Source organism: Struthio camelus, chromosome Z, assembly GCF_040807025.1.
Source record: "Struthio camelus isolate bStrCam1 chromosome Z, bStrCam1.hap1, whole genome shotgun sequence".
In the NCBI taxonomy this organism is placed as follows: Eukaryota; Metazoa; Chordata; class Aves; order Struthioniformes; family Struthionidae; genus Struthio; species Struthio camelus.
The window spans coordinates 38,568,037-38,712,215 of NC_090982.1; the positions used below are offsets into that span (position 1 = coordinate 38,568,037).

At 39.9% G+C, this 144,179-nt stretch overlaps 2 protein-coding genes across 4 annotated transcripts in view; one reads left to right on the forward strand and one right to left on the reverse strand.

Moving 5' to 3' along the window:
* Nucleotides 1–2,679: 2,679 nt before the first annotated feature.
* Nucleotides 2,680–109,295, reverse strand: LOC138060825 (multiple epidermal growth factor-like domains protein 10). 3 transcript variants are annotated; one of them, XM_068927129.1, is made up of 25 exons: nt 109,233–109,295; nt 82,805–82,937; nt 79,526–79,627; nt 78,088–78,188; nt 67,181–67,273; nt 52,821–53,067; nt 52,076–52,196; nt 50,149–50,285; nt 46,492–46,704; nt 40,382–40,556; nt 39,366–39,486; nt 36,337–36,500; nt 33,643–33,745; nt 23,937–24,083; nt 21,586–21,720; nt 21,051–21,179; nt 18,654–18,782; nt 16,873–17,001; nt 14,296–14,424; nt 13,528–13,764; nt 12,395–12,522; nt 12,099–12,222; nt 10,022–10,066; nt 8,232–8,438; nt 2,680–7,246 (listed from the first exon to the last, which is right to left on the reverse strand). In XM_068927129.1, the coding sequence occupies exons 2-25, from the start codon at nt 82,918–82,920 to the stop codon at nt 7,086–7,088; spliced, it is 3,393 nt and encodes a 1,130-aa protein (XP_068783230.1). In that variant the 5' UTR covers nt 82,921–82,937; nt 109,233–109,295; the 3' UTR covers nt 2,680–7,085. The 3 variants fall into 3 exon arrangements, with proteins under 3 accessions (XP_068783230.1, XP_068783229.1, XP_068783231.1); XM_068927128.1 differs by lacking the exon at nt 109,233–109,295 and adding an exon at nt 104,835–105,014; XM_068927130.1 differs by lacking the exons at nt 82,805–82,937; nt 109,233–109,295 and adding an exon at nt 80,478–80,541.
* A 31,138-nt stretch (nt 109,296–140,433) lies between these two features.
* Nucleotides 140,434–144,179, forward strand: part of LOC104150267 (glutaredoxin-like protein C5orf63 homolog) — a 14,392-nt gene continuing 10,646 nt past the window's right edge. Inside the window, exon 1 of the mRNA XM_068927963.1 lies at nt 140,434–140,553. The gene's annotated coding sequence lies outside the window, so the exon portion shown is untranslated. The remainder of the gene's footprint in view (nt 140,554–144,179) is intronic.

Here is a 144,179-nt window from a genome sequence, read left to right on the forward strand (position 1 = left end):
TTACTGCACTTTACATTCAGTTTTGTGTACAACTTCTGTAAGAGTGGTGGTAGCAGAGTCTTTGTACAGAATAGCTATAAAAAAGCATGTAGAAAATTGCAATTTTTAACCTAGGCCTCAGCTGAAGTTTGGAATGCAAGGTGTCAAACCATTCAGGGGGCATTCAGAAGGCTGCTCATATATATACACTGAGTTATTTGCCTCATGAAATGGGAAGCAGTTTATAGTTTCGCTCAGAATTAATGTGAAATGGAGAAGTACTTTCATGAGATAAAATGTGAAAATATACTCTGGCCTCGAAGTTTTTGTGACCTGCCTTTAGTGTCAGTTACTCCCATTCTGACTCATGGATTGCATGAATATCAATAACTCAATGAAATTTCATCAAATTGTACTTCAGAATATTCAGTGACTTTTCCCCTATATGTTACCAAATAACATATTCACGCATAAGCTTCCCTCACTTAATCAAGCTCTCTCACGGGAGATCAAATAATAAGTTGTCCTATAGTGGTTAGGGCTATCTCTTTTATTTTGAAGAAAAGGAGAAAGTGCTTTTTGAGATCACAGTTGGTAACACCTTACTTTCCAGGTAATTTTTGCTACTCGTTTTCAGCTTCTTCATTTTGTTTTCCAAGTGTAAGTAGAAGAACACATTAGGCACAGACCAGTCTCTCTCTCTCTTCTCTCCATTACTTCAGTGCCAGCGTTAACTCTGGGACAATTCATATGTGGAAGAGGCATCAATCATGGGTTTTGTGCTTGGCTGGCTTTTAGTTGGTGTTATCATCCCTGGATAGTTTGCTCACAGATAAATTTATATGGGGATCAGTACAACCCAGCCACAGATTTGGTCATACTCTATTATTTGATGTTCACTTCTCTCAAATCTAGCACAACAATGAATCTCAACATAAATAAGCAATTTCACCAAACCGTGAAGGACAACTGGGAGAGCTAAAGGTAGGGACCTTAAAGATACAAAGCGCTTCTTTGCACAAAAAGAGGAAAGAAGTTTCCCAGGGGCATTCAACTAGGGCCTGCTTCAGAAAGGTATGACCTTTTGGTTTACATACTAATTTCCCTAAGTATCAAAAGTACAGGAATTATTGTCCCAGGAAACTTTAATCAACCATGTAGTATTATAAGGTATCTAAGAGCAGTCAGTACAGATCACTTCAAATAATGATAAAATATATCCTTTATGCATTCAGCTGCATAATACAAAATAGAAGAGAGAAACCATTTCATGACCCCCGAGACTGCAGCCTGAAGCCTAAATACTGAGTAAGTGGTGACTACACTAAGTAGTACATTAATAGCTTACGAAATGCATCTTCAGTACTCAGGACACATTTTATAAGCTATTAATGTGGCTGTATAAACGATATCTTTATTTTTCAAATTTTCTGAAGTTAGTGACAAATTCACAATTTATTCAACTAGTTTCTAATAGTCATCTACAAATTACCTGGAGTTAGGATTTGTACACTTATTTTGAAATAACCCACATGACTACATCAGTGCAGTAACTTCATAGGGCAGGTATGTTTTCAAACTCCACAGTGTACACTGACGTTTTACATAAGAAAAATAAGATTTCATGTTTCTGTTATGCCAACAGAGACATCACAGTCCTTCGGATCCAAATTCAGCTCTTGACTCAAACTTGGGAAACATTGAAATGAATAATGAAAGAAATCTGGGCAGTGCAAGCCATGTACTGGTCCATTCCAAGCAATCCTATGAAAACGGCAGGCTTTAACCTTAGCAGTGCACAGAAATTGCTCGTAGTCTCCTGAAGAGAGTAACATACCTTCTGCATTGCCATCCGTTAATGCTGATGGTTTCACAGGCTTGTGACAGTGCTAATTTGAAGGATGGCCCTTGATGTTCACATGTCGCATAGACCATATATCAGTCACTAACTCCAGGGCAATAAAATAAACACACCGCTAGGAAAAGTTTGTATCCAGTCGGTTTCTTTGTGTTGCTGCAGTTTTCAAAGCGTATCTTTCCCAGTTTTCATTTAAAAATGAAGTTTATGTGCAGCAAAATCCTACACACCATTATTGTTGCCATGGTAGGGATTTAGGGGAAGAGTAACATGAATGGAAATAGAATTTCCCTTGCATTGTCTCTGATAATTAATGTTGATGAGAAGGGAAGAGCCAGAGGCTGTACTAAATAGGACAGTTGTCCAAGTAGAGTCGATCAGTGTGAAAAATTAACCTTGAAATGCCGTCGAGGTCAGCTTTGTTTCGGCCGATTTGCAGTAGAAATGCTGATAACAAAAATAAGATGCTAATGAGGTAATTTAAATCACACAAATGTTGCAGAATCCCGTCATTTTTAAATACACGAACGCATAGCTAAGGCATTTTCTTTTTTGTTGTTGTTTGTGGATAGAAAATGCTCTTCCTATAGAAAACTGGCTGTCCCATTGAAGGTAACTCACTCAGTTTGTTCAAAGGTCTAAGCAGGACTTGAGTTTCAAATTCAAAATCAGCTTTGATTTTCTGCAGAGCATCGCAAAGGTCTTACTTTTTAGAAGAAGGAAAGTAACATACATTACTTACTGGTCCAGTGTATGTGCAAAGAAAACATTCCTTACATTTCCAATGCTACTTCAATATGCATCCTGAGAGAATGGAAAACAAAGCAAAAAAATTCACAGCATTTTCCATCTTTCATTAGAAAGTTTATTACATTAACCTACAAGTATGGGAAGTGAAATAAATGGTAATGAAGGGCAAAATGATGAACATCAGTCATCTTTGGAAAATAAAAATATTTTAACAACAAAACACTTTTTTTGTTACAGCTAAGAAAAAAAAAGCCAGACATACTTGGTAGGTTTTCTTTAAAAAATATATTACAATTCAATCATATCAAAGTGAAGTCTTGTGGGCTAGAAAACTGAAAATAGAAGAGTTAGGTCCAGTGCTCTAGCACTAGTATAAGTGTACCAAACATGGCAAGATTTTCTGTACAGTAATTAATAAACACACACCCATTCATTTTCAGTCATTTAAACTACTGTATTATACAATCTTTAATATAAAGCATTTTCGTCAAAATTAGCTTCTGTATTCTTCAGTCTGGATTTTAGAGCTGCAATGTAGGAATTGTTATTTGGAAACACACCTAATAAGAAATTCAGTTTTAGTCACAGTACTTTGAAAATCCAATACATTTTAAATAACACATTCCCCACTTTTGATTTTTCATTCTAACTTCACTTCAATATTAACTTGACTTTGCAGACTGTCTCAGCAGACAGTACGAGTACAATGAAATCTGCTTTCTCCTGTAATCTGCATGCGCATCTGCAATTATAATTAATAGCAGTTCTCTGGGTAGATTAAGATGAGGACAGTTTATGTGTAACAGAGTGATTAAAAAAAAAAAATTTGATAAAGTAAAGAGCCGTGAGGTTCATTATGCTTCTAAGTGACCAGAATTAATACGCCTACATTGTTTAAAAGTTCAAAGTTTATCCTCTCTACATCCTTTAAAATCAGCTATTGACTTTGTGCACAATTTTCTACTTTAATAAACTGATAAATTGCTAGGGATAGCTATCTCAGTTTCAATGATGTCTTTCTCACTATTGTAACGTGAACATACAGAGACAAAAGGAGTCTCCATTCACAGCCTGGTGAAGCCAATCCTCTATACAGATGGTGATTACTAAGTTATTACATCAGCTTATTCATTAAGTTCGTACCAGAACACAGTATACACGTTGAGAAGTGTTCTTTAAAGAGCACACTAGGATCTACAAAAAGGGCTACGTAACAGTCACGAGGTTTGAGTTGTGAGTCTCCGCCGAGTTAAGAGCAAAGTTTCCTCCAGAAGAAGCCTCCCTCTCCCCCATACAAGAGATAGGAGGATGGCTAACTCAAGTCCGATGTGCTTTTCTTCCTTTCCAATGATACATCGATATCATTTAACAAGACTATATTATCCCGGCAGGCAGTCGGTCTTCTGAGCATCTGTCAATGATCATCCACAAAGAAAACTCACAAATCTTTAAACTTGACCTAGATGTCTTGCAAACACAGCGCTGATATACGCAGACTGCTTACGCTGACTACTCAGCAGGAGTTGTACCCACGTACAGAAGGCTGACTTTGGTGGTGGGTGTATTTAGAACATAAGCAATAGGCAAAATGATCAGAAACTTATCTGTTCTCATGAGTATTTGGCTGAATATATCACTTGAGGATATGTGACCTACTGGAAATTTTCAGACAAGTTAAAAATCATTTATTCAGTTCTTCACTGATGTATATCAAAAAGAACTGGTTATATTATGAAGAATACTTGACCTAGCAGTCTCCAAATTATACATAGAGCAAGAAAATAAATTTTTGTGAGCCCACGATTGCTAAGTACAGCAATTTCTATTCACGGCATCAGAGAAGAAAGGTTTTATTTTAATGTCTGTCTCACACAGTACAAACATGTATATATCAGTAGCACTACATGTACCTATGTGCACACAAACTCAGTCGATACTTTGTCTTAAGGAGGGATTAAACGGTGGTTGGCTTTTGAAATCTTGTAGGCAGTTTCTATAATCGCAAAGTCCAAAGCCGATCAAACGTCTACTCCAAGGATGTGCAAGGATTGCCCAAGGAATTGCAAAGCAGCCACTGCTTATGTCCATCAGGAGCAAAGACCGTCAAGGGTCGCTTCATACAGGCACATCTGTTCGCAGCCTTGAGCACACCCACAGCGATGCCTTCAGAAGCAGCGCTCTCATTTTTCACCACTTTAATGACAACAAATAAATGCAAAGTACATTGCGTTTCCATTTCAGCCCTGTGATTCTTTTTCAAATGAAAACTTTTTTTTTTTTTTTTTTTTTAAGTTTTTCTTACGGTTGATCCTCTGCAATGCAGTTAGTATTCCAAAGGCAACGGGTTCCAATTTTCCTAGGAATATATCAACGCCATCACAATAATAATGATAATTCTTTGTCTGAGACTGTATTGCGATCCAGACTTTCAGATAAAAGAACCGTTGCGGCACTCCTTGTGCTGAGCTGGAGAGCGCATACACCGAACTGTTGACGTATCATCTGCCCTTCGCATCATACAGCCTATCACAGTTGCGATGTGCTGAAACGCGACCCCGGTGCAGAGAGAAGGGAGGACCAGTGGGACTTTATGCTTCCCATTATATGCCATACGATGCAATTTCCCATATCCTTTCTCCATCAGCCAGGGATGCACCACGCCTTGGGAGAACCTACTCATGACAAGCTGCAGAGTTAGCATCCGGGCAAGGTGGAAAAGGCTGCTGGAGTTGTGCTACCAGCATGCTAGCAGGTAGCACTGCTGATATTATCAGCAGTTGCAGCCAATACTGCCACAGCTCAGCCTATCACTGTTAGGTTTCTAAAGGTAACTTCCACTGAAAGAGAAGGGCCAGTTTAAATAAACCATTATATTTTGGGGCTGATATTTTTGGTGCACAATTTTGCATCAAGGGATGAATTCCTTGGCAAATTTTATTTCCGCTGAATTGTACAGGTCACAACTGACTATAGGAGACAGAGAAAGGAGCCTTTTGGAAGGATGAGCTCCATCCGCATAGTCAATGGAATGAGCTAAACTTTAAAGACAGTCTGCTCTTTCCTTTTCTTTTGCTTTCTTATTATTATCCTCAACAAAAACACATCGCAGGGTTTTTTTTTTTTTCCAATTAATACATTAATTTAAGCTATTATGTGTTTGCTAACCACCTATGACAGACATTAGTTTTACATTAATCCTCTCCCTCCCTGCCAGAGGGCTCCTTAACCAGACAAAATAAAGGCTAGTTGGCAAAAATGCAAAAATGAAAAAAAAAAAAAGACACAGTAGAGTATTTTGACAATTATAAGCTAGATCACTAGAAACATAGATGCACAGTTTAAAAATGGAGATACAAGTTAATGAAGAATGGGGTACATGTGTCACATTATTAGCAATGCAAAAGACCAGCTTAAGCATATTTTTCCCTACATCAACTATAAAAAAGAAAAGGTGCCTTTTCAGCAAATATGCACAGAGATTGCTTAGTTGTTTCGAAGAAAAAAAAAACAGAACATTTTACTATTTTTATCCTATATTACAGTCCATATTACTACCTGTTTATAAAATTTAAACCTTTCCTTGCACTTCAGATTTACAGCGTTCATCATCTTTGTCCTTTCACTCTCAGTCCATGCCGACAAAAATAAACTGATTTATTTTACATATTTTATGAAGTAGTTACTGATATGTTATGCATTATTGGTTGTATATGGCAGAAACAGTGGTCAGAACTGCAACATATGGATTTGAAACGTAGCAAATGATTTGCTGAGGACTGGTGCTGGGCCTAGAGAACCCAGTGACCTTGAGGCATCACATAATACTGACGTATGTAATGCTTTTATCATCTTCAAAACTATTCAAAAGCAAGGTATTCCCGTAACCAGTAACAGACCAAAATCTGATGATAGTTTTCCCAAACAATTGCAGTATTGGGCCTTGCTATATCCCATCAGATCTTGTTACTTAATGTCTTGACTAAAGATCAGAATGGAAGGTAAGTTTTGGCAACACAGTTTTTCTTCTATGTAACTAGGAATCAGATCACCTGTACAAAGTGGCATTTGGTAAACTGCACTGTCCTGGGAGTATTTCTACTCTGAAACATGACAAAGTAAATCACAAACATGAAGTCCATATTTAAAGTAGCTGAAACGAGAGCTGTTACCAGAATTGATCTGCAAACTACTATTTTTAAGCCAGCAGATTACAGTGTAAATGTGCTGCATACCTGTCTCTATAAAATTAACTGCTGCCAAAAAAATCCCAAAAAACAAACAAAAAAACCCCCACTGATCAGGATCTCCTATGCAGCATCTGTCCATCTGTCCCTTGTACATACAATACAAACCTCATCTTGAGATTCCCGGTTAATGTATAGCAATTGTCTACTGGACAGATTAGGAGCCAAATATGATGGTAAATTAGAGGAAAGGGCATAAACCACGCCACTGTTCTCCTCGAGAGTCCCACTGTGCTACACATTAGCTTTCAGGGTCATTCGCTGCCGACCTCCTTCGTAGAGGACGTGGGGCTATCTCGCACTGGTAGCAAGTCATAATGACATGGAATGTGGCTGTTTTTTGGAAGATCATAAGGATCCTGGCTGAAATGTCCACTGTTACTGAACGCTCCCTGGACAACACTCACCGTAGGTTCTGCGACAAAAGAGAACGTATACACTGAGCGCAAGAAAAGGCAAACAGAAGGCAAGCAGAGTATTTCAGGTCAGTCTGCATTGCAAAATATTCTCTCCCTGCTGCTTAAATATATAGATTCTTTGTTGTGCTGAGTCCTGAAATGAAGGTGTAGAAATAAAAGTCGATGTTCATGTGTCTTGGCTTTACACCAAATAACATCTGTGAGCCTGCATCAAGGCCCTGCCATGAGTGTATTTAATGACAGAACCAAGCAGAGTAGCATCTGTTCCTGGTGCGCAAACAAACTAAAAAAGGCAAAATTCTGGCCATGTTGGCCCAAATTTGGGGCTTTTAATCAAGATCTTAAGAAAAATCCTTAGTAGCACAATAGGGATCCTGATGGATTCCAGAGGAATCTCTTACTGGGAACAGAAATAGAAAATGATATGCTCTAATACACGTGACATGCACACTATTTCAGTCCAGAGATCATAAGGATAATTACCATTCCACAAGAACCCCAAAGGCTTCTCAATAATGCAGCAACTACATAGGACCCATATCAGCAAAATAACACTTTTGTGGGTGAAGATGTTCCTTTTTCTGACCAAGGAGAGGAAACAGAGCTCTTCTATCCCTCACATACACCTAGACCAGCTGTATTCAGTATTTCGCAGCCTAATCCAGAGCTGAATAATACTGCAGTTAAATGCTGAGCTTATCTTTGGCTGTTGTTTAAAGAAAGGCTTCCAGACTAGGGAAATTTAGAGGTGCCTTTGGCTACAGAACAGAACTGAAGGTATTTCAAACTGTCTTCTCAGGAATTACACCACTTTATCTCAAAAGAATGAGTTTGTTATAGCTTTCGAGCAGGAGACAGAATCTGAAAGCATTAACCTTTTTTCAGTGATTTTCCATGTGTTTTGACTAAACTGATCCAGAAGAAGAGTCTTGTACTCCTTGTCCTTAAGCTTCTCAATCTAAAAATGTAGTCTGTACTTACCAACTTCATAAACATTCTTATTGGCTGAAGCCGAGTTGGCAATTTCGGCGTATGGGGAATCCCTGCGTGCTGGTGACTTCATTTCAACGTATCCACATTCTGAATTTTTTGGTACAAGAGCTGGTGGGTCTTTTATAGTAGCATATGGGTTTTCAGAACTACTTAAAGAGCAATTACTTAAATTGTATTCTGAGTTCTTCACCAGATCTGAAAGAAGAGAAACAAACTGCTCTTTCAAATGTGCTACGTAAATATGGGCATTGCTACTATTCAGAGAAAAATACGTTTTCATTTCTGAAAAACTGTGCTGTTATACGGACCTTCTGTAATTTTAAGTTCTACAAAACTGCTCATAAACGAGTATTTAAATGGAAACTAGTCGCAACACTTCAAAAATTGTCTTACATAGCAATTAACAGAGCCACTTCCTACCTCTCTGCTCTTTTATGGGTCTGATCTTGCCATAGGCAAATTCTTACTGCCAAGTCTGAGCACCTTCAGTTCCCATTAAACACAGGTAATTTGCAGAATCAGGTTTTAATTGGCACTTCAGAATACCTTTTGCCTTTGCAAGTGCTAGACTCAGGAAACTATTAAAATAACTGATCTAGTAGACTGCTCCCCATACTAACGGCTAGGCTGGTAAGGTGATTTCTAGGAAAGGCCCCAAGTTTGAGTACGCAGCCATGAAAACATGCTGACTAGTAACCAGTTTCTCCTAAGTTTCCATAAGGTTATGCATAGGAGAGTTGAGGAGGACGCGTCAGATGGCTTGTCATTTTGAGATTTGACTGAAAGACAAATAACTGGTTTCAGAAGTATTTTCTCATGCTGGAAAGAGATTTTACAGTATCCGTGTTATTTTCTGTGTTACTTTGTATTCTGTGTTATTCTGCGGTATTCTATGTTGTTTCAGTTTTAAAGCTGAGACTTTCTCAGTTGGTTCTGAATATCCAGCTTGAGACTGACTATGAGGAGCTGATCAGTAAATACTGGCTTATAACTCAGTGACACCTTCAACGTATTTGAAATTAGGCCTCTCCTAATCCTCCAAAACCAAGGAACGTCAGGTAGCAGCTGCTACATATTTACCTCATTATTCTTTTATATTTAGCTACGCTTTTTTCACTGTTTGGATATCTAGACATTCGAGTCACCTTGGCATACCTGAATCATGCAACAAAAATAGTGACTCACACCAGTACAGTCCAGTATAAAGTCTCGTGAGAAAATCATGTAACTTGAAAGATCAAAATATCATTTCCCTGAATTTCCTGAGCTTTTCACTCCTCTCTACACATTCATACTTTCCAAAGGCCTGCACTGAGCTCCATGAAGCACTGCAGGCTTGTCATGGCACAGTCCTACGTGGATCACGCCAGCTGCAAGAGGAACTGGATCTCCTCTAAAGCCTTTCTCTGGAGGCAGCATGAATCCCTACCTGGCTGACTGGGTTGAAGTTAGGGGCCATCCCCTTTTATGGGCCAGAACAGAGCCATGTTGTGATTCAGGTAATACAGGAACAGTTGATGTGCGGGACATGAGAAGCTTAGAATGTCTTTTTTTTTTTTTTTTTTTTAAAGAGAAAAAAACCCCAAACCATAAAAGCAATCCCTCCCCTCAAAGAAAACAACTCCCCCAAAACAACCCTTCATGCATTGTTTCAGTGACTACGTACAATTTAGTCCAAAATTATTTTATATTCTCTTTCACAGAAATCAAAGATGATTTAGAAGAGGAAATTAAATATCTATATTATTTCATTTAAATGCATCAGAAAATACACTCACCTTTCAGGGATTTTCCCAAATATCCCCTATCAAGTCCAAAAGCACCTGAGGAAAATGATGATACCAGAAACATAGCAGCTTTAACATCAAAGTAAAATGATTAGATAACAGCTTCTAACCTTCTAAAAAATTGCTTTGTGGTTAATTTCTACCCTGGCAGAGGAATGCTCTTACAAGCACTGAGCTACCCAGTCCAGAGTTACAAAAGCATTGGTCCTATGTGCTTGCACACTTCCAAATAGTAGCTCCCTGAGCAAGGCAGGCGTTTAAGGTCATAAGGGACTATAAAATTATCTACTTTGACCTCACATATGTCACAGGCCATTACATTTCACCCAGTTACTCTTGAATGAGCCCAATAACTGCTTTTTGATTAAAGCGTATTTTTTGTCTGAATAAACTGTATCTCCCAGAAAGGCATCCATCCTGACCCGAAGACCTCAGGGTATAGCAAGTTCACTGCAACTCTTGGTACTTTACTCCTAAGGTTAATTACTCCTGTCGTATTTTTCAGGGTCACTCCTTTTCAGGCCCTTGGCCTACAGGAATGGCCTAAAGCTCTTTATGTCCGTGTCTACAGCTATGCAATTGTCTGCTATTAACACATTTTCCCCAGGATAAACCCGAATATAAACAACAGCAATCAGCAGTGACTGACAACTGGTTCTGGAGATCTGGCACTTATCTAGTTGCTAATCCATTCAAATAGCTTTAAGTGATATTGTGAAGTGCTAATTTTTTAAATCAGAATGCATCGTGGTACTATGTTAGAAGCCTTTCAAAAGCCTAAAACTATTATGTCTAACACAGTATCTCTATCAACAAAACTCACAGTATCCAAGAACAAAATTACATTATTTGGGAATATCTGTTTTTAATAAAACAATTGGCATAAATTGTATTCTCATCCCATAAATCTTCCTTAATTAGATGCCATGTCAACTGTTCTGTTGTTTTTGCCTGGACTAATGCCAAGGTCCCCAGCCCAGAGTTACCCAAGTCATCCCATTTTCTCTCTCAGAAAACCAGCATGTCATCAGCATTCATCCAGTCCTCTGGAATCAACCCGTCTCTCCATGGTTTATTACTATAGGTTAACCACAGCTAATATCTCTTAGGAGTTTTGAGTACGAGGACAAACACTCTAAGCAAACGTAGAGCTGAAAAACATTATGACTGAAACCCTTTCGTGAAAAAAAGTTCTTAGGCTGAACTATGGTTAGCTGAAGATTTGGGATGAGGGGGTGGAAAAAATAGTGGCTGCAAACTACGATTCTGATTCCCAGAACCCGATACTGGTAGGGACCAGAAATGATGGTGGTGAAACAATGTTCTAAATTATACTAGCGCTGAAAATCCCTATCAAGCTTTTTACTGGTCAGAGATATGATCAGTGCAATCCAGTGCAAGCCTTTTTGGAATTCATGAAGGATGAAAAGACAGCAAAAAGCAGGACATAGGACTTTCACCACTTGGGGAATTTCCCTTCATAAGAACAGTGCTCTATCTCTTGGCAAGCAGGAGCCTTAACTCGGAAGATGCTTTTAGAATGAACATATAAAGCAGCTCAGATGATTAGAAGCTATTTTTCATGCATCAGTTCCATAGGACGGGGACTAAAACAAGAAAAAAAAAAGAAAAAACCCACAGAACTATGCAGTCTCCCAGTGATTTAATATGAATCTGTGTAATTTTGCCAGAGTGGATCCTTATTGCATAATACCCACTGTCTAACAAAACTAATATGCAAACGTTTCTATCAAAATAATGTGTTCTTTTGCATATCATGTCTGCACCGGGCATCAGTCTGTTCACTGTTCCTCTCAACCAGTCATATTTGGTCTCTGGGGATCCGCCTTAAAGGAAGGTCAAACCCATAACCCTGATCCTCACACACTGCCTGACAAGCCTGGCATTACAGGTTTTGTTACACTCTGTAACATACTGTCACAGAAGAACCCTTTTGATACCACTTGCCTGGAGAACCAATCCTACACGGGGAAAAAAAACTCTGCCTTCCAATCCATCACAACCACAATGAGTAACATCCACCTTTTCCTCCTTTTTTTTTCCTTACCAAGCTCATTGAGGTAACCACCGTGTTTCCAGTCTGCAGGCAGCGTTCCCGTGTAGTCCATGACGGTGCCTCGTTTTCCAGGTTCCACATTTTTAAGATTGACAAACAGCTGGTTGTTTTTTGACTATTTCAAAGAAAGACAGATAACAGGAACTGAAAATGATTAAGGGTTGCCGAATTTCTACAAGGTGATAATCAATGAAAGTAAAAATAAATTCAATACAAGACATTAGGGAAGAAAGTAAAAGATATCAGAGGCTCATCTACACAGAAGCCTCTACATTTTTATGTTTTACCTTTGCCAGGGTCAGTCTGTCCATGTTGTTGACATGAGGTGGGGTGGTACACTGTGTTAGAGTATGGTAACTAGGGTTGGAGAAGTAGTGACTGTTAGCATTTCCACCGTTACCATGAGGCATGGTTTCTGAAAGGAAAGTAAAAAGAGAATGAGCAACTTGATGTGCCATCTCCCTTTCTAAGATATGTTCTTGACAGTGCTGCATTAATTTCAGCATTTGGTCCAGAGTTTCTTGAAGAACAAAATTCTGAAAGTTTTGCATACATTTAAATCAACTAAACAGAGCAGTAAGTGACTATCCATGACTTCACTTTCAGCAAAGAGCATTCTCAAGTGTTACTGGCCGGCTTCCCTTTCTGCCGTGGTTCCTTGCTCTCTTTGCCTCCTTCCACTGTCTGTAGCTGTAGCACTGTCCTAATTGTAGACACTTTTATCACCAAGGCCACAACATTTTCTGGTTCTGCTTCTACTGTATCACTAACCCTGCTGCTATTGTCAAAAGATGTCTTTATCTGCTCTGACAACTCCATACTCCCACTGTTTAATGCAAAGAAACATTTGGGGATGTTACACAGTAAAGCAAGGTGTAGGTATGGTCAGCGAATTCCTTTACTCAGCAGGAAACATATTTTACAAGGGTTAAACAGCTTTACAGCATTAAATGCAGAGGTTAAAAAACTGACACAGAACAAACTAAATGACTATAGATGCTAGACCAGCATCCTTCTGCACTCGGATGAGCCACCTCTGCCAGCTGAGAGGCAAACACATGAGCCTGCCCTAGCACCCCACGCGTCTGGTGTGCCAGTGGCGCTGCCAGCAGGGTCCCAGCAGCCGCTGTCCCGGAAAGGGGCACTGATAGCAGTGGGTCTCGGCCTTCATCCTCTTCAAGAGGGGAAAGCTTGCCCTGCCTCTCTTTCCAGTGAGGCTTTCAGGGCAGAATTTCAGATACCCTCTCTGGGAACCAAATACACTCCTGCTCGCAGTAGCACTCACTAACGCAAAGAGGTGCAACGTACGCATTCAAACATTGTTAGGGCCAGATTTGAACCTCAGTTAAAAGCTCAAAGCCAAGAGGGGGAGAAAAAAAAACCCTTCTGCTCCAAAATTCCTGCACAGATTTGCACTTACCTGCAATGGTGTAATCTGCATTGATGACCCGCATAGCAGGGGTATAGGTCACTGCGGGCATATGTGTTTCTTTCCCTTTCTGCTTGTGTCTGTAAATGATGAACAGCACTAGCAGGAAAAGCACAACCAGGACAAGAATGATGATGCCTGCTATAGCCCCTATCTGGTACGAATCAGCAGGGATGGCAGTGCTGGTACGGCTTAAGCTGTTCAAGTTTCCCACTATAATTACACCAGCTGAAATACAAACAACGGAAATATACAACACAAATTTATGCAGAGGCTCATGTGTCAGGAGTAGAGGACAGTATTTCACTTCTAAATCTTTCTGCTAATTCTAACTGTATCTAATAATGCAAAAATAGAACTATGTCAGAAACCAATGTAAAGACAACCCTAGCCTTAAGGAAAAGCATTCATCATCTTTATAGAAAGAGGTATTTCATGGATTTGAAAAAGTAAGACCATTCTCTAGGCAAAACATACAGAGCAGATAAAGCACATGCTCTATCAGCAGCTTTGGACAGCACTGCAATCTAGAAGATTTCATGCAATCTGCACCTGAGCGTGTTGCTCCAATAAACTATCTCTGAGGCATCTAATATTTAAAAAAATCTACAGAGTACATCTAACTTAATAAAACAGACTATTTAAACACACATAATTTATCAGATTAAATTAACAACTGATACAGACATGACATCTAATAGACTGATCCTGTTTTTAGAGAACCCAGTCACAATAATTTTATTGCATCTAGGCTTTTACCTTGATCACACCTGGCCCCCTTCCAGCCTGGGCTGCAGTAACATGTTCCTGTAATGTGGTCACACGTGGAGTTGTTCAGACAGTCGCATAACTGCCGGCATCCATACCCATAGGTACCTTGAGGGCATTCTGCACAAAATAAGATTAAATAAGTACACATCAAAAGTAGACGCAAGTTATTGCTGCTGAAATGTTTTGCTATTGCACACCTACAGGATCTTATATGCCCGCACTTGAGCTTTGTCAAATCACACATGTTTTTTTAAGTGGCCAGCAGATGGCAATATGTTCTTACTGGTAGAACTCTACCGAAAACACTTTCCCAAGATAAGCAGGGATCGTGGGTGCAGGTATGTGCGCAGGCGGATACGCATGTAAAGGCAAAAGGGGAATTACACTCAGAAGTTATTTTCCATGACCCATAATCTTGGTGCTTCTAAGGAAATGAATATGAAATCAGAAAAACAAAGATTAACAGGCTAGACGACAATGAAAAATGGACAAAAGGTGAATAAAGTGCCAGTTTTACACCAGGATGTCAGGTATCCCCAAGTTATTCAAATCTCAGCACTTGAAACATCATGTAATCGTATAAGTGATGTCAGATATGTGGCTGGTGTCATGTCATATGACATATGTGCTACTGTGGTAACGGAGTAGGAGATAAGAACTGTAGGAATGAGTCTAATATACACCATATATTTATAAAGAAAATGAAACCGGTCCTGCACTGCTTATAGCATATTTTGACATCATAATGAGAAACTATCACCGAGAAAAATGTGAAGAACCTATGAAAAGTAAGCTAACTGGAACAGTTTTACAGGAACTTGTCTCTCCCAAAATGATTTGCATACAATAATTAATTACTGATCAAAGTGTCTGCTTTGCCACGTAATTAATATGGTAGAGAATTATCCTGCACCAATAACAATGTTTTTTTTTTTTTTGTATCGCCACCTCTGTTAACGTGTGACTTTACATTATTGTACTACAGATGGTTTGAAAAAGTGTGGTGTTTCTTCTCCTTTTGAGATTCAATTTTCTGAATGTCTCAGGGGTTTTGTAACTAGACTGATTTGTTTTCCTTTTTTAAAAAAAAAATCCAACTCATCTTTTATTTATTCGTACATTAGAATAATTTACAAGATAATGCAACACAATAGGTGCCAGAGAAACTTTTTTGCAGTCTTGATAAAACCAGATACAAGTGCAATTTCATGCTTATTCTTCTCTTGGTTTCATTCAGTAAAACAAGATTAGCACTACTGAAGACCATGGCTAGCCAAAAAACATTGTTCTGTGAGGTATTTTGGCATTTTGAAATCTGAATTGGAACAAAAAGTCTATTTTTTAAACTAAAATTCCAGTTCAGAAATACCAAAACATTTTAATGAATCATTATCAGATCATAGGACAAAATACCAAATCTGTGAAACAAAATAATAAATTCACATTTGCCAAAACATTAAAATAAATATTTTGTTTTGACAACCTCAAAAGAGGATCTTGCAAAAAAAGTTTATCTAAACACTATCGCTCTTTTGAAGCGAAACATTTTGAATCAGCGAGGAATGCCCATTAGTTTTAGAAAAGTAACACGTGTTGCAGCTGGGGCTAGACTCACTGTTGAGAGATTAAAGGGTGCCTGTAAGGAGAGATGTTTAGTACAGGGTAATGCCCTCCGGCACCTTCTACTCCAGGGCTGCCAGGTGTGGTGCCTGCGGCCACCACGTGATCCTTCTGCTCCGACGCAGCTACATCAGCCCTGGTTGCAGATAACAGGGAGCGTGTTCCGCTTTGCCCTGTGCAGGCTGCTGCTGAAGCCAAAGATCCATTTAAGCCTTCAAAATAGTAATGAAGTAAAACATCAGGGGCATGTAGGTCTTGTGTTGAACGGATGGCTTTGCAGTGCGGTACAATGCGTGAAGTATGGGAGCACCGTTCTGTAATCTTAACAAAAGTTGGACTACCCGGATTCCCTGCTTTGAAGCCTGATTAGTCTTCTAGTGTTTTACAACATCATACCACCACTGATTGTAGTGGCGTTACTCTTGATTTACTGTTATGCAACTGGTGAAAGAATTAGCCACATACGAAAACAAAATGCCATTTATCGTCCTCTTATAATCCAATTGTATCGTAACGTCACATTGCAAAGAATTTAATCCACTAGGATTGATGTGGTACATCTAATCTTTAGTTTTCCAACTATTTATTTTCATTGTGGTTTATGCTAATGACAATTACTTGGATTCATTTGTTACTTTTACATGTCAGGGTTGTTGGGAGTTTTTTTTAGCATTATGCCCAAAGCAACCAGAACGTAGTGCAATGTCTTTCGATTTATAGCTACATTGAAAAGGAACAGCCATCATAATCAGTCCCAATAATTAATTCTGTGGGTTTTCATATGTTTGGAAAAAGCCTTGGTCGAATTCCTGAAGCTCTTGCTCAGCCAAAACTGCCAGTGAGGCCAAAAGGCTGTATGAGAACACGGACCAAAACAACAGAAGTTCGGCTCGAGGTTTTAGTATTTGTTGTTATCAAGCATGACCAATTCCAGCTCCCACTTACTCTGCTCACAGTGTTTCCCCATGAATCCTGTGCGGCAGGTACACTGCCCCGTTATGTGGTCGCAGTCGGCTCCGTTCTGACATTGGCAAATCAAGGCACAATCCTTCCCGTAAAACCCTAGGGGACATCCTGCAACACAAGGAGGGGGAGGGAAAACAGAGTGAAAAAACTGCTCTAGAAATAACATTCAAATATTCTTATGCTATTGAAAAGTCATTTCTGTAGCCCTGCTACGCAACATGCGCTCCGTAAGCGCAACAGATTAAGACCTACCCTATTCTAAGCAGTTTAAAATATGCAGCAGACAAACAACTATACAAAAATGAGAATGGGAACTTGTGGGGACAGCAGACGATCAGAAGAAGGTAGCAAGATGGGCTGTTAGAAGCAATGGGTTTTAAGGAGATATTTGCAGGAGAAGAAAGAGGGTGCTTTGTGAACCAGTAGAGGGAGGCTGTCTAGCGATAAATGGATCTTTGGACATATTTTCAGCACAGTCGATGTTGAAGCATAAAGAGCAAAAATAACAACATATTGTGTCTCCACTCTTCACAAAGATGCCACTTCAGTATGAAGACGACGTATCACCGCACAGAGATCATTATTCACCAGCAGGAAGCAAAATAACCACGAGAGCTGACAGCTGAACCAGTACCGTGAATGTGTTCCAGAGCTGCATCCATATGGCCCTATAATATATGTGTTATTTCCTGCCACTATGACACTGTTCAGTTGAAAAAGAAGAGTTGCGACTTCATGAAAACTGTGCTTTTTAACACTGAATGCAAAACAATTAGCTATTTATTTTGAGTTCAAAGATAATACTTGTGCCCGGATTGTAAACAGTGGGCATGCCTCGAATGAAGATAAGCCAAATACGAGCCATAAATATAACCGCTTATGATAAAGATAACAAGAAACCAACCTTTTCCCTATCAATATCCATCTCTAACAAATTTTTCTCTTTCGAACTTCGTGTGAACTGTTAGCCAGCATATAATGAGTGCCATATACCTATTCCCAGTCACTGCATTGCTGATATTTTTCTTCTAATGAAAACATCTTAGAAACGTCAGTAATTTAATGTATTAATTATACAAAGAAAATTCCAAAAGAAATGATGAAATAACAACCTCATGAAGTTCGGCTTCTAAATTCCAGATAAAATAGCTTCTATATCGGTATATGTGCCGAGCAAGAGTTGCTGTGAGCAGTCGCCCTCCAGGATGTAACAATTACAGACGAGAGATGGACCACACGATCACTTTGCAGTGCCGACAGGGACTGTGCCTCAGTAGATCACAGCCACAGCTAAGGCACAAGCTATTCTTGTGCTTCAGTCAGCTCTGTGTTATGATGTTATAAGATTGGTTACTGCATCCCCAGCGCTGGAAGGTTTCCTGGGGAGGTTTTGGAGAGGGAAGGAATTACACAGTACCAGCACGCTGCCCGCACAGCTGATGGCATCCACACTGCACATAGGGCCACAATGACCCACGTGCAGTGGTGACATCCAGGGACACCCAGCCGCAGCCAAAAGTTGCCTTCCTCTGCAGGAAGGCCAGAGAGGAGCCTGAATGCAAACATGGCTGAAGCTGTGCCGGGGTGTACACGAGGACCTCTCCGGCGACTGCGGAGGCAATGCAGTAGGCCTGCTGGGTGTGAAAAGGTTAGCAGCGCAGAAAGAAATCCGTAAGTAAAGTGGTGAAAATACCAAAGGAAAATTCTGTCACTGATTTGCAGGCCCATAAGAGCATGAATGGACAATAAGGGTCACTTACTTTGGGTACAGTAAAGGCCAGTCCATCCCGGGGTACATTTGCACTCCCCGTCATAGGCACTGCAGTAAGCTCCGTTGTGGCAGTTGCACGTGTGGATGCAGTTGGGACCCCAGTGGGAAGGTGGACAAGCTAGAACAACAAATCAATTAATCTCAAACGACAAGGATCCTCACTGCTCATTAACATTGAGCACTCATTCAAATATGAGTCTTGCTTGGTTTTTTTTTTTTTTTTTTAAACCACATTAGGCTGCTCTGTTCTGAGCAGATAGACAAGCACTGATTTTGGTTTTTTTTAAACTAATGAGTCATTTGTTCTAGATAAAAAGTGCTGGAAAAAAAATTATACACGTGAAAGAAACCAGAGGTACATATCTGATACTAGGTAACTAGGACGCTGTTATCTTATACTAGTTTTCTCACAGACTGGATCACAGAGCAACATCCATCTCTTTTCTTGAGTGAGTTTTTCATCTGAAGACAGTTCAACTGCACACTGTCAAGGGGTTAAGCATTTTAAATCTCAAACGTGAAGGAGAACAGACAGAGAAGGTTGAAACGTATCTTGTAGCCTGACATAACAGCAAGGCTACTCCCTGTATTTCCACTGTTAGATTCTGTATTTTTGCCTAAGTGTGGAACATGTAACTAGATTAAGGTACAGTTTCTGGACCGGATAAGGCTTCTGATTTACCCGGTTGTTTCCACAGGCCCACCAATCAATATATTTCTAATAAGCAAGCAACTATAAAGTAGGAAGTTTTTTTTACTCATAACAGTGTCTAAAAACATTATGAGATGCAATTTCAGTGATTACTTTGAAAATGTCATGGTGAACAAATCAGATACTGAATGCTACCATAAGAGTAGTGAAGTAATCCCAAAATGCTAATTATTGTTCAGAGACAGCAACAGAAAAGTTTCCCTATGTCAGAATATCACTAAGTGCAGAAGGTGCTCTAAGAATAGGTCTGTTCTGTGAAAACCTAGGATTTACATCTTAAGGTTTTTTGTTCCTTTAGTATAGACTTGTGCTATTCAAAAACAGTTCTCTGGAAGCAAAAAAGGAGTATTTTACAGGAGAGGAGAAACAGGCTAGACTCTAAAGTCTGATCCCTACTTCTGTATTAGTTTAAAAAGACTGATATCTCCTCATGATTGTACACTGGATTTGGTTGTCCAGAGACCTGTCTTAGGAGCAAGAGAAACTTTTTGATCCTTTAAATGTTTGTACAAGCAAAAAGATTGATATATGTGTGGCCTGTATTTTTGCAAAGCGTTACCCTTGCCCACAATTCACTGTTAAGAAACATATTCCATTTTAATGAAATAAAACACATTTTGTAATAAGTTTGCTGCTGTTGTTTCAATTGGTGATTTACAGTGATTTTTAGTACTGTTATTTCTTGTATGACATTAGTGGTCAGCCAAGAAGGAATGTAGATCACATACAGAAGAAAGGTTAAGTGTTTCAAGAAGGTCAGTAGTTCCAAAAGAAATTAATGGAATCATTATTTTCCATGGGAACGAAAGGCTGTTTCATAAAGCAAATAAACTTTTCCTATGGTTCCTGAGCACAGCCTCAATAGAAGCCTCCATTCATACTGCTGGCACCATTTTCTTATATTCATTCAGTGATTAAGTCTCTCCTCTTCCCAAATACTCCTATGCTGCTACTCTTCCAATAACCTGCTTATTTCACCATAAAAATATGGACCCAGCACCTATGCTGCTACTGGCTTCCACAGGAACAGGCTCAAAATTTATTTTCATCTCATACATAGTTGCGGATGCTAATCACTTCGCAGAATTTAGCCAGCAAAGAAGGGTTTTTTCCAAACGGACCAGATGTTACATCGCACCGGTACAGAGCCAGCTAACCTGGACCAGTCAATGAGGCATGTTATTAGGAAATGCACCTCCCTGGAAACCCTTGCGCAGTGTCTTTTGAATTTTGAGGTATGAGGGTCTGATGTAACTACATTTATTCTTAAAAACGGGCTGACTGAAGTTTTTGTACACATGCACTGCAGGACTATGTGCATTTTATTACTTTATGGAATTGGTTATGCTTCCTTTGAGAATTTTGTTTCAGGAATTTGTTTCTTGTATCAGGAACGTATCAGTAGTACACCTAATTATTTAATAAAATAACTCTGTGAAGCAGCCCCCCAGCCTTCTTAGAAAGTTCACAATGCAAATGAGTTTTTGTAATAACGCAAATAAGTTTGTAATAATGCAAATGAAATACAAAAAAGGCAAATCTCTCTTCATGACACATCATGAAGTTCTCACTTTTCACTTTGAAAGTATTTTTTTCACCAAGAAGTAGAGAATTTAAAACAACTAGTCACGGTTCAGCTACTGAAAAGTAACAGAAAAAAAAGTTGACACTTACGCTGAGAGCAGTCACTACCAATCCAGCCAGGGTAGCACTGACAAGACCTGTCGATAGGATTACACGTGCCGTTATTGGTACAGGTGCAGATTCCAATGCAGTTCTTGCCAAATCTGCCGCTGGGACACACTGAGAACAAGATATCAGTATTAGAATTCTTTAGAAATTAGCACATAGATTGCATCTTCTTTATTTTAAGAAAAAACAACTGGTGTTTGGATCAAGAAAAGTATATTATTTAGTATAATACTGAAGCAAGGCATTATAGGTTCTGGTAAGCCCATTTCAATTACCCATTTTACAAACAATACATAGAAAAAAGAGCGTTGGTTTGAAGAGAGGCATTTTTCATACTTCTCATAAATTTTCAAACAGCTTAAAATTGCCTAAGATTCAACATTTACAAACTTCACATACTACAACAGAAACCATTTTTAGTCTTATAGGTATCCAATAGATAAAAGGAACGTTATTAGAATTCTTGGCATCTACCAAGCATCGTAGTAATTAGAGGAGCATTAATTACAGCTTGTACCTTCATTACAAAGGGCTCCTGTAAATCCAGGTAAGCAGTCACATAGTCCAGTAATGTGGTGGCAGGGACCACTGCTGTGCACACACTGGGGGCATGTCTGGCTGCAACGGTGTCCATAAAACCCAGGGGAACAAACTGGAATTAGAAAGAACAGACCGTCGTCGTCTCTGGCGCTACCTATACAGCCATGAACTCCTCTTTAGTGGGCTCACCGCTTGATCAGCTCTACTTTCTAAATACACAAGGATTGCAAGGGTGGTTGTTATTATTCATGCAGTTTCAATAAACGCAGAATGCTGTACACGCATGTAAAGGAGATTTAATCCTCTTCCTTGAGGGCTTACTGTAGTCTAGTTAGTAATTGCCTAGTGGACAATCCATTACTTGTCAGGTCAAATACACTGTTACTTAAGAGAACAGAAACATTTTAATTGTGCTATTTTTGAAATATATATACATATTTGCCTATATATTATATGTCTTCTACAGCATGAACATCTTTTAAAAGCGTATTTGAAGAAAAATACTTTAAAAACGAGGGAGACAGATAGATAGATAGTTTTATCTGTAGACGAGTAGAGTCTCCTTAAACTTCAACTTCTTATGCACCTCCTAAATTGGTATACAAATCTAGACGCCTTTAGCCATTACTTCACTGAAAAAAGGCATAAATGTTTTCAAGCCATCCTTTCAGTTAAGTATTCACTGTACTCATTACATGAGATAGTCAGCTACACATCACCTCCCTTGCTTTTACAGAACTTGAGACCTGAAAAATACAGTCCTCTGCTTAATTCTTATGCCAAAGGCACTAGTCCCTTCTTATGCAGACCACCACCATCAGCCAAATAAACCGACGGGGGGGGGGGGTGGGGGGGGAAGGGGAGGGAAGGCTGTTGCATGAAATCTTTGTTTCTCTAATCCCTTTGGGCATTTTTTTTCCTGATTAGAGTATTAGGTAATGCTTCAAGTCAAATATCTGTTGCACAGCAGCAATTAGCACTTACGAAAAGCAACTTGGTATCTTTTCAATATTTTAATTTCATTCAAGATTCAGCCTTTCAGTTATACGCTTGATATAAGTTACGTGGTCGGATTTCTCTAGGGAACTTAACTTTTCCAAGTGAAACAGTGCCTTAAGGTCTTCCTGTTTACTGAACAGGCACTTTCTGATTGGGAATCAAATTATTTGTACGTCCTCCTGGCCTCTGAACCGTGCATGAGAGCCTGGCTCCAAGGGCCATTGGAGGGGAAGCTGCTTCTCTTCGTTATATACATTGGTTCCAAGGCACAAGGAAGTTTTACATTTAGTCTACCTTTGGATTAACTGATTAACTGGAAAGCCTTCAGAGATGAGATAGTGAGAATAATTGCTGCACTCAGTTAGAAATGCTTAAGAGAAACTAATACTACCGTAAAGCATTTAGTACTACCAGAGGCAACCACACTTTTCACCCTGACATACTGCCGTGCCTGGACTCCTCTGGTTCTCCCTTCACCTTCTGGGTCTTCTTCCTTTTCTGCCTCTTTCAGAGGACCCAGTAGCCTCTCTGCTTGGCTTTATTCCACCTGCTTCTTGACCTCCTCCGGAAACAGGGCTAGCCTCCAAGCGTGGAGGAGTCGCGTTGCTCTGCTCTGGCCACCTCTCCCTCCTATCTGCTACAATGCGAACTGAGGACAGGTGGGCAACTGGTAAACTGTGATAAATTTTCTTGGATGGGCGGACATTTTGCACATCATCTTATTTTTGCCTCCCTGTTTCCAGTATGATTTGCCTCTCTTCTCCTGGTAACAAACATTTAGGTTTTACAGCGACGAATTTTTCAAATCCAAGCACGTGTACACATAACACCTCTTACTTACAGTGAGGCCTGATCCTACTGGTCATTCTTTGCTACTTCAAAAGAAATGTTAAAAGCAATAATTAAGCTAATGATTCCTATCAAACTCAATGGGAAGCTAAGGTTTCTAACTTCTGAAACTCGGGCACGCTTTAATTAGCCACTAAATATCTACTGAAAAATGAATCTTGGTCAATCACATTTGGGAACGTCAGCCTTAGAATGGACTCCCTTACCATATTTGTTGCTTATAAAGTCACATGCACAGCTATGTGACTGCACCACTAGTAAATAAATGCAAAGTTATGCAGTAACTAGAAGAGGGCTGTGGGAAACGTTGTTAACTTCAACTAATACCTATTTCTCTACGCTCATACAATTTGGCAATGAAGAAGTCCAGTCGAGGACTGTTTCACAGCACAGTTAACACAGTAGTACAGTATTATATCAAATATATTCCAAATAAAAGAGGGAGAAACTGAGATTTCAAAGCATGTATTTTGTGCTTACTTCTCTGACAAGTGGTGCCTCTGTATCCTGGCGCGCACTCACAGATGCCATCATCGGGAGAGCACGAAGCTCCGTTTTTGCAGTAACAAGACAACGAGCAGTTTGGGCCCCACTGTCCCTCTGCGCACACACTGTCACAGTGTATGCCTGCAACCAGAAATGAAGAGAACTGTCATCGCTTGTACATCAAGAGCTCTTATTAGGTCATGGCATGCACAGTTAGTTTAAACCTTTGGTTCTCAGGAGGACTAGTACTTAAAACACTGCTAACAAAAACTATTTATTAATACCTCACTAACATCAGGGGAATACAGGAAGAACAAGGTAAACTTGTATTTCTGCTCCTGCCTTCCCTGCATCCCAGAACAGTGAACTTCTTATATTCCAGTTTTGAGGAGAGGTACATAAGGACTGATCCTGAGCTCTGTAACAGGAAAGCATTTCTGTAGCCAATTCACATGGAGAATAAGAGCTCCATGGGATTCTACCTCCAGGCTTCTTGCCTGCTGATATTTTAAGATCTACAAAGATGAATGCAAACCTCTCAATATTATAAATATCTCAACCATTTTCCAAGACTGCGCTCTCGCACTCTCTTGCACATTCTCTCTCTCTCTCTCTCTCTCTCTCTCTACGTATATATATCCTTTTATCTCACTTTCACTATTGCTATATGCTACTTAACAGTTAAAAACAGAAATGAAAAGTAGAAAATAATTCAAACACGGCAAGAGAACGGCTTTTGCTTCCGCCACAGCGGCTGCTTCAAAACAGCCAAAGCCTATTTTCAACCTTTATGTGCGGGAAAATACATGACAAAAGGTACCGCAGAAACTTTTCCTTCTGAATGCAAAAATTCTTCAGGCCTGAGATAATTTAATGTGATAATGGGGAGCGGGACGCAGAACGACTTCTAATTAGTAGTGAGCTGATTACTGCTAAGCCTCGTACCAAACGGAAAAACGTAGAGGGCACAAGGGGTTTCCAAATCTGCCATGTGAGCATTCCAAAATGCTGAGCCGCCGCCGTGTTAAGGATGCTGGTCAGTCACTGTTTTGTCTAACTGCCTTTGGCACAAAATTGATTATCAGATCACCATGACCCGAACCCCTATACATCAATCGTAACGCAAACCGCGAATTGGAATCGTCCAATTGGGGGTTTCTTTATTTATTTTTTTTTTCTCTATGCAAGGCAGCGGCATTAAATATAACTTTTTTGCTTGCTTTTTCCATTATCTACTTTTCTTTTTTAAAAGCGCGCCGCATGTTAAATGCCAGCAGGCAGCACTGTGGCACTCCGACCGTATTGTGTCTCCGGTATTTTGCATTAACAATTAAGTATTATTGTAGTGCCTCTACTGAATGAAGCACTTCGCTAAGGGAAAAGTGGACTGAATCCAACCACAAGTATGACTTGCTTTGTAAGTATTTCCAGCAAAATGTGCCACAGGTTCACTGGCTGCCAGAATCTTAAAAAAGCAAACTAGTTTCACATGTGACAAGTTAAAAAAAAAAATCTCTCCCCTCTGAAGAGCAAAACCCAGTGTTCGTACCAACACTGAAAAATAAATTACCCTGTTTTTTCACAGACCCGACGCGGAGGTAATTCCCCAACCCCCACTGCCTTGTAAAGCTGCCTATAGCCAGGGACCAAGTCTTTAATTAGAGAAAAGGTGAAACTCCAGACTCTCAATTTGTTTGTTTCTTTGCAACACAATCACCAGCTTGAGTCATTGAACCAAATGTTTGATTCAACAGATTGCACCAAACAACGGCAGCGACAGAGAAAACAGTCGGTTTTTAGAATCCACATCCAGAGCAGCAGCCGACAGCACAGAGGTCACCTAACAGCCCTACGGGGACATTGATCATTTGGTTAATACTGACCTGAAACGAATTCATTGCCAAAAAATGAAAGGCTCCTTATATCAATTACTAACCTTTTCATTTTTGCCCACAGAGGGAACGTCAATCTCTCCTTATCCACATTTAAGAGACTACATGAACCTGCTTCCCAACAGCTTGGGTTGACGTTTCAGTTGCAGGTACTTAAGTCAGTCCCTATTTGTGCACAACTAAATAAAGAAAGAGTCGTCTGAGGGGTGCCGACGTCCTCCGGTTGAAGCATACGAGCAGGATGAGATCGCTGCATTTTTCAAAACTTATCTCAGGTGCTTGAAATCGCCCTGCTTGAGGTTCCCAAATTTGACCACGTGGGTTTTTAAGCCTGCGAGAACACAAGCTCACGCGCTCCAGGGATTTCAGAATGGAGCCTGACATTCTCTGTGCTTCATTATTTGTCATGTCGTACGTAGCTTCGCTCAGTGACCCCTGCTAGAGAAAGGACGTTTTCCCCCAAGTTTTAATGGGTTTCTGCGGTGTTCGATATACAATGGCCGCTATTAACAAGTCCGCAGTTGCCAAGAGTTACCATAGTGCATTATCTGAGATTATGTAGAGCAGTGACATACAATAACACCAGGCTCAATTATATCGTCCTGATCTGCGCACAGAGGATGCTTTATAACAGGGCAGTGTCAAAGGGTGATACTGGGCACGCTGGCGTAGAAAAGACTATAAGCTACTTAGGACCGCGATGCTTAAAAGAGCCAGCCACGCCATTAAAAATGAAAAGGGAGCAAGCTCCTCTGGTACCCATCGGGGAAAATCCTCCATAAAGGGAAGCGAAGAAAAATTATCTTTTCTTCACTCCCACACCTCGTGAGGAGGTAGTCAGGTGAGGAATGACATCCCTCTGCTTAGCCAAGGGAAAGCGTATCCTATACGCCACCGCGTAATTATTATGACAATCTAATGTACTCAAACAGCGCTGAATATTACATCCTTTTCAGCCTAAAAGGGATTTCATTATATCTGCTATTTATCACAAGCAATATCAATTTCACCCCGTGTGCCAGAGTGCGTCAGGAACAACTGCAGCCAAGCAGCAGCAGAGACTGATCCAGTCACACCGTGTATCTCTAGTTACGTGAATAGTTGAAAACTGTCTCGTTCACCCGCTACTAGTTAGGTAAGCCCAAAAGGCACTTCCAAACGGAAAACTGCGTTTCATATTTTATAGCTGTAAAAATTAATTACACATATTCTTGTTTGAGAAAGAGTACTTCAGAAGTATTAAAAGGGTTGAAAAATAGAAAAAGATTTTTCCAGAGCCTGACGCTTTATATTACATTTCAGCAGAGAAAAAGCTATGCTTTTTTAGAAAAGCTAGAAAACAGCAAGGGGGAGAAAAAAAACAACAAACTTTTTAACTGAAACTTAGAAAGGAAGATTTGACTCAGCCTTTACAACAACATACAGTGCACGAGCATATCACCGCCGCTCTTTTACGCGCATATTAATTTCTTAGGCAATAAAACTGGTTTTGAAAAGTTTGCATGTTGATTTTGATACCGATAAGGAGATCTGTGAGGAAGTGTTTTTGCCAGAGCCGGGGACAAAGAGCTCTTTGACGGCCTGCACAAGTTGCTAGGCAATAGCTGAATGGTCATGATAAACTTCGGCTAAGCTGCTCTGGAGAAATGCTCATGCATTTAATGCCCAGTGCTTTATGCCAGGGGCCTCGCGTCTAAATCAGCATTCCCCCGGCATCCATAATGGCGTGAATGAAGCAAAATAATTCTCGAGGGATACCAGTGTTTCTACCTACGCTAGCAAAGTGTTTACATACTTCCTACGCTATATATTTATTATGTTGAGACTCAATGATCCATCCAAGTCAGTTCAACAGACAGCTCATTTGTTTTAGCACTTAAAAAGGAAAAAAAAATCTACAAATGATTACCTATAATCTTACAAGGTAAATTTATTATTGGACTAAGCACTATTTTCCAGCTTATTATGTTTCCATTAGTCTGATAGAAAGTTATCCAAACTTTAAGAAGTAAAGAATTAATTCATCTCGTAAAGAACATGTATTTGCTATGCAATTTATCTTCATTGCCCACGGAGCTTTCCAGTATAGTCTCAGACTTGCAGCTTATTTTTATACTGCTGTGCTTCCCATATAACAGCATAAACAAGAGGAGGCTCAGGCCCTCAAAACCTGGGGAAACCTTGGTCTCATTAAAGTCCAGCATGGTCCACGATCTCACCCTTTATATGTAATTATTTGAGAAAAGCTCTGCTAAACCATAGATTATTTCTGTTCCAGAAAGCTGAGACTTCTGATGGGGGAAAGCTAGGTGAGAATTGTTTCTCTGCTTCTCTGTCCAATGGGTGATAACCCAAAAAAGGGGAGCACCAGCACAGGGCAGCGGTGCAGAACTTCAGAGGCATTGTTCAGAAATACTTTCATGTTGTCTTTAGGCAAGAAGAGGCCTTGCTCTCAAGTGGAAGAGAGCCAGAAAAACAGATAGAACTGTCTCAAAATAAGGTAGCCACAGGAAAACAATACTTCTCCTTTTCTTGCTTTCTTGATAGGTAAAAAAATAAATGAACTTAATTTACCAATTTAAAGTTGTCCTTTAAAAATAGTGATGCTTCCTTCACACGAACGCGCATCACAGTGCACAGGCACTAGAGACGCAGACATGGAGAAACCCAGCGGTAGGACAGGCTAGTGCCCTTTCTAAATAATACAGAATCTGTTTCCCTCGTTTTGAGAAGTAAACATGCATTTTATCATGCCACAGTGTCCACACCTAATTTCATTTTGTGGCATACTGAACATTCACGCTCCAGAGGCTCAGGCAGCAATCAGCAGCAGCGAAGGGAAATCTCTGTTCCCAGTGGCCAATGTAGGACAGCAAGGGGAGCAGCTCGGATGCGCCGGGGCATTAGCACCGTATGTGCTGCTCCAGCGGCAGCTCATTTTTCAGCATTAAGTTGAGGAAGACCTATGACAGTAGTCTTTTATGTCTTTTTCTTGGATGTAGTAGGAAAAAACCCCCACATCCGCAATAAAAGCTAGACTTCTAGTCTATGCTCCCCAGGGGACTGAGTTATTTACACGGGCGAGGCGAGGGCAAGTCTCTCGGGGAGAATCCAGCAACAAATGTGCCTCTTGGAAATCATGCCGGGAGCACGTGGGAAGACACAGCATTTCCTTGTAAAAACAACGCATCCGGGAATGGACAGTCCTGACTAGCGTCAGCAGGTGGCCAGCACAGCAAAAAGCCACCAATGCCCAATCTGCCGCGGCATACAGACAAACCCTGTGCGTGCTGGTATAATGTAGGCTGATATTGCTGCATCTGTCTTTTCCATAAACCAAAGCTGTTGTTTTGGTACAGGCAGCAGACTAGTGGTATTTCGTAATCCCTGGCATCACGTAGCCTTTCAGTTGATTTTAAAAATAACAAATGCGGTATTGATGCAGCCCGACATTTCTTCAGGACCTGAAAGGTCCAACGAAACTGTGTCCAACAAAGCACAAGAGTAATGTCTTATCACTAATAAGCCAAGTGTGTTCTAAACTGTCTGGAGGAAAACCTTGGCCTTTTTTCTTTTTTCTTTTTTTAAATGAGAAATCTTGGTTTGCACCAATATGAATTCTCTAATCTTTTAGGCAGTTTGGAAAATTTGTCTTGCGATGGCTGCTGGCAGAACAGATAAGATTAAGGTAGAAAATTAACAGGTTTGCTGTACCACAGTGCTTGTTGGATTGCGGTCATCGGGAGACGAGGTATAGGTGGAGCTCTTTAACAGAAGTTCATTCCAAGTGTCAGCATAAACTACTTGAAGACTTAACTATCATTACGTATTGGGAGAACAAGTTTACCGCGTCTTTCATTCGCTTTATGGCTCTCTCTTTTAATGCTTCTTACTCTTTTCCACTGTCTAGCTATTGCGATCCTGCCAAATGAAGAAAAGTTATTTACCAATTACAGTTAAAATGTCAAAGGATGAAGAGTGTTTGGGGGCAGACATCATCTTCGGCGTGGGTGGATTTTTCTCATTTGTACCATCATGTCATGTGGTTTGCCGGAAAAAAACATCGCTGTTAACTCTTGCTTTCCTAAGCAGAATTAAAAGCTGCTCTATAGTGAGCACTGTCGGTGTAAATCACAGAGAGGGTGGGATCTTTAATGGGAGTCCTAAACAAAAGTCATTTTGTTTGTAGGATTAAAAGTCTAAATATCTCCTTAGGTAACAGCAGAAGACAGAAGAACAGTGTAATTCTTTTAAAGAAACAATTCTAATTATTTCTTGAGTTTTATGATTGCTCAGGACTTAGTCAATAATTGAATTTACAGTTTTGTTCATAAACTAAGAGGATTTCCAGAAGCAAGAAATAACATGCTTATCCAAAAATAAGGAAAAATTTCTTAAAAAAGAAAAAAAAAACCCCAGAGCATCTTACTGGTCACCTAACGCTCAACTGCAGCTGTATCTCAAGACCAAAATAAAGGATATCATGTTAGCTAGGCTGCCTTAAGGTATATGACAATAACCCTTGTGCCTGCTTCAGAAGCACTGAGCTCCCTCACTACCAGAGCGAGTGTGCCCTGTACCAGGTCAAGGTCCCATGCGGTGCGTTCCCTCTTCTCCCAAACTATGGCGCAACTATGTCATTCTCCAAAGGAAAGGTCTCCACCCTCAATTTATTTCTGTGAAGTCACATAAACCATTGCCTCTCAGGAAATTCCTCGGGGAAAGTGCAGACAACTTAAGCCCAGGCAAAACATCACTTCCAAAATATCTTTTTGGAAAATATATATAATTTTGGTGGCATCAAAACATTTGGCGAAATTCATACTGGGTTCATCAACTTCTTCTTTGTCAAAAAAGAAGAAAGATTCACATTTCACATTCTTAAGCTTCCTCAAATGTATTTTTTTTTTAAACCTTCCCAAACATTCATTAGAAATCCTTCATTTGGGTCAGATGAGCATTGCACTGACCCAAAGTCAGATTCTTTTTCTTACTTTTATTTTGTTAAGTACTATTAACTACCAAAAACGAGCAGGTTAGATGGTTACTTTAACAAATCTAATAAAAGAAACGTAAGCTAAGTGAATGCAATTTATTGCATTGTCTTACCTTCATTTTCACAAATTCTCCACCTGCTTCTCCACCTATTGCGCACACAAATATGTATACAACCAGCCTTCTTAATCCTACAGTCTAATGCTATCTCAGCAATGTAATGTTTCAGTACAGCTATTTGAGAACCTGTTTCTAAAGTATTTTTTTCTTTTTTAATCCTTCTAAATATAAGTAGCTACATAAATAAGGACAGATTCCTCTGACACGTGAAGTGTGGGAGGAAGACTTTTCCAGACACTGAGTATAAAATTAAGTATGCTGTTTATGTCATATTGTGTGTCTAGACATCACCAACGTGTTGAAACTAGTCTCTGACACACACGCTGTTGTGATGACATTGTCTAGGGACGGATACTCAATTTTATCTACAATCACACATGAAGTCTCTTTCTCCTGAAATCTTTTTCCCGTCTAAATATCAAGGACCATCAAGCTTTTATTAAAGGCAAAAACACTTCTTCCTTTCCAATACTTGCATTAAAGTACAGTCGAGATTAGCGCTATGTTTGAAGTCCTCCGTCACATCTTAGGTTAGATATACTACACTGTTCATGTACTGCAAATACTACACTGCTCATGTTCACTGGCTATGTTTTTTTAATCTGTTAGAAGGAGTTGTCAGATTTTTACTATAGTCTTCCTGCTTTAATTTGACTTTATTTATCTACATACTTCTGGTCTCTGTGATGATTTGTCTCACTACTAGAAGACTATCAAGACATATCTTGAACAGTACCCATAGAACCTGTGAACACCTCTGACTCTATGCACCAAAGGTACTCAAGACCTGCTGATACAGATCTCTTTACATATTTTTATGCGAGTATTTTTTGTTCAAGAGGTTTGCTAGTTTAGGAACTCATATTTTGAGCAGATTCAAATAGAAGTTAGAGAAAGCGTGTTCATACACACACATATACTTCTGAGACTGCCTGAAAATGAGGAAAACAGTTATAAAAGGCTGTGAATTTCCTAACAAGATAACCTAAAAATGCAAAATAATGTCTCTAGAAACAATACTAGGTGGGATAATGCAAATAATATTTTTTCAGAATTCACTCCAATTGCTTTTATTCATATTTGCACTCTTGTGATACTCCTTTCCCAGGGACGTTTCAATGCCAGAGTTTCAGTCACACTGTACCTTGTGGGAAGAGAATAAAATCAACAGATTCCTAGCTCAGTTAGGTGACTGCTTTCACTAGAAGCCTCTCTTCCACACTGAATAGGGTCACAACAGGGAGACACGCTGCTTCAAAGAACTTAACAAAAGCTGAATATGCAACAAATTACACAGGCAAGAAATGGCTGCTCTCTTCCAAGGCAAAGCAGGAACCCTTCCTGCCTATGTTCGTATCCTCCTCAGATTTTTCCCAGCCTCACAATCGTAAAAGTCACATTCATCCAAAGAGGGAGTAGAAATGTGAGCTGCAACCAACTACACTCAACCAATCTGAAATTCAGACACAGAGCATTACGTCCTTAGAGCAAAACGCCTCTGATCCAGCTACAGAACTTTAAAATATATAGTAAAAAAAAAAAACACCAAAGCTTGGGAAAAAAGTCAATAGAGATTATATCTGAGGATGTCATAACCTCTTGGCAAACTTTTTGTGAGCACAATAGTTTGCTAAACTTGTCAAATAAATGACTTGCTGCAGTTTATCTGCTCACCTCCATCTAATATGCCTGGAAGCACCAGAGAAAAAAGAAAACACTTATTTCATGGACCAGTAAGTCAATTATGAAAATGTTACCTTATAAATGAGATGATGATAAATACTGCTGGATTATAACTGAAATCACAAAACAAACTCCTTTTCTATCACAGCAGACACATACTTTGTTCCTCTAAAGTCTGTTTGTTCATGCCAACTTCCATTATCCAACAGAATCATTCCATAAAGATGGGTGACATGAAGCCATACACTGGCCATAGTACGGTAGTGAGATACAAAGTTCAGAACACACCAAAAGACAAACTTACATTACGAAGTAACCACAATTATTGAAGATGGAAGAGTTTTTCCAGTAGTTAGAGCTTAGAGATCCATGTACCTCCTACAGATAAAGGGAGCATTTTCTGTCTGCCCCTCTGCACAGCTTAATTGTTTTTTAAAAAATCTTGCTTTCCACAGGCAACAACAGCATCAAACATAATTCTGATGAATAGTTACACATACGTATTTCTTAAAACCACAATGAAAAAGTTGGAGAAGCTTTGCAAAAAAAGAGCACAACACTTTTCACACAGAACAAAACGTGGGCAGAGAAAAAAAATTTTTTGCAGAAGTTTCCGAGACACTAAAATAGCAACTCAGCTTCTGCAGGAGTTATCGTCTTTTTGGCTGCTTGACCAAAGCTTCCCGAGTTCCTGGATGTGATGCTTTCCCTACCAAGACTGCCAGCACAACCTTGAATATCTACAGTTATTCACCACTTGCATAAAGAACCATACTGTGGAGGTGCCTGAGTTTTAAGGCTCCCCCTTCTACTCCCCGTTTCGGTGGATACCACACCCAAGAAGAGCTGCAGTGCCCGTGACTTGCAGGAAGTGACTCAAGAGCCACCGAACTGCTGTTCTTCTCCTTCCAGTCCCACATACCCCTCTTGCACCCCCACGAATGAAAGTTAAGATCAGGTCCCATCCTACTGGAAACTCTCATCATCCTTCGCGAGGGTCTCTTTTGTACCTGACCATCCTGGTAGGCAGCGGCAGTAACCTGTGGTAGGATGACACCCATCTGCATGGCTGCAGTCACAGCGCTCAGCACAATCCATACCATACGTGCCGTCCTGTGGGAATAAAAAAGCCCAAATCAGAACTTGAGAGTTAAAGGAGAACAAGTTCTGGTCAGTCCTGCTTCACAAAGCAACCACAGATCTCTCCCGAATCCATAACCAGCTCACATACAATAAAACACTTCTGGCTTCTGGCAAATTATAACATTCTACATTCATTCAACTCCATCTAAATACTCCATCTTCATTCAACTCCATCTAAATATTTGAATGTTTGCCTTTTGTACTTCTTAGTAAAAGTCAGTACATACATGTTAGAGATAATTCCATATGGAATCAATCTGCAAAACTGTCTAGAGTAAAGCTTTTAAAATCGTTTTCTCAAAAGAAGACAAAGTGCCACAGTAAAGTGAAATTACAGAAAGCAGGACAGAACCAAAAGAAAATCCAGGGAAAACCAGGCAATATAACACATGATAATATTTGGGGTGTACCTACACCAAAGAAAACAAAGAAAAAAGCACCTAAGGTTTAAAACCCAACAGAATACCATCATTTAAATTCAAGGCTAAAAAACGGTCAGTCACATTAGAAATTGGAATAAAACCTGTATCAAAACTGATCTGCTGTTCTTTGAGGTTCATGCCTACATTTCTACAGAGTTCCACAGGACTTAGCCATTCAATTTCCAGCTTTTCAAGTCTAAAATACAACAAAATCATACATTGCCCAAGAATAAGAAGTGTTTTGCTTGTCTCAGTAACCCTTTTTAATACAAAGAAATAGAAGAGAGTAAGTAAAGCAGTTCCTTTGCATATAATCAGATTTAGAAAGAAAGGAAATCCTCAAATATATCGCTGAAAAGAGGTAATTTTAGTCTGCTATATATTTTGGCCAAACTTCACTCAACTCTTGAGTAGCCATCGGGCAGTAATATTAATTTTCTAAAGGTACTGAAACAAATTGAAATACATTCATTTAAATAAACTGTCTGCAACTATGGCTCAATGAAGAAAAAAAGCAGATGGCATAGGACACTTCAATTAGTTTTCTGCTTGCCCTTTCTGGAACTTTGAGGCAGAACATGCATTCAAAATATGTAAAAGCTTATGGACGTTGTTTGACAGAGACACACACGTGCAAGAAAGAGCACAAGCACACTGAAGTACTTGATATAGAAATGCTTTTCAAGCGTTGTTTTCCTGGAATTCAAACAGTGAAGCAACTGCTGTGAAATAATACCTTGCTCTTTTAATATGCCAGTTTTGGAAGAGCTAATGGATTTGAAGATCTCATCATCCTTCAAAATCAGACACTAAGTGATAAACAAAGCTGCCTAAAAAATATGATTTCTGTTGGAGATGCATTCATGCTTTTGTTGGAAACAGCGCATAAATGTGCACTGATAGCATTCTTACCAGCTTTCCAGGAAGTTTCAGAATTTGTTTGGCACTTTATTTATTCTGAGAGCACTGCAATAAATCAGATTTTCATTCAAAACAAAGGTGTGGCCTTCAGTCATATGCTGTAATTCGGCTGTTCCTATCATGTCATTGCTCAATGGAGTTCATCCAAAAGCTTGGATACGACGTGGGCGGGGAACCTACAGAGTTCATGTTCAGTTCAGGTGACCCCTTTTCAATTATATTAATTCAACAACTTGCTATATGGATAGTTTTGAATATGTGAGAGGAATAGAATGGAGAGGAAAAGGAGTATGGAGAAGGGAGAAGTTTGTTAAAAGGTGAAGTTTGTTAAAATATTTCCAGAAAACTCAAGTCCCTCATGGGAGAAGACGGGCTATGGGAAACCACAGTTTTACACAGAATATTTCATTTTTCGTTCATGAAATGTATTAGAAACAAAACAATTAAGTAATAATGCAAACCGTTTTTGAATCATCCAATTTTTTCATTTTGAAATTACATGGTTTTAATGGCTTCCCCTAGCTACAGATTACAACATGCACCTGAACTGACTAGAAGCACGCCTTTGTCCGCATAGTGATTTCTAATTTTTGTGCTTCTCGAAGCCTGGGAAATAACAGAAGCCAAAACCCTCATACAAAGGCAAAGATCTGCCACAGGGTCAGGTGATGAGAGGCCCTTCCTATCTGATAGAGGAGGAAAGTTTTTCATTCATGCTTTACCACATATATAAGCTAATTTCATTAGAATCATGTTGCTAGAAGTGGAATATGTTGTGCTAGGTTTTTCTGCCATGTTTTCCATTTAAGGTACTTCCACAGAAGCAGTTTGGATAGCGTTTCCTTTCTGATTAACAGCTGAAAGAGATGGAAAGATTTGGCACTGAGTTTTTCAACAAATTCTAAAGCAGTTGGTGAAGTGTCCGAGGTCAGCCTTTCAAGGGTGAAAGCACAAAAAATATTCATCTGTGTATCCTCATTTTGTGTAGGTATATCTTGGATGGTCATCTCCTCCACATGCCTCAGTGCATTCCACAGCAGAATTCTTCCAGAAGATTTCTTGGGGCATGTCCCTAATCTTGAACCCAACCTGATACGTGCTGACAATCAGGTACAGAGCACCTTAGGGGACCTATCCCTGTGAATTCAGAAGAATCACAGGAGTGTCCCCTTGCCCCATACTCTATAATGTGACGTTCAGTGAAATGTATGAAATCACCTGGCAAGGGAGTTCACATTTTTCTCCTCTCCAGCCGGGAGCACAGGTACAGGTTCCGTCCAGAGCATTGCAAGCCCCTCCGTTGAGGCACTGGCAAGTCAAGTTACAGCCAAGTCCCCAGGTACCACTGGGGCAATTTATCGAACAATCTACACCATGCCAACCTGCCAAAAATAAGAATTAAACTGACAAATTAATCAACTTCTCCCCCATTCTTCACCAAGGATATGTTTACCCCCACCTCCCATTTAAAATCTCTTAGAGATTCACAGGCTAAGATTAACTACGAGACAGTATCGTCCTTTCCAGTTGAAGACTTGTCCAAATTCATGCAAAGGTGCCCTTCAGCACCCTGTAACAGCTGTGCACAGCACAGTTTGCAAATGGCTGCCAATATTTGAAAGCAATTGATGGGAAACCTGAAATGAAAACACAGACACCTTGAAGCTTCACTGAGAAGCACTAAACTATCCTGAAAGTTTTAACAGAGAGACTGAAAAAATTTGGGATATTTTTCCTAGACTTTTGCTGCTGCTTTCATAATTCTTCCACCAGCATTCAAGGCAAACTGTTCTGCAGTATGGTCTTAACTGAAATCCTGGCCAAAAACAGAACAAAACAAAAAAAAAAAACAGCATACAGAAAGCATAACAGTGAAATAGTGCATAAGCTGGATTTCTCTGAGGATACACAGAAGATCTTTTAGACGATTTCTGAACTCCTTTGCAAAAAAGAATGCTTCCAAAATGCTGCATTCACCACTGTGACTGATAGAAATGATTCACAGCCTGAGCACTGGACAGACAGAAATATAAATAGGCTTTCAAAAACTTGATCATCTATTGGGTATGAGAGAACCCAAGTGAGCGAGTCACATGTTATCAACAACAATGAAAGCCAAGTTTCTAATTTTGTTCTTTGTTTACAGTAAGTGAGGGGAAAATTATTCTGCACTGACCCTAATCAATAGCCTATCCAAAACACATGTATTGAAATGAATCTGCCTCGTGCCCTGGATTGATAACTTCCGAATTTAGGGGTCATTTCACGAAAAAATATTACACTGTTGTAGGTAGAAAACTGAGGCACTTACTCTCAAGTGTCTTTCCAGGATTTATAAGTTTCCTTTTACCTCTCCTTAAATAGCTTCCCATAATATAAGCATCATTAAAACAGGCAATTCCATGAAGGATAATTGAGGTTTGGAATGTGTCTATGACAGACGGGGTTATACTCTCTAACCACGCACTGAGCCACCCACGCAAACCTGTTTTGTTCAGAGCTACCGAGCTGCCTTGTTCCTAAACTTATCAAGAAGATTGAATAGCAATATGACTATTAATTCGAGATGCAGCAGCAGGGTTTTCTGAAGGAGAGCGCGAAGCAGGGAAGACATGTAGAAATATGCAACAGACGAAAAACAGAAGGTACCCTCATTTCATCTAAATTAATGGGATTTTTCTCACTGGCTCAGTGGTGTCAACCCAGCCTTCAAAATGCTAGACACCTAAGACATTTTCCATGTGTGGGTAATATCTCTAGTTATTCAGGGAGACACTTTATGTCTTTGCTTTCAATTTAGCAGCTGGATCCAACAGCATCTTTTATATGACAAGCGTTTGGCTTTAGCTTAATAAATCAATTTCACTATTTGCTGTCCTTTTCCATCTTAGGATGACTAAAGCCTGCATGATACTAAAGCAGACAGGATTACGCACAGCTCAAGAAATACAGTTTTTCTCCTCACAGTCTAGCTACTGAGCAAAGACACTCAACAGAGTTACATCTGTTCTGTTGCAACTGATGGGAGGAGAAGCCGAAAACTGCACATTTGCTACATGACGGATTTAATCGTACCAATCCCTGGCTTATTCAGCGGCCATTTGTCTAGGTAACTTGACCACTTCTCCCCCACGCTCAGTCTTCCTATATTTTAAAAAAATATATTTGGGGGGAGGGGAGGTCTATAACATAGGCTGAGCACAGGATTCACTTGGGAGCGTTCAACAGCCTGTCCACTCTCTTCTCAGCAATTTAGCATCACAGCTGAGAGAGGCTTTTGACTTTAAAACCTTCCCTATCGACAGAAACCCATGAGAGAACAACAGCTCCTCAGTATATATTTCCAGAGCATATCTTTCAGTGGAGCCTAGTATTATATTTCAGGTTGAATAGGACTACATGTGGACCTGTAGACCTTTATAGGGGAAAAAGTCTCTGCAGAACCTGTGCTGGAGGATGGCTAAGCTGCTCTGGTTCCTACCAAAGTTAACTGGCATGTGCTACCAGAAAGAGGAGAGGTGGGCAGGTGGAGGATACACTGACCACAGTTACTGCCAGAGGGAGAGTGGCAGGCAGAGGACTTGAGGAGAGTGAGTCCACTGTCACTAATACTGGGAGATGCAGAAAGTTTCTTGAGGAAAGGGGAAGACAGTTCTGTGGATGTTGATGGCACAAAGCAGCTGCGAGGTCGGGAAGAAGGTTGCGCCAAGTTTGTCAGTGAATTGTTGACGAAAGGTGTATTCACATTGAAAACCATGGGGAGTGGTATCAACATGAGTGTTAAACTCGCAGGGAGAAGACTGCGCCCCTGAGATGCCAAGAGGGGTGAGGGTGGCAGAGGGAGGAGGTGCTCCTGCAGACTGAGGGGCAATGAGGTAAAGTGTTTTCACTAGGCAGGCTACCATCCAATCAGTGGCATACCAGTAGTCATTTTAGCAGCTCTTGGCACTTCCATGAGAGTCAAGAGGCATCCCATCTGCAGATAAATACTAGTAATTCACCCAGCCACTGCATCCGTCTTATTAAAAACTGCACAGAGAGAACACGAGCATGAGCTACGTTCGCTCTTTCCTGAGCAGATGTTTTCCCTTTTGCCAGCTCCCAGAGTAGCAGAAGTATAAAGCAGTTAGTGGTATGGCCTTCAAGGTTGTCTGGTTTTTATTAAGTTTCTCTCCTTTTCTCTACTTCAAAATTCATTTTGATTTTATGATTATAGAAATGGGGAATTAATCTGAAGATATTCTTACCCGCTTTGCAGGTACAAGAACCATCCACTGCTGAACAGATAGCTTCATTTTTGCAGTTGCACACAGAAGAACAGTTTACTCCATATGTTCCCGGAAGACAAGGAGTACCACAATCAGCACCCTGAAATTACACAAAAATAGATTCTAAAAGCTATTTGATTCGAGGAGGTTCAGACAATACAACAATATCTCTAACAAAATGACCTACACCTAGGATTGACTGAGCGTGAAGATTGACTCAGGTGCTACAAATGCCAGAAAACCTACAGTCTGTGATTGTCCTAGGCTGTCATCACATTATCCTGAATTTAAGGAAAAGCTTTTCACAGAGCTCTTCGTTCTCTTTAAGTCTACAGTAAGCATTAGTTTTACATTAGCTGCTATGAAAGTGCATGTCACACAGCTAACAGCACTTGGTTAGATCAATGGCTAATATTTACACTAACAAAGAAGCAATTTAAGAAAGAAAAATCAAATATAAAATAGCAATTTAATGGAAAATAATATAGATTCATATAATTTTTTTTTTAAACTATAACATGGTTGATGCTTGCACAGCATTACTGCTTAAGGAATAGTAGTACTGTAAACTGTTTTCTGTGTTACTAGCATCCGGTGTATAGGTAAGAGCAAATGTGTGTAAAAGCTAATGAACAATGTGACCTAAATTGTAAGAACAATTGTCTCTGTCCAGGGTTTCTCTGGACAGAGTATGAGGAATTCCTGTGATAGATAATAACTGCAACCTATCGACAGGCATCCTAGTTCTTTGCCTTATTTACATCTTCATAGCACACCCTAGTTCTTATCGCTCCCTTATAAAGCATTAAAAAAAAAAAAAAAAGTTAACAGCTTCACTTCTGGGCCTTATGCTATAGCACACCAACTGGTCCCTGCACATCCTTACCTGTCCTTCACTTCAGTAGAGAAAGGATACGCAGCATCTTGAAGAACTCTTGACTCCACTGCCTTTAATTGAGTACAAAAAAAAGGCTGTGAAAGTGAGACTCATTTACCTTAAATCCAGGGGCACAGATGCATTTTCCAGTCACACTGTCGCAGTCGGCACCGTTTTGGCAGCTGCAAATCTGCTGACAAGACTTGCCGTAGAATCCCGGCGAACACGTCTCATTGCAGTAGAGCCCAGACCAGCCTGGCTTGCAGGAGCATTCCCCAGACATAGGGTGGCAGCTGCCAGGAGGGGATGAAAGGATAAATAATTCAGGACTAAATATGACATTGATACTTTTTTTTTTTTCGCAGAGAACAAAATGCTGTTATAGATAGGTTGCATAAAGGATCTCACATACTATGTACAGAAATGTTTTTCTATCCTCAAATCACAAAACATAGGGCTCTGTACATGTATATATAAACTCATAGCAATTAATATGAGAAAGAGTAGCATCATACAAAAAAAAAAGACTTTTTGGGTGGACAGAGAAGAAAAGATGATGTATTACCTTTCTATGGCTGGATTAAAAAAAAAGCTGTCTGTAAAACAGTACTAATAACTGTAAAATACATAACTATGGCTATTCATCTTAAAGTGAGGAAAATTTTATATTCCCCAGAGGTCTCTCTTTTTGTTCACCGATGAAGATCGGCAGCATATTGTCCGAGAAGCACGCTTTGCTAAAACGACAGCACATCATCCAATGAGTAATGCATCTGCTCTTTTCCTTACACCTTTGGTCGAAAAAGAGTGCAACCGGCATCTTTCCAGGAACGCTACAAAATCATTTGCGTGGGGAGAAAGTAAGACACACCGTGAGACTCGGTGACCTTTTGGAGCACATCTCCCCCGCGTTGGCCATACCTGGTGGCAGCCCAGCTGTCCCTACCTGGAATAGCAGCTGCACTGAGTGGCCAGCCGGCCAGCTGTTGCCTCCTAACAAATGGACATCATCAGCTGCGCAAAGATATATGTGCTGGAAAAGTGGACACAATGGGGTACTCTGTAGCCCTCTGGCAGACAAAGCACTGGCTTAATTCTCACCAAAGGCAAGCCTGACTATCCAAATCCAATACATTTACAATGGGAAGACTGTTTAAAGATCATCTTCTGCCGCTGTTGAAGTGAAGTTCCTTTAAGCGTGCTGGAAAAAACGTGCTTTCGTCCAGACGCATTAAATGACCCATGGCAGCAGCCTAATTTTGCAAGATTTGCTGACTCTTTCTGTGGGAGCGTGCATGAAACTGAGTGCTTTTCTAAATGTTTCAAAGTTTAAAAAAACTCCTACTGCACTTTTAGGTGCCTAAGTAAAAACAATAGTCTTGGAAATAGTTCCAGCACAACAAGGGAATGCAACATTAATTGCAACTGCTCCTGGACTCCAGGACCGCTCTTGTCAAATAAAGAGTTTCTTATTGCCAAATACAACCAACTGACAACGTACCGCTGATCGAGGAAAACATGATTTATAAAGGTACAGAACGTCATTCTTTCCGCGTTTCGCTCTCTATACATCATTGCACACACTATAACATGACAAGAATTTGGGTGTTTTGAATGTATTAAAAAACTCTTTTCAATAGGACTATGCTGTTTCATGTAAAGGTGACAGGAAAAGTCTTAATCTAAATGGCAATGGAGACAGTTTGGAATGACACAGCAGGGACTGTTCAAAACTCGTGGTGCTCATAATAGTGTTGTTTATTCAGTTATTAGTACACCTGCTGTGAAATAAGCTGAAAGAACTATTCTCACATAAAATACGTGCTATATTGGGAAACACATTATGACAATCAGATTTGTCCCCTGCTCTTAATTTCGTCCTATATACATCCAGTGGCATTTTACATCCAATTGCCATGTCTACTGCCAATGGAGGAATGCTGGGGAGGGAATATGAAAAGATTTTTCAATCCACAACTGAGTGGTCTTTAGAATATGAACGGGAACATATTTAAAACACAAAACTAGCATGATTGTCGTTTTAAGAAATAAATATTTTTATTTATTTATTTATTTATTTTCTCCTTTCAGGAGAAGGGGAGACCACATGCAGCAGCAAGCCCAGGTTATGAAGCAGACAGAGGCATTGATATTCTGTGTCCCCCAGTGAGTGTTACTAAGGCATACTTGCACATATATTGATTGACACCAAAGTTAGTATTCACTAATTTGTAATTAGATGTAGGAAGCTGGAGCTCTTCTGAAGCTTTTTGATGGGTTCTCATGCAGTTAGCTTAATTGGCAATAAGATTTATATATTAAGATAGGGAAATAAAGAGAAGTTGAGAGACGTTGCTGGTACATCCGCAATCCTGGTCTTTTGTTCACCCTTTCTTGCAATATACACTTATTTTGTAACGCGACAGAAAAGCATTCGTGAGAAGCTAACAATATATATTAGGAGGACTTAGATGGACTTCATGATTTCAGAAGATTTATATAGATATTACAACATAAATCCTCTAGCACTTTATGCAATATAAAGTTTCCATGAAAAGCTCGGTACCATTCCACTGGAAAAGCGTAGAACTATAAGGTGCCCTAATTTTAACTATAAAAACCCTCCCAGATTATGAACTATGTATCATATCGTAATTCCCCTCAACCCTATATACTCATCTCAGATAAACACGAGACAACAGAAACCCCATTGGAGCTCAGGTCATGAATAAACCCTAATTCCCACGTGAACTACTGGAAATTACAGATGCAGCACGACACCAGTTGATCTTACCTACCAGGGTGAACCAGTGACAAAAGATCACTAGGAGGAGCTTCACAGAACGAAGAGAGTGACATCTCAAATTTAGCTCAGAAATCAACCTGAAACTACTGCACTTGCTGGAGCACAGGTGTAACGTACATCCTTTTTAAAGCTTCTAGCTAAATAGGCAGCTACAGCCTGCTGTTTCTGTATTTTCCAAATGATCATTAGGTGTCACTTGAGTAAAGGAATGAAGAAGTCATTCCAGGAGTCCCAGGAGTCACCGAGGCTGAAGAACATTCTCGCATAAAACGAAGAGAACAATGCTCACACAGGCAGATGGAGAAGTCTTTTTTGCTTGCTCCCGCAAACTGCAAACTGCAAAAAATGTCCCGTATCCACATGCCCCCCAAACTGTGGATCTGAGTGACAGAGGTCCACGGATCTGCTCAGCAAAGGGTCCTTGTGCCAGCTCATTGCACTGCTCCCTGAATCTCCCTGAGAAGACATTACTTCTGTTTTATGGGCTCTTAGCTTCAGCCAGAGAACTCCCACCCCAGTTTTATTTTTGACTAGCTAGCGAAAAAGGGAAATATCGATAGTGTTACCTAGTCACAGAGAAGAGATCTGTGTCTGATTTGCACTCTAACTCAAATCCTTTATATATATAAAAAAGACGCAAAATAGAAGAAATGTGTGTGAAAAAACACTTGGCGCAAGAGGGTTGTTAGCTGCTGCTGCCCACTGGATGCCTCCAAAAAAACAAAATCCCTCATGTATATCTGTATCTAACACTTGACAGAGTCTTTACTAAAGGCTGCTAATATAACTTTGCACAACGATGAGCATGCCTTTCATTCCCAGTAGCTGTCATCAACCAATAGCAGCAGTGAAATCTCTGTAACTTCACCTACCCTAAATGCAAACTAACAGGAGTCTGGAAAGTTATGAGTTATTGCCAAAGTAGTTTTCTTGCAATTTGCTCAATCATAATATAATAATTAAAAAAATATTTGTTAAACCGTAGCATGTCATAACCTTATTGTATCTTTAAGTAATAGAAGCAAATGGCCGGACACGTTCTTGCATGCTGCAACTTAGATATACCTCATTTACAGTAACATTTTTTAGTGGTAAATATTTATTTTGAACTAACCTTTAGTTCATTTTTATATCTATGAATGCCAAGAATGTACGTGGAGACCTAGGTCTCTAGTCTTACCAACAGTTCCTCTTTGAGCAGAGTATCTAAATCAGTGGATAAACCCAGAGGAAACAAGCCTTTATGATATCGAATCGCTAGAAGTCCTAACAGAATCCTAGACCTGTAGACACATACAATTTATCCCAAGGAGGAAAAGCATTCTCTTTTTAAGTATCCTGGGACTACCGGTTGTTATGCTGCTGCTAAAGGGGTAAATACCACGATGAAGATCCTTCGGCCTAAATATTATTATGGCAAACGAGTAAAGGATGAGGAGTTTCCTGATGTGTTTAAGTTGTCTCCTGGATGACTGATTTTTAGTCACAGATGAAGATATCCAGACACAAGTGGATTCTCAAAAGTGTAAAGGAGAGTGAGAGCAGGGGAGCTCTCTCTTCTACGCCATTACTCAGATACCACTTGACTTCTATTATTTGGTGGTGACTTCTATTATTTTGTGAAGTCCTGAAAATTTTTGTTTTCCTCCCAGATTATCATGTATTTACAAATAAACATGCTCCCACACCACCTACAGTGCTGCTAAGTCCCTCGCGATTTGTCATACAGAGCAAAAAATGTTCAAAAAAAAAAAAAAAGGCCAACCATATGCTGCTGTTTACATGTGAACATTTGTGATCCAATTTGACCACAAGCTGTCTTCCAGCGGTATAAATGAAGGAACAGCTGTGTTGAACACGAATCAGAAGTAAGCCCTGCAATATCAGAAATACTATACAATGTAATACATTCCTGTCAAACAAAGCTTCTACAACAGTCTGCAGGCAAACTTGCAGGAAAGTAGCTAAACCATAATTCATAACACAATAGCATTTGCTCTACTAGCACAATTTGAGAGTTAGGTTGGGATTATGGTTCCACTCATTCTTGAATGCTCTGCCCAAAGAATAAATTGCTTGATTTTATGTCAAAAACTCAGTATTTTTTCAGAGCACGTTTCAAGTAAATGGAATAAACAGAAGTGCAAGCACACAACTGCAAACGCATATGAATGGAAAGGGAAAAGAATTCAGTTCACTGCCACATGGTTTGTCAGTGAAAGATACGCTGAACAACCCAGATAATCCACAAAGTAATTCTTCATGGAGGCCTAAAATATGAGATTTCCATACACGTGTCTGAGCACTTTAACATCACTTTTAAATCGTGACTCAAGGCTTCTGGTTCATCTATGAGGAAAACTGCACCTTAGGTACAAAGCACAGCAGCATTCTGTGCAACAGTAAACAGGTTCTGCAAATTTCTTTGCAACAGCAAAACACTTGGACTACGCTCACAAAACTCATCTCAGGTACTGTGATTGATTAGTGAAATTATGTGTAAGCGAATGCACAGTGACTGAAGTATTTTATGAAAAGCGTGCTCTGTAACAGGAAGAAGCTGGTAACGAGAATTGTTTTGTAAATACACGTTGGCTTGTCTTAGCCGACATTCCTGCTCCATAGCCAAAAGATCATCTCAGGATAACTAGTTTATATATAATAGATTTTCATTACAATATGTTAAAACACTATGGAATCAATAACGACACAGAAAACTCAAAAATTATATATTGTGATTGCCTGAACAAGGAGAGACAGTATGCCAGGTATGCCAGTTAGAAAACTATTTTCATTCCATTTCCAGACATCAGATTTTACTTGCTTTCTAGCAAATTAGCTTAAATGAGTTAAATTAGAGTTATAATTGGTAAGACTTCCGAAATGTCATATTAAAACAATCACCTACTCCCAATTCTTATTTAAACTTATTACTTCAACTCTTATTTAAAAATATACAGAGAGAGAGAAAGAGAAATTAATCTTCCTCTCATGCCAGGTTCATAAGAGTATATATCCATTGATTTCAATTCAATTACTTCTCCTTTACAGTACCTCAGAATACGTGAAGAAGGTATAAGGTCTATTGACTTAATATGGTGAATAATATAGAGATATATTCTTGTGGTAAACATAGACAAAGGCCACACTTTGTCTTAACATTTCTTTTATGAGTCAGGAAACAAGTACGGAAGTTAATACTAGGATCAAATGCAGTTGCAAGCACCAACAATCAAAGCTCTTTAGGGTTGATATTTTCTTTCTTGCTGTGGTTATAAAATACCAAATACTTTTTGTAAATGTTCAGATGCTTCAGTTTGCACGAAAGTACTTGGAAACATCAGGAATTGTTTCTTTTCAAGATTCTATTCTGGCATCAATGCCCCATGTAGAAAAACTGTGCTGAAGGGTGTAAAACTTACCTCCAGGTATTGGGCAAGTGACAGGGACACTTTTTGTCACACTTGAGACCATAAACTCCCTCAGGGCAAAGCCTCGTTTCACAGTGCTCTCCCGTATATCCTGGTTCACAGAGACACGCACCACTAATATGGTAGCATTTCCCACCGTTCATACACTGGCAGGTCTCAGCACATTGTACTCCAAAGGTTCCCACTGCACACTCATCTTGGCATCTGTGAGGAAAGCAAGAACAATAACAAAAATAAATAAATAAATAATAAAAACTAATTAACTAGAGTGTTTAGAGATTCAAGGGAAGCACAGTTTATGAAGAATCTCTGACACAGTTCTAAAACTCCTCCTAAGTAGAGCAGGAATTTGTATTTATGTAACTCTGTACTTAAAAGTGTCTATCAGTCTAGTTTCTTTTGTGGCTTATCACAGCAGGACAGGCTAAAAAACGCTGACTCTGCAAATTCCTTTGGAAAAGGTCTCCCTTCTCTCCTTTAGGGAGACAACAACCACACAGATCACTGCATTTCTTATCCAAGAACAAGAAAAAAAAAATCAAACTCTCTTAAAACAAATCTTAAGTACGAGAAGAAGGAATGAAGTTTCAAAAGCCATGCACCTGTACCTTTTTTCTTGCTGCTGCTACAGAGGTCTAGATTCTCCATTGGGCAAAGCTAAGAATAGCAACCAGGCGTCGGCGCTCCTGCAGACACTCAGACCAGGAGATTTCCTGGCAATGGTTCTCAGTGGAATCTAAAGCCCATATTTTCGAACTGTGTTTCCAAACACACGATGTTTCCAAAATACCTTTTTTTCAAAGTTTCATTTTAAACTTTTTTTTATTGCTTTTGTCCTCTTTCATAGAAGGAAACAGAAAATACTTAAGAACCCAAAACTGTACTGATTTCATGTGTTAGCAAAGACTTGAATTTAACCCATATGGCAGAATAACAATAATTCTTTTTGCTCCTTAAGCAAAGTATTTGGGCATGAAGAGACTTATTCTTCAGACTTTTCCTCTTTCATTTATGTAGCTTTTCTAAGATAGTTTCTTTAGCTAATAGTTATATTTCCTAAGTGTTACATATAAAAGTCATTATTTATCTTAAAGATTAGACTGCATGTTTAGTTGTCAGCCTAAATACTAAAAATCGATTTCCAGTATTTTGCTTCTAAAACTTGCAACTCATTTCCTAATGAGTTTCCTTATAGCACTTTGATTTGGTAGTTGTAGGTTGAAGGTTATCAGTTTGATATTTTCTACCTTAACTTCTTTGTGTTTTATGATTCAACTGTTAAAATCTGGAATGCTAGTGGTACTACAGCATTACTAAAGGCTAGAGCTTTAAGTACATCTTAAAGGATGTGATTATGTGTATCGGAGCAGATTTCCCAGGTGAACCAGTTCATGCCGCAGAGTCAGGGATGAAAACATTTCATAGCTTATGGGTCAGGGAAAACTCCCATATTTATCAATACAGGCATTCTATAAACCATGAAATATGCTGAGTAGTCCAGAGAGACAAAAAGACAAAACAGCAAAATCCCAAAGCCTCTACCCAGGACACGCTGACGCTGAAGCCCTGAGGTGCGCTGTGAATCCATTAGGGAATGCCAAGCACCTAACTTCTGCAATTTGGGTACCTGGAAGTGTTAGCAGATTACAGACTGTATAGAAATAGTACGTGACAATATAGCACAGAGTTAACGCTTTTATCAATTTATAACCTGCTAATTTCTCCAGCCCTATAAAAAGAATCATCCCCTTGGTGGTCTGTTTTTAGTTTTCTTACGCACTTTATTTTTTGTAATTTCTTGTATGATTAATGGTTGATTTTAGGAGAATTTCAAAGACGGTATGGTTTGAGGCACTGCCAAATGTAACAGAATTTAGCAGAAAATGTGGAAAATGTGTTCGTTTCATGCTTCTGTAGCATCTACCTCAACCTAGCACTGTTATCCAGAAGTGTCAAGGTATGTGTAATTCTGTTCTCACTGAAGCCACCAATAAAATCTCTTTTTACTTCAGAGGGGCAGCATTATTATGCAGCTCATAGAGCTAAATATTTCCCAATGAGGTTATACAAAGAAAGCTGAGAATTAAATTTCCCCAAATGACAATCAGGAATACCAGCCAAATTAGACAAAATGTAACCTTGCAGAATTGTGTCCTCATCAACTTGTGAAAGAACCTCTTCCGTTTTGCAGTAAAGATGAGTATCAATCAAAAAGTATTTGGTAGAACACTTAGCAGAGTAATTTAAACCCAATCACCTTGCATTAACTTAAATCACTGAGAAACTCAGTTACGTGCCTTCGCAGCGCTTTTTCTTGCTGCATGACTGACTCCCAGGAGTCACTGCCACACTGAAGTCTCAGAAAAATGCTGTTGAAGTTACAAACATAAGTGGAGAGTAGTTTAACATCTTTATATGTTGTCCTTTTTGCTGTTGGCACACACATACTAGCTCACCCAGTGCCCACACTTTTCTTGTAACATTGCCCCCTGTTGCCTGTCAGCTGACGGTAAGTAAGAAATGGGTGACTCTGATCTTGCTTATGACCCATTTCTGCCCTTAGCAATATCTTGCAAAATACAAGAGTTGCAAACACGGCCTGTTTTGCAAAAGCAAAGAGGAAGCTCAGACTTGCAAAAGGGATCAAAATAGTGCAGCCTGCAAGGCATTTCAGATTATAGTAAGATTTAAATTAAATTAAATTCCAAGACAAAAACTTTAATAGCTTTTACAAACACCAGAGCGTAGTGTGCAGATTTGCATATTGATATTCCTTTGATTTTCCTGCTGACTTGTCTGTGCCTTTTTAAACGCCTCTACCATCTTATGCAGTGTTTCTTCACAGGGGCAAATATTTAAATTTGGCAATCAAGTGGCTCTGAACTGATTGTTTTTCTTCTTCAGGATTTTCTTCCCCTTATGTCTGGCGCAGCTCTCCCCATGTCCCATGAACACTCGCGTGGGAAGTGCATATGGTTATAATACCTACTAGAGTTGGCAGAGATTCCCTGGACTGACCCCAGCGATTAAGCCGTTGCTGACTTCAGCAAACGAGTTGCTGTGCTGCTTAAAATATATGCAGGAAAGCATTTCTTTCATCCCTTTCCACTGCCTTCAAAAGGTAAGTCGTGCTATTCTTTCTTTCCTCTGAAATCTACCAAAGAAGATTTTTAATGGCCAAGTCGGAAAATAAAAATGTTTAGTTTCTCTATTTGAATGGAACGCTTCAGGAAAGAACTCTCAGGCTTGATCACTTGGAAGAGGAACTGAATCAGTCTCCCTTGCTACTCCATCTGCCAAACATCTGCGCAAAAACCAAGAGCTTCCCGTCTTACCGCCTTGCCATATCCCAAACTGCGTCATTCTGCACACCACTCAAATGGAGACCCACAAGCCACCGGCAGCGCATGGGCCACAGCACAAAAATCCTGAAACTGAACAATTCTTCACAGAATCTCTCCCAGTAATCATTTCTGCACTTTTAACTTACTATCTAGTGTCAGCTAAGTGACAAAGCAAACATTTCACGAAACTCCTTTAATCGTATCACCGACATTCTCACTTGGCTTTCTACCTACTTCTGAATTTTCTCTGTTGTAGCAGACCCTTTGCAGGTTCAACAGGCTGGCAGGTGTAAGTTTTCCTTACCGTTCACCCGTGTAACCTGGGCTGCAATGGCATTGCCCCGTTGCCGAGTCACAGGTCCCTCCATTGTGGCACTGACACTCCTGGGAACAGTTTTTCCCGTAACGACCCTCAGGACAAGGCTGACCACAGACCGTGCCCTGTGTGCGCAAAGAAATCTTAATATTAGGCTCAGGACTGCAGCTCAAACAAACAGGGAAGAAAGATTTGTAATGGAGGAAGATCAAGGACATCTCATGTCACGTGTCTAGCGCTCATCTTGGAAACACTAGACTCTTCTGCAGCTTTAAATGGGGGTATGTTTCAGCACTGCGGGAATAATCTTCTAGGATTTCCATTCTGGAAGCCAAAGCTAATGAAAAACATTATCTCTAAGCAACAGTAAACACTTAGACATTTAAGACTAATTGATATCAAGTTCTTCCCAATTTCTTTATCAGGAGTAGAATATATCAAGACATCCGGAAATGCCCTCCAGTGAATAGTGGTGTAGAAAGCAATAATTGCTGTAATGCGCCAATTATACTACTTCATGATCAGATGGATTTAAAAAAAAAAAAAAAAAGCTGTTTATAATTTCATTGAAAAGTAGCATGTCTTAAAAGCTTAGGTATAATTTGTGCTTCCCTTATACAGGTCTTGAATTTCTGCAATGCTATTTACCTCCTTGGAATTAATTATACCTGTGCAATAAGAGGAGAATCAGATCTTAAGACTCTCAAGAAGCCAGTTCAAGAGCAACACCCTTACAGGCATTTCATCACAACTAACAAAGGATACTGTAGGTTTGAAGCCTGGCCACTTTATACCAGCCTTACATGAAAAGCAAAAAAGGCTCTGCTGAACAAATTGCAGCTTATGGAATTCAGAAGTCTAAAACTATGAGTTATGCTTACATAACCACTTGGAATGGAAAATTAGTCAAAGAGCTAATTAGAAATCTATTAGTTAACACATATTATTATAAAATTTTCATCACATGTTTACATGCGACATCATTTTTCATTAGCTGCATTTAGGCCAATAAAGCTAGTCAAGAATTCATGCACACACTTGTATCTTATCATCATTAATTTATGTTTTTCCATCGTTAAGTAAAAATTGCCATAATCTGAGTTAGGTACTTAAGTGAGTGGTGCTATGCAAACACACAAAGAGATTTGAACCGTTTGTAACTATGTTCTTTAGCTGGTGCAAACCTAATCTCTACTGCAAAAGTCCTCCTATATCATGAGCTAATTAAAAATTCAAGCATATTTTCACTCAAAATGGACAGTTTCACAGAAAACATTTTACTATTAATAAATATTATCTAAAAATGCATTTAAAACAATTACTTAAGTTTTGTTCCTTCTAACTCCAATATTTTCCAACTGAAAATAGGCAGCCTAGTAGTAGGGGAGACTACAGGCAGGCAAGGAGTTTCACGTGCAGCTCAAAGGTCAATTCTTTCCCTACCCCCTGACAAAAGGGTAAAAAGTTTCAAGAGAACGTCAAAGTTACGATGTTCTATTTCTGTCACCATCACAGTATCTAAAAGTTTGGTGTTTTACTCTCCACTTGCAAAGAGGCACAAAATCCAGCCCAAAAATGGTGCTACCTCCCTATAATATCACATTGTGTCTACTGGCAAATGATTTCTAGACAAGTTTTAAAGGATGTTTAAATCAGGTTCTTTGTCTCCCAGAATCTGACATGGTTAAAAAAGGGCAGAGCAGAACTGGGGGATATTCAATAACAGACAGTTTTGCAAGTACTTTATTCCATTCCCTTGCAGGAGCAGCATATGCTAAAATAACTTTTCCTATTATTTCTGGCTGCAAGCAGACCGCATTTGCTATCCTAACTCACTATCCGTTTCGAACACTGCCTGAAGTCTACAAACGTGGATCCTTCGGAGGGTTGTGTTGATTTTGGAAAGCGTTTTTACCATCCATCCGGGAGGGCAGGCACACTCGCCGGTGACGTGGTGGCACACTCCTCCATTCTGGCAAGGGCACCTCTCCTCGCATTGCCGCCCGTGCTTCCCCGGCGGGCAGAGGTCCTCACAGCTAAAGGGTTGGGAAGAGGCAACTGTTACTTCGGTATACTCTCCTGTCTCCAGATATCTCTATTTTTAACACTCTAGTTAATTTTCCAGACAAGAAATATGAAACAGAAGGCAGTCCAAACTAAAAGCGATGCAAACTGTACACTGTACAGTATATGTGCAAGAAATCTAAGGAAACAGACCGAGCAGTCCAGAAATTGTAAGCAGATTTTTTTTTCTTAAAGATATCTCTTCCTACACTAATTTGGCTTGGTGCTGGTTCATTGTTACTGACAAGGCTCAGAAATATATTCCAGAATGAGAAATCCAAATAACTGTACGTTTCAATGCTATTTTCCAATCTCGGAGCCAAACAGTTCTCACATCGGCCATAAGGAAGCTCCCATGGCTACTTCTCGTAGCTTTTATTCAGCCGTCCAGATGGAGGGGCTTTCCCTCAAGTGCACTTCTGCAAATGCATGGAAAGAAGGTTTCCCCGCTTCTTCTCAGCCAGTCCTGCTCCTCTGTAGTATACAGTAGCCAGACTGACCAGATAGTGTTAAAAATTGTTCTAAGCTTAGTTTCTCTTGATAGCACTAGGCAAATCTCACACCTCTCCCCAATAAATAATACACCCTCTGCTTACAAGGCACCAGTGTATCCAGGAGGACATCTGCACTCTCCAGTCACGTGGTCACAGGTGGCTCCGTTTTGACACTGACATTTTTGATGGCAATCATTTCCATATGTCCCTTGGTCACAGCGTTCCTCACAGCGCCAGCCTTTGAAACCCGATGCACAGTGGCAGGCTCCAGTGATGGGGTTGCATAAGGCTCCATTTTTGCACTGGCAACGGCTGCTGCAGTGAGGTCCCCAGTGGTCACTGTCACATGCTGAAGGGGCAGAAGGAAAAGTTTACAGCAGTTTTATAACAGCTCATGCTACAGCGCTGAAGATACGAGTCAGCTGTACAAAAAAAAAAAAGTTATGAAACAGAAAAAAATACTGCAGTGTACAATAGAAGAGACATCCTCGGCGTTCCCTAGTCCTCAAGGGTCTTGATACGCAGACAGAACTTAATTTATGCTTACAAATTAATTTCTTATGCATAAAAGAAAACGCTTTGAAATGGGAAACTGAAGCAAATGCAAGTTCCAGTCTCTTCACTGGAAAACTCTTCATTATGACTCTCCACTGTTAAGTAATGGTTGAGATTGGGGTGAGCCTTTATGCACACAAACAAGTCTCGGTGACTTAAAAAGTAAAAAATAGAGTCCAGATCCATAAACAATGATCTGAATCTCATAAAGACATTGCAAAGCTTACTTATCATAAGATTACCATACTGCATGGCATTTCTTTTTCCAAATCCAGAAGTTCCTACTAGTTTATGTGACTGCAAATAGTTCCTTTTCAATCTTGAAACACAGTGATAGTGCAAAAGAATACACAATAAATAATATTTCACCAAGCAACAGAAACTAACTATGATGTGGTTAAACCTCATCTGGATGTTACCATTTTGGATATCCAGTGTGCTTTTACAGTCATTCAAGTGCATCTTTTTTTCGTCTGCCCCAATGTAGTCCATTAAAACCCTGTAAGCAAACCACTCAAAGAACATTCACTGTCAAAAGAAAAACCTTAATGTTCAGGAAGAATTTTTCTTAAGTGAGAAACACAGGAGTTCTGTAAAGAGATGGAAGATTAAGGTCATCTAGAGTTCAACAGGGATGTGCTAATCATATGCTCAAATGATCTGCTTTATATTTTTAAGTTCTGTTGTTAACAACAGCGCAACAGCAAAAGCTCAGCTGCAGTAGCTGGAAGCCCAAGCTCTGTCCTTTGTGACTGACAACCATTGTTGTCTCAGTCTTCTCCTGGGGCAAAAAAGCCAGGCAGAGAGCAGACATGTTTTCTTAGAGTTAGACAAAATAATTCAAGATACCGCCTCAGGGTAGGAATTATTTTGCTATAGGAACTGATCACTCAAGCTACACAAATAAAAAAAGGATTAGAGTCTTTTAAGAATTTTTTAAGATTTTTTTCTAGTAAAGGTCATTGGCACATGCATCCATAATGTAGATACTGCATCCATCTACACGCAATACACAGTAACAAAAACATATATATTATAAACATCCAATACTCTTAAACAAACTGACAGAAGACTGCTCATGTTATTACTGCCTTCTCTCGTCTCCATTCATGTATTTGAAGATGCGTATTTTCTGTTCTGGGCTATATGGGCAACTCACTACTGTCCATGCCACACCATGCCTCTGCCATAAGATGCCTTCCACCATGATAATTCGCATTTGTTCAGAACTGCTATGCGTTTCTTTTTATCTGGCCTACATGGAACAAAGCATAATCCTCATGCTCATGTCCTCAATTTCTCCTTAGCAGACTAGCTATTTTTGGAATAAGGGTGGTGGATTTCTGAGACAGTTGCATGTTCTCTCAGGACCCCTACACTCTTTTTGCTTACTACCTCAGACTGCATTCAGATAATGGTCCTCCTTCTGCTCCTACATTGAAAAAAATAAATAAATAAATAAAAGAAAATCCACAATTTCAGCCATTCCTGGGATGTCTGATGAACTGAAGTATTCAAACTGACCACCAGACCGCAACTGTTCCCAGCACAGAACTCAGTCAGGGATGAACCTGGCCTGAACCCTCTTTAGATATAAAGAGACGACACGCAAGAGAAGACTTATTCTTGGCTGATATATTCCAGCTCATATTCTTTTACCAACACCTGGAAGTGCAATATCTGATGCAGTCCAACAACACTCATGCAGCTGTTTGAAGAATCACTGCAAGGATTCTCAGAGCCCTACAGACCCAAACCCTGCCACACACCTGCCACGGCAGCGAGTACCTAGGCACCGGGGCTGCCTCGCTAGAGGCTGGTTCACTTGTGAGGCAGTGGAGGCCTTGCACTCCCTCCGCTCTATTCAAAAAATCCCATCTCCAGCCTGCCTCCCCGGGATGCTCGCTGCTGTCTCTTGGAGATTTACTGACGTCAGAGGTGAACACACTATGTCTCTGAACTTGTCTAGACTATTTTACTGCAAGAGCATGTACCGCACAGTACATAATAATTTAGTAGTTTCCTGACATGATCTTCTCATTATGTTTGCAGGAAATCATTAAAATAAAAGGCATCGTGTGTCCGCTAATAGGATTTCCAACTTCATGACCAGCCTCTTGGCAATGGCCAGGTGCGTAACAAACATTGACTACATAATTATTTTCCTCCAGCGCAATGCCAAAGCGCTCTACCAGAACAAGCCTGGCGGTATGACAGTTTGACTGTATGATAGTCCATTACACAAGGTCTGTCCCCAGCCTACTATCTAACTGTGAGTTATGGGGCAGAGCTGTGGGGAAATCTGCAGGATTAATGGGAATAAATAACATTTTTGAACAAGACAGATAAATCACATATTTTACCTCTCTGTCCCTTGACTGCTAATCAATAATGTCCCCCGCAGGAAATTAAAGTGATTTCTCTGAAAGCGATACTTAGATTACTGCTAAAAAAGGGGGGCAAGGGGTAGCAATGTTTCCTGTGGCAAGTTCTGTTTCTTTTTTAATTAGTTTTGGAGGCTAAATTTACCAACTATTACATCAGACTATTTCTGCTGCTTCCTAGTATTGAGAAACGAAGAAAGCCAGGCTGGAAGTTGCACAGCTGCTAATCTGGTGGAATGGATAGTCTTGGAGTTAATGACTGTGGTCGAGTTACAGACTGTCAGCTGGAGTTTAATCAGAATAGCTGCTACGACTGTCCTGACTGCACCAAGGTCACGTACTCACGCGCCTACGCAAACAAACACACACACACACACACGTGTCAGCTACTGACTTCTGAACAGAACTGAAGTTGTAAATCATCTGCCTCAATGCAAGGTGTATGTGAAAGGGAAGTAAAATATGAAGACAGAAGTCCTATGTTCTGAACACTTCCAACAACAGATAACATAACCCAGCCCCACTAATTCCTGGAAACAGACTGAATGCTGCAACAGAACCCATAAACCAGCAGTGAATTTTCTATATTTATCATATAGAACTGGCCGATTCTGCTTTGTTTCACGCAGAGCAGCTTTCTTCCAAAAGTCACTTCCTTTCCCTTTTCACATACGTTAAATTCACTTTATATTCACCTCCGGGTTTTTCTCTTTTAAATAGAAGAAGGAACTAGCTGTACTGCTTTTGTAGGAGACTCGCCGGGTTTTTCCTGCCTTCATCTTAGGCTGCAGGGAAAAAAATAAATCAAAATAAATGTTTAACAAACACTGTGTGGTACTGATGTCACATCTTGTTGTCGTTTTTCTTTTTATACATTCTGCTCATCTGGGAATATCTTTTTAGTCACCACAGTACATGCTGTGCACATCTCACAGTGTTAGAGATATGGGACAGAAAACTTCTCTCTCAAAAGGCTGCTCAGGGAAAGTGAAAGCATCCCTTTAGGAATAAGGGCATTACATTGTATAAACTCTCTTTTAAAGTATGCTATGAAACCCTAAGACAATACCAGTCTACCAACATGAAAACAGATCAGAAATGATCTCTGAAGCTCAGTGCCAAATGACAACTTTAAGGACAGACACCCAAGGATTCAAGTGTAAAAGAATCACCTTCAAGAAAAAAAGAAATGAAAATCTGTGATGCAAACTGGTATCATTCTTGGGCCTTTTGTAGAATCTTTGAAGATTTAAAGTTGTGTATTTCATATTATAATAAGTGTAATAATGCACATTGTTATTATGCTGGCCTGGTCTCGTTTTTATGCACACGGCTTCTGTGAGCTGCTGGCGATTTGCAAATTGGGATGCAGGGAGCCCTGATATTTTACACTGCAAGATACAAATGTGTATAATAATTTACAGGCCCACTTGAAGAGTTTTAAAACTTCTTTCTTCCTCCTTATAAACAAAGGCATTTTTAATGCAACGTGCTCGCATACGTGTCAGTTTTTTTCTTTTTTTAGTTGATTTCACTGAAAGGCAATAAAAAGGGAAGTGCAAATGAGTGAGTTTATTCCTGACTATCTACCCTGATCACCTACAGTTCCGTACTTCTCTAAAGAATGGCATATAATGAGAACAAAATAAGGCTATCAAATCAAGCCAAAGAACGTTTCAGAAGAAAATTCTCCTTAGAAACTCTGACTTAAGTATGCTACAGTTGCCTTTATAACATTATATTCAAGGTAGACAACGTTCATTGTACTTTTTCTTTTTTTTTTTTTTTAAATCAGACTTCCTTCTCTTTTTGTTTTTTTTTTTTTTTTGCAAATAGGGAGGTGAAAGTGAAGAATCCTAGCAAAACTAGAATTTACTTTTCTTCCTCTAATTTTTTGAAGCTGTCCTACATGCAGCACCAAGACAACGGAACGCGATTTTACTTTGACTTGCAGACCTTTTTGCTTTTGCCCAGCAAAACACTGTTATGTGTTTCTGTAGATACAGACCATTGTCGCCAAAACAGAGGAGACGCATATCAGAGCATTCGGTTAATGTAGTTTCATGGTGTTTTAAAACAACTAAAAAGTAAATAGCCCCACCTCAACCGCCTGCAGAACAGAATGAACTGCTCCCTCACTTGGAATGCAATATTGTCAAGTATAAATTTATCTTAAATAAGCAGTGGCCAACAAGCAGAATCCCTATCCCTCCGTCTCCTCAGAACTCCAGCATAACTTCTTCAGATAGGTTCAAGGGAGTAACAGCCTTTAACAAGTAAAAGTTGATTTGCCCTGTTCCAGTGTGTAAAACAAACTGATGCTGCCCATAACTTCAACACCATCTTCGACTGACCTCTCTTCCTTGGTAGGCTGTCACATCAAGGACAAGTCTAAATCTTCATGCCTCCCTTTGCATTGCTCCTCCGACTCCCAGAGCTCTATTGCCTTGTCCTTACTTTCACGGCCTTTATGGTCTATGCCTCATCTATCATTTCTCATTCAGTATCCAAGTATCAACCTCCACATTTAAACTGCCCATGACATCAGCCCCCTTGCTACTTTTTCATACCATCAGCTTTCTTGCTTCTCCTCAAACTGCCTCTAACACTTGGCACAAGTTCTCCATAGCCCACCCATAACACTGTCACGTTGCTCTCCAAGTTCCTACCTTCCAACTCCTCCTTGCTGTGAAGTCCACAAAAAGTTGACTCTGGCTAAGCAGCAAGTATGCTGAAATCACTACTTGCCATTTTGATTATTAGGGCTTCCTTCCTTCCTCAATCCCTACATGTTTCAAGCTTTGTGTTACCTCTTTCCTTTTCCTTCCATCGCAAGCTCTTTGTGGCAGAGGCAACTTTCTGTTCTGTAATTTTTTTGGTGGAAGGAGACTGTGAATCCCCAGTGGGGGCAGCCATGCGGTCCTGCATGGCTCCAGTCATCACCATCATCTACGGTTACAACAGACAACTGTGACGTGCCTTGTTTAAAACCTGTTCCAGTCTTTTTGGAGCAGAGGAAAAGATAAGAAAAAAAAAAAAGGAATGTTTCTAGGAGGGTCCACAAGGGATTTGCATTACCAGGGAATAAAAATCACTAATGGCCTCAAATTGCCAGCATAAGTAAAATAGACCAATACTGAGATAATTCTGATTTATCCAAAGGGCTACTGCCCATTGACAGGCTTATTATTATAAATTGTCCTAAAACTGTCCATAGGTTAGAACTTCTTCCTTCAGCTCCTGAAACAAAAAATATGCTTGTCCTAGTATAAATACATATTTCTGGAACTAATATTTCAGATATCCAAGCAGCAATAAATAGCAGCAGTGGATCTCAACAACAAATTCATAACAAAGCACTTTGTATGACTTTTTACAAAGGCTATATTTCAATTCACAGATGAAAGGAGTCACTCACCTCATCTCTTATTCTGAGGACCTCAGTGAGGAAATACGCCCAAGTCAACTCTTCCCTTTCCTCCATAAATAACAGATGCCCCATCTAACTTTCAAGCGTCAAAAGGAGAAGTGATATTCAATTCTAATTTGTGTGCTACTCTTACATTTTGCATGCCTGAAAATGTTTTGCCATTTTGGTCAAGTAGAACGCCACAGTTACAATGCAAAGGTTTGGAAAGATACAGTTTACACCATACTCTAGATTAAAATTTTGTCAGAAAACTGAATCAACGTCCTTCTGGCCAGAAGGACGGTTTTCACATATCGTAACAACAATCCCGTAGGTCATAGACTATGTTAATACATCATGTATCTTTCATCTACACAAAACTAAGCTAGGATAGTAATTTATTAGTACACCAACTACTGATGTGTACTCGATACACATTGGTATACTCAACTAGCTGATGTGGAATTCCCAAGCAAAGAATGAAATATCAAAAGGGTCATAGCCATATAGACACTCCTTTTAATGATCTTCACTTCTCTTTGCGTTCAGAACAACATTCATTGATTCACAAAGTGAAAACTGCAACAAAACATGAATGTTGCCACTAATCTAAGCCCAGACCATCCTTATTGCAAAGTTTACAGAATATTCTTGCAACTATTCTCTGATACTACGGTTTGATTAGTTGTAGATTTAAATTGATGGCATTCTTTTCCTGTCGGATACACCTGCAGGTGTTATTCTTCCAACTTGAATTTAAACCACATAAAAGTCAAGTCATGTTGACTTTGAAACCTATTGAACTCAACACACTCAAGTGTGTTCAAAATTTGACAAGATGCATTAAGCCACTAGTGACATCAACCAGTATGTCAGCTGGGGATACAAGACAGTAAATATGGAACATGGCAAACAAATTTCAAAGATGAGGCTAAAGGGCTGGAGACAAAAAAGCCAGCTATATGGAATATTCCAATAAAAATATCCTTTGGAAAAAATGAAATGTATGATTCAATAAGAACACGCTATTGTTCTCCCTATATTTGCAGATATGCTCTGTCCTGGTTACCTCAGGATGTCACGACAAATACATGCACATACATATCAGGAAATAAATCTTTTCCTGCAGAGAATCATTCTTAATAATTATCAAATATCAATGCCTTTTACTAAAATACTTACTTTACCTACATCCCAAACACAGAAATGCATAGTGCTTTTTTGCAGAGCACATTTTCTATTAAATCTGGATTTCCTTTGAATCTTTTGTTTCTATTTGGTTTCATTTGTTACATTGTAGGCTTTTTACCCTGTGGCCTGTTTTTCATTCTTTCTTATTGTTTTGTATAAAGGAAAGGATTTTTATTCAAGATGCTAAGCTTTAATTTAATATATATATATATTTTTTTTTTTTTTGCTTTGTAAAAGCCTTTTGATCCATGAAGTGGAAGAACAATGAAAATGTCTTTTTCAGATCCTATAAAAGACTGGAACTATATGCCTTTCACATGCCATATATTTCAGAAGACTCTTGAAAGTGCTTTGGACATCAGAACACAATGCTGGATAATTGCTAAGAAAAACACACAGATAGCTCTTGGTGTTAATTTTTTCTTGCTACTGAGATGAAACCTGTTAAAAATAATCACTCTTACAGAGAAAGTTACTAAATGGTATGAATCTGTCTGTACTGTATAAAATGGACTGCTGTCCATGAACCTGAATTTGCACACATCTCCTTGCAGGGCCATAAATTAGCCTTTTTCCCTTGTTTTTCAATGATTTGAAGGTCATCTTAATTTTTAGATTAACAACAAATGTCATCCTTCATATCCCTGAAAACATACTAAAGAAGCCAGTGACTAATTATATAAGGCAGAATGAAACAAGCATTAAGCAAATACTAAAAATACGTCCGCATTGTTATTAAAAATAAAACAAATATAGATCTCATCCAACAAATTAACTTAGATAAACACTACAAGCTTATTGATTTTTAAAAATGGGCAAAAGTGGAAGTGAAAAGCACCTCTGATCCAGAAAATATTTACAGATGAACAAAACTACTGCCATTTACTGCAATGCCTTCCTTCAGTAACTTCTCCAATAACTCGCTTTTCTGGAAAGGATATTTATGCTTTCGCTTAAAGACTGGAACTGTAACATCAACGAAACACTGTAGCATGTCTGTAAATCCTACTAGAACTTGAAACCTAAAATGCTTTATTGGACAAAGATGATCTTCAACATAATATAATTTTAAATATCTTGTTGAACTGAGTTCTAGAAAAGCACAGCTGCCATATAACCCTGGGAACTTTGATACCACCTCCCATGATTGCCACTCTTGGCAATTTGGTGATGGCCACTTCCATCAATACCTGTTTTGCCTATTTGCACCTGATCTAGCTTGCTAGTGGGGTTAATTTTTCAGCTTGAGGACACTCTGCCTTGTTCAAGGAGATAATAAAGAGTTCAGCTGGCAAAACTGAAGAAAATTCAGTTAGGTGAATCACAGCAGTTTCAGCTAAGTGAACTGGAGAGTATGAGAAAGACATATATAACAAAAAAGTTTAGATTTAAAATTAATGCTTATGACTTGCTGTCACCTTTTGCTAGCTGGATATATTTGCATGCGTGGCCATTTGGAAGCTGCGGGAGCGTTTTTGGTTTGAGCACGTGGTTAAAAGCAGCATCTATTCTTAAAGCCTGCTGAGTGGCTTAGCTTTTAAAACTTAAAGATCAGCAAGCTCTCTACGTATATCTCGCAAGCACTGTAAATCAAAAAGCTTTTGAAAACAAAACAAAACAGAAAACAAGGCCTTAATCCAAGAGGTGTTCGAGATTCACAAGCTGTGCCTTCAGAATTTATAAGGTGCTCCCAGGCACGTTGCCCGTTACCTGTGCTTATGGGGCTATTTGAGTTCTGGGTGCAAAAATACACGAGGTGGTGGTAGAAAACAATCACAGCTCCACCTTGTCAGGGTTAATGGGTACTATCTGCTCCACTGAGAAACTGGCGGCGCCTGTAACTCACGTGAGTGTCTCACAGAAAGCATGCCAAGGGATCCAGCTTCTGCCATAAACCTTCTCTGCCAAGTCCCATGAAGAAAACAGTCAGATTTTCACGGAATTTACAAACTTTACAAACATCCGCGACAGTAAAGGAAGTCTGACAGTACCAGAGCTACTGGCTCTTACAAGTTTCCTTAACAAGTGCATTTAAAGGTTAAAAGGTATGTTTCTGTAATGCTAGCTTTAAACACTCAACTTGAAACATCAGAGAAAAGAGCCAGGCTGTTTTCTTCTAAAGGTTTATAAAATCCTGGAGCCAAATTAAGCCTTCGTGGCACGTGTTCTAGCTCCATGCCCTCAGACTACAGTCCCAGTGAAACTCTTGCAATCACTAATAGAATGAAGTTACAGATGAAAATGCACTTTGAGATTACTTAAATACAATAAAATAGAAAATGCTTATTCACATTTCCACAAACAATCCTAACATACTTGTTATCCACCAAAAAGGAATACATGTCATGCCCTGTTTGCATTATTGCTCTGGCCAGCTGGGGATCACCAAGGCTATAACCTTTTCAGAGGAGCCAGTGTAATATTGATTTTGGCATTTGGCTTCTGCTCCACCTTATACAGAAGCTGTCCTATTGATTTTGAAGGAATTATTCGTGGACTACTGGGCATGAGAAGAAAAACAAAGTGAACGTCCTGATTTCTTACTAAAAGTCCACATCAGGCTGCATATGCATCTAACTTTCACAGACATTCAAAACTGAGGATCAAGTTTATATATTATGTACTGCAAATGCTGTTTCAACAATGAGAACAGAAAACATGCAGAAAAGGGAATCTACAAATGGAAAACATGGTTTGGCTAGCTAGATACGTAGAGATGATTAACTATCATTATAGGTAGCAACTGTTATAGAAGACAACACAACCTGCAGGCAAATATGCTCTTGTAAGATACAAAAATCCAAGCTGACATATCCAATTTAAAAATCTGATTTAAACAATAATCTAATTTAGGAGGCAAAGGCTGGGTTTGGTTTGGGGTCTTTCTTTTCTTCAGTTAAATCTATTCAAAAGTTTTCATGTTTAATCTACAAAAACACCTATCTTTACCACCGTACCCTTTTCTAAATTTTGTCCTTGGCCCAGCCCAGAACTGAAGAACTTACATTCCTGAAGTTCACAAAACACTTTTTCAAAGTGATCCTGACAGCGTGGTGGTTGTGCTGATTCACTCACTCCAAGAGACAAGTTCGTGTCTTCTGTCTACTCACTTGTCATTGATCTGTGTACTGTGTTCAGTCAATACATCTATATTAGAGTAAGTTATTTCACATGAGCGTCATCTCTTCCGCTAGAATTGAAGTGTTTTGTAAATGAGTGATATCTCAACCCAAGTAGTATTTCTTTTCAGAGATATATATTATCAGCATCTCCATCACTTCCCATTGAATTTCACTGCAGGCAAACACCACCTTATACAGTGTAATTCCCGTGCTCAGAAAGAAAAGGCCTGGTGAAAAAATACATTTTCCACAGAAAACATTCCCCCAAGAGATACTGTATAACTAACCAAACTCTGGTTTGGACACCACTCAGGTTTTATTCAGGAAAAGATACATCCACTCATAGTTTCATCTCAGGTAGGATGAAAGCTTTTCAGAAAGGCAGAGGATGTCAAGGAAAGAAGAGTTACGAGTTGGGCTAGAAATAAGCACTGAATGAGGACAGCCTCAGAGACATTCATATAGTACTCGAATCTTTAACCCTCCACGTTTAAGTTGAAAGCGGCCACTGATGTAGCCTATTAGAAATTGGATACAACTCATTACATAAAGGAGGTAATGGTTGCCACAAAAGGAAATAAATGGGAGTCTCCGAAAAAGCGTAGTCCCCAGAAAGGTTACAGTACCATATCACGCTGTGGTACACTGGCAAAGGTAAGTAAGGAAGCTGCTTGCACAGCTTTTACTGCACAATACACCAATTTAGTCCATGCAATCACTCTGTCATTTTTCGAGAAAACATTACAGCACTTAGGAAGCGCTTGTCTACAATTACCACCCAGAAAGCCGCTGTCATGGCATACAGTCAAAAAAAAAAAAAAAAAAAAACTGTTAAACAAAGCTGGCAAACAGAATTGAGAAACTACAGCTAAAAATCAAGCTCAGGTTGTGGGATCTGGCACATGGACATCTGGCATATAATAGTGTTAATGCTGTTCACAGATACTTACAGATGAAATTCCTACATAAGGACAAGAGTAAATCCTGATCGAGAAAGGACAGTATTTTGGGAGAGAAGTTTCAGTACTGTAGTTTTACAAGAAGTTTAGTGCTTACATAGTGCAGTTGCTTCCAACATATTTGAGGCCATGAAAACGAACTGAATATTAAATCAGGGAGTTTGCCTTACACCTCTCACATTTTGAGGAGTATCTCTTCCTTTCAGTCTCAGCCTTCTGTTTGGTTATCAGTAATCATTAAACGTCTGATAGCCTGCCTTAGGAAGACCGGCTTGCTTTGTAATTTCTGTTCCTTCTCCATTATTGAATTAAGCAATGAAGTATTTATATGATATGTCTTATTAAAGTATGACAATTTTCACTGATTTTTGTTGAATGAATAATTTCCTAGATGAACAACAATGATTGTAAAATAAAAATATCTCTATTTTGTCTCACTGTACCTTTCTGTTCACTAATGCTGATCAAGTTAGGGATGGAGAAAATACAGTTAAAGAAAAACAGGGAAAGAGTTTATCCCCTACATAGGGCAAGCAGTGACAGAAACTAGCTCCAGAGAGTCAAAAAGCTACCACTTTGTCTTTTCAGTACTATCTACCGCTCTTTGATTTCACTGCCAACGTGGTTCTCAGACACGCTTGTGAGAAAATCACGCGTAGCTAGCAACAAACAGCACTGCCCAAATTCAGCAGGACAATGTAGCAAACATAACATCTTACTGCAGTTTTGCCCGCATGGAAACGTGACAAATTCCAAAACGAATCTTCCTGTAACATATGAACAAAAATATCCTCTTCCTCCTTAGTCTACCTTCCTTCTCCTAGCACTACACTAGCAAACTGCAACAATTTTCTGCAGTTCCAGTTACCTCTAATGCCATGCAGACCTTTTAGAGGACCGCAAAACTCTTGTGAGATGACACTGTTCAAAGGCACGTGAACAAAGGCTCTTTCAGTTTTGGCCTGTCGTGTATACACATCAGAAAGTACTTTTTTTAATTGAGGCTGCTGGGACAAGCAGTCAAAGGCAGTGAACTGAGGAAGAAGCACAAGAAAAGGGCTGCACATGTATTCAAAATGAGTTATAACACGTAGGTGAGGGAAATGGACAAGAAAATCCTGTGAGAGGAAGAATTATTTCCAAAGAAAGCTTTGGAGATTCCTGTCCTATGTAAAATGCCCTTTCAGGGAGTTCAGAACTCGGAGATCTCCATAAATAGTATCTCCTCATCCTACATTGCACAGTAATACACTTTTCCTCTATATATCTGGTTAGCTACAGAGGAACTCAACTCATAAGGCTCTCAGAGAGAAAGGTAACATGCAACTTCCATTGACTGAATTCAGCACACTTGATTAAGATCAGCATTACAGTAGCACTGCATTATCAACGCTTACAGTTCCTCACTTTGTACAATACTTGCTGTTTCTTTAGGACTGTGTATGAAAATAATCATATTTAAGTATACAAAGTCCACTTACCAAATGTAACATTTTTAACGTGGTAAGTTCATCTTCATGTAGTTTATTAATATTTCCCCACTTACTCTTATATTTCACAAAATAAGCTACCTAAGCAAGAGACCACTTCCATAAAATTTATGAGAGCATTTTGTTTTCAAAAAAAGAACATTTCCCTGTTTTGAATTAAGCAGAAAAACAACTGCAACTGAAAATAGGGTACTATAAACCAAAATTATTGTCCTGCTGATGATCTAGGTTTTCAGCTGTTGTTTTTACAGAAATGCTATACTAAAGAAACTGATAGCCAATTGTCTTTGCAAGACCATCAGCTCTGTCTTGCGAATCGACTTTTACATGGCCTGTGAAATTTAAATTCTAAATAAGTTTTTTTAATCACTGGCTAAAATAAACCCCTTTCAAATGGATAGTCACTAGCAGTGACCTACTTTGAACTTGACTGTAATGACATATATGGCTGCAATGTTAGCCTGAAGATGACATTTCCAAAGACCATACATACAGGAACAGAAAGACGGAGTAACTAATGTATTATATATTAAAAAAAAAAAAAATTATTCCGAGAAATTCTGTATTCCAGATAACGGAAAGAAAAAGATGCAAGAGAGAGGCAACAATTCATAGCCTCCACAAATCATTCCCTCTGATAGAGGGAGGGATACTATGCAAAGAAGCCACTGTTGCCACTGAGCAGTTTCTGCATGCGCAGCAGAACAAGACCCTCCATCAGGCACCATGGCCGTATTGCAACCTGTCGCTGGGGCTGCAGCGCCGGGTTGCTATTCTCCGAGAATCTAGAAAATTGCAATGACTAAAAGGCCAGCTCTTATTTCAGGACTTCACTTGATGTTTTTGATATTCTGCACTGTTCTTGTACCAAGTATGTAATGCCTCAGTCTTCATAATTTTTTTTATTAAGCATGATCATCTACTGGCTTCCCCATACACCAAATGGAAGGCGCTAACCCATCCCTGCCTACTGTGCCATGTGGCTGCAAGGAAGCCTTTGCTCGTAGCTTTTAAACATGACCTTGCACCATCATCCTTTGTGCACAGAAAAAAATAAAAACATAAAATAGAGATAATTTTACAGTTCAAATGTATTTTTATCTGTATACTTAACGTTGGACTATCCAGCATGTTTCTGAGCACAAAACAGCTCACAATTTTTAGCGCTGGCGCACGGTGACGTTTTTAAAGTAAACGAAGAAAAAAAAATCAGGTCATGCAGACTAATCTGATAACACAGTCCAAGCCCCTCGACTAGGATCCTGAGCAGAGGAATCAAAGGTAATCTGCCCAAAAGGGAGAACAACGCTGGGAAAGGCACACAAGACGGGCAGAAGCAGGTGAGAACTTACCACTGGAGCAGTTGGGTCCTCCCCAGCCAGGCTCGCACTGACAGGTGTTTTGAGCAATACACCGACCGTGGACACATTTATCAGCACAGTGAGCTGCCAAAGGAGGAAATAAAAATAAATAAAATAAATAAATAAAACTCCTTGCACTAGGAAAAAACATGCTCAATCCAGCCGTTACACGCTGTTGCCCCAAATACCTTTTAAAAGCAAAATAAATATTAGCATACTAATGTTTGACGGCCTCTCTTCAAAATGCATTCGCTGACTTCCATCTCTTCCACTTTCCTAATTTTGAAGGCTCCAACTAAAATCATGTTGGGCAGCTCAAATACTTTAGCATTTAAACAAAGAGAAAATGGCACGCATTTGAAGAAAAAGTAGAGTCACGGAATAATATAGGTTGGAAGGGAACTCTTACATAAAGAAAAAAAGAGGGATTTCTGTATCCAAAAATAAAAAGGGGGGGGGGGGGTTCTCTCTCTCTGATTCACAACATGCCAGTATTTTGGTATTGATTTTTGCAAATGGTTGCACAGTTCAGATAAAGCACAATGAAACAGTGAGGACAATTAAGATAAGGCACAGAATATAAACCTCATGATTCACCCCAACCTTTATTCTAAGCACGAAACAGAATGGCTTGAAATTTTTCATGAGAATTTTTATTATTATTATTTTCAAGCACATGCTTTTCCATTGTTAAGCTTATTTTGAAATAAGAAAGATGCTGGAAACTCCAAGGAAAACATGAAACGACTCCTATACCCAGTACGCAGAAGTAACTAAATCAGAACACAGTACAATACAACGAAGAGGAAGAACTCACAACTAATAAATTGCTAGCATCATATTCATCAGGAAAACTCCTTAATTTTGCAAAAGTATATAACTGTAATAATTGCTCATCAAATTCAAACAGCAGCAATGCTTAAAAAAACAAACACAGGACGATAATTTTCTTTGTATCTGTATTTCCAGAAAACCTATGGCAGGAATCTGATCAGTACACCAAAGAATGGGTGGTGAACAATGGGGGGAAAAAAGAAGGTTGGTCTGCACAAGAAATGTAATGGGGCTAAATATGAACTATTTCTGTTCCGAATGTATTGAAAATGTTCTACACTAATTAGGAAAAATACTTTCAAAGTTTCCTCTGATTTTTTCCTAATTAAACATGATGAAGCAGGATGGTCATCTTTATATTTTCTGTGGCCAAGGAAAATGAAAGCCTCATAGAGATCAATCATACATATTACTAAAATCTTTGGTTGCTTGGGATCCAAGCTGTCTTAGGCCCTTTAATTTCCCTTCTCAATTTTCACTTCTAATAAGCTACTTTTCAGATGTACATTAAAGTTATCTTCATTTGAAATCAACAATGAGAATACGCATTTTAAACAGCAGATGATAGGAAATATTAATGCAAAACTATTTCATTTATCATCTATTTATTTATTATGGAAAGAATTAATTTAAATAATGCAGCACAATTTTCCATTAGTCTTGCAACTAGATATGAATTATTTCCATCTTTGAAGATTCTTGCCTAATAAATGCTGCTTTGGGCACTGAAGTGTTCCCTAAACCAAGTGTGTAGTAAAGTCTTCCCTGTAAACCGTAAGATAACCCAAGGTAGCACTGCACACACAAGCCTTTGTGCGTGTACACGTGCGAATAACTTTGTGAATATCAACAGACTGCATTCAAATTCCCAAGCACTGAGGCTAAACATACAAAAGCTACATCCCATCGCTTATTTCGTGACATAGGTGGAAAAAGAATACAAAAGCAAAAACATGTAAAACCAGAGCAATCCGCTTCCTAGGTGGTTTTACCTCTGCAAACCTCGAGGGACACAGCACTTGGGAAGAGGAACTGTTCCTTTAAAACTAGCAGAGTGATACAATGCTGCGGTACTCTGGCACAGCGGCAGTCCTCCAAAGGGAAAATAGTTATCCTTCGAAGTACCACAAACGCATAAATGGGGGTGCTGCCCCTGCAAAACCTCAGTCTACCAGTGAGTCCACTGCCCTTTTCAGTACCAGGACACGGCTCCGTGCACAGCCGTCCTGAAGACAGGAGGGCAAACGCCCAGGGGCAGAGTCGCCCATGCGGAGCTTGCAGCCCTGGGGCCATTGTCCAGACCCCACGGGAGCTGTAGCAGCCACTCTTTGGCCTCCGGTCCCCAGGCGTCTTCTGGCCCTGACCCTCTGTGATGCGCCGAGCAGCCCCATCCTTCCTACACGCTACAGAACAGTGCAGGCTAGGGTGCGGGGGAAATAATCAATAACTACTTAAAAAATATATAGAGAGAGTTGGCTTTGAAGAAACTTAAAACAGACAAAATTTGGGGGCAGCGTGTTTACAATGTCTCAAATTATAGCTGCATTCTTATTTCAGTCACAACAGGTTAAATCATCACGAGCGTCTCTTAAGTCAATGAAGTAGTGTTTCAGCTTTCATTGTAGTAGAGCCTAAATCAAAAATAACTCTTCAAAGCATGGTTTTGACTACTGGGTCTCTGCAGAAGTTATTATGAGTAATGATCTTGGTATTTTTGACAGGCAAAACTCTGCTGACTAATAATATAAGAAATACAGGATCAGGTCCATTAAAGGATGCTATATAACGTAAACATTACTGCTTCCAAATAACTTCAATAGAAATCTTCTAAAATGATAACTATATATCATATACAAACCCATTTTTACACCTTGTAAATCTTTACTTTGAAGATGTAAAACTGAAGTCAGGCATGATTCTATAAATGTATAATATATACAAATAGTATTTAATATATATATATATATTTTTTTTAAGTTTTTCAATAGCCAAAAATACATCTGATCAAAGAATGATTTCTTCCTACTCTGGACACAAGAAAAAGGTATTTTGTAATCAAAATATATTATTCTCTAGGCGTCGTCTGGGACTAACCATGAGATGCTTGGCAACTGAATCCAAGTTAACATTCTTAACGCACAGGCTCTGTCCCAGAATTATTGCATTGAATATGGAGATAAGAGAATCGAAATTTACTACAGGACCTACAGAAACGTTTAAGATGAGAACACTGTGAAAAGGAGTAGGGAACACACTGAAAAGGTATGCATGGCATCAGGGACAGAGAACCAACTTTATCTGGGTTTCCTACAGAACTATTAGACCTAAGAAAACATTTACTTGCAAGAGTAGGTGACAAACTTAACGGGAAGTCTCTTTGCTACTGTGCAGCGTAAAGAAGTACCAAAAATTCATTGACACCTGTAAATTGCATAAATCACATCATCTTCCTTTGTCAGGAAAATCAGTTTCCATATGAAAAGAAACCTGAGCTTAACTCTCGCGTATTTGCTTTTACATCCTATTTTCCATTTTCTTCTATGTCTTATTTATCATTTCCTATAAAATCTTCTCTAAAATCTTGCCTCATCAAACTTGCAGGTCTGTATTTTAGCAGATCACATCTTTTCCTTTTTTTAAAAAACAAATGGTAGATTTGCTTTTCTCCAATTATAGAGTACCAGCCAACTAAAGTATCTATAAAATGCCTGCTAGTGCACCTGCAATTCCCTCTTCCAGCCCTTTCAGCATGCAGGTAGGAGGCTATCCGGTCCCTGACACAGGTGCACGAGGCTCCCTGAGATCTGTGTCTACCCCGGTTGCAGTAATTGGTCTTTTGTAATCAAATGAATGAAAGCGCCATGCTGAGGCACATTACTCACCCAAACACTGGCACTACAGCAAGCCGAGAGCGCTGCGAGGAAAGCTCTTCACGAGCACCTTTGCAGACAGGTCACAGCTCCATTGCTTTGGCTGGGCAGCTCATACCAAGGGGATTAAGCTAAAAGCACAGTGCATGTACTACTGTTTTAGATCAAGTTGCCATTTTCAGGCTCCGGTCACATGGCTTGTACTGGTATCAATGGAAAGGAGCTCAGGAAAGATTGCAATTCAAACATCCACTTATACACTGATGGGCCCCCGCGTACCACCTATGGTGTGAATGCAGTGCGTGCCTCCGTTCTGCCACCCGCTTAAAGCCTTGCAGCCACGCAGTGCAACCCATACGTCTCGTAAGGCTTCCATTTCTCAACTACAGCATATATGAACAGTGAAACATGATAAGACTTGAAATTTCTGAATGGCATTTTATGAATCTGCTCTCTGTGATTAAGAAAGTGATACGGAGTTACTTAATCACAAGCCACTACAAATGACATTTAGACAGCTGTGCACAGGATCAGCTGAGGTTAAAAGGAGATATGGAAGAATCTGCAATAGCAGATTTTGAAAAGGGGTAAGATTTTTTACCTTTAATGAAAGTTTATGCACGCAATTTTTACAGCTCTTTTTTTTCCATTTTGAAAAGGTAGATATAAAACAATTAACACAAATAAAAGCATGAAATATTTCACCTGTAACTATCAGTGCGAGTAAGTGACCAGGAGAATTAACTGCATTTCCATAACTAGACTTTCAGCTTTTAAGCAATCACACCACTGAATAAGCTAAAACCTGAAATCTCCAATTAAATAAAATTCTTGTCAACTTTACAGAGAATTCATATTAGTAAGAACTGAGTAATATCCAAAGTGGGTCTGCTTCTGGGTTTTAAGTAAGTCTCTGTTTTAGTTCCTCAGGTTAAATGACTTCCAACAAAGGAAATCACTCTGTGCATGACTCAGTTTTGTGTTTCGTGTTTCTGCTAATACTACACTACCCTAATTTGGATACCTAGAGTAATTCGCAGAGGTTTACAGAATCACAGAATGGTTGAGGTTGGAAAGGACCTCTGGAGATCATCTAGTCCAACCTCCCTGCTCAAGCAGGGTCCTCTAGAACATATTGCACAGGATCACATCCAGACGGCTTTTGAATATCTCCAGCGAAGGAGACTCCACCACCTCTCTGGGCAACCTGTTCCAATGCTCTGTCACCCTCACAGTGAAGAAGTTTTTTCTCATGTCCAGATGGAACTTCCTGTGGTTCAGTTTCTGCCCGTTGCCTCTTGTCCTGTCACTGGGCACCATGGAGAAGAGGCTGGCCTCATCCTCTTGACACTCCCCCCTTCAGATACTTGTACGCAATGATGAGATCCCTTCTCAGTCTTCTCTTCTCCAGGCTCAACAGCCCCAGCTCCCTCAGCCTTTCTCCATAGGAGAGATGCTCCAGTCCCCTCATCATCTTTGTAGCCCTCCGCTGGACTCTCTCCAGGAGTGCCATGTCTCTCTTGTACTGGGGAGCCCAGAACTGGACACAGTACTCCAGGGGAGGCCTCACCAGGGCTGAGGAGAGGAGGAGGATCACCTCCCTCGACCTGCTGGCAACACTCTGCCTAAGGCACCCCAGGAGACCATTGGCCTTCTTGGCCACAAGGGCATATTCCTGGGTCACGCTTAATTTGTTGTCCACCAGGACTCTCAGGTCCTTCTCGGCAGAGCTGCTTTCCAGCAGGTCAACCCCCAGCCTGTCCTGATACAGGGGTTATTCCTCCCTAAGTGCAGGACCCTGCACTTGCCTTTGTTGAACTTCATGAGGTTCCTCTCCGCCCACCTCTCCAGCCTGTCCAGGTCCCTCTGAATGGCAGCACAGTCTTCTGCTGTGTCAACCACTCCTCCCAGTTTAGTATCATCAGCAAGCTTGCTGAGGGTGCACTCTGTCCCTTCCTCCAGGTCATCCATGAATACATTGAACAAGACTGGACCCAGGACTGACCCCTGGGGGACACCAATAGCTTCAAGCCTCCAACTAGACCCTCCTCCCTCGATCCTCCTCCACCAAGGGAGAGTCTTCCTTTCTCCAGACTTCCTCTCTTGTCCCCAGGGTCTGGAATTCCTGAGGGATGGCCTTAGCAGTAAAGACTGAAGCAAAGAAGGCATTCAGTAACTCTGCCTTCTCTATATCCTTCGTTACCAGGGCACCCGCCCCATTCAGCAGCGGGCCCACATTTTCCCTAGTCGTCTTTTTGCTATTGATGTATTTGAAGAAGCCCTTCTTGTTGTCCTCAACATCCCTTGCCAGATTTAATTCCAACTGGGCCTTAGCCTTCCTTGTTGCATCCCTGCACGCTCTGACAACATCCCTATATTCCTCCCAAGTGGCCTGTCCCCTTTTCCACATTCTGTAGACTTCCTCCTTCTGTTGGAGTTTTGCCAGGAGTTCCTTGCTCAACCATGCAGGTCTCCTGCCCGCTTTGCCTGATTTCTTACTCAGAGGGATGCACTGCTCCTGAGCCTGGAGGAGGTGAGGCTTGAATATGAACCAGCTCTCCTGGACCACCCTTCCTTCTAGGGCCCTACCTCATGAGATTCCTCCAAGTAGGTCCCTGAAGAGGCCAGAGTCAGCTCTCCTGAAGTCCAGGGCTGCGATCCTACTTATTGCCCTGCTTCCTCCTCATAGGATCCTGAACTCCACCATCTCATGGTCACTGCAGCCAAGGCTGCCCCCAACCTTCACATCTCCAACTAGACCTTCTTTGTTTGTTAGTACAAGGTCCAGCAGCACACCTCTCCTTGTTGGCTCCTCCACCACCTGTGCCAAAAAGTTATCATCAACACTTTGCAGGAACCTCTTAGACTGTTTGTGTCTAGCTGTGCTTGTATTTATCATTTTCCGAAAAAGATAAGCTTCTATAGCTGCTGAAATCCTCAAAATTTTGTGAAGGAAATTTGAATGCATAAACCGTTTCAAACTAGGAATGGAAAAGAACTCACTCACATATTCTAGAAAAAGTAACTTTATCTTGCTCAAAATTAATTAAAATATGTGCCAAATACTGAGCACTTTTCTTGCCAAATAAAATTCACATATCTTTAAAATTCCTTTAAAAATGTGTATTTTCATATATAAATAAACACTGTTTCACTTCCACATTGCATGCTAGAATACATCTTTTTGTTGATCGTTTTGCTCTACGCATTGATGACTTATTATTAAAGTGAGTGATATTCAGTCATGCATTCAGATAAGATGGTTTATTTTCCATTCTCTGTCTAGAAGAAATTCAACACATATTCCTATGCCTTAGAAAAGGATTCAAATGAACAATACATGTAATAGTCATATCAGTTTAAGGTATTTATACACATATTTCATTTAAATAAAGCCATGAGTCAGGATCCTACAATCCACATAAATATCTCAACCTAAATAGTGTGATATAATCTCTGTGCTGTTGACATTACCATTACCTGTTTCTGTTATTGCCTATGCCATTACTGTTACTTCCTATCCATTTCTCAGATAAAAAGTTGCAAAGATTCATTTGAGGATACTAGTGATCATATTTGTACTTGAAAGGCTGATGTTCATATTATAGCATGACCCACAAGCTTATCAGCAATTGTCTTTTATTTAGAGTGAGTGATATGAAAAGCCTGTAGTGTATCCGCCATCTGTGATTTTACTTATCAAATCCGTAGACAAAATGCAAATGGAATTTTCACCAAAAAGTGAAAACTCAACACAAGCTTCAGCTGTCAAAAGTCTTCAGGAATGATTGCAAAAGCTGGAGTCACAATTCAACAGGAATCCCACGTCTCAACATGAATTCAAACTCATCTTTTCAGACCGGACTCAGAAAGACTCGAAACAATGGTTGGTGCTTTTCTGTGGCTGCTGGTCACTGATTATCCTTGTGAATACACTGTTTAGAGGCTTTTTATCAACACGAGGCTGCCACATTTTTGCAATGCCTTTATGTAGCAATATATATTTCTCTTCCTACCACAACCAGTGGAGCGGTGCTACAATTAGTCAGCGCTACCGCTAGGCGAATAGCGATTTGTTAGTATTCATGCTGCAGAGTCCTAGATAGTATTTAAGCAAGGAAGTCACATGATTTCATTCACCACCACATACTCTGAAGTCTTGAGCCACACCAAAATCATCTGCCAATAGAATTTTCTAATTGAGCTTCCTAAACTGAGAAGCCAAATAAACAAACAAATCAACTGCAAAACATTAACAGTACCACAATTGTTTTAGGCTTTTTCCATTACAAAAGCATTCTCCACTCTCTTTAAGAACTGAGGAATCCACAGGGCAGGAAAAACAAAGTCACCTAATGGAAATCCTTTATGCCTGGAGAAGTAGCAATGACAAAAGAAGGTATCAACAACACTTCTAATGGTTCTTAGAATTCTCTTCTATCTTTGCTTATAAAAAAGCGGGTATGTACATGTGTACATTTTTCAATACAGTTCCCATTTTCTTTTGGAGAAATCTTTTGTGTTAGCTTTTTGCCAGTGATATTTCTGCTAAGATGATACAGAAGAATCCTTCTCCTAACGCTATCCCTTACAGGTTGATCTCAGCTGACAGCATCACACTTGCTTTCCACTTGCATGAATTGCATGAGCAGTATGATCACAGTGCATACAAGTATCATCTGCTCTAGTATGCAAAAGTCCATTATGAAAAAATCTCGCTGAAACAGCAAAAAGCATCAGGTATTTGCCTTACTGAATTAACTTCTGAGGTTCCTCCTGTGCTGTGAATCCTCAGCTCCACCCCAAAATCACGAGGACGGAGGGTGTCTCAGTGCCTTCTGGGGTCAGTCATTACAGAATCCAGTGAATGCAAAGTCAGCTCCACTGAAGGACCTGGTGAAATCTTTATATAAATTGAAATACTCCAAGGTCTCATTTTAAAAGAAGCCATAATCATGGCATGCTAAATTACTTTGAAAGTCAGAGCAGATATGTCCGGAATGTCTGGCATCTTTTTATGTAACATCACCAAAAATTAGTAAATCCAATATAATCTGCATTTATCAAATTCTGATGATTAGTATATTTATATAAAATGCAATATCCTACATAAATAATGTATTATTTACAATAGTATTACTGTGTTTACATAGAATGAATACACTATATATATCACAGCTATGTAAAAACTATAGTCACATAAGAGGCTCAGCATCATAGTATTTCTCATATGATTAGTCATTGTTCTATACTTCAATTAACAACAATAATATATTCATATGTACTATATAATAACCCCAATACAGAGTTCAGCTCTTACGATGCTAATACACACCAAAATGAAAAAGATAAGAGATTGCTCATCTTTAGATCAATTTAAGTTTTTTTAAAAAAAATAATAATGCAGACCTAGATTTTTGATGTGCCGAAATACACTTTAAATCAAAGATCTTACTGTTACACTTCCAGAAAGCGCAGTGTAACAAAAATGTACATGAGGATCCTGTGATGTGTTACGACATTCACAAGGTATAATTTTCTAAGAGAGAAATAAATCCTATAGGTCATTTCCAGCACAGACCTCACAATATAAAAAAAGATACCTCTAAACAAATTAATAAACTATCTTGCATTAAATAAATCAATTTCATGTACATAGTGATCCTAATCTTCAGGCTCCATTTATTGGTAAAGACAGAAGACTTATCCACAGCACTGCTTTCTCCTAAAACTGTGCTGCAGACTCCAGTGACAACGATATATCTCTTGTTATCTGTTATTTTGCAGGACATTTTCTTCCAAAAGTGTCTCCATACATTGACTATTACGCTCCACAATTATCACTGTAGCAGTAGGGGACACAATAAAGCAATGAATGTGTTTCCATTTTTCTCATCCTCAATTGAGAAAAAACAAGGAACTTGCCTTACAGAATTAGGTGGGAAACAGGTTATAGCAGCAGGCATGACATGAAGCAAAGCTTCACGTAAGAGGAGCCAAAACAACCACAAAATGAGCACACATGCTGTTGCTTTCCCAAAAAGCTGGGCTTTTCACTTTTTTCACTGGGCTGGGCTTGTTCAGGAACAGTGTAGCAAGCCCCAAGAGTAGCCCCTACAATCCAGAGGCTCCAGCCCTCACCAAGCTGCTCTTATACGGCCCCACATTTTCAAGAAAATTCAGCTATCTCAGTCACTGTTCATAAAGGTTCGAACATTATTTTTAAATCTCACCACTAGAAGCAAAAAACCTGAGAGGATACAGCTGTTGTCCACTGTAATACATGCATGTTCTGTCCCCTCAAATATTTGCTGCACATATTTGCATTCACAGGGACAAAGACAGGGCTTAGAATTTCAAATTCTATGGAACTGATTTCATTTTTAGCCCTTCACACTTGCATCTCTCCAAGGATAAGCTGCACAGCACAACCGCTCACCTGTCATAAGCTCCCTACTATCACTCCTGCCCATACGAGCAACCAGCTATCCCATCCACCGTACAATACTGAACAACCTTTCGATGGGCCTATGTTAAACCACTAACAATACACTTTTAGGACTCAAGATTAACTCATCCTCTAATTTCATTCTGCCTTCCTTCTGTATTCTTGGATGAATATCATTTTAAGAATCAGATCTTTCTAGCCTGCGCAAGGCCATATGCAAGGGAGGAGCAGAACTGAACCCAGGCCAACACCTGTTCATGGACACAGCCTTTCCCTCTGCAGACTCGAGGAAGGTTGGAAACGGATGGATGCACCACCCAAAAAGGCAGTGCTGCTTTCCAACAACTGTTACAGTCGCTGCATCCACGGGACAGGCTGAACAACAAGGTCAACACGGGCCCCTGCAGAGGAGAAAAACCCTTATATTTCCCTTCTGGTCTTGCACTTAAGATTTACTTATTGTGTTGCAAAATACATCGACACTTGTGTTGTCTGAGGTGAAACATGCCATCTGATCATTAGTAAGAATCAAGTCAAATTTAATTACTTAGACATCTGAGATCCAATTATCCTGTCATTTGCACGTGCACAATACCAACTGACCTCAATGAGAGTTGCATGTGCACTGCTGATAGGACAATTGATCCCCTGGTAACTCAGCTCCCACAAATCTTCCTCCAAAGAGGAGCCAAACCAGCATTGTGATAAACGTACAGAACTTCAAAGGAAAAAGAAGCTAAACTTACGGACACACATTTCCCTGCTCTCATAAAATCCAGGACAGCACTGGGATTTACGTCTGTACATTGTCTTTTCACCATGTCTGTAGGCGGTACGGTAACTGATTCTGAGGAAAAAAATGAATGGTTGTTACATATATTTTATGGTTTGGAAAGTAAATAGTTTACATTTTCACACATTTTAGAAAATCTTTAAGTATGAACAAAAGGACAGAAAAAAACCCTTAAGAAAGAGAGACACCTTGATTTATCTACTGTTGATTTCGGTCTCAGTGGTTTCTTTTGGAAATTCTCCATCGCAAGCCTTATTTCCATGGGTGGACAGGCAGCAGTTAAAAAAAAAAAAAAAAGTCAAGAATTCTGGCTACTTAACCAGTACGTAAACTAGAGTACTGCTGCCTTTAACATCAGCATCCTCCACGGAGGTTAGAGGCTGGCAATACCAATTAGTTTGCTAGATATTACAGGTATCAATTTCTGAAGAAACAACTTCTGGGGATTATCCTCATGAAGACTGCAGGACGGTGGTGAGCAGCGCACAGAAGGGAGAGTAAATCATCACATAAAAACAGCAAGGGAGTGCACAAAGTGTTGCTTCTTTCTGCCACAAGCAAGTAAAGTGATCAGAAGCAGGCTCTTCTCTGCACTCTCCCTCTCCACTCTTCACTGCGACCTTAAATCCCTCCCCCAGACTCTCCCGGCTGCTGACTACATATTGCACAAAGCAGTAAACACATCCTCACAATGTGTGAGGATGTGAGTTTGAACTCTCAGCAAAGAGCAGCATGCATCTAAATGGCACCATATGTAAATAAAAAAAAGTATAATCTCTCTTTGAACTTAGTATCTGCTTTTCACATTCTATCCACATCGAGCTGCTTCCTCCCAGCTGCTCTGCCCCAGGGAACCTTTCCCATTGTTGATCCTTCATACTTATGGGCACATTCCCCTGCGGAACACGGCTTTTACAGCTGTCTAGGCCAGTTTTGAATCATTCACTCCTTGCTTACTTTTTTTTACAGTGTGCAAGAAGGAGCTTCCTTTAGGAAATCTTTTTATTTTTCTGTCAAGTAGCACCCACTTTCCCCAGAACAATCAGTTATGAGCAGCAAGGCAGAGAGGTGTCTCATATGATATTTCTGACCACATACTCCTTACAGGATCTGGGGCATTTAATTTACCGTAGTGCGTGGTTTTTTTTTCCTAACCTGTTCTTTTTCTGTTAGTGCTCCACAGGATGATACACCCTGACCTGCCAATAAAACATATGTGATACTGCTTGGCCTAGACAAATGCATTTTCCAGTTGACACAGACCGTAACAGTTAGACAGATTAGTCTTTATAGCTAAAATATCCTATATACTTTACTTGACTTTAACAGATAAAACCTCTACAAATGCCTACACTATCAGTAGTTTGGCAGTATTAATAATTACACATTACCTGTGTCGCGTGCACTTGAACCAGTTTAGGATGTCAGTACAACTGGTGTAGTAAATTTGATCAAAAGGATGTGGATATGACTCTTGCACTGTAACTGAATAACTGGGGAGAGAAAGAGAGTAGACATATTATTGAGGAAGTCTTTTGCAGTAAAGTCTGACTACAGTAAGTCGTTTACGCAGTCCTGGAAAGTGGCTGTAGTTAGAACTGACAATAGGTCACATATTTAAGCGTATCTTTTAAGCAAGTCCAATGACACCCAGAGGTGCCCACATTAACAGCGTACATAACACTATAAGACTCACTCTGATCCATTTTTTTTTGCTTCCTAAGGTGAGGAACCTGCTAAAAAGATGATCTGTGAGTCCTCAGAAGCAAAGTTGTACAGCCAATTTCAAATCAACGCTAGCTATTACAAATGATCTACTGGAATCTGCTTTCTACCAGCTATTCTATCTACTACCTATATGTTTACTATTTCTTAACTCCACTTTAAAAACATAGGCATAAGACATTTACCAACACTCATCACAGAACGCCTCAATAGAAAGGTATAATAAAATATTGATGTGTAACCAAAACTCACCAGAAGGTGGAACTTCAAGTAAAATATGAACCAGGTAACTATTTAAAATGCAAACAGAAGATATGGATTGAAAGTTTTTTTTTTTCCTAAGAAAAATATATACGCGGAAGACAATGATGTCTCTGCTGAGTAATGCATTTGATTAAAAAGTATTATTAGATATTTAAAGAAAAGTAACATAAAACTAAGTAACAAAAAGCTTTTTCTCAAATGAAGGGCAAACTGAAGAAGTAAGGCAGTGAGATTTGCAGCACGTTCTCTCCTGTGGCAATAAACTTTTAGTAATATTACTGGATGCAGAGGTACTAGTTAGGAGCCACAGAATTAGGCTTCTTCTACTACTATACAAAACCAAAAAAATCTCACTGGATTTTCTGAGAAATTTCTTTTAAAACCTCTATCCGTATCCACAGCAAAACCTCTCCACTGGTTCTGGAAAGCGGTATCAACATACTGCAGTGAGCACTAAAACAGAAATATATACATAAGTTATAATTACTGAAAATAGAAAATATTGAAAATTATGCCATGTAACAGTCTGCTCAGCAATCAGAAATTATAAAATGTTGAGTCCATACTTTTTGTTTGTTTGACTGGCTAACTTTTAACAGAGATAATTTTTTTCAGCAATACTATACTGAACTCCTATTATCATTTTCTGTCAAGTTACAAGCGCAGTGTTGTAGAAACGCCTCTGTGCTCTAGCACCCAAAGGCCGCAGAGAAGTCAGCAAGGCAAAAGGAATAGAGCTCCGTTACAAAAGAGAAAAGTATTGAATCATCCTAGAAAACTCTTAAGCAGACTGTTTGTGCTGGCAATAAGTCAGGTCTCGATTGCATAATGGGGTTAGAAACTACGGGAATGCATGGTACGTTTCTTCTCCAGCACTAACTCCCAGGACCAGTCAAAACACTTACTAATTATACAGCCCATCTGGCTTTCACTTACAGTGTCTTTGACCTCTTAGCACCTATTACAGGGTAACAGCCACAACCTCGTTTTCCTACTGTCATCACCTATACTGAGAGGAAACAAGTCCAGATCGGCTTGCCCTAGCTACCCGAAATTTACTCTGTTTTCCCTGTGTCCATATAAAGGCAAGCAAGTCTAATCCACCCAGCTGTCAGACCGAGTCCAACAAAATGCTTGTCGGTTGCCGACGCTTAACCGAGGGGCTCTGCGCTTTTCGTTTTACACAGGGCCCGCTCTTTTCATTCCTGCTGCAATCGCAGCTCGTTTATAAGGATCGTTTCATTATGGGGTGGGCTATGTTATTTAATGTGTATAGACTGCCAGTGCCAGAAGCAGCAAAGAGCTTCTACCTTGCAGTTTTACTCTTTCATGCTCCTGTACTTTTGATACCTGCTCTGAGCAACAGTGTAAGTGTTTCAGTAAGTTTATTTGAAGTTCCTCCTCATTTTTAAGCCTCAGGTAGTGGCAGAAATTAAAAAAAAGCGTTCATTCGACAAGCTGGACATGCTTGCTAAATATGCATTTTTTCTGCAAACTGGATTAGTTTGTGTTCCAATACATTATACGCTGTAAATAGTTATTTTTTCCCCCACTTTGCTTTCACTATGTTGTAGCTTCCCTCAAATGCACTTTTGGACAAAGACAATAAACAGAAAGCATACAGCTCTTGGAGTAGCATCCAATAGTGTCCTACATTTTCGAATATTGTAAACAGTATTAAGCAGGTGCACAGTAACAGGTATTTCGTATGGTAACTCCTTGATATACATGCTTTTGTATATGGCAAATTGTACACAAAGGTATGGGCAGACACTCCAAAAGCTTCACTCCAAATGCTCAGAGAAATTGCTGGGGAAAATTTTTAAGGGCTCTTCTAAGCATATAGACTTCATGAAAAATCAAATACGAGTTTCAGCTTTCTCTGTAAAGATCCAGCGACAACAACTGGACCTGCACAGCGGCTCAGGAGCGCTCCCAGTGTTTAAACATAAAATACTATTTACCTCAAATTCAGGAAGCATATGCAAGTCCTCAAATGAACAGTTAGCCTCTCTCAAGGACCAGCTGATCAGTTACAGGCATAATTAAGTAATAATAACGAGACCATGAGGCACGGCTTCATTATCATAATCTTTATACACGAAAAGTAGTACAACAAATGCTTACAGTTTAATCTTCCCTACCCATTGTGCACATTCTACTGGTAATTAATGTGAAATTGGGTAAAGGAAAAGACTAACTAGATTGATGAGTTTAGAGCCGTACATTATAGATTTCTAACCTCATCAAAAAAATTAAACAATAAATCTTAATTTAGATTCAGGGAACGTTGAAAAGGAAAGAATCAGCATAATCAAACTTGGCCAAACTCCAATATGGCTAATTATATTCTGCATATGTAAAAGGTTCCCTTTTATTTAAATCGAAAGCAGTTATTTTTATTCTCTTCTTGTCCCTGGACTGTTCTGCAGTGTTGCTGGTGCCAGTGCAAAGTTTTTTTGCGTTGTATCTCTACCACAAAGATAGCTGCATTTTAACACTGTGTGAAATGACCTTTTACTAACCAGTGAGCTTATTTTGCCACTGTGGTAACACAAATTTTTATTCCCAGTTCACTATTTGACTAGAAGCTTTAAGTCATTTGAAATGCACTAACTAGAACAGAACAAAATAGTTATAATCAGAATCTGTATCATGTATTTTCTAAAAGAAAATATTACCTTTCCCAGTGGCTACACACATTTGGATCCTCAAGATTCAAAGGTAAAGTTGACCCCATCCAATGGTATAGAAGTACAACAGAGAAGCCAAAAAAGCAATTCAAATGAAGAACCATCTTCTCGAAAAGGTGACCTATAAGAAAAATAGTAATAATACATTAGTGGTATCATACACATGATAAAAGAGCGGAAACTATTGATCTGCTATACTAAGAGATATATAATCCCAGGTGAGAGACTATAAAGCAACAGGTACTCCACAAGCGTGTTGTGATTGCCTAGCACCACCAACACCATGCCCATGCCGGTAGAGCGCTCAGACTTGGTAGTTTCTGATAAACGGTAGATGGCAAGGAAGCGAACAAGCGATGCTTCTGGAGACGCGGCTGTCCCATTAAACTGCAGGTAGCCAGGCTCATAGCTGTTCTTACCACTAAGTAACAGGCTCCAGTTTAAAATAAAGGCTGGCATTGGCTCAAGACGGTGGAGGGGAGTCTGAACAAGTCCTGCCCTGGCGCAGGCTGGCCAGAGAAAGGCAGAGAGGTCGGGGGGCAGACGGGCACGAGAGCAACAAAAAGTAATATACAGATGTGTCACAGGCAGGGTCTCTGTGTTTATTTTTTTATGCTAACTTATAACTGAAATTAGCTAGACACATGAATACTCAGTCCTTCGAGATGCTAAACGGCACCATTAGCAGGAGCAAAGTGTGCTTGAGATTTGCAAAAAGTGGCACAGCACCTTTTAGTAACTAACTTGTAATTCTCTCGCAAGGCAATTAATCAGGAGAAGGATTTAAATGACTTTGCTTTAAATTGTTACCAGAGAGCATTGCATTACATTCTACATTGTTTCTGCTCTTTTTAAGTTGAATTCCCAATACGGTTTGCATAAATACCCCCTCCTGTGCCAGTTGCAATTACCAAATAGAATAATCATTCTGCTCATCAAAAAAGTTTTTGTAACAACATAAAACCCTAAAAGGCTATCCTAATATTTTGACGAGGTCTATCTCTTTTTTCAAAGCAAGTGATTATAATTTGCATATTGAAACGCTTTTAATCTAACCTGTCATTAATCCACGAAATGCCAGAATGAACACTGGTAATTTTTGTTTGTAATGGCTTAAGCTATAGTACTTTCCTCTCAGTGAACATCAGACCCTATGTCTTTCTTCTTACACACATTTTAACACTATGCAGCTTCTGAGACCAGGAAAAAAATCTGAGATCGCTGAAACTAATTTGTAATAATTCATGAAATAAATTTCTAATTGATGTGTTTATTTTGAAAGAAAGCAACTATTTTGAATACATTAACCAGAAACAGAAATGCCTTACTTCATATGTTATAGAACAGAATAAAGTAACACACACAAACAGCTTATTTTAAGAGAAGAAAGTTGACTGGACCATGGAAAAGAGTACTTTTCAGTACCTTCTTAAGAAGTGAATATAAAAAATTCACCACAAGAAAATATTGTATTTAAAATAGCTGAGTTTTTTTTTTTTTTTAAGAAATGGTTAAGAACACAGAGATGATCCCATTTTGCTAAATCCCTCTTGAAAAATCAGGGCTGCTGAAAAACATTTCATGCTCTGGAACTGTTGTAACTGCCTCTCTGCACGTACAAGGCACAGAACAGAAGTCAATGGGCAGTTGTTAAGAAGGGAATTAAAGCAGCTCTACTTTCAGATAATAAGTTCAGCAAAGTGGCGATTTCCCTCATTAAAAGTTGTCATTTCAATTATATGCAGACAGTAAACTGTATTTCCTTATTTTAACTTCAGTAACTTTCCATTCAGATATATTTAACAAAACTTAAAATGTTAAAAAAAAAAATCATTTGCATGAACCCCCTAGTGTAAAACTTGATTGCATTCCAGATCTTTTGCTTAATTATTAAGGAAAATCAAAACAGAAAATCAGTACAACTGATTAGCATTGCTAAAGTGTTTATATTAGCAAAAAAAACCATGGATGACTCATTTAACTCTTGCTGTCTACAGTTTGCACTGAAAATACCCTGTTCAAAGATTCACTTTTTAAATCCTATATTGCTTAAACTATTTCAGATAATAATATGCCAGTATCTTCATTATCTACATACATACACATATATACACACACATATATGTAGTATATGCAGTTTCGGTACTGAAAATGTTCCCAGTATGCCTTCTGTATGTAAATTAGTGATTAAGAGAAATAAGAGAGAATAAATAACTCAAAGTTGGAACAGAAAGCTCATCTGACCTGCAAGATACTGGATAATTTCTGTCTCTGGTGTTGTAAACACATGCTACCAGGCATAAAGCTTTCTCCTGTGAGTGGCACAATTGACCTCAGTGCAAAAGAACTTCAAAGAGGTAAATGGTTCCCAAAATGCTCTCTAATATCCCACAACACGGTTACATATACAGAAAGAACCATGAAATTTTTCATACTGCATTTAAAGCAGCAAAATCGCAACACCGCTGGCTGAGATGGCAGTGACAAGACCATGCTAGCAAAGTTAGCAAAGCACATTTTCAAATCACTTTGATTACTAACCAGTCTGTACAAGTCTTTCTGTGCAAGTGAAGTGTCTGACTTTGCAATCCGATTGCACCCAAAATTAATTTAACCCAGCCTAAGGCATTTTACTGCCAGGTCTTTCTTTCCACTAAAGTATACAACTGAATCAATACTTCTCAACAGAAAACTAAACTCTTATTGCCCCTTAACATTTCATGTTATTACTATTGGAGGAAAAAACTTCGGTTTACAAAGGTGCATGGTTTTACTCCCACTGGAGCTGGAGCTTTAAGGCAAGAACTGTGCAACGTGAGGTCAAGGTCTGTTTAACTCATAGACTCCTCAGTTTCCACAGATTTTGAGTCAAGCCCACAGTTTCTAAATGTAACAGGAAAGCTATGCAGCTGCATGAAGCAACAGTAGATTACTCCCCTACATTTATGTAATCTAATTAGAGAAATTTAGCTCATTACATGTTTATTAAATCAAATGGAAGTGTTAATAGTCATCAATAACAGTCATATTAAAACATTCAGCTGACAACCCCAAGGCACGTTATAATTACTAACAAGCATATTTTAAGATGCGGGTATAACAGGTGCACAGGTATCCCTGTATAAATACAGAGAGTTAACCAATATAACACATCATCTGACATCTGTAGGCATTTTCTCTCCCCCTACCATCAGTGTTGACAGTTTTGCACACTTTTTGTTTTGGTGTTTTTTCTCTAGTCCAGGATCAAAAGAAGAAAAAGAAGAAAAATAAATAATAAAGTAAAAAAAAAAAAAAAGCTTCTCCTCTGCATACTGAAAACTGAGACACGATTTCAAATGAATCTCTCAGCCTTCCAGAGCAGAGCCAGGAGCACAACTCGGCACACAGAGCTCCCCCCGCCCCCAGCTCATGCTCTCTCTTAACAAAATGTAAATATTGGTGGAACTGGGGGAGTGAAGGAAGATAAAGTAATGCAAAACATAAAAGAAGAAAAGGTTGCTCAAGGCTATGAGGAAATATTTTATGGTCAGCAAAACCAAGTGCTGTTGGTGAATTAAGCAGGATTAGACCTGCATGAGCAACAGAGAATACTATGATACAGTTGCTAACATGACATAAAGGACCCAAGACCAAGGGAAATGCTGATGTAGCTTTTCCATTACCGTTGCAAAAGCGTTTTTATCGCTGCAACATAAAACATGCAGCAGAAACATGCCATTTAATGAGAAGAGGAACTTCAGGAGATCTTTTTGTAGCCTGCCATCGTATCTCTAAGGTTTTACAATGCTCATTGCGGTCTCTCTGCAGTGATATGGCCCAGGTATTTCAATTTGCTCTGGGCTGTAATACCATGGATTGTTTTTAATTACACTTACATTACACTATCCCGCATATATGGCAAATGCTGCTTTTCAGAAATCTTCCTTACGCTCATCATACGTAAACTTTCAGACTGAATTTGTGAACTACAGTCATTAATGGAGCTGCCCTTGCAAGTCTCTTCTGCCCTCGCAACCTCTAAAGTCAGATAAAGTCGGCACACCATAACACGTGGTGATTGCTACCAGCCAAAGCGCATGATGGCTCCAGATGAGATACAGATTTTTTTTTTATTTTATTTTTTTTACCATGTAAACATTTTCTGGTGAAGAATTCCTTAGTTCTTCTCTTCACTTCCTACTTAATGGTTTTCATAACATTATACTGTTTTCACTCCTGAGGTTGAACTCCTTTACCAGGGGCCTAATTTGTTTATAAAATCATCTTGTAAACTCCTAGTGCCAGACAAAGCAAAATTTGAACCTGACCTAATCTTGTCAGTGATGATTAGTTTCATGTGAACTTCTGACTATGAAAGAAACTGATTGCTTTTATTGATTACATTAGAGAATTAATGGGCAAAGAGCAGAAGGCTTTTTTCCTTTGGAAATTGGCAAGTCAGCTTGATGCTGCGTCACATGAAACCTCACCCACAAAACATATACAAATTAACCTGAATAGGAGCATTATCACACAGTCCCTAGACCGGCTGAAGAACTGTAAACAAGGCAAGTGTAAATAACTGGTACCATGGTTAAGTTAAAAGGCAGTCCTCCTGTAGGAAACCAAAATCAGTGTTAGATTTATAGAGCTTTCTCAATGATCTGTAGAAAAGATATAAGCAACATACCACAGTTAAATTGACAAATAATATTAAGTTGAGCAGCACATCTGATAGAAGATAGAAAAATAAGAAAACAATATTCATGCTAAAAAAATTTTAAAAAGGATAAAGAATAATTTAGTACAGAGTCATTCAACAGAAGAAAGATACCTGCAAGGTAGCAATGTCTGGAGAGATCTACAGTGATACTAGACTGCAAATCGCATATAAGCTTGCAATACATTCCAGCAGCTAAAGACCTTTCTCTTTTTGAGCAGCAGAGGCATCTCGCCATAGGACAAAGTAGTAGTGATGCCTCTGGTTACAGCCCTTAAGACAAACGATATGCTATAATATCTGTGCACAGTTTCAGAAAGATGAGAGCAAATTGGAGGGAACTGAAGGGAGACAAAATCATTAAAGAGCAGACAGAAACAGTGGTTTTATTCGGGGAGTAGGTAATTCGTGGAATGATGAGCTGGGTGTAGACAAGTAGGAAGAGGAACAGGGTATGTCCTGAGAAGAGGGGCTGCAAGGAGCCACCCCCTGGAAAAAGTGACTGCTCTTTTCTTGGACCCTCCAAATACGCCACTGCAAAGGCGTCTCCCCCAGCTAGCGGCTCAGATAGGGGCTCAAAACAGATGTATAGACGAGTACAACTCATCTGGCAAGGCTGGCACTTCGCTTGATAGAAAATATCAAATCTAACCCTCTTAGCTTGTATTTCTTTACTTATAAACCCTACTGCTCATCTAAATATGCACTGACAGGTAGCTATGCCTTTTGCTCCGCACGTACTGACAGCGTGAACTTGCTGAATTTACTAAATACATGACCAGCCATAAAATGTAGTAGCCCAGTTGTAGAACCCTCCCTGCCAAAACAGAGTATTAATTTCCTTATTTCACATTCAGGCACACAAAAGTAAAAGCTCTTCCAGTTTTCCCCTTCCCATATGTTTAGTCTTCTACTAAACACATCAAAGATGTGTCTGGATATGGCAGAGACAGTCTCAAACTTGAGCTCTTCATACAATGCTATTTTCTTTCCCCAAGCATCATGTTATTAAGAAAAATAAAACAGTAATGAATTGCAGCCTTTCTTCAGTTTAAACAGCCTAGATTACTTTTATTTTTGTCTTTTTAAATTGGCATCGGTTTCAAAGGTAATAAAGATTATGTAATCATAGTGTTTGTGCATGTGCATACGTATCTTTATGCCCAGTAACTTCCAAATCCATTGGCCATTTCAGCTACATTTGACAGAGAGGAAGAAGTTTGAAGCCATTAAGTTCCAGAGAATCCATTGATAACCCACAAATCTGTAGGGGACCAGGCTTTACTGCTCACACAGCTCATGGTAATACCTGTTTTGGAAGCTATGACATCACGATTGTTTAAGTAACACTATCATTTCACAGGCGGCATGTTTATACTGTTCCTTCTGAAAATAAAAGTAATACTTATGATTATATCCTAAAGCACCCACCTATGCTGGGGGAAGAAGTGCCTTCTACTTAAACGTGACAACTTTCCGGTGGAAGCCTGGAGAGGTTGGCAGGTGTCACACAGCACATTGTTTCACAAGAAGCGTCAAATGACTTCTCTTACTGCAATTATGAGGAAATTTCCATTTCCAGAATGAAGTCAGGTAATTACGCAGGTTGGAGTCGGTGTGGGAAGCAGAAAGCCTTAACTCCCAGAAAAGGCCATGCTTCTAGCAGCAGTGCCTCCCCATGCCGCAGCACGGCCCGAGGTGGCTGGGTCCCTGCAGCCCAGCATGTCCCAGCATCATGCTGCAGTAGAGCCCCAGCAACACAACGCTAATCCATCACCAGCACAAACTGGGTCCGCCAGGACCCAGCACTTCCCTACGAGTGACTCATCAGTATCTTCTACAGCGTTTATTCTTACTGTAAAAGATCAGGTGAGAGTTTCCCTAGGATCTTCTGGCCTCCTGAGAAATGAGGCTCTCTTTGGTCTGCCATATTCGCTTAATGCCACGCAATGTACTCTCTGTACAGCAAGTTTCCACCGGCAGTAAGCTGGCCGAGATGATAAACCCGTTTATCAATTCACTTCTCCTCCCTCAAGTCAGTATTAAAAGGAGAGGGAAAGAAAGCTCAGTGGAAGTCAAGTTTGCATGAGGCAAGGAGGCAGAGCAAAGGCAAATGCCAGCGTGCCAGATCTTTTGCAGATGGACTCATTATTATTCCTCTGGGGCAGGCTGCCAAACACCACAAAGTACGGGGTCATTTCACTGTAGCTGTCACTATCCACTAAATCAGAGCTCTGTTCAGATATGAAGAGAAATTTTTCAGACAGAGAACAAGCATTGGTCTTGAGCATACCAACTTTTGATAGTAGAAGTTACCTACAGCACGCGGAACTGAACACGTAAGGACTATTCACGCGGGAAGTCCGCAGGATGAATGGTTAATAAATAAATCTTTTGGCCAACCTTGCTGTCCAGTTAGCTTCCACCCAGACAAAAAGCTATCAAATAAAGACAGTTAAAGATGTCTAGAATCCAAACTAAATTATCTCAAAAGAACACTTTCAGAAGAGGACATGCCAATGAGAGTACAAAGCCTGATATAATTTCTTTATCACACGAAACATTAAGTGAACCATATAAAATTATGTCCAGTAAATATATTTACTACTCATTTCTGATCTGCGTATTGCAGGAGAATAATCTGTTACGTGAACGTTTGGCTCTCTGACCAAAAGGAAAGAAAATTCCTCAAGATGCTTAATGTTCCTTCACCCCAAGCTAAATAATGAAAGAAGAGCATATGTGATTGGACAAAGAAGCTATATGTGGCATGAGGAGGGACAAACAAAGGAAAATTGTTTCTGAAGAGCATTTATAATTAACCATTTTTGTAAAAAGAAGTCACTGAAAGCCTTCACAGGCTGTCTCAAGGTCAAATTTTTAGGTAATTGCAGTCTGCAGCTTGTCATTGAGGGGAAAACTTGGAATCCAGAGTAGGTTCCCCCTTCCCCATATGAGTAAAAGGCATACAGGAAACCTGGTTTTTAGAAAGGCCACCCTTAACAGTCATGTCTTACTTTCTGCTAAGTTTGGGCAGATTTTCAGAAATTAGAGTTTCCCAGCAGACTGCCTGTATGACGGCAAGCCATTCCTGCTTGCCTCAAGCAATGCCGAATGCTTGGTTTGCTTTTTTATTTGGAGGGTTTTTCGCTGTTGGGTTTTTTGCACTTGATAACGGCACATTGACACATCACCTCTGCAGCCATGTGTTGCCTTACTCGTCACGCAGACACCCGAGTTCTTCTGCCCTCCCACATCAGCCCCTCTCTCTGCAGTTCCCTATGATGCCCAGCTGCTGCCAGGACATCCCCAGCCACATTTCTGGAAGAAAACGGAGGAGAGACACAGGACAGGGTGCTGTCAGGGAAGATGCCAGAGCTGGCTGGGATAAGGCCACCAACGCAACGAGCTGCGAGGGCTGGTGGCGAGACAGTGCGCGTAAGCCTGCAGGGCTGATGTGCACGCAGCTGTGTGGACACACACCCCGAGCTTTCAGCCAATTATAATAAAAGTAAATAAAATACATTGTAAGAAAGACTATAAGGTGCAGGGCTTGGTCCAGGCATATACACAGAGATTCCTCCTCCTTCTTCTATTATCAAATAATATATTCCCTCCCAGCCCCTCAATCTGTACATTAAGCCTAGTGTCTTTTTAACAGTACCTGCCATGGACAGATGAAGGTAAAAAAAAAAAAAAAAAAAAAAAGCCAGATATACATATTTAAGGAAAGTTAAACTTAAGTTATTTCACCTATTAGATGTTACTGACACATATGAGAAGCTTTGTTTATTATAGAATAACAAGATTAAAAGAAATAAGCCAAAAAAACCCTGTACCCAATTTTTAGCACAGTCCCTTAATTGGATAACAGACATCTGAGGATACCCTTTACCAAAGGAAATATGAGAAAGGGATATTTTACTTACGAATGCAACTGTAAAAACTTTGTGGTTGCTGACAAGTTGCCTGGGACAATCCTGTGGTTGCCTAAACGCAGATTCCTTGCTGCCATTTCTCCGGAAATACTCGTTTATGGTTTCATCCTCTCTTGACCTTAGCTGTTGTGAATCTTATTTCTCTGTCATCTCAAATACCAGCTTCCCAGACAATATATAAAATATATCACTTACAATTTTCTACCATTGTACAAAGGAGTACAATCACAGGACTCGGACAATTTCTTTAATCTCCTCCCCGTTTCTGTGCTCACTTCAAATGTGTCCTCTCTCCTTTACTTTTTTTTTTTTGCTTTCTTGTTTTTAAACTTTTTAGAGACCTCCTCTATTTTTTTTCCTTTCCCCTTGATACACGTGCTCTCCCTCTCCACATACATTTCCATCATACATTAGTCGTCTTCTTCCCAGACACAGGCTCTGTTATCACTGATAAAATCCTTCAGTCTGCAATTTGCCACACTTGTGACAGCCTTTCGTTCAACTCTTTCATTATAATAACCACACATATAAACACCCTCATTTGTTTATACCTTCTAATTGCTAACAAGTTGTTATAATTTCTGAACAAATTTGTTGCTAACAGTGTTTCAGAACACTTATCTTTGTAAATCTTCCAAGGAAATTCCATTTGCACAGAACGCACTGAACAAAAAGTTGTTATTCCAGTTAGCTCTTGTTCTCATGACTTAGACTGAGCATTTCACTCCTGCAAATACTGATCACCGTACTTCGTTATAGACTTCAATTTTTAAAGATGAGGAAAAAAAAAAGTCAATTAACTCTGATGCCATCTTATTCTAACAACACGTGTAGCTTCTGAGTGTTTCAATGCATCAGCCTTTCTTTCCACCTCCAGCAATCTAGTTCAAAGCATCTGTGATTCATTGCACAAGGTCCTCCCATGTCAAAGTAAATCCAAAACGTACTGACAGAGGAACGGGGAACCCAGAAACGTTTTCATCCGCGTAATACTCATTAATTTCCTCCACCTTCTCTTCTGGCATCTGCAAAGGTTAGAATGGCGTTCCTTCATTTTTCCTCCAGGAGGAAAACGGAAGACTAGCACGCAAAACCAAAAGAGCCTGGTTAATTCTCACTTTTTAAACAAAACCACAGTTAAAGGGACAAAAACTATTCCTGTTAAAGTCAAAGGGAATTCTGCCCTGAACAGCTTGCAGTGAGACTAAACAACGTGACCTGATGAGGCCATCCCATAGAGCGAGCAACAAACAGCACAGTGATGTTTCTCAGCACCTAGCTTAACAACACTGGGAGCCCCTTTCAGTGCATCTTTAGGGAGCTGCTCCTACCTGGAGTAAATGAAAGGCGCTCTCAAGACCACCACATGCTAGATTATTTACCCATTTTCCCATCTATCCATTTTATTTCTCACCCATTGTCCTCTCTCTCCTCACCACACTTAGCGTACTGCTGCTAAAGGCCCTGGTAAGCTGCCATCGAGCAATCCCACTGCGAGCACTTATACTGACGGCTGCCGCGTCTCGTTGCTTTTGCTCAAGGAGAACTGGGGCAAGGCTTAGTTTTATTCTGACTGTATGCCGCTCATAACGCTTATGAGCATGTGCAGTTTTGAAAACAATGCTTGCTTCTGTGAACCGCTTTCCATACAAGCCCTGAACCTTTCCTTTGCAGCTTGTTTGATTTGCGCTGCTCCTTGATATTACAGGGTGATGACCTGAATTGGGCTCACTTTCCTATCTGTGGCTTTTAATACCCGCAGACAAATAATAACGTGAACAACTGGTCAGGGAATAGCTGAACGTTTAAGATATCCAGACCTAGCACTTTTTTCCCTCTTTTAAAAATCATTCAAGACGTAAGAACTTGGCCTGCAGGTGTGTAAATTTAGTGCTTAGCCTCCTTATCTACTCAACAGAGACAGAAATTCAGCTTGGCAGGTATCTGGGAAGTTTCTCTCCTGCACATCTGCACCGTGTGTATAGGCATGTAAACGTACACAGACACACAGACACAGACTCACTATACTCTTAGCTAAGTAGCTGAAGCTGAAGGGAAGACACGGTGCTTCAGTGAATGAATACCAAACTCCACAAAATAAAACTGCTGCCAATACTAATGATCGGTAGTAATAAAATATGTTCTTTCCAGCAAGGATAAAGTAAACAACTTTGCATTTTATGCATAATAACAGTCATTTCATAACAAAGTTTCCAGTTGTGATTGGTATCAGTCTCAGTTTTCCCTTACCGCAATTCTTTAAGACATCCCAAATCATTAAATGCTTAATGTCTTTTAATGATGAACCAGACTCTCCTTTAAAAAGAGTGCCTGGTTCATCATTAAAAGAAACTAATGAAGGCAATTGCCTTAGAAACTGTAGCAATCAAAAGACGACCTTTTGGGTTGTAATTAATATTTTTTTCAAGATAATTTATCCTATTAAAATATGTTAATTTACCTTGGTTCCAGGTTATCTGAAGCCTTCCTAAAAGTGCTGTCTGGTGCTAATTCCCACTGTAAGCAGTGTAATTTGAAACTAGAAGAATCAAGACTGCATTTTTATTAATTTGAGCACAAGGCCCTAAATCCTCCAAATTATGATCCTTTAGGACACATGTTGCACTCTTTAAATCTGTATCTCTTTGCAGTACGGGATGTAAAAGGACAGCAGCAGCATGAGCACATATGTGTCATTACAAAAATGCTCTATTCATAGCATTGTCTCATAAAGCACCTTTAGTAACAAGGCACCCTATTCAGAGACCTAATTTTTATAGACGTTTGTATGCCAAATTCAAAAAAATCTCGATGACGGTGGGTTTAATGAGGTACTTTGTTATTCTCTGTAATAAAAATTAAAAGAGAGAGACAGAGTTCTTCAGCGTAATTGCCACATCTGTTATTAGGCACTTTACTGTGATTGACTGGAGAGTGTGTATCAGAGACTGTGCCAAAAAACAGGCAAACTTCATAAGTAGACTTATAACTTATAGCCCAACTGGTATTAGCAGCATCTTTGTTAGAACTCCTACTGCTTCTCAGTTAAAACTACAGAAATATTGGCCTTGGTTCAATCATTCATAAAGAAAAGAAAAACAAAACCAAAACACCACACACACAGATATTGTGAACAGTGTGTAATTTTTTAAAAATGGAAATTAAAAGCACTGACTACTTTCAGAAGGAAACAAAATGGTCAGCTGAAGGCACATGTAAACACTTCTTAATTAACGAGAGGGATAAGCAATCCACAGTGCCAGCTAGGACAAAATTTCACATTCAGCAATACATCAATAAACAACCGACTGAGAAGACAGTGAAAAACAGTGTAATATTTGTAAATGAATTGGATAGCAGGAAGCAAGCTGCTAGGAAGAAGAAAAATTACAGGAACCTCTTCTGATCTGTGGAAATTTGGGATGAGACTTGAAATCATTCACAAAACCACCTGCTCCTTCTGAAAAGCAGAGCAGCCCAAGAGCATTCGGACCGTTTCGGCGGAGAGGGTGGCCGCCTGGCCATCTTGGCCAGCAGCAGGCATGGACGTTCTCCCAAGCAGCGCCGCCAGGCACTGGGTGAACAACCAGAAAAGCAGACTGCAGTGCAGGCCAATACGAACGGATACGGAAACGCAAAGTCTGCGCGAAAGGGAGCGATTAGAGAAGCCACCCTGAGGTATCACCTTATCGCCTGATTCCAGGATGAAGTGAAGTCCTCCTCCGGTCTACCATGGTAGGCTGGATTGTGCCGACAGTTGACTTCTCAGAGTCATGGTCATGGCACATGGTGAAAACTCGGTGCCTAGGCTGGCCTGTAACCACTATTATGTTCTTTTCACTACCAGCTGATCTTCTTTTGGCTCTAAACCCCAAGCTTTTAATATCTACCAGTCCTGACGTAGCAAAACCACTCTGAGCTTACTCAGGCATTCTCTCTTGACTAACAACTTCTTTCCAATTTCACGCAGCCTTTTTACTAAATGCACAGAAATGTATGTTGCTATTGTTAGCAAGGAAGATGGACAGGCCAGCTGCTACATTGCTTAAAACTACATCTTTTCATCCAGTAAAGAGCAAGGGATTATTTCACCTTCCTTACTGATTTTCTGCATTGCTCTAGAGGGCGAGAAGAAAGGTAGGAATGCGTAGAAGAGTAACGAAAACTATATCTATATCCATCGTATCCGCTCTTGAAAGGCGGAAGGATGCCATCCTGTCGAAAGCCAAAGGAAAGCTGTCTACTGCAGGCAGGGGCAAAGGACAGACGCTTCGTCCGATCCAACCTGTCAACTGCCTGGTGAGCCAGTCCATGAATACATCTTTCTTCTCTCTGGAGGGTAGACCAGGACACTAATTCCCTCCCTCCAGGAGAGCAAGGGACCATTTTCTGGGAAGAGTCTTCCCTGCTGGGTGAGATGAGCCAGAGCAGATGCTTCTCCGCCACTCTCTGAAGGTCTTTGTTGTGCACTCGGGGAATCTAAGGCTGGTCCAAATTGCAAAGAATTCCAGCAAGTTTATACGTAGCTCCCTGTCTTGGGGGGGTCTTTTCCCTCTCATGTCCTTTACAAGTGCCTGATCTCCCTAAATCTCTTTTTAGTTTACCAAGAGAGAGGATTCACTTAAACACACTTACTTTTAAGTATACACTATGTAACAGTCTCCCATATTGTATCTTTATCAACATAAAAGCATAAGATCTACAACACTTTTTTCAATATCATAAGGCTTTTTGCTCTGATGGCCACTATTAGTATCTACTCCGCATAAAGTAAAAAGAATCTAAATACTGTATCTGATTTCATAAAACAAATCAGCTGCAGAGCTGGAAGTAGAATTTAAGTCTCCTCACCTCCATTTGCAAGCTACCCTTAGGTCTCTGCTGTCTCCAGTTTTGCCACAGTGGCAGTAACCACATGCATAGTGCACATAGTGCATACCATGGGTGTAACATCATTATTAATATCACAAAATGTATATTTCGGGGTTTTAGACATTTACAAGGAATCGCCACACAGCATCCTAACTGAGAACTTTTCAAACAGACTGGGGTCATCTCTGAAGAGGCCAATGGCACCCTCTAATCTGTCTGCTTTTCCATTTCTTTATTTTTCCCATTGCTACTCTTGCTGCAAACTGCATGGAAGAAAAACATACATATATGCCTAAGAGAAAACCTGGATGTACTACAACTTTGGTATTTCCCTGGAGATAGGCAATACGACAGAAAGCAGGTTCATTTTTGGAAGCACACTAGGAGACTCCCACAGGAGCAGAAGAAGAAGCTTCAAGTACGTTCTAGGATGCGGCCTCCAGAGATGTTTCTGAATGCCACCAGCCATTTTCAGAGTGACTGCAGTGCATTTCTACTTCACTCCAAAAATTTCCTACAAAGAACGAGAGGAGGAAAGCTAAGACTGCTTTGCATCTTCTCTCATTGCCAGGGGAGAAAGAGCATTTCCTCCTTGCATCCCAGCACTGCTTTGCAAAACCAAAAAAACACCCCCACAAAACCAACACTAATTTCTGAAGTTGATGCACTGCCAAAATAGAAGCGGAGTTGTAAAAGGGTTAGGTACGCATCGAAAGGCTGACAGTCTGCAAAGTCATAAAGTATTCTTAAAATATTCTTAAATATTTCAGGGGTACAGACCAGAACCCCGAATTTGGACGTTTATCCAAATAACTGCATCCTTTGAGGTTCACTCATCATGAACACGTATCTTGGCTGTTGTTATCTGGACACAATGCAAATTGACAAGAACTGCTGTTGAGCAAGAAAGAATGGAACATATCTTAAAAGCACATTAAAGTTGCAGAGCAGTAATATTGTTTCAGTGTGGAGATGAAGTCTCCTGACTCTCTAAAGTGGGTTCTGGGGATGGAAAAAATCTACTGACAGCAGCAGGGATGCTTAAAGCAAGGAAGCATCTCTTCTGCTGTGATTTTGTTCTGTTTTTCAGTAACTACTCACTAAGTTTTCTTATATAATAATTAAAAATACACTCTTTGTGGGTTCAGATTTTAAATAACCTCCAGAACTAGTGAAACCCTTTTCTATGCATTGTAACCTTCTGTATTTAAAGCGAGGAGTCTCAGCCGTCGTTTAAGTGGCATATTGGTCTGTGACATACCAAGGCAACAGTATTGATAATACATAGTGCCTTTAATCCAAAGCAACGCTACCACATAAAGCACAGTAATGCTGCTATGTACTTTCAGCAGAATTCATTACAGAGTTAAATTCAGCTTTTTTCTTTTGTAATCTATTAAAAGAGACCAGTTGTTTTGGCTTTGGAAGTAGCTTTGGGATATGCGGACAACAGTCGCATGGTACTCACACAGTCTATACAGCGCACTACCTAGGCATAAGGGGATTTGTGTTTGTGCACCTTACCCTGCCTACTCCATAACTCCACTGATTTCACTGGAGTTGTTCCTGGTTTACTCAATGCAAGTCAGAAAACCAGGCCCGGAGCCTCTGTTCTTCTTTCCTTAATTTGAAAGAAATAAAAATAGATGAAAATAAAAACACTCCACCCTTTGCACAGAGCACAAATCGTCGTGAAATCCAGCCCTCAATTTAAAACACGCATTTCAATCTCACTGGCAGGTACCCTTCAGAAACAGTTGTTATTTACAATATCTGTCTGGAGGGGGGGGCGGAAAAAAAAAAAAAGAAGATTAAAAGATCAAGTTACTCTTCACTTCCAAACAAGCCAGGCCACAGCTGTACATCAGATTCGGAGCAACTGTTCCACATGCACACAACAAGGCTCTGTCTTCCCACAGGGTTTACTCAGGTCATCCGCATGTGGTGCGGATTAAAGGAGCACTAAAGCTCCATTATAAAGTGGGCTAAACAGCGAGTTAACGCACCAAACTTTGGTGCCACTGGTAAATTCCTCCATCCGACACTGTCTTGTGAGAGGTCTCCCCAGCTGCACGGGGGAAGAAGTGCCCCAACGCTCCTCCTGATGCCCCTGGGGAAAAAGGGCCCAGACTGGCTTTTCAGTCTTTACGTTTTCACTCGTCTAAATAGAAAGAATTAGGAGGGAAGCCTGTCAAGAGGAGACATTTTTTGGAGGGGAGAGGAGGGAATACTTAACACTACCTAAGACATAGTCTATGGTAACTATATGAACAGAATAACAGAACTAGAGAGCTTGTGCAAGTTATGCAATTTTCTTTAGAAATACCATTCTCAAAATGGAAAAGACAGAGGAAGATGCAGCCTCCTCATGGAAAAACTGTGTAAGCGGGCCCAGAAGCTCCTCTTACAGAGACGTTTCCTAAATTTCCCAGGTGAGTAGTGCTCCTCCTTCCGTAGGGGCTGGTGGTACCCAGCAGCTTTTGCCGCCCGTGCAACACCGGGCTCCCCTCCCCGCGGCATGGCCCCCGCATCCCGCTGAGGGTCGACATACTCCCAGCTCGTCCCTGCCCTCAGTGCCTTGCTCCTACCAGGAGGGATCACGAAGAGGCCTGTGGTTGAAGCCCAAGAAAGAGCAAAATGATGGCAAAGGCGCTCGGAGGGGAAAGATGAGAGATGCGCCAGCGCCGTTGCATTTGGCAGACCATTAGCCTCGCTACACCTCAGTGGACGCGTGAGCCAGCAAGAGAGAGCGGCAAAGCCTGCAAGGGCAACGTGCTTCAGAGAGACAGGGCTGGCAGGACCAGGGAGCAAATCTTGCTCCTAAGACCTCTCATTCATAAATACCACCCTGAGAAACTGCAAAGCGTGAAATATTTTGTCTTTCTTATAGATCATACGCAGAAGATTACCTCACGCACAAAGCAGCAGCCAAGCCACAGGTTAAGCGCTTAGTGCTGGCAGATAAGTCAGTATTTAAACAAAATTCAATTTCCTAATTGGCATTCTTAGGCATACAAAGCAGTTACCCAGTTAATCAACTTCTACTATAACAATAATTGTACATTGCAGCCTATGAAACACGCTTCAACCAAAGTATTGCCAAAACTCGCTCCAAAGGGCGAAGGAATACCGCTCCCCAGGAATGACGGCAGCGGTCATTTGTTCCGCCTCTCTTCCATAGTTCCCAACCAACATACAGTCAAACCTGGATAGGCATTAATTACTTCTTAACTGTTTGACTTGCCCCATCTCTAGGTACGTAACCTCTGTCAAGAAGAGGGGACGAGAAAGAAGCACTAGGGGACCTGCAGTCTCTGATGGAAGAATCTTCCAGGATTTATGGATATTCACTTAAAAATGCAAAGCATGTAAGAGAGGACTCCAGAAGTAGCGTCGGAAGATTTGAGGCAAACAGAAATGGCTAAATTGGACTCCCACTTTAGAGTCTATAAAAACTATGTTTAGACTCAAGTGTCTGTTTAGTTCGATTACACTTAACCAGATTTTCCATGAAAGTAAGAGATACTCTGGAGAGGATATAAACCAAGAATATGAGTGCACTCTAACGGGAGAATGGTTGAACACAATTGATTCAACGCTTCAGAAAGATTTCACGGAAAGATGGCAAAGAGTTTAGTTTCCTGAGAGTCTCTTAGTTACAATATAAAAATGAAGATTTCAAGAGTTTCAAAGTTCCCTGTATTTTTGATGTCACACAATACAGTAATTTAGACACTTTCAATGTCAGACACTACCAAAAGTACCGGAGGACCTCACTGCAAATGAGGCTGTGGGAGCTCATGTCATGACAGCTACTGATGCTCATACCAAATTGCAAACAGTAAGCAAGAATCATACAGCGCCATCTCAACATTATGCCCTACCCATAATTTTTGAAATACTTAGTCAAGTGTCCTAATCTATTGTGGTCCCAATCACAAACATGGTACAAGCAGATGTGATCTGAACAGTGAAACATACTTTGGACATGAGGTCACTTGTCCAAATCTAAATGCCACTATTTGGAAATATTTTCCTTCAGCTGAGTAAAAAGGCCACATAGAAACTCTGGACTTCAGAATCCAGAGGCTGTTTGCTTTGCTATCTTTAGGAGAAGGACAATTTCCTGTTTCATACGACATGGGTTTTTTTTTTAAGACATTAGTAGTGACATTATAATCAAAAGGGTTCTTATGCACAAAAAAGTAATTATATGGATAATTAAAATCCACTGCAGTAATAAGGCTGTGCTGTGGCCTACAAACATGCTGTAAATACAGAAATACAGCACAGACAGATCACAAGTGTCATTTCCATAGTGCTTGCAAGAGAAAAGGAAAGGCTGGCTTCTATGCAGCCTGGCACCGTTCTAACACAACTTAAAAAAATAAAAATAAAAATAAAAAGATCACTGATCTTTTTCTTGAGGACTGTTTAAAAAAAACAGTCTGTCTAATCCAGCTCTACTCTTGGGAAGAAGCATTTATTAACCTAACTTACTTGGCTGCGCTCTGCCAGCGTGATTGCTCTTCCCGAAAGGTTTCTCTAATCAATGGAACGAATTTCTTTTACCAACAGCTTCATCTCTCTCTGACACCAGCTGGGTAGTATCCTTGCTTTTTTTCCCTCCATTAAGATTTATCAAAACATACAATTTAAACCTTGGAGAAAGGAGCTGGTCAGGAGTCTAATCACACTAGCCTTAGTCCCCGAAGCCAAACGCTTCCTAGTATTTTCCCAGGAGCAGTGAGACTCTGCACTGTCCCTCAGGCACGCTAAAGTCAAAGAAAAAAGCAAAACCATCAGAAAACATCCCAAGCATCAGGCCAAAACCCGTTGGGATTTTTATTGTCATGTAGAATTCAGACAAAAACCGTTAAGCTAATTAATTTTAACCCTTGAACACAACAACTTGGCACAAAGAGCAATTTGTGAGTGTAAGTGCTGAGTCCATAGGGATCCCAGATCCCGTAAGCACTCCTGACGGTCAGGATGGCCAAGTCAGCAGGGTCAACGAAGGGCTCACTGGTGGGAGAAGCGAGTACATGGCTGGATGGAGCGGGAACACAGCCTGGCCCTTTACTTGTGAAGATGGAAGTGACAAAATCATCAGTGCTTAAGGCACTTACACCATGTACATTCAAACAGAATTATCTATATACAGTGTTTTCTGATGTTTCTACAACAAATGCAAAATACAGCCTAATGTTCTTCAGCCTAATTTTTGCTAGCATGAAACTCTTAATATAGGCATAAGTAATTTTGGTGACTGCCTCTCCCAAAAGCACAGACAAAAGTCCTCCACAAGTAAGCCTAATGACAGAGGACTGAATAAATAACATGATGAATTATTTAATACAATTCTGCTGCCAGTTGCAAAAAATGCTTTATGATTTCTCTTACCACTTCAAAGCTTCTCTAAAGTAAAATATTCACTAGGAGAGTGTAAACAAAGTGGGGAAAAATGTGTCACTATAAACACAACAACTGCAGAATACGAAATAACTTCGTATTTTGAAGCTCTGTATTCAAAAGAGTCACAGCAAAATTAAAACGCATATTTGGACCTAAAGTGACGTTAAAGGAATTTAACTCATTTTTAACTTGATTTCATGCTAGTACAATATATCAACAAACAAACAGGCAAAGACTTCTCTGTAAATCACATTTCCCTTAAGTGTTTAGGAGCAAGTGCCGTTCAAAAGCAAAGACTAGATAGAGTCCTCAATCAGAATTAAAAAATAAACAAACAAACATAGATAGGTAAAGTAAGGCAGTAGTTACAGAAGGAGGCAAAAAGTCCTCTGCTTGGTGTCATCCCAAATGGCTATGGTAGGCACCAGGTACCACCAAGACCAGAATCCAGCCCCCAGGGCAACAAAAGGGAAACAGTTGTTTTTGAACAGACACATTCCTAATTGAAGAGCTTTCCACTCCAGCTGCTTTATCCTATTTTTTAAATAGATTTACAACGGGTGACGCAAGTACGCTGCCTTTGGGGCCAAGACTGCCACAGCCTACAAGTTGTCAGGGACTTTTCTTTTCGTCTTGAGCCCTTTGAAGAAGGTTTTTTAAGTGACTCCCCACAAATACACATAAGGTTAATTTGTGCTTAAGTTCTGATCATAGCAAGTGTGTATTGACAGGCAGATGCGGTCCAAAATTCTGTAAACACTTCAGCAGAAACTGTAACTCAATTATATAGGCTCAAAAGCACACTGTAGGAAACGATCTCGTAGTTGGAGGCAAAGGAACTGAAAGACCTACTTGGTCTCGTGACATATACTGTCTTATTTTCAGCATGTTTGTTCCCAATTCTGTATCATCTATTATTTCCTGAATCCTAAGAGTAGCTTATTAAAAAAAAAAAAAAAAGACATACACAAACCCATTACACCATTTTTTAGCTACACCGTAACTGGACCTTGGCATACACGCATGCATATACAGACACGTGCATGTCTTTTCTTTTTCAATATGGAGCTGCTGCTAGCGTACTCACTTTCTCGGGGCTACCAAGTTTCGTTTGACTACTGGCTTTGGGAGGATCTGACGCAGGCCAGCCATGCATAATGGCCTCTTTGTCTAGCTGTCACATGAACAGTGTTGTGTCACAATCATTGTCACTTCAGGCTTAAACTGCAAGGCATGCTTTCACACAAAACATTCACTCTCGGGGCTCTTTTTGGTAGAAGCCGGTGGTGATCAAATCTGTTTTGCTCCTTTTTAGTAGTCAGTTTGGCAATTCTAAAACTTTAAAAATAAGTTTTCACAATCTCTCATCCAAATCAACTGATTCTAAAACTTCTCTATAGGTCACACCAAGAAAGAGGCACATAACATAAAATAGCCACCATTTAAATCATTATGCAGGAATCAAAACCAAAAGCAAATGTGTTGAGTCACATGGTTAATAAAAATAGACTGCCATGGTACAAAAGCCCTGAATGAAGCCAACAAGAGCAAAAACATAGAAATAAGTTGGATAGTCATGTTTAATTCACCTTTTGCAGTATGTGTGGTCATAAGTATACCACCATGATAGCAGGATCCCCCTAAAAACAGTTTCAGGGAAGACATGTGCAGCATTGCAGCTGCAAATTCCTCCTCCTTTGTTCTCCTAGCTAACCTTACTGTTCCGGCTGTATCTATAATGCAAGGCAGATGCACCCTGCAGTCCTGATACTTAGATATGAATTATGACCGCGTCCCAGCTGCATGTCAAAATTGGATCGCCTTGTTCAGCTTTCCCCGGTGCCCACGGGCTCCCTGTGGAAAGAAACCCCAACACACAGGCAGAGCAGGAGCTGGGAAGCTTTCAAGCAGGTCCCACACCGCAGGTGAGCACAGCAGCAGAACTGCAGAGTTCTGCCATGCTGTATTGCCACACGCCCTGCATGCTATGGCTGATAATCTCACTATTACTTCCTATAAGCCCTTTGGATAGGGAAGGATTTCATTCCAAACAGCAGTGGGGAACAGGGGAAAGAAAGACTAAGTCAAAGTTACCACCACCTCGAATATATGGCTCCTGTATCTCAGAAAAGTGTCTGCAAGATAAAAATTTATACTAAAATATTTCTACAAAGTATGAGTAACCTAAAAGATGACAACAATATTTCTTTCTATTTAAATCCTTTAAACTCACTGAGCTCTGTCGCCACAGATTGCCCATGAGACTCTTTCATAAGAAAGTCCTCAAAAGTAGCTAAGTAAGATTTCTGTAAAGAAGAAAGTTCAAAATATGCTGTGAATGTCCTGAACTCATTGAGACTTTCCACGGATGTGTTTGTTTTCATTAAGGCAAAATCTTCTCACGAGGCTAAGACCTAGATATGTAAAGAACTACATCCTACTGCTGTTACTGTCTCTCTCAAGCATTTTGCGCTGCACATATTTCCCTTGTACAATTACTTCTGGAATGAAGTGCTACTCACTTTGGAGCGGACTAACAGAACCTGCCCCTAAAGGAGATGAGCGAGACTCGACAAGAACTCATAGCATAATGCTTGCAATGTATGCAACGCTTTAAAAAGACAATGTCTTCTTTCAGAAAAAATTGGTAATAGGCATCAAAAAACAAACTACCATTTTTTTGTTGTTTCCTGGCCAGTTCAGTTTTTCTTCCTTTGCAGTCCCCTATTAAAGCAACATATAAGCTCTTCTGGTGAACTCAGAGTCGATATTCATCCTGCTGCTGCTCATCGACCTGTCAGTTGCCCTACACATAATTCATCCTCTTTGTTTTGATCACGCTTTCTTTCTTTAGCTGCTACAACCTCTCTGTTCTTTACCTCTTCTGTCTCCCCTTCAAACACATCCTCCCAAAGGTCCTCCTGATGCACACCGCAGCCCTCAGGCTAGCGGGACTCAAGAGCGGGGCCACCAGGCTGGGGAACTGGCCCCTCACCTCCCACCTGAGAAATGCCACCCACAAATACGAACCCCACCTTCTGTATCCCTCTGACATCATGATTCTTCTACAGTCCCATATTATTTTATTTACCTCTCCTTGGGATATGAGCTTTGGTTTGCTGCAGCCGTACTACTCTTCTCCCTTCTGTGTGCCTTCCACATCAGTGTGGACCACCATCCTTTTAGTCCTTCAGGCCAGTAACAGGTGAATCAGCTCTGACTCAGCTCCCTCTCTGAGTACTCACACATTCAGACTTCAAATCTTCAGAATATTTCCTGCAAATATCCAAATTATGGCTTTATATCCATACACATAAGAGTCTTACCTATTCTGTCACCCATTTGGCTCCTGCAGCTTCTTTTCCACTGATCAGTAACTTGATTGATGCCTTTTCATGTACTTTCAGACTCTCCCACAAAGATTATCTTATTTCCAAGCAATAACATGTCTGTTATTTCACTGGCCACACTATCTCAATTGCTTCCTGTTTTCAAATCCCATGTCTTTCACGGTACCTTTCCTTTTGCCTCTCGTTTCTCATACTCACCAAGAAGGTGACTCTTTCTTTGGCAGAACCATGGTACCAGACCTAACTGGTAACATACTCATTTTGCAAACGAGAATGTTGGTGCTGTCTCCTATCTGAAGCCTCCTGCTTGGCAGACACCACCTCTTAACACCTGAAAAGCCCTGGCATTAATCCCTTTTAACACTTTCGTTTTTATGATTTTTGTGAACAGTAATACAACCGTAGCTTGACAGCTGGTTTCATGGTTTCATTGCCCTTTCTTCTTCCCATTGTCTTTTGTCTTAAATTTTAGACTATAAAGCTCTTAAGGTGGGATCATTGTTGAGCTTGTTCTTGCTATCGTTTTTGGCTGTTTCTACAACCCCTGTGACTAGAGTAGTGGGACACTACAGCAGTACCACAGCTGTTAGCAGTCCTAGTGTTTCTACTGCAAACAGGACAAACATTAATATAAAGTCGTCGTATTCAAACTACTTCGCAAGAGTTAACTTGCATCTTTCTGTTCTGTAAAAAGAATTAAGTAGCATTAGAAGAACTCTTTTACAGCGATAGAAGAAAGATTAATCATCTTTCCTGAGATCACATAGTGAGTTAGTGTCCAAGTTAAAATGGTATTTTTTGATTCCCAGATCCATACTCTCTCACTGTCTCGCACATCAAAAGGGCTGAGAATTAGTATCTCATCGCTGCCTATGGACTAATTTCTTTGATAATCAGATCCAAAAGACAGATAAAACAGGAAGAGCTGCCTGCCTACATTTTAATACAAACCTAATGCGCACATCCAAAGGAATGAACCTTAAACCTTTACACAGGCAAAACATCAGTTACAGATCAGACAGTCTGAATGAGTTAATTAACAGGAATGCTGACACAATCAATAAAACTGTTCTAGTAAAGCCAATCCCACCCCCCAGAATACTCTTCCTATTTTTCATGACAGGTGGCTTAGACAGTACACACTCATTTCATCAGAAAAGCATTTAGAAGAATCTGTGTCTTGATACTCTCATAGACAAAAAAAAATGGGGTTATAGTTAAGCTATAACTATATATACTTATATATAAGTATATATACTATACTGTATATACTTAAATTATAAGCTATATACTGATTCTAGTGCATATTTCAAATTTTCAAAGGCAAAGATAAGAATTACTGAAACACTAATCTTTTAAAAATATTAAAAATCAGGGTCAAATTCTATTAGACTTGCTGACAATGACACAATAACAGCTACTAAATAGTGCAGTCTGGTGCCACTGGGATCATTCATCGAGTGAGGTACCGCTTAACAGGAATAAGGATGCCAGAACCTTGTCCATAATTCCATTACTCCAGTTCATTCCAAACCTAAGAAAAGGTTTACAGAGGATGTCTATCACTAGGTACTGTATTTCATTACAAAAAGATGAACATGCTGAATCACAATCAGTGTTACAGTGTGTCCTACAGGAAAAAAAAACCCAACCTATCTCAGTTTTTGACTAAAATTGTAGCACATATGCAAAGATCCTGTTCCCCCCCCCTCCTTCTCAAAAGCTACTTACTTTCCCTAATGAAAAGAAGTGCAAATGCCTAGAAAACAAAAAGGTATGCAGAGACATAGTGCAAAACTCCTGCCAAGTAATCTGAATATAAATTCAAGGAACCCTTACCAGCTGCAGTCAAAAGCCCACTCCAGACTCTGTTAGATGTTAATCAAACTTAAATATGTTAATGCATGGTTCCTGTGTTTTTTTGCATAGCTGAGCTAACTGCTTTTGTTAAACGGCGTTTGCTTCCCTAGATGTATGCCCTCATTTATCAGAATAGGTCCTTTTGTGAAAAACAGTAGTTACCAAAGTTCCTGAGGGACTGCTCATTAGGCCAGACTTTTCTGTTTACCTGCAAGTCAGGAACAGCTTGTTCACCACTATCAGCCCTGCACACCCTCCTCCCAGCCTTCACGCTCTCAGGAAATGATCCCACGCTCTTAATTGCATTTTAAGTGTAGGCATTAGCTGTGCATATTTCAGCTAGAGCAGCTCCACTAGGGAAGCAAATGGTATAAAACTCACGGTATAGGCAGGGCTGGGATGCCTTTGCTGTCCCCGTCTCTGAGGAAAAGGCAGCTCCGTTTCTGCCACTGGTGCTGCCTGTGGCGAGTCAAAGCTAGCATGGTCACAGCACAGCCCCTGGAGAACAGGGCAGACTCTGGACCATTTCACCACCTAATACTCAACACACATCAACTCTGGCAAGCGATTTCAAGAGAAATTACATAGATACAACCAGCTCACTTCACACAGGTCACTGAGCAGCCAGTAGGTGAGAGCTTTTTGCAAGATATGCATTTGAATCAGTGAGTTAGAGCTAGAAAATTCAATCCTGCCAATCCTGTGAACTACTCAGCTTTTACCTAACACTTATTTCAACGTGTAAGACTGCACACTTACAGTTGCACCTTTAAAGAAGAAGAGTTCAATACCATGCCCTATCCAGAGCGTTATTATCAACCAGCACTGTCGCAATACAAACTGATTCACCTCTCGTGGGAGTGACCTGCATTTAAATTTGATCATACGACAAGGACATGCAGTGATAACTTTTTTTTTTTGGGTAACAAAAATGAAATAAGTTTTAGTTTATAAGGCCCCACATTTTGAGGCTGTACACGAGCATCGGTTATATGAGCAAACACACAGAAATTTGGGCATAAATTACATTGTTTGTCCAGCTTATTAAGAAATTCTGGAGCACATCTGCCTAGCTGGCATTTCTGACTTGAGATGGAAAACAAAAACAGGCTTCCTAACTCCATGTCGTTTGCCATTGAGTAGCAACCAATATAGCTAATTTGCCCACCCAGGCTGCTGCTTTCCCAAATTCTCTTCCCAGCTCGGGCAGTTGCACACCCCCCCTGCACTTCCAGAAAAAAGTACATAGCTAATTATGTCTGCTTTCCTCCCATTATTTTGTTACGGGACCCAAATGCCATTCAGGGGTACTGACTGAAGCCAGCCTTCAGTTTCAGTCTCACATCAGACACGCTGCTCAGTCAAAGCATCCAAGACTTTTCAGCGTAGGTCAGTAGCTGGGAAACAAATTTCACTCTCCAGGCTTTGTGTTGTTGTTGTTTTCCCAAGTGGCTGGACACTAACATTTTTCCTAAACAAAGTCATCATGTTAAGTCTGCTTCCAAACTGCTATTGCCAAAGCTGAGTTAAAAACCTAAGCAAATAAATATGCTAGGAAAGCTCTTCAGTACTGATGGCCTATTCCAAATGGAGGCTTTAAACCTCCCCTATAATCAGAAGTACGTACCTGATGAAAAAGCTGTAAATGATACAGGAATTACGCGTCTGCTTTGACTACATGGAAGTACTCAATGACTGGCAAACAACACTTAAGCAATGTGTAAGATTACAAATGAAACTATATTCCCAGCTCATTCGAGGAAAGGCAGCTGCATTTTTTCCCCTAATTGATTTGTGCCTACGTTTCCAGTTTGAGCCTATGTCTTGGCTGAAACAAAAATAGGAAATCTTTACACTGCGATGATCGGAGCCAACAAGAAAATCCGTACAGGATACTGCCACACAACTGTGAATTCTTCTAGGCAGCTCGTGCTGAAAGACGTACGCTGGACCCAAGTCAAGTTATTAAGCAGATGGGCACTTTCATGTGCAGGCCATGCCCATATACATGCAGGCACAAACATCACTCTCGCTATGCACCTCGAGGTCCGCTCTGCGTTTAGGACAACCGAAAGCTTTCCACAGAAACGCCCGGCGACCTTCACAAACGCATCTTTTGCGCGAACCGCCGCGCCCTGAACTTCGCAGAGGAGAAAGTGGGTTTAGGAGAAAGTGCCCCACGGCGGCACCGGCACCCCCCGAAAGAAACTCGCGCTGCTGCTCGGCCGGCTCGCCAAGAGAAACGCCAGCCCCAGCCCCGTGGGTGTCCCCAGCCCTACCTGCGCCGGGGGCCCGCGCCGTCCTGCGGGGCGCCGGGAGCCACCGGCGGGCGCGGGGCAGCGGCGGCGGTGGCGCGGCCCCTCCCCGGCCCGCCCCGGGGGGCGCGGCGAGGCGGCCTCCCCCGCCCGGCGCCCCCTTCCCCCACCCCGAGGTCTGAGCGAAAGGCGACCGGGGGAGCTGAGGGCGGCGAGGGGGCGCGCCGGGCTGCGGAGCTGCCTGGGGCTGCCCGAGGCCTGAAGGAGAGACGGCGGCGCTGCTTCTCCGCTCCTATGTGTTGCTGCATAATTAAGTGGAGACACTTGTTTCCTTAACACCCCCCGCAATAGCTCAGCTCAAAGCAGGTACGTGAGCCTGCTTCATGACTAAAGCTGTCATATGCGGCCCTGGAAGGAAAGTGCTTTGTCAAGCGAAGCCAGCGCCACTGGTGTCTTTCCGCAGAAAAGAACCCAAAACAACTCAAAGGCTGGTACATGGAGTCCCACCCTCACCTCCATCCCCACCTCTGTCTTAACACAGCTTCTGCGTAATAAGCGTTAACGTATTTTAAATATAAATAGCAATAATAACGAGGTGAACAGCTAACTTACCAAATTAACTGCTACAGAGGGAAATCTTCCACCCCGCCTATTCCATGAGTGTCATTTCCCACCTATGGGCAGACATCTCGGCTCTTGGCTTCTCGCACCCGGGGAAACTGTGCCATTAAAGAGTCCCTGGCTTAACAGAAGACAAAGCGGATTTTATTATTGGGGATAGCTGCTGGAAAGCCGGGATGTGGAAACAGTACTCCGTTTACGCAAGTTTGACAGCAGCGAAAGTCCAAGCGCAGCGCTCCGGCACGGGGCTGGAGAAGGATTTCCTGGGCAGCAGTGACACCTGCTGTTTCTGCACGCCTCCCAGTTTCTACTGGGGGGGGGGGGGGGCATGTCAATACAATAAAGCAGCTATAAAATAGCCATACGGACACTAGGAAATTGCATGTACTATTTCAAGGTCTGTAAAACACATCTTCATTTCATAACAAAAAGGTTAACCCAGATTTTTTTTGTCACCTACGTTCCTATTCCCTGCAGCACGTCCCAGCAGACCTCATGGCAGTTTTGCCCAGATCGCAACTCTAAAATGACTAAAAGCGCTGAGAAATAAAATGGTAAATACCAGAAAATAAATGAAAATTGTCAAGCTGATCCCAAAATTTATGGCCAGATATTTCAAGGTAAACCAGAACAAAAAGGGAATTGTGTGCCCAAAGAACTGATCTAAGCAGCTAAAGATGATCACTACTGTCTGTTGTATGCACAGGGCTTAAATTTGCTTAACGTCATCATCCTTCATAAGGGAGAATTTATCTGTGTATTCCTTCCCAGTGTGTGGGCTTTAACACTTACTAGGGTTTTAAATGCTATAGGTTATCCAAATAATGGTAGGTTTGTACTTTAGCTGCATATCCTTGTTCCTCCAGTTTTGGTTGCAGAAAGAGATATTCTTAAGATATTAATTCCCAGATCTTCAGTTAACGTAACAAATGAAGTTATGCCAACTCTGCTATTCCTTTTTGACATCTCATACAGCTTGAAGGGCTTACTCTGTGCTTCTTTTAATCATTCATTCGTCTCTAATGTATGTATAAAGGTGAAACAGTAAGAATAGTGATTATATTCTTCATGCTCTTTTGCAATGAGGACCACATTATTCTATGAATTGTCTTATCTTCTTTAAGAGACATTATTCAGGAATAGGGAACTACTCTCTAAGAATACAGCCCTTCATTTGTAGCTAAGTTCCTCTTTAGTACCCTCGTCGTGGAAATACACACACCAGGTAGAAAATGAACAACCTCAGCAACAAATGATCCTGTACGAAGATGTTCTACCAATTAACGGCATCTCCTTCTACATGCAATTCCTTTTTCTTTCTTTCTTTTTCTGGTATCTCTTCCAACTACAATCTTCAAAGTAGTTAGTCTGAAGCCAATAACTATGTCTTACTATCAGGATATGAATTAATGTCCCTTTTAGAGATGCAAGGGATAAACAAGTCAGGGTCACAGAGAGAATCATTTGCTAGTCCCCGCTTGTCTTCTCAGTCTTAAGGCTCACATTGTCTTCTGATTATTTAGAATGTTTTTCTCACTGATTAATGAATGAAGAATGACAGTGTATTTTCATCTCCACCATCCTAATCTAATATCCTTAAGCAGATGAAGATTATAACATTGTTCAGGGAATATGCTCTAAATCAATTTGAAATACAACTCAGGTTTTGCCATATAAATTACAAACCTGTAGACTATCACAGGTCATACCAAAATGAAGTCATCCCTAAAAGTTAAACATCAGGTCAAGCTAGTTATCTTGCAAAGGGCAATTAAACTTACCTGTCCTAAGTCACCCGTCTTGGGATGGGATGAACTGGCCTCTACAGCGCCTGTCCATCTCCCCTGAGTAGGTCTGACTTAGATGTTCAACTTTCAGACTGCAATAGGTGGGTAAGACAAAACCTACCCCATGCTGCAACCAAACTGACTCAGGGTGTCCTGGGCAATGCACCCAGACTGCCACCAGAAGCACATATTGAGCTGCAAAGTCTTTCTCTGGAGAAACTGCTATCCAAAGGTTATGATTCTCAACAACTAATTGCAGGAGTCAAGAAGTAATACCTGTTCTGACTGTACCAGAAAGCTACATACCTTGAATATCATTAGATGACAAAAATATCTGGACTTGTTAATGAAGCCTGAACACTATTAATGGTTCTAAGATGCTACAGCACAAAGTATGAGACTTACGTCTGCACTCTTCTGGTATCACTAATGCTTTGGGTTTACAGAACCTTTCAATTCACCCACCAAGACGTAATTTCAAGACACTCTAAATGTTTTTGAAATATTAGGATGTTCATATATGGTCCATATAACTTCTATACAAGCATGAGTATTTCTCCCTTTAAGTAAAAGCCAGCCACGTTCTCTGACTCCCTAAGAAAAATTAATTGTATGATGATGTCTTTGATCTAGTTTCTCTTTGAGCCTATGGAAAAGTTTTAAATTGTTACGTGGAACATCTGGATCACAGATACTGAGCAGAATTCACAGAGGGGATAGTCTTTGACCATGTCAGCATCTCAAGGTCTTTGACATGGGAGCTTACGAACACACCTAAGTGATACTGAGTAGAACTAAATCATCGACAGGAAGAGCACAGGTCCAGAGAAGGAAGGGGACTGAACAATCTCTACTGAGAAAAAGAATCACACAGGGATAAAATATGTGTGTATTTAAACACCACAGGAAGCGTTATCTAGAGATACGACCACCCTGTATTCTCCAGTTTGACACCACTTTTATTTATCACTTTGCCAGCCTAATTATTTGATCCTAAAATAATTATTTGATATGAAAATATTTACATGGGGAAATAACATGATCGATCCGGCCGACATACAGCAAATTGCATTAGCACACAAAAACTGTGTTCACGGTCCAGATCATGTACATAATCTCACAGTCAGGATTTCAAGATGAGATATTCTTGCTAGGCATATTAGGTCTGAAGGAGAGAAATGGTGTGACTATGAGTTTCAAGTGCTTTTGTCATTCTTTAATTTTGACGGCACAAGAGCTCAAAGCAACATTGCTGCATTCCGTAAGTGGTTCAAATATATGCTGTTTTCAGATAATAATGGAAGTGTTGTTTGCCTTCAACCTGTAGGAACAGGGAAGGGAAGAATTGAAAAAAAGGGGAACACTGAAATTGTGCTGTCTTCTCCTGCTTGTGCTTTGGCCTTCCGAAGGAAAAGACAAAAAAGCAGGATTGATCACAGGCTGGCTGCGGATTTGAAAATAAAAGGTTCTGGAGAATGGAGATAGGAGTACAGAAGTAAAAAAGAAAGGCAGGCAGGGACTGAGCAAGAAAGCGAGTGGAAAAAAGAGAAGGACAGTAATCCAAAAAGCCAAAACAGTAAACAGAACAAGGAAGGAGAAATGAATGAGCAAAATAATATGAAAGAAAAGGGACAGGAGTGGTTCTTGAACTGTCAAATTCTTCCAAGACATCTGTGCTGCATTTCAAGACAGGCAATATTTTTAACAATTCTTCAGCATTTTATAACATAGGCATTTTGGACCTAGTTCTGCGTAAGACCAACGGTGGTCATGCTGCTATGATATGTGATAATGATGTGTTATCAGAGAGAAGGATGACAATTAAAAAATTAATGACTTCTGGTTTTTACCATAACATTCTACCTTTTCTCCTTAAGAAATCTCTCCCTTTCATTTTGGTGTGGATTTGGGGACAGAGCATGACTGGTTTTCAAATAAATCCGTAACTGAAACAATTACTAAAAATCTAAGTATGCAAGTGGAACCATCTATGATTTAGAGACCTAGGCAAAAAATAAAGACATTCAGCATTGGAGGGCTTTTTCTGCTATGTTAAGAATTAAAATACATTGCACACTTACCTTGAAAACAATCTGTCTTCACTTCACAGTGCTGACCTTGAGTAACATCCAGGGACACTAGCAGGTAGAAAAAATACCTCCTATTGCCAGCAGACAACTATTTAACGTTCCAAACACAGCAACATACATACCATAGATACAAACAGCCTTTAAGATCATCCCATCAAAACAAATTGGCTGAAATAAGACATAACTTACAGGATTGGCTTTTGGAGGCACACAACATTTACTACACAAAAAGATTACCTTTACATTGCAATGATCCTCCTTAGAAGAGCAGTAATGCTGCCATGCTTGCTCTATTTACAGAAAGGTAATAGGAAAACCTAGGATTGTTTATCTTGCTGCCAATAAAGGCCTAACAAAAATAGCTTAAATACAGTTCTCTAAAATTACTCTTTACTTTTTTATAACACTGTTCATCTAAAAATTCTCAGCTCCTCGCAAGCATTAATTCGGTAAGTCTTGAGATACTTACATTTCTCATGCAGGTGGGTAAACCAAGGCTCAGACTGGCTACGTGACTGACGGAACTTAAAACAGACCACAGAAGTCTTGAATTCTGGTCCCCTACTTGCTAACACCGGATGACACTGTTACACCACCACAAAAATCCCTCTCTCCCCAGAACTCTGAATTTTGCCAGAGCTGGTCTTCTGCTCTGAAATCTCAGGATGAAAAATAAGTTGCCATGTGTACTTCTAGGTAGATCTCAACCTTTTTACTAACTGATGTAAAGAACAGCTGTAACAGCACCTTAAGGCTTACGAACACAGATGCTCTCTATTTATATAATACTCCAGCAGCCTAATGGCAAGGCTTTTTCTTTTTAAAACAAGATTTGGTTCTGTAACTTCCTAGCGTGCAGAAACAGTACTGCCCAGGAGAGGTACTACACATCATTTGGAAGCAGCACCGTTCAGGGACACGGGCCCCTTATAGCAGTCCCTCCCCACACCATCTGTGGGAACGCTCCCCATAGGCAAAGCCCCTTCCTCACCTTCTCGCTGCCTTGGACTTTCCGAAAGAAGGGCTCTTAGCAGTTCAGGTCACCCTTAAATACGACGCAGCCTTTCCACCTGTTAACAGCAGCTCAGAGGAGGGCATCGAGGCTGAGGACAGAAGCCAGAAAGTGGTTTCTTCATACCACACCAAAATACAGTCAAGCACTGATGACAAGCAAAGATACTCAAAATATATCAATGTAATACTGCATTTATCTCCAGTAAAAGGCAGGTAGCAATAGACAGAATAATCTGCACAGCTAATCTGAACAGTTCAGCATTGGTTCCATTGCCAATTCCTCACGCATTTCATCTTTAGCAAAAATGTTATGTTGTTTGTTTCTTTTCTTTGTCTCAAGCTAAAGACACTCATTTTCACTTAAAAAGCTAGACAATGCTTTTGAAGAATATGTATGTGCAGTATAATGAAGCTTCTTTACTCTAAATGGCAATGCAGTCCCAAAGCATTCACACCAGAAAGGTGCCAGGCTCTGTTGCACTACAACCACAAATCATTCAAGCACAGGTCTTACAACAAGGTTTAGAGTTGTACAAAAACTATTTACAACGTGAAGTTTGGGGAAAAAAAGAATTATCTTCCTGTTGACTGGCTATTCAGTCTCTGAAATCGGTTCAATGCAAAAAAATGAGTTCAGTTCAAGTCACATTCGGTACTCTGGTTGACATGCTAAAAGCTATGCATCCATTTTCGGAAGCTGAGCATCTTTCAACGTACTTGATTTTTTATTTTTCTCTGCTAGATTGTAAACCAGCTTGTGTTGGGTAGAACAATCAAGTCCATACAAGCACACAAGACCTGCGTAAGAAAGAAACTATTTGAAGCTTATACATCAATCTAGTTACACCCCTTGGAGAAATGAAGATATAAATAGCACATAACCACCAACATAATCAATCAGATATGTTTTACCACATGTTTACATATACTGCTGAAAGTAAAGCTAGATCATCTTTTTCATTTAATAACTGGTGTTATGTTTGTAGCGTTACAGAACTCACTATCCACAAGCTCCAAAAGACCACAATAATTTGATTTAAGGTCAGAAGAATCAAAGACAATGAATACATCGGCAACATTTCTGCAGAGAATTTCTCTCTCCCATCAATGCAGCGTTGATGGATTTAAAATTTGCTTTTGAATTCAGAGGCCTGACATAGAAAAGGAATACCAAGCAGCATCATTTCGAAGGAAATAGCTACTTAAACGCTAGCTAACTACATGCAGAAAACAAAACAGCACATGACCAAAATTTCAACTACCTTTTTGGTAAGCTCCTATTTTGAGCCTCTCAGTTCAGAAGAGTGACTCCGAGGTGACATTTTAGATAACTGCATTCCACAGCTTAGTTAAAATCCATATTTATTTAGGGACAATATCATGTAAGCGGGCAGACCATTTAGCAGAAATTAATACAATGGATTATCCTCACTGGAGGAAAAAAATGACTTATTTTTCCATTCAAAGTTTTCCAATATCACTTCTTCAAAACAATTCTCCCCCATACTACAAATAAATTTTGGTAAATAAATAAAAAGCTCAAAATCTATGTTGCTGCTAAATCTCATGTGTCACTTCAAAGACTTCAAGTCTGCTAATAAAAATCTTCAAATCTCATTTCTGGGAAAATGCTTTGGGCCCGGTATTCAATCTGCTGCAGCAACAACTGCAGGTGTTCAGCCTATTACATTGTACATAAACAAAAAAGATTAGATATGAAGGTCAATCCTACCAAGAAACAACTCCAGTCCTATAAAGTAATTTTTATTAACATGATGACAACAGATGAACCTCTTCTCTCTGTACCTGTTAACATACTCTAGAACTGCTTACACTCAAAATAGTCATGGGATACAATTTTTTAAATCAAATCCTAGTATGAATCTATAATTTCTCCTGTTCAGATATTAGATCCTACATGTGCAAATGGCATATATTAATATATTTGCTTGAGGTGACAGAAATAAGTACTATAGTTTTCAAAAACTGCTGGTTTTCAATGTTGAATATTAACTTAGTGTTGATATTTTAGCATTTAGACCCCACTGCAGGGAAAAGAAAAAAAAAAATCAAAGCAATGAAGAGCATTGTTTAAAGTTAGATCTGATTTCTGTAAGTACTGTATTTAAATGCTTAAGTTTGCTGCACCATGTAAAACAAAACCTTTTTGAACCTTGTAAAGCTCTTCTCTGGTAGTTTTTAGTAGCTTGTAAGAAAATAGAATTACATTCTACAGTTCACTGTGACCTCTTGATAAGGCAGATCATATTAACATATGGAAGGAAAGGAAACTGAGGGTTGGTTGCGGAAGTATTCAAGTAAAAATCTTGACATAACTTACTTACAAAAACCTTGAGACTGCTACATTGACTAATTTAACATTATAGCAAACACAGAAAAGAGACAAATATGGGGCAAACTCACTGAGCGACTATGCAAATTGGCTGTTAAGAACACTTCAGTTTATGCTTAATTTTTTAAATCCATTCTTTTTTTACAGAAAACCAGAAACTAAATAGTAAATTATGCCCTTTTACACAAATCTACCCTCAGTGTTTGGAGCAGAATAGGAAGATGTTCACAACCTCATAAAACTAATCTTCAAAACAATCAAATCTTTTACATGTAGCAAACAGAAGCAAACTTACCACTCAGGTCCACAGTCCCTGGAATTCTATATGCTGCCTAGCACCGAATGCTGACCTACTAGCTTGTATTGGGTATCATCAGAGATCCCTTGTATTGTTAGCTCTGAGTTTAAATAGTAGCACAAAGCAGACTTTGCACCATTTAAAAGAATGGAGGTTTTAATTAACCCTCCTTAAAGATTTAGTGCCTTCTTATTTACTTCTTTAAGGAAAGTGTGTTGTGGAATTACTTCTTTTAAATTGCAAATTTAGTTTAAACAGGTTATTAGTCTTCCTCACTAGAATGATGTTCTTCAAAGCTAATGCAAGCTGTATTTTCAGCTACATTTTCTGGCAGAGTTGGGAATTTAAAAAAAAAAAAAAAGAGAGAGAAATGTCTTGCCAGGCTAGAAAACTAAAAGTGGGAAATGCTGCCACATTCCTTCCAATATAATTCCATAGCCTGAAGTCCAGTTATATGCAGTTGGTTATCTGTTACCAGCACTCTGCTTTAACTCAAGTCCTGGATGCTCATTTTCATTATGGATTTGTGCATTCACAATTTTTAACATGGTAGAAACATTGCCCACAGCCCTGAATGCAGCACAGCAGGAATTGCTGTACTGCAAAGAGTATGATTAAACAGGATTGCACAGGACTCATGCACACACTGACTGCAACCCTGAGACACTGCAGATGTGTCTGTGTTCTGCACAGTCTCCTCTACTGCTGCACAAGTGGATATTTAAGAGGAGAGAAATCAATAAGGTAATTAGATGCAGTCCTGCTAGCAAAAACCCTAGTGTTGAGTGCAAAACATCAGCCACAGAAGTGCCTGTGTGTCTCAGACTGGAGAGCAACAACACAGAAGTTCAGTGTGTATTTACAGCTTTATTAGTTAGCGTTATTAATTAGCTGTAGGTTTTATTTATATATTTTTTCTTTTTTAGGATGTAGTGTACCCCCTCATCCCACTGGAAACTGAGCTACAACCTTTACTTTCTTCCATATAAGAAAGGAAGCGCCCTTTACTTTGTTGAGAAGTGTTACCGTTTACTTTAGTAACGATGAAGATCACTTTTAATTAAGTGACTATTAACTGATTTAGAAACGACAAACTATCTTTTAGAGGTAGATTTCAGATCTCAGATTTGAAAAAATGCAGGAGCTGATGTGATGTCCAAAAGAGGCATGATGTAACAGGAGAGAAACACTTCCATGGTATTTTATTCTGCAGGTCATTGTATTGTCTCAAGAGCAACACAGCCACACATTGTCTCAAGAGCAACACAGCCACACCACACATTGTGATGCCTTTAAGAACATGTACTAACCAAGCAAAGGAAATGCCAACCACAAGTGTTTGGTCAAAGGAGACACTTTCTGTGGGTCTGTGAGTCAAACCTATGAAAGAGCAGCTCTAGGCACTTCCAGAGAAGATACCACCTCCCAATCAACACTGCAAGCAAAAGCATCTAACAGAAGTAGTAACGCCAGCATGAATCTGTGTGTTGACTTTTAGGTTCAAATGACCTGTACTTAGTTGCTCTACTTGGCCTTTGCAGGACGCCATTACAGTGGAGGACTCGTGCCTTCTTGCTCCTGTTCGCACTCTTGGTTATACGTTAGAAGAGGCTAATATAAGGCTGTTCAGAGTATGCCTGAACTACACATTTAAGTGTTGTATACATCTAAAACAGCTTAAGTACATTAGTATAGAGTTTTGCACAAGGTACTATCTCCAACGGGATGCATTAGACTAAGCAGAGCATCAGATGAAAATGAAAACTGTTAGTATGGAAGCCTATGTCCAGAGCTACCTGAGGGGTGTATGCACGGCCCTGAACTGACTACGGAAAATGTTCCTACATCACTGTCCACTGCAAGGAGATTATACAAGGCAAGAAGCCTGAGCTAAGCTCAGGGTCAAACACTCACCTAGCAAGAAAAACAGCGCTTACCTTTTAAGGACTCCAGAAGTGCCCATGTACTCCCAAGCTCATTTCATCACAGCCTCTTCCATAATCTAACCAGAAAGAGTACAACCAGAATTTTTAAAGTTACCTCATATCCTGGTCCTTTCAGCTGCATATCTTCCAAAATATGCTTCAAAGCAAGTATTCTTGTCTCATATAGAAGTCTAGGGAAGAACAAAAATGTTTGAGAGCAAGAGCCCTCATTCTGAGAGCAAGGAGATTTCTTTAACATTTTGATACATACAGTAAAAGGATACGGATACAGCTGTAGTCTCTGTTCTCTGCAAGGTATTATGAAGAGAATATTATTATTGATAAAGAAATACACTAATGTTTATAAAACCATTGTTACTGTGAAGCATATAGTAAAGGAGGAATGAGTCTACAAATACAATCATATTCTGTTAAGCGGCTATTTACATTTTACTTTAGCAAGATAAATTCTTTCCTCTTGAAATTTCTGAGGCGTAGTCTTCTACCGAGTAAAATTTTCGTGGGGGCATTTTTTTAAATGAGGACAAGGCTTTTCAAGCTACCAGAGTTTTAAGAGTTTTTTATACCTTCAGAAAAGTTTTCTGTGCTATATACTATCTAACTAGAAAAACTGCTTCTGTGTTTCTGACATTTCTAAAATGTTTCTGTGCTTTGCACAAGCAGAAGTTCCATCTCTTCCATTCAGTTAATTGTTACTTTTCCTAAAACCAAAGTTCAGGGCCTTAACCACGCGCTACTCTCAACTCCAGCTGCAAACTGGTATTTACAAGCATATAGACCTTTTCCACTGGTAGTGCATAGAATACAATACAGTAGTCTTTATTTTTATAACTAAATTGGCGAGATGGTGATACATAGCACAATGTTTTTCCCATAGACTAAGGTGTTCAAAAAATAGCTGAGATTATGAAGGAAGCAGAAGTAACACTTCTGCAGTTTTTACTATTTATCAGGAAATTTTCAGACAGAACATTTAAGATAGAGTGAAGCTTGTAAGTATGGTTTCTATTTCTAAAACAATTGTCTAAGGTTAGAAAGTAGCTGTTAGGTTTATGTAGCAAATATATAAAAATTCAAAGTGATAATGTTTCTTCAGAAAGTAGGCTTATACATTAGACAGTTTAGGAAACTTCATTTAAGCTTTCAAACACACACGTAATAGCCTAGCTAGCCTCTCAGCTAGATACCTCTTGCACAGGGCACAGCACAGAAAGCCATAGATACTTCTAAAGGATAAAGCATCCCCTAAATTGAGATACAATATATCCTTTGAAAAGCCCACACATCCTGCATATCCTATTTTGAATATTTGGATTGCTTTTTTGAACTTCATTATCAGCTCTGTACATTCAAAATTAAATAAAAGTGGATGTGACCTAACACCTAAAAGCCTGCCTATACCTTTTACATAATTTTCAGACTTTCTTTTAACTTTCAAAGAACCCATTTATACAAGGTCTTGCTGACGGCTCCATCCAGCAATGGACTGCAGACAGGATGTAACACAGTTACTGAAATGTTACACTGCCAGATTTCAAAGGTTAACCTAAGGTTGATTTCAGAGACCAAAATCATTCCTTCCTTTTGCAAAACCACTTGGAAGGTAAAGACAATGCAATACTTCCATAATATTACTTCATCAAATTTCCTGCTATATGGTTCTACCATCCTAAAGGACTGGAGTTGGCTTCTAAGCCTTTGACAGAAAGCGTAACAGCTCAAACCTGAAATACATCATTGGTATCATTAAGTACTGATAATATGTACCTGTTAGTACTACCGATAAAAACACCAGGTATTTATTAGCACCTAAAACAGTCATTTTCATTAAGGAAAATCATTCCCCACTGAGCTCTACAGCAATGCAACTAAGCTGCTAGATATTCAGTGCAGTCAGTTTAAAACAAGTTCAAGTATCTCTAGTCACTTGCTGCAATCACTTTTCTGCGTAAAAGGTTAATCTGGTACATAGCTGTCAAAGACGAAAAACAAAGTAAAAGGCTCTCTTTTCCTCTCATTCATGCACATGTACACCCGTCAACTTCCCTCTTTTCTCTGCCTTCTCCATGGTTGCTTTCTTACTTTTGTCCGTCAAGCTGCTCTGGGATTTCTTGCTGCAGCACTGTTGGTATTGCTGCCATCGCTGCCATAACCTGACAACCAATTGCTTGCTCTGAAACGGTAGCATCACTTAAATACATCTGAGAAATAACGTTAGTTTGCAGACACTACTCAGTTCTTGTTTCACTATCTAAGGCAAAACTCTGAAACACAGGTGCAAAATCAGCACGCGTTGCATGTGGCATATGAAGCAAGCACCTCAGGTATTACCACAATGTAAATACAACAATGGAAAGATACTGCAGGAAGTTTTTCACAGAATGATCTCATGCTAAGCAGTAAGTTCTAGATATGCCCTATTTTTTATCTACACAACCAAAATTCCACCAAAACTCACTGCAGTTAATACCCTTTATACTTCTCTGGGTGCTTTAAGCATACTTTACTCTTCAAGACATATGACTACTGTTCTGGAACAAAACCCATTAACTAGGATTTCTCTTCTCTGAGCTCTGCAGAGCATTGAAAATTTGGTGGCTAGCAAAACAGAGCCAGGTCAGTGTTTCAATTTCTTCTCAATAAAGTACTCATCTCTAGAGTGATACTGACGGGCACATTACGTAAGGCTGGGAAGGACACTGCAGTGACTTTAGGGTTGGTTTACAAAGAATAAGTAAAACAATAGTGTAAAAAAATCCAGAGTGCAAACAATGGCCGCCTTTGTCATTGTGTCATTGCCTCACAGTAGTGACACTTGTGGCAGACTCTTGTCCAAATGCCACGGCTAACACAAATACTCAAAGGTGCCACAGAGACCTCCCCAACCCCGGTCACGGCGCCAGCTGCCAGTGCACAGTTCAGGGAGTTTTGCAGAATTTGGTCTCACTGCAGTTCCCTGCACAAGCAGAAAGGGGATACACTGAGCCACCTGAAATTGTATTGTGCCCTTGCATATTATTCACAACATAATGGATACTTCGGCTAGCAGGGACCTTATTCAGAACTGCACTTACGTAATACATACTAGATTTCTAAATATCAAGAGACTAGATTGGCAAAGCACTACCTGAAGCACTACTAGAGATCCAGATCAGTTTGGTTCATTACAATCCATTCAGTTGGTCATATATTGCTCAGGGCTTTTCTGCTCTGTATGGACCTGGAAGATCTCAGTGATCGTCCAGCATAGTCACGGCCGAGAACTACCAACATCCATCAGTTTTCTACCACCTGTAAGGCACATAGATGCACGCTCCCATCTACAGCCTCACAGCTGCAACCGACGGTTCTCCGCCTTCCACGTGCACGCGCTCACAACACACTGACAAGAGAGAGCCTGACGTAGCAACATGTTTCAGGTGATGCGTGGTATCTTAGCAGGAGGAGAGCATTCTCCACAGCCCAAAAGGGTATGAAGCCTACCAGTGGGTCAATTTTCTTCAAAGCAGCTTTGAATCCCCTTTGGCAGAGAAACCTGAAAGCAGGAATTTCAAATCTTTCCCTACATCACTTCTCAGTAGCTCCCCCCTCTGCAAGCCGGTTTCTGTGGATCCCACTAAGAACGCTACGTTCACACTTCTGGATTCCAGTAAAAGGGACAGATAGCTAAAAGTCAAGCATTGTAAAATTCACATTAGTATTAGTATTCAAGCCCTTTTGAATTTGTCCCTAAGCACCTACTGATATCAGAGAGGCAAAGCTAAGGCCATAGTGTGGGATAGCCTCTCAGAAAAAAAGGATAAGCCTCTTTGAATATATGCATGGTCATACCTGTGCACATGCACAGAACCATGCACATGCATACAAATATATTCTATTTACCCTCTTTGTCATCAGTTTGTGATGAACTAGCACATACAGCGTTTGTTGCTCTTGAAGGTGAAGAGATAGCTGCAGGAGTAGAAAGAAACATCTCATTGTCCAGTTCTCCACAGCTTGGCATCTGAGATATGACATCTTCTAAATGATCCATCATCTCTATCAGATTCCACAAAGACAGATAAAATTATGAGGCGTGTATTTCTTTTCTGGCTAGACTGTGTTTTCGTATACCAGATCTATTCCTAAACTCAGACTAGTGACTGAAGCTTTAGCAATCTGACATCCAAGCAGGCATATTATATGCTGTTATTTTCATATGAAAAATCTGAGGATCTGTATATGTTAATATCTTGACTAGGTTACACATTTTATAATATAAAATTGACTTATACTGTTATATAAGAAAGCATTTGTATAGAATACATTTACATATATATTGTTTATATAGCTCTATAATTCTAAAACACTTAACATACTGAAGGAGCATACCAAAATCCACTTACATACAACAATGCTAATATCATGTGTATCTGAAGACCATTATATACGCTTCATAATGATGGAAATTTATTCTGAACTGACTAGTACTCGCTTATTCCAACATAAGAACACAGTTCTATGGCCTAAATGAACTTTTGAAAAAATAACTTAGACTAATTTATTAATTAAACTACTTTCTGCCTTGTAATACCAATGTAATAAAGCTAATGTTCTAATATTCTTTTTTTCTGCTTTACTATATACTATAATTAATGCTTGATTCAAGGCAAGATACGTACTAGAATTTTTCAACAATTTACCTTTGACAAATACACACGAATGCTTTGAAACCTGGAAAACTTTTGAAATTTGTTTTAACTATTTGTTTTACAAGTGCACCAGATGGAAACAATCTTCACGGAGTGGCAGTTATGAATAACAGTTCCTATTTTATGCTTCGCCTGATCTTTTGACATGACTCTTTGTGAATAGAGGAGGTATGCAAGCTCCTAGTATATAAACATGAGCCAGATGATTATTAGCAGCATACTAATACAGCAGACTCTTTCATTTCTACAGGTATTTAAAACAGCTCACTTTTTGTTCAGTGCAGTACCCCAGAGAAATCCGTGGGGGAAGTTTCCAGGGCAGGGGTGCAGCAGGCTCAGGAAAGCTTTCTGCCACCTGGCTGGGTGACAATTGCACAAGGCAAAGTCCCAAAGCTATGAGCAGCCCCTGTAGAGACTTAAGAGAGTTCACCTTTCCCGCAAGATCTAAAGAGTCAGTAATTTCTTTAGTACGTGAATGTGTCCCTTAGTGAGTAGCTACAAGCAGAGCTATTACTCTTGGAGCTACTACTTTTCTCTTCCAGTTTACCTCCTTAAAATACGTACTGAACTCAGAGCAGGCTTCATAGCTTCCTGTGAAAAATGAAAACTATTACACAGAATTCAGTGAAGATCTAAGTTAGAGTCCTATTCTTGCTCTGAATATACTCCATCTCATACCTGGATAATCAAGGTTTCTAGACTAAAATCCTCCATCTTTCATGGGCTAAATTTATCTTCAAGTGTGTTGTTACAACCAGCATGTAACAGAGAGAAGCAGGCAGAGAGATTTTCCTGTAGTATTTGAAACATTACAGAGCAAAGTCAAGCACAATCCACAGGGTGCCGCTATTCTCACTGTGAAATAACCAACATTTTCTGGGTTTTACTTGCCCAATAAAGGGAAACAGGAAATTTCAGAAATGATACATCTGGAAATATAGTTAGAAAAGCTTAGAAATTTTGTACTCTTGTGACTTTCCTTAGGAATTATGAACTATGTTATGATTGCTCTACTGCAATCAAAATGATTAAGAAGAAAGAAACTGAGTATAAAAGAACAATAAAAAGGGAGTACAATGTCAAGATACCGCAACACAATATCTAATTAATTTTTGTTTCTTTTCATCCACATCATCATCACACAAAATTCTGATCAGATGCTTCAGTCTACGGTGGAATTAGTTTGGGCTGCATATAGACAGGCTTTTATCATTCTGGAGTTGATGTCCTTAAATCATGGTTCTCCACCATGGTTATGATACCATCCGAGGACTTCTTACCTTAAAACCTGTATTGTCCTTCAGTTACAAATGCCCTCTGGCAGTCTTGTCTTTCTGTACCTGTGAAGTATATGAACTTCAGTAGTTAATCGCTCTTTCCAGTGCTTGCTTCAAGACAAACTGGTCTGCATCGATTGGTTTAAAATCTATAATGAAATAATCTTGGCAGAGATCAGCTCTCCTGGATCAGTAGAAATTATTAATTAATTTGCTTTGTAATGCAAGGTGCAGGAACCTTGTTAAAGGAACTATAACACTTCAGGGCTATTACAAGAAGCAACTATGAAGTGCTTGCTGAAATGTTTACTGATTTTATAATAGCTTACAGTGATCATTCTCAAGAATTACAGATTCTTCTATATTTTAGTAGTACCTGGTTGAGGAGAATTTCACTCCTCCTCCATTAACTGCTTGCTGTAGAAATATGACAAGTAAAAGACAATCCTACTTCAGCTAATTTGCAGCACTAGGACCTAAATTCTTGAATTTATTACTGCTGCTCACAATCCTTTATCTGCAACTCCCTTATTTTCTAAAATAAAAACTGGAACCTATCTCTAATACCGATGCAGCTTTACTGAGATTCTGACATCAGGATGGAAACCAGTGATCAGCACCTCCACACGGAAATACAAAGCTAACAACAAAGCCAAATACAAAATTACATCAATACAGATAGAGCATTGCAATATTTAATACCAAAATTGCTGCTTGGAAGGAGTCACAGCATGTAGCAGAGAGAAATTAGCCTAAATGATATACCAAAAGCATCCAGATACAGTCTAGTTTAAAACAAAAATAAACGGTGGTAAGTATTACAATAAGTATCGAAACATAAACTGACAAAATTCCTTTAGTCTTGTACGCATTCTTGTATAAATACATAATCATTATCTTTACTAAATTCCCTCCTGTCTGTGTAACTAGACCCAAATATCATTAGGAGAGACTGTGCTCTGATTGCCTTCAGGATAATACAATACTTTAAGTGTCATTCTATAACGTTAGCCAGGCCTCCAAAATCATTAGGTACATTTAAGAGTACTATTTCTAATAATAATAGTCACAAAAATCATAATAACGTATCAGAGATTTTGTGTGCCAGCAATTTCACTATAGAAAGTGATCAGGGCTTGGGATAATCTTTAATTGTGAAAAATGTTATGCCACTGAATGACATGAGTGCCAACTATACTGGAATATAAGCTCAAGATATCACTAGGAAAGGGTGGTATAATATCAGTAGTTTTATTGTCAAGCTTTAGAAGGGCAAGCTTGTACAGGCCTTAGGCTCTTTGCTTAGGTTTGTAAAGAGCTTGCTTATAGGATAATTCTTAGGGTACAGTTGTCACTATATAATTAAGAAGAAGAAAAAAAAAAATCTAAGGGAGAACCTGTACGCTTAATTTTGTCCCCAGTTTGAGGGCACAGTTTTAAAGAGATCTAATTTTCAGATAAAGTGTAAAATACTTAATGGGGACCACTCTCAGAAAGCTCAGACAGGTACTCAAAGATATTAATTCCCTTGGAAAATTCTAAAGAAGTTTAAAACACATCTTCAAAGTTAAGGCTGGTGAGAAAGGATTCCTATATTTGACCAAATTCTGCTACATTTATGTACTGTATCAATACACTACTCCAAAAAGTAGTTCTATTCTCCCAATAAAATTTGTTCTAGAGGGAAACACAACTAGGCATCATTAGAAGGGGCAGAATGAAGCCCTAAAAACGTAATGTGAATTATGTGATTAAACTGCTACTGAGTTCCACAGAATTCAGTAGTTCCTCGTTGTGACAGGACAAGTTTTGCCAATGGCTGGCATAGTCAGCAGGATACCCTAGAGAACTGAACAGATCGATACATTAAGAGCACAAGTAACTGAACTTAAATCGAAACTTAACTTCAACCTCCACCTCCCCCCCAGATATGTTTATTCAAATTCACGGGTAATACTTATTTTTAAATACTCAGTAATAATGAATTACGGTTGGTTACTTTTAACACGAGATATCCACAGGCTCCCTGTGAACACCAGGCAGGTCAACAGAGTCAGCACCAACTAGTGAAGACTACAACTGTTTGAGTAAAAAGACTGCAGGAAAAGTTGGGAATAAAAGTAAAATTCACTAATATGTTGTCCTTGATTACTGTCAAAACCTTATGACGTTAAAACAGTTTTCAGGCCTATCTATCTGTCCGATGAATTCAAAAGCGACAAATCTTGGATAGTTCATCAGGTATGCAAATACATTTGAATTTTCACTTCGACTTATGATATTGTACATTGTTTTGGCACGGGCAAAAACGCAAATTTGCCGATCATATGTCAGGGTGAGAAGACTCAACATGAAAGGAAAACTTTTACAACAGTGAGAGAGCTACAAACTTCTGTTACACTGCCTATACCAAGTTGAGTACCCAATTAATTTGTGTCTCAAGAACAGATTCTTTTATCTTTTACCCTAAAATGACTTTTTCTCCAGATCATCAGTATCACGAAATGAACGGCAGGTAAATTTGACATGTGAAAAGCAATTATAAAGACAGTATACAAATTCTGTAGTATTAAGTAGGTCCTATATGTTACAATAGGAACAACATTTAATCTCTTTGTAGTTGCCATTTGAAGGCTTTGTTTACAACTGCTTTCATGCAAATGGCTCCATGTTGGCAGAAGAATAAAGCAACATAACACTATCTCTTCTCTAATATTAAGTGCTAATTCATGAGCAGCTATTTATGGAAACTTTACAGATGAGAGCTGGGAAATACTGACAGTCTTCCCTCAGCTGCTCTAGAGGTTGACAGTAAATGGTTAAAGGCACTTTAGGCATAAGTAAAAGTTTAGAGAGACATGCTCAGCTGTTTTTTTTTTTTTTAAATGGATTCAAAATTCAAAATACATTTTAAGGGAATTTAGCTGCCAGATGTTAAGAATTTAGCTTAAAGAAATTTGCTTTGTTTTCAAATAAAAATAACCCGACCTAATTAGAACAAATTTCCAACAGGGTGCCAAAAGGCTCCCAAAATACCTAATTTTAACTGCCAAAAGCAGAAGGGTGTTAGAACTTTGCTAAAACTACTGTAATATTGATAACTCAGCTTAGTGTATTTCTCAGTTACCTCATTCTCACAATGTTGAGCCACTCCTGTTAACAGTTTAAGGAGGAATGCAATTTAACACACCCCATGTACAAAAGCCTGTGTTCAAAGAGTTAGTTTTGCATCCACAATATCTTCTTTCATAATACACTTTTCAGAACTTCTCCAGTTTCAGTTGATGTAACTATGGATGTGATATTGCTTGTATAAGGCTGACACTTCACATTTTCTTTCAACCGGTCAACTGGTCTACTTTGTCTTTCAGACTGTTAACTCTTAAGGCAGAGAGCCTGTACCTGAGTTTGTTTGAAACGCTGTAATTTGTTTCAGATTTGTTTCAGTTTCCACAAATACAAGTAACAGTTTCCAAAGATGTTTTGGAAACAGGGCAACAAGAAACCCCTGTTCCTCTCTTTGGTGAAGTATTTCTGAGTCATATCACAGTATCAGGAAGGAATAACGCATTTATTTTAATTGCTAGATATCAGAAGTCTTTTCCTGATTTTTCCTAAAACCTTCCTACAGAAAAAGCCTGTTATAATTTCATGACCCTGTAAGGGTGCCCTTTGAATTTTTATAAGTTATATAGGGATTTTTATAAAGCAATAGTATTTTTTTAGGCTTTCAGCTGACAAAATTTTCTTCATTAAAGTAACTAAAATGCATATGTACAGCTAATCATTTGATTAAGTGATTTTGTTATTGAATTGGTGATTTTAAGGATTTAAAAATAAGGATTCAAAGACTCTCAAGATTATTTTATTGCCAACTATTTAATTGTCCTGCTTTTCAGACACTGCTAATTTATAGCTGAAGTAAAAATGCCTGCGAGTCTGAAGTCATTCCTTGTCCAGGCTAGCACACTGTAATTATGATTAAACCTGAGATTAATAGTAAAAGTACTTAAAACTTTATATATCTTTATGGAAACCTGGCAAATACTAAAAACATTCTGAGGCTCATTACAGTGAAGAATTGTTAACTAAAGTGAAATATTACACCAATTTGATTGCTTATTTCAAAGTCTTTGATTAATTTATACTGCCTGTCTGAAGAATCAAAGACCCACTTTAAAAGAATCAGGTCTGTACCAGTTATAGCCTTTGAATCAGAGTGTATTGTTCTTTTCGGACAAACTGGAAGTCCTTGAACAAGTAATTAAATAGAAAATCTTGAGGCTCAATTTTCCCTATTTATAAGCACTCGCCTTTCCTGAAGCCAAAGGAACATCACAGGATACCTTCAGAATCAGAGTTCAACTTCACTGAAGCATCAGGAAAAATTCTGAAAGAACCTCTGAATGCCGCATCCCACTCACTCCAGTTTAGTATTTATTTTTTCAGAATAAAGAAGTGACTACATCCAATCAATAATACTGGAATGCAGTTTATCATCAGCATCACAGCAGATGCAGATTTTTTAATTCAATTTGTTATTTAATTTCATTGATCAGATAATCTTGGATATCATGCAGTAGGTACCCATGCAGTATTCTCAGTGCCCAACTATGAATTAGAAATACATAAAACAGCATGAATCCATCCTTAACACAGATTTTCCTACCTCCTTAACACCGATTTTCCAAGATACTAGTTTTCTTCTGGTTAACAGGAAGATAATAGCATAGGACCAGAGCTCCACCCCTCATTTTATCCAAAATCACATCCAAAGGGATAAGTTTTGCAGCATGCCTGCAGGATTAATAAATTCCCTAAGCCAAGAAAGTCAACAATTTTTCATGAGAAAACTCTGATAGAGCTGCTTTTGTGCGCAGGGCTGATTCACCAAATCCCTATCTACGTAGTCCCACTGAAGTCAAGGAAAGAGTTACATATCGCCTTTAAACTTTCTGCCTGTTCTGCTCAGATAAAGCCGGCTTGTCCTTTGTGTTGCAGAACTGAAAAGGAGTTACCTAATCATATTTCCCTGCTTAGGAATCCTTTTATCTTACTCAGAACATCTTTTCCAGTGTTTTTCCTCTCTTTCTCTCACCAAAAATAAACAATCTACAAAACATCGTATTGAAACTGTCTCCAAATTTAACTGCAAGAAGCTTCTGCAGCTGTTCCCAAAAATCAGTTGAGTACCTACTTTGTATTATTTAGACGCTTGTGCAGTGTGTAGACAACATTTCAGCTGTGCTTAGCACTATACTGACGTGTCAAAAGTACACCAATAGCTTTTCTTGAGGCTACAGGTTGCCCAGCCACTGGGTCCTTTCTTCTAGAATAAGAGACAACAATTGAAAAAACATGGAAAAAAAGCAAAAATAATGAGGAAACATACATAAATAGCAGAGGTACCTACTGAGGATGTGTCGTTCCCAGTGCATCTTTGAAATAACGAAAACGGCTGTCTTCAGCACAGAAGCGTTTTCTATAGAAAGATTTTCTTATGAACTGCATCATTGTCTTGGGCTAAGTTGAGAAACCAGTCATCGTGAGAAACCAGTCATCGTGAGAACGTTACACTGTCAACACATGGATCCCTCTCGTGGCTCTCAGGGGAAAAACAGTTAATCTTAGTCATACTAATAATGCTGTAGCACTGTAGGTGACCCAATGAAGAGTCCAGGCTGACTCATATATAAAGATGCAATCTAATAATGATCATCTCTGCTACAAAGATCTAACCTAAGTATAAGACCAGAGATGAAGACAGATTGTCAGAGAGAAGCTTAGCTGATCAATACGACTAAGCAGGCCATCACTGCAGGAAAGTGAGAGGAGGGAAATCTTAAATTATAATAGAAACGAAAGACAACAGGTAAGCTTTGAAGGTTGTGTAAGTAGGGACATTTAACTTGCATTCGATAGGACAGAGAAGTAAGAGTCCTGGGTGGAATGAAACTAGAGCAGTGACCTGATTAAAGTAATCGGTTAAGAAAATGTCATTTACACTGAGAAAAAAGGCACAGGAAACAAACTGCAGCTTGCCTCTTCTCAAGGATGAAAAAAGGCTTTTGCAGTAATCAGGTTGTAAGATGGGGTTCCAGACAAAAATCATTGGCTTACAGATGTTGCATGACAAGATCTAGGTAGAGCTCAGAAGTAACAACTGGAAGGGAGGACTGAGCTGAAGAGTTTGCCCAGTTTTCAGCCTAAATAACACGCACCGTGGTGATATCCCACAAGGACAGAGAAAAAAGGTGGCAACGAAGAACGAAGAGGGAGACTGATATTCTGTTTTGGCCCTGCAGAAATAACAACTACACAACCAGGAAAAACTTAACAGGCCACGTTTTCATTTGGACAATAAAGATAGGTCCAGAGCAAAGTCTTTTCAGATTAAAATGGGAGCTGAACTCGTGTTTGAGAATTAGATCACCGACACAGAAACAAGGTATAGGGGGAAAAAAGATGTGCCCAAAGGTGTGCACTGTGGGACCCTCCCTTCTCTACCTATTTTCAACCCCCTACCACACATATAACTTGATCAAGTGTTGAAGAACCTAATCCTGAAGGAGCGTTTAAAGAAAACTGAGTTCTTTCTTCCCATACTCCTTCATGTCTAGTGAAAAAACACACATTCTGCTGAATCTTACTTTTGATAAGAATCTTAGCAGGCCCACACTGAGTACCTGCAAGCTGTCTTTTCAACCTGCAGAATCTCCAATTTAACCTCACTGGTCAAAGAATGCACAGAATCAAGTCAAATAAATACTGTAAAATTAGAACAGATGGAAAGAATAGGAGGTTTTGCTGTTACTGAGTTGATTAGGAATAGAACCAAAAGCCTCTACTTGATGACATCGATACACAAATTATCATACAATTGTCAAAGGAAAAGTCATGATCAAAATAAGCAAAAGCCTGGGTCTATATCCAGGCATGTCCAAGGTTGGACCATTTTCTGAGGCAGTGCTTAATTCGGTCAGAGGTAAGATTAGAGTACAAGTGAAATTCAATATCATCCACGAGCAGCTCAGTATTTATTTCTGATTTATTAAATGCATTTGTTGAAATGAGAGTGCATGTGCATAACATGGAGAAAGTAAGTTGGCTTTTACGATATTTCTGGATATTGATTTCAGTGTTGCATGAATGAGATTACAGCAATACAACTAAATAAGTTGGCTATGGCCTGCTCTCCAGCTCTAAAAGTAAGGGAATTCATATGTAACAGAAGTTTCTTTTTCAGAGAATATGGCTTAACGCCCAGTCCCTGGCTTGCGCTCTCACCTGCACACACCTAGCATTTTTCGGAAGAGACCTCAAAGACATCAGCCAAAAAGGTGGCAGGGAGCAGGCTAAGATGCAAATAGTATGGACACTTGTGTGCCAATACTTGAGCTGCTGCTGGGCCCCTTTTTAGCTTAGCATTGTCACGGCTTAGCAGCCTTGCATGATGATGGCAGTATGTCTGCAGCTGGCACTAAACCATGTCCCAGTAGTAGAGACAAGATTGAGTGAGGCATCCAAAAATTAAGCAGTTGAAGGTTTTGGAGAGGGGATGCTTGTTTTTTAATCTTGGCAAGTATAAATGGAAGAATGACAGCATATCTATCCCCTCTCAAGGAGCATCATTCTGAGGCTTCATTAACATCTGCGTAGCACTTTAGCTACAGTTGTTGTATGAGTCAGTATTTTTATTACAAAATGAGAAGGTAAATTAATGAGATTGCTCAATGCTTAAAACTAAGCATACATTAGGTAAGCGTTTTATTACTTCAGATTTACACTCCACAATGCTCCTCTATATCTTGCAATCTGAAGTTTGAGATTTGTTTAAATTTGTTTTTAAATCAACACAAAACACAACATTACTGCTGTTATGAAATGACACAAAAGTTATCTAACAAAATCCATGGCATCAGAGGAGATGGATTACAATATGGATTATGCTGGTAGTGAGGCAATTATTTACATATAACAAAGGAGGAAAAAGTACTGAGGAACAGGCAAAAATCCTTAAAAAAAAGTGGCTAGCAGTATACATACAGCTTTTAATCAGTCAGTTAGAATTAAAACAATTATAATTAGAACTGTAAACATAATGCTTTACTTTTTTAGTCAGGTGGCATTGAAATTTTAGTATTTTATAATTTGACATATCAGCTTTTTAGCAGAGAGACACGGTATAAACGACTCCCTTGCATTTGGTTATGAAGTGACCGGTTTGGAACAGCAGCAAAAAATCAGGCTTTGCATCATGGTAACTATATTTTGTGTAAATTTGAAAGAAAGGCAGCAAGGGTGAAAAGGTATTAGAAAAAGCCTCATTTGGTTTATTAATCTGAATCCTCAGAGAAGAAGTAAGAGCAACACATTTTAAATTAAACTGTGCATCATTACTTAATGTATCATTACATAGCACGTTATTACCCTGAGACAGTAACTGGTTTTTTCTTCATTTGGTATTTGAGAGGAGGGCACTACAGTCTCTTGCCCAGCCTTTTTTCTCATTTTCTTTCAAATTGAAAATGGTTTTTCATGTATAAGAGTGACGAGTGTTGCACGAAGATACAAGCAGAGGCTCCTTCTGCCTTAGAGGTCAGTCCACGTAAAACATAGGAAGACGTTTCTAGATACTGCTAGATAGTCTAGAGATTTCTGGATAGGATATGAATGAATAGTAGTTAAACCAAATCTCCACTATTCACCTTCTAATGCCAGAAAACTGCTACCTGTCTACGTGTCATTGGTGGGTGGTTAAAGGCATAAAACACGTCAGGAACATTTTAGTTAGAAAAACAATTGCTGAGACTTCACATAAGTGACTGAGGACACACGGACCAAATTATACACATTATTTCATTGTCCTCTTATTCTTCAACTATATGATCTCGGAGGAGAGGGGAATGTGATATTTACAATAGACCTTTTTTCAGTGAATTGAAGATAAGGCTAGTGCCTAGCCTAGCTCCCGTAAAAACCTGCATCTTCCCATCAATTCTCTTCACTGAGCTAAAATTCGGGTGAAGAAAATGTTACCATTAAAAAAGCTATTAAACGCAAATATTCTCAATAGAAAAGTTTTTTTTTAGCGCTCAGAACTAACATACCACAATTCTTCTCTAGTGCAAATGAATGAGCTGACCCAAAGCTTTTTGAAGAGAAGAAAGAATACCGTTGATTTCCAACGGGCTCCGGGTTAGCCCGTAACTAAGTGCTCTATTGGTGCTCAGTAAATTAATGAGCAGATATCATAACAGTCACCACAGTGATGTCCCAGTAGGAATGATTAGATGTAAAAATAAAGTCAAAGTACTGTCCAAACCACTGTTATGCAATGTGTCATTTACTTGTCACTATATACACATTTCAGATGATCACTGGAATAACAGGCAATGAAAGTTCATATGCAGACAGTCCTCTAACTTTCACTTATACAGGTCATTTAAGAAATGAAAATGCTCTACAACTGACATTCATCATTTAAATAGGCATGCTGGGTGTTTTGAATCTATTCCTCAGGGTGCTTTACCCAATGCTATGGTCTCAAACCATCATTCCTTGCAGTTACACCTATTGCAAAAGTTTACTCTAATTTTACAGCCAAATTTACGTCTCTCAAATATGGCTCTGATGTTCCTCCACTCTTTATTGTACGTTATTGGTGTCTGTGCCTGTGTGATTATTTTTGAGGCTATTACTTTTTATTTTTAAATTACTTGAGCGTTCAGAACCTCGCATTTAAACTGAGAGAGATGGCTCCAGGATACGATAGCTCATTGCACAAAATGACTCCCTCTCAAATAAGAGAGAAAAATAGGACATATATTTTCAGCTACCTATGACAGGCAGGAACGCAGCTGTGGCTGGGAGGAAGGGCTTCTACCTTCAGGAGCCCCCTGCCTTGCACACAGGTGTCCCCCTGGGGCACACAGCTGCCCATCCTTTGCCCACGCTCCTAGCTGGCAGGATACAAGTCAGCTCCAACCCAGAAGCCCTCTATCTACATTAGCCAGCCCAAACTACACATCCTTTTCTACACAGTGCCTCGTAGCTCAGGCTAAGCCCCACGGTCCCGTAAGCTAGCGGTGGTCCAAAGCTGTTTCTGGACAAGCTTCTCTCTTCCTGACCATACTGCAAACACAGCCTAGGCCAGCCATACAACCAGCACCTCATATAACTAATTATGCCGCAAAGGAGTCTGAGGCTAAGAATCAATAAAGCTGGCCATGGTTCTTGCCCGTGCCATAGCTCGTGGCCATGCAGGCTGCCTACGCTGCCTACAGAGAGTACTCAGCCTGAGCTGCGCCCACAGCACGCAGGACTATGTGGAAGACTGCTTGGCACAGGGGACCCACCAACAGGTACAATATAGTCAAATGATCGCCAGTGTCGGAGATCATGTTCTGATCATGCTTTTCTTACCGGAACAGACGCAGCCCGGGAGTGCCCCGCAATCACCGCAGTCGCAGTTTCCAGCAGAAGGCGCTGGGGAAACCTGAACGGTGGCACCAGTGTACCAGAAACTCCTTGGAGAAAAACAATGAGAATTTCAAAGAAGGAAAATCTGTATTCCTTTCTATACTGTGGCATAAGCTTCAACAGAGAATGCTGTTGAAGCATTCTGAATGCAGCCCAAAAAATTTAGAGCCAGAGAGTTTTCCATTACAAACATACCACTGTAGAGCCTTCACCACATTTTAGGTGCTTTTTTTTCCCCTTTAACTTTTAACCCTTGACCATTTTCCAGTTTGGTTATTATGTGTTCATAGAGCTATTCGCAGAACACAAATGACCCAACAGAGATCACAGTAAGTCCACAGAAAATCCAGATTCCCCACTGATAAGGCTAATTTGCTCTTTCTGTGCAGCAAAGTATGGAACAAAGTATCGAAAGCACCATCATACGTATAGTCTTTTTTAAAATGCAAAACAGCAAATGTAAATGCTATTAAACTACATTTGAAATAAAGCTGAAAGTTAAAGTCATTTTAAGTCCCCCTCACAAACACTGCACCTGTTTTTTCCAGTATCTGCTGACTGAGGAGAATAATGCACAATACATCTTTTAAAAGTGTTGTGCTGCATTTTAAATTCAGTATTTATTAAATGTCCAAATAAAAACAAACTATGCAAAGTAATGAAAAGCATACTGTGATATATACCAGATATAAAAATGTGAAGCTGCACATAAAGTCACAATACTAGGGAAGTAAAAAAGAAATCTGGAAGAGAACCTAATTGAAGGCCATTAGGAACAGAAATCCATCACAACATCAGTTCCTTTTAGTCCAAAATTATAGAAGCAAGCCTGCACGTTATTTAAGGGATAGGCAAAAAAAAAGATAGGAAGACTTGTGCATCATAGCAGGATGTCTATACAGCAAATTCAACCACTGAGTCACAGCTGCCCTCGATGTTCAAAGACATCCCATGTGCCAGAATGAAATACAGGATGGAGGTGCACTACTTTCAGATCTCAGAACACATTTTGAAATAGTAAGCCACAGAGCGATCCATCTTATTCCTAAGAATAGAAGTAGTGATGCAAGCTGTAAAATAATAATTATTTTGCTTCTGTAATATTGTTCTTATCAAATCACTACGAACATTAAAGAGGATTCATCACATAACTATGAAGTACGTAATAAAACCAAAGCTAATATTGTGCCAAACTGTCTACAATGACGTAGCAGAAACCTGCTTTAAGTGGTTAATTATGAAGCACGCTAAATCATAAGTTCTGTTTGCCAAAGGTAGTAGCATAAGGACTCCTCTTTTTCTACATATTTATCCCTGATTATCAATAAGCTCGATTAAGCGTGAAACCAGCCTTACACCAGATACACCTCAACACCAGAACAAATAAATGCAAGCAGCAACAGAAATCTGAAAGCTGTTGAAAAACGTTGTTCTATTGAAAACAGGACACAATGAAATGCATGCAGTTCTGCACTAACCAGCTACATCAGCAGAGCCAATGAGTCGTCTGGTTAATTGCTGGACTGAGTTAGGCAACATGACAATCACACTGAAATCAGGAGAGGAAAGTGGCCAGAGCACGGCCAGGCTTCAGACACGACTCTATCTGAATAAACTGAACTGTCTGGGAGCTGTGTGCCCAACTCCTTTAGGTTCCTTGGGAAATCCTAGACACAGATCCCAATGTGGGCTAGACTCCTTTTTGGAGGAGAAGGATACAACCAACCTGGTACCTGAGACATCAACAGCACGCTTATCTCCTTATATCGTTTTCAAGTAGCCTCTCCTGAAAACATATTCTGTCTTCTCCCCAGACGTCTTCCTTCCACCTCTTCTCAGAAGTTAAAGGCCCCCAGCCCTTCCCTCCCCATTTCTTACTAAGGTTTCCTACATGAATACTGTGGGATATGAATCAGCACACCCCTTACAACTCTGCTGTTGGATCTTATAATTACAAAAAACAAATTGCTGTGTCCACACCGGTCTCAGGGCAGACTTACATCAGCCCTCTCCGTTTTCTTGAGCGCTCACAGGCAATACTCAAGCACGGTGTGGCCAGGTGCCTGGTGCACAGAGCTGGCAAGCATCGCTTCAGGGCCATCTACCAGAGAAGCAGCCACAGCTTGAAGTTGCTGTAGGAGCACAGACGTGCTTCCTCATGGCCCCTCCAGGGGGGCAGCCTGCCAGGGACCAAACCTAGCTGCAGCACAGCTAAGCGGAGACTCCTCTGCTGCTCCATGGTAAACAAACCAGGTGCAGACCACAGCCAAGACCTGCTGGGCAAGAGTTAGATAGGAGCCAGTTCACTGGCTTCCTACCCGAGTGCTGGACTTGATGGGTCCAGCTTATATCACAAACGCCAAAATCTAATACTGCATTTCCTGCTTCTGACATTAAGAAGAACAGCCCTTGTCAACTGGCTGCATTACATCTCCGTTCAACAGAAGGGATTAAGACAGTGGTTGAAAATGAGTCACCAGGATCCAGAGCTGACTAATCCTCAGCAGACACGTTAGTTTACTCTGCTAGTTAGATATGCCACTGAAGCAAAGTAAGACTGCTTTCTTGGAAGGCCTTCCTACTACTTCGTCTTGTACTTCTTAAAGCACAGACGAAAAGAGGAAGGTGAGCTGAGTTTGAGTATACCCCAGAAGATGTGTCTCCCACTCTCAGCATACAAATGACTACAGAAGCACAACTAAAAACCTGAGAGAAATAAAGCAACTAATAGAACGTGAGCCTGTAGCTTCCATTCCCTAGCAGTCAACGCTTGCTACTTTTTTTATTTAAAACTTCTCCTGAGAAAACAAAACCAACACACCTGACACCTAAAACACTACATAGCACTCAAACAGGGTATCAAGAGCAGAGAAAGACACGTTACTCATTTCATTTTTTCACGCAGATAGATTTCAGAAAATCTCAGGGCCTTCTCTTGTGGCCAAATATCTATCAACATAGGATGGGACAAAAGGCTCATGCTTTTAGAGAAATATGTGACAATTCATTTCAGTGGGAAAAGAGTACTCCTTGAAACTGTCAGCTCAATAAATCCTTTAAACTAATCTGTGTCTTGCTTTTACTGAATCTCATTGTGTTAATTTGAGCCCATTTCCAATTTAATTTCAATTTGTTCGTGTACTCCAAAATATTCTTCTTTGATCCCAGCTTCGTATCAACCAGTAATTTGCTTAGCATACATACCATGTAATGCTCCGAACTCTAAATAAAAATACTAGAGTACTGTGCTTAGAACAGATCTCTGTAGTCTCCCAGTCTTTTTTCCCAGCTTCGCACTCAGTCATGAATATACCTGCTGTCTGCGTTAAATTTTAAAAAGTAAAAATAAAAGAGTAGAGTATCACATCTTTAATAAAAATCTACTTTATCTACATGGCTGCTGCTTGACCACAGGGAAGTGGATAGTCTCACTAAAACTGAAATACAAACTGACAAAAAGACAAACTAGTTCCACTGCTTTCTCTTATTACATCAACCTTAATTCACTTTCAAAAGAAGGAAATTAAATTAAGGCCCACTTATTCCATTTGAAGCCGACGGAAGAAGCACGAGCAAAAGAATTGCAGGACTGGTCCTTTGCTTAGGAGAAATTTCTTTCTTTCAATCTAACAATGCTGTCTACTATTTCTCAGTACATCTTCCCTACACTTTCCTCCTACAATCTCTATTTGCTTTGCTTTTTGTGTTCCTATATGCTTTATTGATACATTCTAGTAATTTTATTTTTTTCAATTATATCTGAAGGTATTCCTTCTTCCATCCAAGTGGGTTGCCAAAAATCTACCTCCTGTGCATCAATCCAGGAAGGAGAAGACACTAAGGTAGCTGGCTTATTTTCAGTAGAATAGCATTTATTTAGAATTGGGTATAACCTCATTTTCTTTGTGCACAGAAGAAATCAAACAAGAGGCCTTACCTGCTTACTGTTCCAAGCTGCTTGTGGACAGCAAACACCCTGTCTCAGCCCCATGCTTGCAGCCTTTATAGTTTCCTCCATGCTTTCTTCTCCTTTTTGGTAACCATTTTATGACATTTTATTGTTTCCCTTAACCACACAATTTCCCTTACACCTGAGTATACCAGAACCATATTTTGGGCTACACGGCTACCACTTTACACATAATACTGTGCAGGGCAGAGGCCTCTACTGTTCCACTCCCCACCCTCAGGGCCCACATAAGTATGAAAATAAAGGGGAAAAGAAAGGGGAAAATAAAATAAAGGGGAATAAAGGAAGCAGGGGGAAGGGGAGGGACAGCAATAAAGCACACCTGGGGGGACACAAGGGGAGATAAGAGGGGACACAAGCACCCCCCACACCCACCCACCCACACGCTTTACAGCGTCCCAGGGTGCGGCACACCGGTGTTTAATACAGACACGCGGCAGGACAGCACGTTGTCCCACTGTTAAGATAAACCTGCTTTTCACACACTCCCAAGCTGCTCTGCATCCAGCCTCACCACTTCCGTTTATAGATTTGCCCTGACAGACGGCAAGGCTTACACATTAAAATCTGAAGAAGAAGAAAAAAAAAAGGCTATTTTTTCCCCCGTCCCGTTCAGAACCGCTTCCCACGGCCGTTGTGAAGGGCGGGAGACCGCGGCGGCCTGAGCAGGCCGGCGGGGGGCGCCAGAGCGGCGGCAGCGGGCCGGGCCGAGGCAGGCGGCGGGCGGGCGGCCGGGCAGGCCGGTGCCGGCGGCGCGGAGCAGCCGTTTGCCCCCGAGAGCTGCGGCGACAGCGCGCCCCCGAGGCTGAGCGGCAGGTGCGGGCCGGCGGGAACCGGCCGGAACCGGCGCGGGCCGGCGGCAGCGGGCGGGGGGAGGCGGCGCGCCCGGGCGGGCCGCGGGGCCTGATTTTGCTGTAGGTCAAGCCGCGGCTGCCAACCTGCGCGGGCCCTGTGCTAGCGAGGCTGTTCACAGCAGCTACCGATTGGGGTGGTGTTTTTTTTTTTTTTTTTAAAGAGGTCTTTGACTCTCCTACTCTGTAGAGGACGTTACTGATTTAGAAAATGTCTTTAAAGGAAATCAGGCTTTCTCGTAGCAGAAGATAATGAGATTTCCCCCTCCCCCCCCGCACCCCTTGAAGTGGAGCAGATCGTTACACTAAAAAGTTTTCTTTGATAGCTCAGATGGAGACATTTGAAATGGGCTTTTAAGCACTATTCTGTTTTACTTTATGATAACAGTCCATTGCATATGCAAGTTCTTCAGCCTTCAAAAATGATTTCACAACTACTTCAGCAGCCTACCAAATGTTTTCAAAGTGGTTTGAATTTGGAGTGACTGCCTCGGACCACAGTCCGGAAGGGAGGCTTCTGGAGGCACCACTGGACATACATTGCTGCACATCAGGCTGAAGTTACACCTTTAATCTTTTGCAGGATGGGATGTCCCAGGTTTGCAGCATTTACCCCAGATTACCATAGTTTGGAGGAGAAAATATACAGGAATATGCATTGCTTGGTATTTAGCATCACCTCACAGCAGCAAGTGGTATTACTGACGATGTTGATAAGGAATTAGTGTAAAAGCAGGTTCTTCCCTAAAAATATATTAGAGTTGCTGTTCCTCTGCCAAAAAAACAACAAAAACTGGTCAAGATTCTCCTGTGTTTTGTGAGCCTCCTCTGAAAACCTTGTAGGGTAAAACCCTGCAGGGATCCAAGCAACTATAGGACACAGCATACAGCTCGCACACGGTCTTTGGTCTCCTGTTGTGACACCCTATTTTATCATGCGGTATCTACCTGATAAATACCAAATTAACAAGATCAGACCACCAGCAGGTCCACTTCCCTTGGTGACCAGAGCTGGTTTTGAATGAGGGAGTAGAGAAGAAAGGCTGCTTTAATGTACCACTGACCTGGGCCATCAGCATGTATTCTTCCACTTGCATCCGTTTCCCATCCTGTTTCTGCTTCAGTTTATATCCCTTTATCGTACTAGCACGAGGGATAAATGGAGAGTAGAAATCAGTTTAATAGACATTTATGACGTTTCTTTAAAAACAAAGAGCTAGAAAATGTTCAGGGCAGTCTTGCATTCCATTTTATTCAAATTTAACAGTGTTTTCATGTTTCTGATGTGTTACTGTCACCTTGCAGAAAGGGATGTGATTTTTTCCAAGCAATTCTGCTGCTGTCAAAGCCACCTTATGGTTCCAGAGTCAAATATTACAGGCAAAAATGTACAGTGTATATAGACAAATCCTGTGACTTCATAATAATTTCATTTTCATGCTTATGGATAGAAAACTATGGAAATCGGGACATGATTATGTCCAAAAGCCTTCATAATTATGCCTATAAAACATCCAGAACCAAAGAGCTTGAGTATGCCGATGACCTGAAGCAGAGATTGGTTAAGAGTATATAGCATCATTAAAAGGTACATAGTTAAAAAAAACCATCATGCTTATCTTTGCATGACTGATGCAAAGATGAGGTTTATACAGCTAATTTTTTAGCCTAAATAATGGTTAGTTTTAGTGTCACATCTTATTTTTACAGCAGATCAGGATTTATTAGCCAGTGGAAATTCTATTTATAGGAAATTAGTCCAATTTGGCTTTGCGAAATACAGCACTGGCCAGGTTTAGACTTTCAAGCATCATTCGTTAAATTATTGTTTACCATTATAGCATGCAGGAGTGTGAGCTTTCGAGTTTGCAAGCTTCCTGGCTTTCTATTTACATATTAATAGTGTCCCTAAAGCAAGTCTCTGTAATTACCTGAGGGTAGGCTAAGGAGAGCTCCAAAATAGTTGTGCTGGAAGGTTTTGTGTGTGTTGTTAGCAGTTTAGTCTCTTCATAATAAAACACAGATAGGATGCAGATTCTTCCACAGGAAGTGAAAGCTGTGGGGCATCTGTGCAGCACTTCCAACCAGTTTCACCACTGATGTAAGAGGGAAATGATCCACAAGGCTGGAGCAATTCGTTCCAGAAATTTCACTCAGCCCAGTGCAGGCCAGTGTTTGGGAACCCACTCAGTCACACAATGGCAGCGTGCATGCAGTAGACACCCATGTGGCTCCGGCATGTTGCTCAGCTAAATTGAGCTGCTGCAGTAAAACTGCCTGATGGATGGTTGGGTTTTCCCTTTGATCAGCTTCTGATCGATAGCAACTACACATAACCCCTTACAATATGATTAGAACCCTCCAGTGTTTATGCAAAGCCACAACTCTGATTTTATCCAAAACCTTTTTACTTAATAAATAGGATTAGTAAATCCTACTGATTTAAAAGCAGATTTTTGTTGGAGCAGAACTTTAGCTGTGCTCCTGTGAAGCTGAAGCTGCTCTATGCTAGGATCGTGCTTCAGTACAGGTTGAACGCAGCTCGTCCGCCCACTCTCCTTCCTAATGATGCTCTGGCAACTGTGGGCTTCAGAAGTGTAGGGAAGCCAAGCTGCATCTTCTGTACTGAGGCAAGACGATGCCATCTGACATCTCACCCTTGTTCAGGGCTAAACGTGTCAGACTGCTTTATGCTGGTGCAACAGAGTGACTGAAGCATGGATGAGACTGGGGTCATTTTATAAATCAGGATTAGTCCTTTGAGTCTTTCCATTACTGGCAAAACAGTAGGGCCTTAGCCTCACTCTACGTAGAGAGTAGCCACTCTACATAGCCTCACTGTAAATTAAGAGCCAGGACTCTGAAGTACCCAGTCCACAAGTCTGAGTACTCTGGGAACTACAGCCAGTTGTTTGACAAAGGTTTGTTCTTAAATTCCAAAGACTGTGTTGCTTATGATGATTTAAAATTTCTAAGGGAGAGAGATACTGCACAAATCTATTTCTTCTTGTGAGATCCTAAAGCTTAGGTACTGGTATTGTTTTAACCATTCCCCTTCAGTTGCTGTTCTGGCTGGAACTGACCACTGAACTCAAATTTATCTGAGGACAGAGATCTCAAACATGCTAGTACAATTTATAGGTACTTTGAGAAACTTAGAAGCAGAGTAGAGGAGGAAGATCCAAGTAAATACCTCGAGAGGAATGCTTCCCTGTGAGCTCAGCCTTCACCCCCTGCACCCAGCCTGCTGGTTACTCTGTCAGCTCTGCATGTGCCTGTGGCTGCCCTGTGCTTGTCTGGTCACTGTGTCCTGCTCTTCGCAGTCAGTATTTGGGGCACCCGGAAGGTAGCTAAAAAGAGAGGGATAAACAATGGAACCAAAGTCATTTTGTGCACATGTATGTGTATATGGGCAATAAGATCCACAGAAATCTAGGCTTTATTCATTCTGCTTTTTGTGGAGCAATTCAGTTTTTTTTCCTTGTTTTGAAGGCACAAAATTTGGCCTGCTAGACAGGCACCAAAATATTAATTTAAAAACCTGCCAGAATGCAAACCATTTATTTTGACATTTTTATCTTGCATGTGAAC

Bases quoted from the DNA above. Each gene is read 5' to 3' on its own strand.
- LOC138060825 (XM_068927129.1), bottom strand. From the start codon at position 82,920: ATGGTTCTTCATTTGAATTGCTTTTTTGGCTTCTCTGTTGTACTTCTA. The intron at 67,274-78,087 runs GTAAGTTTAGCT...CTCCTTTGGCAG, and splicing joins GAGCAGGGAAATGTGTGTCC to CTCACTGTGCTGATAAATGT. The intron at 50,286-52,075 runs GTAAAAACGCTT...TTGCGCACACAG, and splicing joins CCTGCCCTCCCGGATGGATG to GGCACGGTCTGTGGTCAGCC.